General features: G+C 48.4%; 3 protein-coding genes and 3 long non-coding RNA genes across 7 annotated transcripts; 3 read left to right on the forward strand and 3 right to left on the reverse strand.

The window, feature by feature from the left end:
- Positions 1-95: 95 nt before the first annotated feature.
- On the reverse strand, positions 96-5,857 carry LOC113995477 (serine/threonine-protein kinase pim-1-like). Of its 2 annotated transcripts, none has more exons than XM_027735613.2 (8): positions 5,191-5,857; positions 5,038-5,088; positions 4,466-4,832; positions 3,649-3,825; positions 3,227-3,380; positions 2,147-3,038; positions 1,213-1,325; positions 96-709 (listed from the first exon to the last, which is right to left on the reverse strand). In XM_027735613.2, the coding sequence occupies exons 1-5, from the start codon at positions 5,659-5,661 to the stop codon at positions 3,274-3,276; spliced, it is 1,173 nt and encodes a 390-aa protein (XP_027591414.2). In that variant the 5' UTR covers positions 5,662-5,857; the 3' UTR covers positions 96-709; positions 1,213-1,325; positions 2,147-3,038; positions 3,227-3,273. The 2 variants fall into 2 exon arrangements, with proteins under 2 accessions (XP_027591414.2, XP_027591424.2); XM_027735623.2 differs by having other exon boundaries at positions 3,231-3,380; positions 5,191-5,747.
- A 2,846-nt stretch (positions 5,858-8,703) lies between these two features.
- Positions 8,704-12,257, forward strand: LOC120325208. Its single transcript, XR_005567094.1, has 3 exons — positions 8,704-9,162; positions 9,847-10,448; positions 12,000-12,257. It is a non-coding gene; the product is annotated as an uncharacterized LOC120325208 (long non-coding RNA).
- Positions 12,258-35,337: 23,080 nt separating this feature from the next.
- LOC113995450 (centromere protein C-like) lies at positions 35,338-55,212 on the reverse strand. The gene is given in 18 exon segments (XM_039390916.1): positions 35,338-35,463; positions 37,403-37,493; positions 39,177-39,331; positions 39,621-39,719; positions 41,977-42,075; positions 42,880-42,984; positions 44,075-44,143; positions 45,089-45,162; positions 46,381-46,419; positions 46,991-47,840; positions 48,504-48,883; positions 49,483-49,686; positions 50,577-50,793; positions 50,887-50,977; positions 52,044-52,141; positions 52,466-52,527; positions 53,448-53,494; positions 55,121-55,212. Coding segments are annotated over 18 exon segments (2,766 nt in total). The 5' UTR covers positions 55,136-55,212; the 3' UTR covers positions 35,338-35,392.
- Positions 55,213-60,166: 4,954 nt separating this feature from the next.
- On the forward strand, positions 60,167-78,104 carry LOC114001298 (centromere protein C-like). Its single transcript, XM_027746352.2, is given in 18 exon segments — positions 60,167-60,307; positions 61,934-61,980; positions 62,901-62,962; positions 63,287-63,384; positions 64,449-64,539; positions 64,633-64,849; positions 65,739-65,942; positions 66,542-66,921; positions 67,585-68,434; positions 69,006-69,044; positions 70,262-70,335; positions 71,282-71,350; positions 72,424-72,528; positions 73,341-73,439; positions 75,697-75,795; positions 76,085-76,239; positions 76,686-76,776; positions 77,866-78,104. Coding segments are annotated over 18 exon segments (2,892 nt in total). The 3' UTR covers positions 77,937-78,104.
- Positions 78,105-84,146: 6,042 nt separating this feature from the next.
- LOC114001300 lies at positions 84,147-86,665 on the forward strand. The gene is made up of 2 exons (XR_005567093.1): positions 84,147-84,184; positions 86,259-86,665. It is a non-coding gene; the product is annotated as an uncharacterized LOC114001300 (long non-coding RNA).
- Positions 86,666-97,974: 11,309 nt separating this feature from the next.
- Positions 97,975-100,590, reverse strand: LOC120325207. Its single transcript, XR_005567092.1, has 7 exons — positions 100,542-100,590; positions 99,829-99,861; positions 99,690-99,710; positions 98,928-98,963; positions 98,774-98,809; positions 98,508-98,573; positions 97,975-98,115 (listed from the first exon to the last, which is right to left on the reverse strand). It is a non-coding gene; the product is annotated as an uncharacterized LOC120325207 (long non-coding RNA).
- Positions 100,591-103,683: the final 3,093 nt, after the last annotated feature.

Here is a 103,683-nt window from a genome sequence, read left to right on the forward strand (position 1 = left end):
CTCATGCAAAACTAGAAACTTCCACAGAATTAGGCTCTGCAGTAATAACCTATATTGGACCATTTTTCAATTGGATTGTGGCATTGCATTTTGCCAAGAGATCTCTCCCAAGCAGAGGCTTTGGGGAATTGGGGAAATACAAAAACTGGGGAGCCAACCACTGTTTTCCCAATTTCAAAGCCACAGCATTAAAAATGGCCCAGTTTCCCAATTCCCTGGCACACCAGACAATTGTTCTAGAATTGTCCCTTGAGTTTCATTTCCCTGCATTTAACACAGAGGAACAAGTTCCCACAGCCACAAACAATTGTGCTTAGCTTGGCTGGAACCAGATGTTCTGATGGGGAAGAATCCTCTGGTGCCCCCTCAGTCGTCTTCAGTGATGCCACGAGAGGGTTCGGAGGGTTCTGAAGTTTCAGTTGCGGACAATCCCATTTCCAGTGTCCATCTTTCTTACAGGATGCACAGGGACTGATCCCAAGTCTCCTGGGGGGATGTTTGAAGCAGGCTGCCCATGCTCTCGTCCTCTTCCTCTCCCCGGGGGCACCATTTCCTCAGGGATTTCTTCCAGAACTGCAACTCCAACCTCCAACAATGTCCCCAAATTAGGCTGATCTTGTCCCTCAGCTTGATTTTCCTTTCCGGGCTCACACCAAGGGCTCTGAGGGCGCTGCATTCACACCACAATCTTTCTGCCATTTCACAGGTTCTGCAAAGTGAAAAACACATCACCAGTCATAACCTCCTTCCACTTCTGTTCCCCTTCTAAAACAGCATCAACTGCAACAATGGATTCTAATTCAGTGTTCCAGAACAGCCACCCATTGATTCCAACACTCCATTAAATTCTCCCTGGGAGCTGTTCCTCCGGGGGGGCCGCCAATCTTCATCCAATATTGCAAAATGCAACCAAGGGGGGACTTCTTCCAAATTCCCCCTTCAGATTGCCCACTTCCCAGCTCTAAACAGTAGACCCAAAATGTTACAATACAGAAACAAATACAAGTACAGAACAATAGTGATCGATAAAACAAAGCCAGAGACCAAATTCCAGAATACCAAAGAACCCACCCAAAGCGCTGGAAGATCCACAGGTCTCAGATGAGCAGGATTCCCAAAATACCAAAGAACCCCCAGTGCGCTGAAAGATCCATACGTTTGACATGGGCAGGATTCCCAAAAAGAACGCCTTGTTATCCAGTGGGATCTTACCTGTGTCCCAGACTGGGCTGGGGATCTGTGCTCTTCTGCAGCAAAGTCCTGGTGCTGGCGTGAAGATCCAGAGATCCCTCGGATCCGCGGGAGATCAGGCAGAGGTGTCCTGTCTGGGGGCCAAAAATGCTACTGAAAAGCAGCAGAAACAAACTCTTCACCCCAATTTGGAGATGTTAAAAAGAGCATTCTTCTTTATTCAGCATGCTGGACATTCAGAGGAGAGCTCCTCTAATCCACCGTGCCAAAGGACAGACAGGGCTTTTTATTACACACACTGTTTACATGTGCATTCAATAGTCTGGCTTACCTAATACATATTCAGTACTTTGCTTTACATAGCCACACCCCTATTGGAAGTCCTTTTCTGGTCCTTCCGGGCCTTCTCTGTCATCCTGACCTCAGTTCTTGAGCAGCACAGCACCATTGTGTTTCACCCCCAAAAATAAAGTTTGTTCTTTCTTTTATCTGGGGACACAGAGCTTAGTTTCCATCCTGCTTGTTGGGACATCCCTGATCTAATTCTCTAGGACTTCTCCAGGATTACATTGTTCCTCATTTGGGCACTCCGGGGCACTGTGAGTAGAATTTCTATTTCTTCTCTCAGTGGTTTGATGGAGACCATGAGGAGCTGGGAACTCATTGCAGGGACAGGAGGGAGCAGTTGGGAAGTACTAGGCAGGTGGGGGAGAGAACTGTTCAGAGAACAGCTGAGATACAGCTCGAGCAAGCTGAAAACTAAACTGTCATTTGGGGTCATCCGAGATCGACTGGATTTCAGCAATTACTCAACACAGGTGCCACCTCCTCCAGCCAAGCCCAGGAGATCAACCTCCTCAGCAGCTGCAAGAGCGGGATGTTCATGTGCCTGCTGCCATCTCCCCAAAGCCATTATCCCACTCCTGCTGACAAGATGGGCAAGATGAGCATCTACCTCACAAGATCTGCTGCCGCAAGAAGAGCGTGTCCCAAAGGATGTCCTCAGCCTTCTCAGAGGGGACGTCAGATCCTCTCCAGGGATGGTCCCAGCCCTTCCTAATCCGGACTGGGCACCAGCTCCAACTCTTCCCTGGAAAACAAACAACAAATTCATGAACAGAGATTACAAACCAAAAGTGGAAACAAGAAAAAAAGGTAAAATGTTAACCTCCTGTCAGGGTTCTGAGGAAGGCCCAAGCCCTCCAGGCCAAAGGAAAACCCCACCTCCTCCAGCTCAGGAAAACCCAGGCCTTCTCCCTGCCCTGCTGCACTGGCCCAAAGAAAGGCTCCTAAGCCAAGGCAGCCCAAGCCTTTCCTGGCCTGCAGCCCAAAGCAGCTGGTGTTCTGCAGTCCCGCCTTTGCTCCCCCCACGGGGGTTTGTTTTTGGCAGGCTGGCTGCCCCTGCCCCAGCCCCGCCCAGCAAAGGGGCAGTGGCAGAGGCTGGGGGCAGAGCCGGGCTCCCATTTCACACCCAGCCCAGAGCACCCGCCCGCCCTCCTGCCAAGAAGCAGCTTGGCAGCCGGCTGAAGAATTCCTCAGGTTCCCCATCAGCAAAGGGGGAACCTTCGGTGCCCAGCCAGGCTGAGCAATGCCCGTGTCCGGGAGCACCCCCTGGGTGTGGACTCATCTGCAAACGGCGTGTGGAGCACGGCTTGGAGGAAGGGGCCAGAATCAAAGGCCATCCTCTTCAGCTCGCCGGCGTCCAGGTCAACTGAGAGCTTGTCATCCCTGACATCGTCCTCGATGTCTCCAGCAGCAGGCCCACCCGGCACAGCTTCTGCAGAGGCCCCTTCTCCTTCCCTGGGGGCCAGACCAGGCTGTCAGCGTTCTGCCGAGGGCCCAGCTGTCTGTGAAGCGGGACGAGCAAAACCAGGTTGGATGGTGGCCACCAGCACTTGGGAGACCGGGTCTGCAGCCCAGCTCCAGCACAAAGAGGGGCGTGTTCCCAAGTGATGACCCCCACCAGTGCTACAGGCTGACAAAAGAGTCTGGTTTGCTTTGCTTCTTATTGCCAAGAGATGTGTGGAGGTGTTACCTGCCAGGCCCCTGGATCAAAGGGAGCACGTGGATCTCTCCCGTCTTCTAGGGCAGGGGAATGTCCTGCACCCAAGGATGGCACAACAGGTCTTCCAGTGCTGGCCTGTCCGAGGGGCGGATGGACAAACACCACCTGATAAGGTGCTGGCAGCCTGGGGGGAAAATGGCCGGTCAGTTGGAGAAGGATCCTGTCCCCTCTGTCCCACTGTCCACGTGCCCAGGCTGTGCTGGCTGTGCTCAGAACTGTGCCCAAACTTCTCCATCGATTCTCCCTTTTGGAGGAGAGTAGGATGGCAGGACACAGGCCACCTCCTCCAGCCACCCATGGGACACAAACAGCTTCAAGAGCGGCATCCTCGTGAGCCCGCTGCCCTCTCCCAACACCGTTATTCCCCCCGTGCCACAAAGATTGGTATCCACCTGGAGAGACCCGTGCTGGGAACGGGAGCTGGTCCCAGATGGTGTTGGTGCCTTTGCGGAAAGGGTGCTTCCCGCAGACCATCTGGTAGAGCAGGATGCCCAGGGACCAGATGGTCGCCTCCTCGCCGTGGTAGCGTTTGAGGTAGATCCACTCTGGCGGGCTGTATGACAGTGTTCCTACGGAATACAGACGCAGTTCATCAGGTGGATGCTGCCTGCTCCCAGAGCCTCACCCCAGCATCCCTGGCAATGTGGGGCCTGCCCCAGTGGCACACGCTGTGACCCACTGCCTTCTCGCCGGCCCCTGACTCTTGGTTACAAACTCTGGGTTGGAGAAGAAGCCGCTGGTGTCCAAGAGGGCTGTGGAAGCCCTGGCAAGGCCCAACCATTACATGCAAGGGAAAAACCCACCCAGAGGTGGGAAAAAGCCGTGTCTTCTCCCCGCCCCACTGCACTGCCCCCAACAATTCATCATAAGCCAAGGCAAACAAGGTGAGCGGAGCAGCCCAAGCCCTTCCTCGCCTGCACACCAAGCCAGCTGGTGCACAGTTCTGACCCCCTTCTCTGCTACCCTTGCAGGGGTTTTGGTCAGGCTGGCTCCCCCCTGCCCCAGACCCAGCCCGGGACAGGGTGGGTGGCACAGGCTGTCGGCAAGGCCGGGACCTGTCTCACAATAATCCCCCAGCTCCATCCAAAAGCAACTTGGTTGAAGAACTAATCCTGTTCCCCCTCAGCCAAAGGGGCAATCTCCGGTGCCACACCCGGGCATGGCCATGCGATGCCCGGCACCAGGAGCATCCCCCGGCTGTGGGCTCACCTGCAAACTGGGTGTAGACCGTGTCCTTAAGGAAGGTGCCACATCCAAAGTCGAGGAGCTTGGCCTCGCCGGTGGCCAGGTGGAGGAGGATGTTCTGGGGCTTGATGTCCCGGTGCAGGACGCCGCAGCTGGTGCAGTGCCGCACGGCCTGCAGCACCTGGCGGAACAGCCCCCACGCCATCTCCTCCGGCAGGAACCCCCACGCCCTCAGTAAGCGAGAGAGGTCCTGAGACGGCTCCGGATGCTCCATCACCAACAGGAACCCGTTGGGGAGCTCGAACCACTCCAGCAGCTGGATGACCCCAGGGAAGCCATTGGACACCTTGTCCAGCAGCACGATCTCCAGGGGGGCCCGGGTGCCGTCAGGCTGCGGGGGGACCACGGGGTCGTCAGTGGGGCTGATGCCGTGCCTGTCTGCCTGCTCCCCCTCGGCCAGCCCTGGATGCTCCCCGTCCCCCACCGAGCCCACGCCCACTCTCCCTCCAGGTGTCCCGGCGGCTTCCACCCTGCCGGGCCTCGGCTCGTCCCCGCCCGTCCCGCCCCGCTTTCTGCCGCTGGCCCCGCTCGCTCACCAGCTCGCCCCAGCGCCGGATGCCATCCCGGGACACGGCTTTGATGGCCACCTGCAAGCCAAGGGGAAGGGCGGGTTGAGCTCGCCGCCCGTCCCGCCCTCCTCCTCCTCCTCCTCCTCCTCCTCCTCCTCCTCCTCCTCCTCCTGCACTCACCGGGGCTCCGTCCGCCAGGCAGGTCCCCGCGTAGACGCGGCCGAAGCCGCCGCTGCCCAGCAGCGAATGCAGCCGGTAGCGCTCGTGCAGCGGCTCCTTGGCCTTCGGTGCGGGCGAGACGTGGCCGTCAGCGTTGGGGCCGGGGCCCGGCACGGCCCCCGAGCGCCCCTCAAGCGGCCCGGGCCGGGCTTCCCCAGCCGCAGCGGGCAGCGGCGGCTCGCTGCCGGCGGCCGGGCTGGCGAGCGGCGGAGCTCTGGCCGGGGAAGCCGCCGGCCCCGGCAGGCGCCGGGCTCGAGCCAGGCGGAGCCAAGGGGCGGCGAGGCCGAGCCCGTCCCACAGCCAGCCCCACAGGAGCGCCCAGCAGCGCCACAGCCGGCGCGCCGGGAGCCGGGCGAGGGCGAGACCGCGCCGGGCCGCCCAGGGCCGGGGACGGGGCGGCCCCGCCCGGCACAGGGGAACGGCCGGGGCCATGGCCCGGGCCGGCAAGGGGAGGGGGACACCGGCAATGGCACAGGGACCGCGGGAGTGGGACACTGGGACAGGGAGACCGGCACAGGGACACCGGGACAGCGGGACACCGGGAGAGGGAGAGGAGGACGAAGAGCTCGAGCAAGGAGAGCACGAACAAGAGTCAGAGCGAGAGCGCGTCGCTACAGCCGCTGCTGCTGCCGCTGCTGCTGCCGAAGCGCAGGGGCCGTTGGTCCGTTTGTCCGTTCCCCTTCGGCCCCCGCGAGCCCCGGGGGCAGCCCCGGCCGCTCCGCTCCCAACCAGCCCCGGCCGCAGTCACGGAGCTCCCCTTCCTCCCGCCCCCACGCCAAGACCACGGGCTTTTGGAGCTGCTTCACTTTAGTTCAACTTCTTGGCTGCCAAGTTTGCAACTTCCCGCCGCTGCTCGGACCCCATCCCGCTCGCTCGGCCCGCGCTGCTGTCGCTTCCTCCCAGGCCAGCCGGGCTCGGCACTTGCCCCTCAAGTTTGGCAAGGGCTTTGCTCAGTGAGGAGCCCCGGCACGTCCGGCCAGCGCCAGGCAGAGCCAGCCCCGGGGGAGGGCAGAGCAGGAGGATCGGCAGGGGAAAGGCAGCCCTTTGGGGTCAGCGCTGCTCCCCGACCACACCAGGGCTCTTCCTGTTTTCCCGCCTGGTTTGAGGGAAAATCGGCGGCTGCACAGAGGATTAAGCAGAAGAGAATTAGAAGACTCTTCTTGCTGCCCTTTGGATGCCAGTCCCTCCTAAGAAAAGAGTGTTGGACAGTGGGCAGGGGGACAGAGGGCAGGGAGTTCACACATGGATCCCCCCTCTCCCCCATCACTTGAGCCCTGGAGCAGTTCCCTGGGGCTCTGGGAGGGGTCAGATCCGCACTGGGAATGTCCACTGCTTCTGTAACCCTTTGTGTGCTTGCTCTGGTGACGATTGCCCACAGGTGCCCAAGCCCCCTGTCCATCCCTGGGGGGCTGATGGGGGGACTCCCCCACCCAGTAACTGGTGCTGCAGCAGCTGTGGGGCAGAGGGGGGTGGGAAAGGGGGGTCCGGGGTGGCCCCCTGAGCTCCCAACCTGCTGGGGGGGCTGAGGGCTGCTGGGGGGCACCCCCTGACCTGTGTCCCTGCACACCCAGGGCTGTTCCAGGTCCTGGGAAAAGCCGAGTGAATGGCCCCGACCGGGAGAGGTTCCTGCCCAGGTACATCTCCAACTGGGAGCAGCTCAGGCACTTCAGCAAAGATTTGGGCACCTGGGGAGGACACCCTGTGTGGGGAGACCCAGGCCAGGCACTGGAACAGCCAAGGGGAGTTCCTGGAGAACAGACAGGATCAGGGGACATGAACTGCTGGCACAACTATGAGATTGTGGCCCTGTTTGCCCAGCCTGGGAACCCCCATTTTTGGGGTAATCTCTCCCACATCCCACCAGAAACTCCAAATCCTCCCAAATATTCCCCTGAATCTCCAATTGCCCCCAAATGCCAGTAAAATGGTGGGGCTTTAGACGTCTTTGTTGAATGTCTTTGTTTTAAATTCGACGAATCAGCTCTTCCCGCTGAATTTCCCAGGTCAGTTTGTGACCCCATGGATGTTTCTTCCACTGTGTTCACTCAGGTGCCTGTGGGGAACAAGGAGGATGTGGAGACCACCAGCCAGGTGTCTTCCCAATGTTTGAAGACATCACTCCTCCAGTGGGTGATGGAGTTGGAGCAGCAGACAAAGCTCTTCCCACAGTCGAGGCACCTTTAGGGCTTCCCTTACTGGTGGGTCCGTTGGTGTGAGGCCAAGGCAGAGCTCTGGCTGAAGCTCTTCCCACACTCGTCACACTTGTAGGGCCTCTCCCCGCTGTGGATGTGCCAGTGGTTGACGAGGTGGGAGTTCTGGATGAAGCCCTTCCCGCAGTGGGTGCAGAGGAAGGGCCTCTCCTCCGTGTGTGTCCACTGGTGCAGGAGGAGATTCCCGCTGGTCTGAAACCTCTTCTTGCATTCCAAGCACTTGTAGGGCCGTTCTCCAGTGTGGATGCCCTGGTGGCAGATCAGGTGGGAGCTGCAGATGAAGCTCTTCCAACAGTCCAAGCACTTGAAGGGCTTTTTCCTAGTGTGAGGCTGCTCATGGACATCCAGGTCAGGGCTCTGGCTCAAGCTCTCGTCCCCTTCCCGGCGCAGGGTGGGTCTTTCCTCCTCAGAGCACCCTGGGCTGCCTTTGGAGCCCCTCCTCCTGGGGTACCTTCGTGGCTTTCCCTCCCCGCTGCCTTCCTGCGCCGTGGAGCCCTTCAAAACGGCCTCTCCCACCAGGCTCTGCCGGGGGGATTTGTCCTCCGGGCTCTCCGTCCTCAGCTTGGGGCCTGGGGCAGGAGGGAAGAAGGACAGGGAGGGGATTTGCCTCCGGCCCAGAGGGAAGGCCAAGGACATCCCCCCAACTCCGGCCCCGGCAGGACGGCGGCGGCAGCGGGGTTGTCCTGCAGCCGGGGGCGATGCTCGGCTGGGAGATACAGGACAAGACAGGGCAAAGGGGCACTGACTTCCTCCTCACCTGCCTGGGGGTCCTGGGGCATCTTCCTCTTCCTCGCAGCCTCCTCCTCCATCTGGCCAAGCTTTGGGAAGGAATTATTCTCTGTAAACTCATTCCCTTCTGCCCAGAGTAACTAAAACTAATACTCATATATCAGACTTACAGGCTCATGCCATAGAGCTTAGAGACAGACTTCCCAAAGGGATGAATTTTTCCTGGTTTAGGAGGGAAAACAAGGTGTGGGGGCATTGGGTTGGCGGTCCCTCTGTTACGACCCGGCCCAGGAAAAGAGGGGGGGGGTAACCCAGGTTTTATCAGTAATTCCTTTGGGGTGGATTAAAGCAAAACGACACTAAATAATCGGTGTCTGAAAACATATATTGACAAGATTTATTTTAACAATTTTGTATCAATAGGGATGTTAACATTTTGGGTGCTGTCATAACCTTTCGGGGGAGGAGGAAAAAAAATGCCTAGGGGAGAGAAAGACAGGGTAAGAGTAAGGGAGAGCAAGAGAAAAAAAAGGAAAGGTGAGAGCGGTATAATCACCGCCCACTGGATCCAGCGACGTCTTGATCCGCAGGCGGTGGGGGGAGAAGAAGAAAAACCCCGCCAAAACCCCCAAAGTCACCAGTCAGTATCTATATCCTTTGCAGCTCCCCCAAGGCGGGGAGTTGTTTTCATAGGGTGGTGTCTCCCTTTTTGGCACGGAGTTCGTGGTCTCTTCCCACCTTTTCGGGGCTTGACATCTTCTGCACTGGAGGAGGGGGGATGGGCCCAGTTGCCCATCAGAAAGTCAAAAGCCTGCAGAAGTCTCTTAGAATGCATGAATCCTTAACTGTTCCAGTCTCTGACACCCTCCTGCCCAACTCCATCTCTAGAAGTCACCTGGAATCACCAGGAAACACCAAGATTCAGCCAAAAACAATCCTCTCAGCGCTGCTCCCGGGACGTGGGGGCTGCGGATACAGCGGGCCGTGCATCAACGTGCGTTCTTTCTTCTCCTCCTCCTTCCCCTCCTCCCCCTCTCCCTCCTCCTCTCCCTCCTTCTCTTTCTCCTCCCCTCCTATTCCCACTCCTCCTATTCCCCTTGGAGCTGGGGCAGGTCGGGATGGGGCAGCGCTGGGCTCTTGGCCGCTCCCGCCCGCACTCGGCCCCCGCCGCAGCCGCCACGGCCGGGACGGCGCGGGGGGGCCCGGCCTGGGCACCCCCCACCTCCCCTTTGCCCAAATTCCCGTCCCGGGGGGCGCTGGGGCCGAGGGGGGACCCTGGGGGGGTCCGGGGGGAGCGCTGGGCGCTGCGGGTCTGTCTGGCAACTGATGAGTCATCAGCGCTGCGCGCTCGGATTGGCTGAGCACTGCTTTGGGGGTGGGGCTGCAGGAAAGGGGGTTCTTTGCAGGGGAAGACATTTGGAGCTGGAAGGACTCCAAAGCTGAGCCGCAAATGCCCCTTGTGGGGATCGTGGGGGCTCCGCGGGAGGTGATTTGGTTTTGGGGGTGTCCCGGTGGCGGTTCCCGGCAGAGCCCCGGCGGTGGGCGGGGGGATGCGGGGTCCCCCCCCGCGGTGGGGGTTGGTCTTGTTGGAAATGATCCAACTTGCCTCAAATTTTCGTCAGTGGCAGAAGTTGACCGGGTTTCTTTTCACGGACTCTTGTCGGTTTGATCTTTAAAGCACCCAAACTTGGAGTTTCTCTGCACTGGCTCTGATGAGCTTCCATAAACAAAGCCCGAGGGAGCTGAAGATTGGATGTCTGGGATCTTAAATTCCTGGTCCTTCAAGGACATGTTGGAGGAACCAGAAGGGCCAGAGGAGATTAACAAAGACATTGCAGCCTGAGAGTTGGAGACTCTGTGTCTGAGGAGGAGTGCTAAGAGGACCAAAGAACGTGGACCAAATTAGCCAGTTAAGGATAGAATACTAATTAGAGTATCATTTAATGAAGATAATTCATTAGTTCATTAATTCGGGTAAATTAGAAGCAATGAACATGAATTTGTTTGTTTGTTCAAATGTAGAAATGTGTGAAAAGTCTGGAAAGGGACAGGTGTGGCTGGAATGATTGGCTCCCTGTCTCTGGGAGCCAGAACAAAGCAGTGCCTGGCTCACCAACACTTCCCAGGGGCGTTGGAGGGTTTCATTTCTTCCCAACGCTTTTCAGGGACCTTGGTGAGCCAGGTAGGACAATGCTGTCGACCCTCCAGGGATTCCGGGACCCTGAGGACTCCAGCGAGCAGTGAAAATATTCTTCTGGGAGATCTCAGTCCCTGGATCTGGTGAGTTCAAAGCAAGATCCCTGGAATTTTATTAAGGCATTGCTGAGCATAGAAAAGGTATACCTAAGCATCCTAGAAATGGAGCTGTATAACAGAATAGAATAGAATTGGGTTGTGAAAGTGATGATAGAACTGTAAAAGAAGGAGTGTGATATTTGGCTTATGAGAAGAAATCACTACTGACTGAGTGAAAGGGGTGGGTTCCAGGCCCCAGGTGTGGGTCAGGGGGTGGGTTCCAGGCCCCAGGTGTGGTTCAGGGGGTGGGTTCCTGTCCCCAGGTGTGGTTCAGGGGGTGGGTTCCTGTCCCCAGGTGTGGTTCAGGGGGTGGGTTCCAGGCCCCAGGTGTGGGTCAGGGGGTGGGTTCCAGGCCCCCCGTGTGCTTTGCCCACAGATCAGTCACACACAGAGCTCTTGCCCATAGAGCTGCTTTGGGGAGGGCTTTACTCAGGTAACTGTGTTTGTCAAAGCCAATGGTCAGTGCTGGAGAAAGTGAAGTGTTTGGGGAGTGTGTGTTACTGGGAGTGTGTGTTATAGTATTAGAATCCTGTCTGACTCGGGGACGCCCATAATAGATATGAAAAAGAAAAAATTCACTTGTTGTAGAGTGTTAAATGCAGTAGTTTGTTCTTGTGTGCATTTTAAAGCATTTGGTGCACATGAAATATTTGAAGGAAGGTAAATTGCCACAGCAGCTGTTAAGCTGGGACTGTGTGTTCAGAGCATTCTTTAGTGTCAGCTTTAGTGTTTGCAAGGGTTGGATTTGTGTTAATTGTGCCGATCTTCAATTAGTGATTAGTGAATTAGAGATTCAGTTTGTGGATTATAATACGGTTTTTCAGTTGCTGTTGTTTTGTCAGAGAAAAGAGAAGTGAACTGAAATCTCTAGATTTGTTCTTTGAACTGAGCAATAGTCAGGGTTTGGGAAGGTGTGGTTTGATGCCAGGGAGCAGCAGCAGCTGGGGAGGTTCCTCCAGCTGCAGGGGAAGGAGGCAGAAATGGTCCCAGTGAGAGAGGAGCAGAAGAAAGGATTTGGGTTTGGAAAGCTTTGGAGGGTTTAGTGTGAGAGCAGGGATTTGGAATGTGCGTGGGGAAGGGACAAACAGGAGCTGCCACAGCCTGGACTCCCCCCAGGGCTCCCGGCCAGGCAGGAAGGCTCCTGCCCTTGGAAGGTGTGTGGGAGGGCCCGGAGGTGTCATCCCCAGCTGAACCTCTGCTCCATGGACACTGGGAGGGAGAAAATGGATGTCTTGGGAGATCCTGGAGTGGTGTGTTGGGTTTGAAATAAGAGGAAAGGACAATTTAGTCAGAAACGATTCCTGTTGGTGGTGGCACAGGGCAAAAGGAAAATGGGCCTTTCTTTCAACCATTAAAATTTGGAATTGGTAAATGGGTGTTGGCCCTTCAATTTCTTTATGTGCCTGACTGTGCTGTACCATTCCTAGGCAAGAGATGGATTTAGTGAGTTAAATGACATTTGAAAAAGGAAAAATCCAAGTTAGTGGGTGCAGCTGCTCTGTCATTCCTGGGTTTTGGTGTCATTGTGTCACTCAGGGATCCTGAGGAGGGTGAAGCCCTTCTGTGCAGGACATGGAGATGGTCCCTGGCCTGTCCAAATGCATTAAATGCTGCTGCTGAAGGAGCCCCCCCAGTGATTTTATCTGCATTGACCCCCTGGAGCCCACGGGCACCTGCTCCTGCCTGGACAGAAACCAGGAGCTTCCTTGGACTGGTGTCCCCCAGGAAGGACGTTTTCCCCCCTGTTTCTGAGGCTTTTAATAGTCTTTGATCAATAAATATTTCTCCATGTGATTTCTCCTTGTGGCGTCTTCTTGAAGCCTGAAGCAAGCAGAGGAGGGGATGCCAAAGATCCGCCCTCCCCTCTCTATTGTCACTCTGCACCCCCCAGGCCCTTCCTCTGCAGTGTCCTGTCTCCCTGGACATCCCCCCTGGAACTTGTGCCCTTCCCTGCTGGCACGGGTGGGCACACCCCCCATCCCAGTCATGTTCCCAAGCACTGCCAGGGCCACCTGGGTGACCAGCAGGACATGAGTGGGGGTGGCTTGTGAGAGAGTCCCCAAAGGCTCCCTGTCCCCAGAGAGCAGAGCCACGGGGACCAGGGCAGGTCCCCCAGCAGGTCCCACTGCAAATGGCCCGGTTTGTGCTCCAGGGAGGAACAGGCAAGGACCCAGCTTGGGAGAAGATGCTCCAGGAAAGGACCGAGTCTGTCCAAGACACAGGATTTGGGGCATGTGGGAAATAAATAAGAGGGTTTTGTTATAAGTTATTACAGAGTAAATTTACTGATCAAAATTGAAAGAGTTAGTAAAGTTATTATGTTGTATTAAGTGCTTTGTTGGAATCACAAGTTCAAGTGTTATGTAATACCTACCCACAAGATCTGTAAGCTGTGAACTAGCAAACCACAACACAACCATGATTTAGCACATTATTTCTTGTTGTTCTAAGAGTGTTTGTTCTAAGTAAAGGAAGCAAGATGGAGACATGCAGGGGGAGGTCGACCACGAGGACTAACTGTCACCCCAGTGGAAATTTCCAGCACCACGGCCATAGAGACTGTTACCCACTGAACTATGGGCTGATGCCCCTCAGCAACAGAGCCAGCCCGTGAAAGGAGGAACCAACCTGGAATCGGCCCAGAAAGAGAAACCAAACGGAACTTAACCCGTGAAACCCCAGCCACCTCCCCCCAGTGTCACACCCAGACACACTCGGAAACACTCAGACACACTCAGACACACGTGAACACACTCAGACACATTTAGACACACTTGCACACACTCAGACACACTTAGGCACACCCAGGCACATTCCCTCACACTCAGATACTCTCAGACACACTCAGACACACTTGCACACAGCCAGACACACTCAGAAATATTTTCACACATTCAGACACACTCTCAAACACTCAGAAACACTCACACACTCTCAGACACACTCAGGCACACTCTTACAAAGCCTGACACACTTAGACACACTCAGACACACTCGCACACACTCACACAAACTCACACACACACAGACACATTCAGACACACTCAGAAACACTCAGACGTACACACACACTCACACACACTCCCACACAGTCAGGCACACTCACACGCAGACACACTCAGACACACTTGAACACACTCAGACACATTTAGACACACTTGCACACAGTCAGACACACTTAGGCACACCCAGACACATTCCCCCACACTCAGATATGCTCAGACACACTCAGACACACTTGCACACAACCAGACACACTTAAACACACTCAGACACACTCAAGCAAATTCCCACACACCCAGACACACTCAGACACACTCAGACACACTCACACACACCTGCAAACACTGACAAACAATCAGACCCATAAATATATACTCAGGCACACTCACGCACACTGAGACACACTCGCACACACCCAGACACACTCAGATACACTCCAACACGCTCTGACACATTCAGGCACACCCAGACACACTCAGACACACTAACACACACTCAGACACACTCAGACAGACTTCAACACACTCAGACACACTTAGACACACTTGCACGAGCTCAGACACACTCAAGCACACCCAGACACATTCCCTCGCACTCAGATACGCTGAGACACACTCAGACACACTCGCACACAGCCAGACACCCTTACACACACCCAGACACACTCAAGCACTTTCCCAGACACCCAGACACACTCAGACACACTCAGACACCCTCAGACACACTCATATATGCTCAGGCACACCCAGACACACTCAGGAACATTTGCACACAGTCAGACACACTCTCACACAATCAGAAACACTCACACACTCTCAGACACACTGAGGCACACTCTCACAAAACCTGACACACTCAGGCACACCCAGACACATTCACACACACACATTCACACACAGTCACACACTCAGACACACTCGCACACACTCACACACACTGAGACACATTCGCACATACAAGGATAGTCTCAGACACAGACACACTCTTACAAAGCCAGACACACTTAGACACACTCAGACACACTCAGGCACACCCAGAGACACTCAGACACAGTCCCACACACTCAGACACACTCAGGCACACCCAGACACACTGAGACGCACTCAGATATGCTCAGACACACTTGAGCACACTCAAACAGGCTCACACATTCGGACTCACTCAGAGTGAGTCCCACTCATTCAGACACACTGAGAAATATTTGCATACATTCAGACACACTCTCACACACTCAGAAACACTCACACACTCTCAGACACACTCAGGCACATTCTCACAAGGCCTGGCACACTTAGACACTCACACACACTCAGGTGCTTCCAGACAGACACACTCGCACACACACACACAAACTCACACACACTCACACAGACTCAGACACCCTCAGACACACTCAGACACGCTCAGACACACCCAGACACACTCAGATACACTTAGACACTATGAGACACACTCGGTCATACTCACAGTCGAATACACTCAGACATAATCCAGCACACTCCCACACATTCAGACACACTCAGAAATATTCCCACAGATTCAGACACACTCTCTCACACTCAGAAACACTCAGACAGATTCGCACACTCTCAGACTCACTTGAAGAAACTCAGACACACTCAGGCATATTCAGACACTTAAATACGTTCTCAGACTGTCTCAAGCACACAGAGAAACACTCAAACACACAGACACATTCAGATACACCGACTCTCTCATTCACACTCATGCAAACTGAGACACACAGACCCACTCTCGTAAAGCCAGACACAGACACATTCGCACAAACAGAAAGACTTGAACACACTCAAACACACTCAGACCCTGTCCCACACAGTCAGACACGCGGAGAAGCGCTGAAAGACTTGCACACATTCAGATAAACTCAGACACACTCTCACAGAGTCACTCAGAGTCAGACACTCTCGCACTCCCTGAGACAAATAAACACGGAGGCACTCTCACACGTAGAATCACTGAGAGACACTCATTTTCACTCAGATATTTTCTTCCGAACTTAGACACAGACATAATCGTACACATGCAAAGAAACACACTCTGACACGCACAAAGTCTAACATATTTTATCACACTGAGACATATTCACTCAGGCACGCACAACTTTAGACACACTTGAAAACACTCTGACATAGACACACACTATCAGAGATGCTCTAAGAATCTTAGATACAATCAAAGAGACCTACTTGCACAACATACTTGCACAACCTCAAGCACTTTGCAATCACTCAGAGAGACAAACGCACTCATAAACACTCGAAAGCAGTCGAAGGCAGACAGACTAAAACAGTGAGGTACATTTTCAGGAAGTCTCGCACTCTCGCACTCATTGAGACACAGTAAGCAAGACTAGGAGGGGCTCACAATTACTCAGAAAAAGGTACATGTTCTGACACCATCTTAACTCCTGAAGAGAGACAGAGTAGCATATACTCATTCTCCTTTTCACACACAATGAGAGATACTCGCTTACGCTCTCTCACACTTTTCTTCATTAAAAAGTCAGAAATACATTCTCTTCTCGAAGTTCGAACAATCTCAGGAAAAAAGTCAGAAAAATTGGGAATCACTCCTAGACCTATTAACTGTGTGCGCGTTTGTCTGATTGTGAGTGTGTTCCAGTGCCCGTGAGTTCGTGCGAACGTGTTCGTGTTTGTTGCAATATGTGCAAATGTGTCTGAGTTGTTGAGAATATGCTTTAGGTTCCGTAATTTCTGCCAAATGTGTGAGAGTGTGTCTGAGCATCTGAGAGTGTGGTCGATTGTTCCTGAACCTGTCTGATTTTGTGTGAATGTGTGCGCGAGGGTGTCTCGGTGTGTTTCAATTACCGAGTTCTTCTGAATTTTCTAGGTTTCGGGTTTTAATGTGTATGAGTGTGTCTGGTTTTAGCAAGGCTGTCAGATAATGTGTTTGTGGGCATGTCTGTCTGCGTGTTTGTGGGCATGTCTGTCTGTAAGATTTTCTGGGTTTTTCGTGGGTGTTATTTTGTGTCTGTGTGTGTCATAGTGTGTGCATGGGTGCGCCAACTTTTTTAGTTTTTGCGAGTGTTTCTGAGGTTTTTCGATTTTTTCTCTTTTTTTACCACTAATTGCTACTTTGTATTAGTGTGTACGAGTGTACCCAGCTGTTTACGATTTTTTCCTCAGTGTGTCTATGTGTGTTTGGGAGTGCATTTGTTGAAATTTTTCTTTTCGTGTGCAGTTGTGTGTGAAGGCATCTCGGTGTTTCTGACTCTGTCTTTTTGTGTTTGTGTGTATTATCATGTGTTGACGTGTGTCTGATTATTTGTCAGTGTGTGGCTGAGTCCTAGTGTGTCCAGGAGTGTACCAGTTTGGATATTTGCAAGGACCTCCGGGCGATTGTGAATGTGTTTTGGTGTGTTATGCTTGTGCAGCTGTGTTTTTTTGTTCTCCCATGTGCACGGGTCTGTTTGCCCTTACAAAGTTGTGAATGGGTGTGCTCATGTGTTCTTGTGCGAGTAGAGGTAAGCCTGAGTGTGATCGAGTTTGCACGACTGCGATTGGCTGCGTTTGGCTGAAACTGGGTGTGTTCCGTTCTGTATGTGTTTACTTCAGTGTTCTCGGCTGTACAGGGTGTTTTTCGGTGCGCTCACCTGTGCACCCCCGTGCACACAGAAGAACAATCGACCGGTGAATTATTGACCTTACAGCCAGGAAAGAAGCCCTGAACCCTCCATCTCTTTTCTACTGCTGCGCCATTCTCTGCACTACACCTACAGCATGCTCTTTCTGCTGGGATATTTTTGCTCTGGGAGGAATATATTTCCGTATTTAATTTTGACATTCGGACTGAAACTTTCAGGACAGCTGTCTTCCAATAGAACGAGTGCCCTTCGAGCAAGGAAAGAAAGCCCTGACCCTCCGTCTCTCCTATGCAGTTGCTGCGCAGATTTCCTCACTACGTGCGCAGCAAGATCTTTCTGTGGAGGAACATTTGTTCTGGTAGAAATCTTCTTCTATATGGAATTTTGGCCCCGCAGAGCTCCTCGCTTCCCAGTGGGCCTATCTGCAAACAACTGCCATTCCAGCCAAGAAAGAAAGCCCTGTCGCTCCTTGTCTACTGTGCAGTTTTTTTCTCCACTCTCGACACAACAGGCACAGCTAGTGCTATCTTCCCGGGCCCTTTTGTTCTTAAAGAAATCTTCCCCGGTCCAAAACTCTTGGTGTACAGCTATTGTCGTTATTGGTGCACCAACGACCTTTGAGAGACAGAGGGTCAGACCTCTTTTTCCTGCTTGGAAAGGCAGTAGTTCACCTGCCGATTTCCACGGGTGCTCTCGGGTGGTCTCCCGGGGCAACTCACCAAACAGACCTCAGAACACACAAACACACCTGTTCAACCTCGAACACACTTGTGCACACCAGAATACACTCTGGAAGACCAAAACAGAGCCGTGCACACCTGAGCACTCCGTGAACAGAGCACACCCAGGCATACCCATGCGCATTATTTTTCACCCACACACAACCAGAAAAACCAAAAGTAACTCGCAAACACTCACACACACAGATATTCGCACACACTAAGAGAGAATAAACAAAACGTTTTATTTTGTGTAAGTGTGTGTATCTCTGTGCGAAAGTGTTTGTGACTGCTTACAGGAGTGTTTCACTGGGAATTCTTGCAGGTGTATTTTGATTTTCGCCGGTGTGCTCTGGTGTGCACGAGTGTGAACAGGTATGCTTGGTTTTGTTCTGATGGTCTCGAGTCTCTTTTGTTGTGCACGGATGCTCTTGGATGTACTCGAATGTTTTCAGGTCTGCAAGGGTGTTCTTTTTTGTGTTCCAGTGTGCACAGGTGAGCATACCGAAACACACCTCTGCAAGCCTGCCGGCGGATGACCTACTATCCAACCAGGAAAGAAATCCATGATCTTTTCTCTCTCCTGAGAGGGTGTTGCGTCATTCTCGGAACTACAGCTCTCCAAGCACCTTTGCTCTGGGAGGAATATAGTTCCATATACAATTTTGACCCTTGGACGCTCACCTTTCTCGTCTCATATCCGGTACAGGTAGCCCACGTCAGCCAAGGCTGGCCATCTTCACGCTCAAAAACTGAAAGCCAAACTCACTGACCCAAAAATCACGTCGCCCATGCCACGCCGAGTGGCGACCCACTCTCTCAATCTTTTGCTCTGCTTTCCTCCGATTCTGCTGGACACCCTGTCTGCTGGCCTCTGAACAAAAAAAAGGACTCTTCAACTCACCTAAGAAGCTCAATGAAAACTCAATGAACCTTTTCATAATTCTCAATGTCAGTCAGGAGAACCAGGTCAGCTACATGGTGCATTCATCCTCATGGCCAGTCTTCGCCAACGAAGATTAGAGAAAGGCCTCTACCCACTTTTGCTACAAGCGCGGTGGTGATACAGGGCTTTGGAAAGGCGGGTAAGGCCTTCGAGCATGTGCAATGGATTTTTTTAGGTGAGACTCTATGAGCTGAACTGAGCCTACCTTTAAACCTTTGGTTCATCTATTGAATCCATGTGAGCTTGGACGTTGGCAACCAGGTCCTCAGGACGTAGGCTTGGTTTGAACTGATCTTCCCTTAAATGGATGTCCTTACAGGGCTGAACGAGCTCTATGTGCCCGGGTTTAGGGTTGTCCTTCTATTCTGCATTAACATATGTAAATCAACAACAAAAAATCATGGCCTTGCCAGGCATTTCCCATCATCTCCACAAAACCGTGCTCTCAGGACTGCACTCAGAAGGACCATGGCTGCCCCATCCCAAAAAACTAAATACCCATCACCTCAGGCAGCTAAGTGCAACCACTAGAACTCTTATGTCTACTCCACCTACCTCCCCCTCATCTACAAATCAGGGCAGAGCAGCTCCAGGACAAACACAGGCACACCTGACACAGGACACGACAAACGTGCGGCGCAATGAGGAGAGAAAACTGAGCAAGAAGCAGAACTCCGAGAATCGAGACGTCTTTGAGCGAGAAGACCTACGCAACTGCGACGGCGAGAAACAATGCCCTACAAAAGCCTGAGGAAAGACCCCAAGATAACCGCCTTGGAAAAGAAGGCCCTGTCAAAACAGCACAGAGGGGCATGCCACTACTCTATGTGGCATGAAAGATTGGGAGGATGCGAAGAACAACACCCCCTCCTTTACTGTGGATGGTTGGAGTGGCTGACGACACAGCCAGAAACGCGGACGCAGAATACACCCGACTATAAAATTCCAAGATGCGATTACTATGCAAGATTGCAAGTCAAGGAACACATGATACGGGCACTGTGCCGAGGAGACGCGCAAGACCCCGGGGATGATGCCCGAATCTTCCTAAAATTTTCTTTCGGGGCAGAACGCAAAGACATCTAAACTGAGAAACCACGAGACACGCAAGACGGACTAGACAAACTAAGCGACAGAGACCGGAAATGCTCTGACCTGCACAGTCTAGTCTTGTGCTCAAAAGTAAGTCATTGCCCCTAGGTACACTACGGGGCCTGTTATGGTACATCTGTTCCCCTACACTCATTTCTAAAACCATCCCTGCCATTCCCAAACTGCTACCCTCCCCTCTCCGTGACACCGCCCTCCACTTATCTTTCCGAGAGCCAGGGATGTGAGGGCCTTCTTCAACGCAAGAGAAGGTCGTCTCGGCTACCTCAGAAGTTAACACAGCCGCCCGCTTTTCCTCCTTGTCAGCTACTAGAAAGAAGACTTGCAGGAGTTTAGCAACAGCTCAGCCAAAACCCCACCATTCCCATACTCACGCTCTCCCAGGTGCACCGAGGCCCTTGGAGTCACCCGCTCCAGACAGAGTCCCAGGCTGCAGCTGCCATCACACGGGATACCTGGGTAATCCACACACAAATACCAGAGCATTTCGGAAAGCTCGGTGCAGCCCTGCTCTTTCTACCACCGCCCAGACTCACCTCCAACTCTCCTCTCTTTCCCAAGGCCACGTGGGCAGCACCTGCAAATAGAAAAGGCACGTGCCTCACCGCTGAGCCCTGTAATACTTTGGGATTTCTCACGAGGCTAGTCCTAGACCATCAAATTTTGTCACCAACAGCTAGGCATGTTTGTCCCTTAACAACACCGGGAAAGTGCCATCTACTGCTGTCCTTGGGTCCGTGCTCGTTTTGCTCACTATGACTAATCTGGTTCACCTCCAGGCTTTTGTTCGTAGCTTTTCCTACCAACTTGGACAGAAAGAATCAGGACAGAAAAGTCCTGCTCTCCCTTAGCTCTTCTGGAAGCCTGTCGTCTACACCTTAAATCTTGGGGTTACGTGGTTTCCTTCCTTACTAAGAGAATTGTTATTCCCTCTCAGAAAGGCAGCACCAAAGTATTGAGTTCCTGTTAATGAATTGAAACACTCCCCTACTGAATATTTGAGTTATTACATTCTAAATATACACTTTGTCCCCTAGAGTTTACATTCAGTTTTATGGTCAAAATATTCATTTCATCCCTGAATTACCTAGATTTTACAAAAAACCTTTCTCTGGTTGTCTCATCTGCAAAGTGTTCATTGTCAAACTTCTAGCGAAGTGTGTAAGACCTTCAGCTGAGAGGAGGAAAAAGTATTTTGCATCTCCATTGGTACAGGTGTCGAGAGAGGCCGAGTTTTTGCCTTTTTCAGAAAATCGCACAGTTTCTTGATTCTTTGGCAGCTTGAAAGGAGGTCTGGACCTACATCCGTGCATGTCTCACACACAGGTACCTATACATATTTTCTTAAGCCTATGCAGAGCCAAGATTTCCTTTCTCTTTACATCCCAAGGTGAGTATTCTTGTTACTGAGTACAGCAACCCCCCCTCTGCAATCAAGGATTCGTTTGCAGTGGCCATTTCCCTCTAAGGGTTAGGATTTTTTTAAACTGCTGTCGTGCCACCAAACCTGCTTGGGATCTCCCCCAGCTTTTGTGTTTAGCTCCACAGAACCCACGGGAAAGCAAGCAGGTAGCATAGAAGTGAGATAAGAAAAGAGCGAATAAGGAAACGGTACCTATTTTGTTAGTTAGCAGCTTCGGGAAAGTTTTGTGTCCTTGGATAGGGGACACGGATTCCTGAAAATTTTGACTTGGGCCCTCGGAATAGTCGCAAAAAGTCGCTTTTCAGAAGTTAAAAGGGGTAGTTCACCAATTACCCATGTCAGAACCAATCAACCTAGAGCTGTGTTGTTGGAAGGGGACGCCCTCCGGTTCTCCGATCCTGTGGGAGATCCGGTGGCGCTCTGAAGTTGGTACAGCTCGGTAAATACCTGAGAGGTTACGTAGCAGCCTTGTAACCTAGTAGTAACAAGTTCGAGACCCAGTGTGTGACAGTGGTATGCTTTTGTTTTGCAAGCATGGGTTCGGTGGATTCAAAATTTAAGATCCCTGAAGAATACCCCCTGAGTTTGGTTATAAAATATTGGAAAAGGTTAATTAGTTCTGAGACATCTTTAAAGAAGGAAGAGCTGTGTAGGCTGTCTGTGAATGCCTGGCCTTTCTTTGGACAAATGAGAGGGGTAGTAGAATTTGGTCAGTTTGAACCGAACACGGTGTTTCAATTAATCTCCCTTTTACATTTAGAAAAGAGGTGGCGGGAAATTCGATAAGTTGAGTTGTTTTTGTTCCTATTAACAAGCCCTGGATTGGGGGTAGAAGATAAGATAAAAGAAAGCTAAGAAAGGGCAGAAAAATCGGAAATAGTGTTAGAGAAAGAGGGAGAAGATCAAGTTAAAACAACCCCCGTCACACGAGTTATATTTAAGAACAAGGGGAAAAGTGATTTAAATGCGTTAATATCATCGGATGAGAGAGAAAACAGCCCGTGAGCGGCGGGAGAGGCCCGGGGACCAGCCCCTGCTGAGCAGGCAGGAGCCATTGTTGGACCACCTTGTGCGGATCTGGGTGCACCGGGAGGGATTAGGCAAATTAATGTCCCTGGAGAAGTTAGTTAGAGTCCAGCGTGAGTGAGTCCTGTCACTTTAGTTGGAGTGTACACAGAGTTTCAAATGAGGTCGACCTTTGTTGGAGCTGCTGGCAGTGCGGCAGAGCTGAGCTAGAGTTACGCAGACGCTCAGGGATAACAACAGGAGAGACTTCTGGCCCCTCAGGGGCCATGGCTGCGGGATCTGCCCTGTCTGATCCAACGAGCAGGGAAGCAGTTTGTAGCTCTGCAGCGGCTGGCAGCTTTGCCAGAGTAGATAAATTTGCCATAAAAAAGGCAGAAGTGACAATAAAAGCAGAGAAAATAGTAACAACTGAGGTTGATAGCTCTATCGGTAGCAGTGAAGGGGGGGCGACGGCCCCAAATGTAGAGGTGTTTCTGGGAAAAAATAACCTATCACCGGTGGTGATAGTGGTATAAGAACGGTAGGAGCGGAGCTGCATGCCCCAGGTGCAAGATATGAGTTGGGTAAAAATGTAGGAGACCAAACAAAGAGCAAATGAGTCACCCACAGACTTTTTGAACAGATTGAAAGATGATGTTAGAAAATATATTGATATTGATTTAGAATCACACTTGGGAAAGAAACAGCTTGTATACCTGTTTGTGGGACAACCCACAAACGATAAAAAGAAGAAATTATTACAGATAGGTTGGGCAGTATATCAGAACAGAAAGCAGAAAGTTAATATGGTGGGCGGTGAGGCGATTATTAGAACAACCATTGCCGCAGCAAGAGAACTCTCAGCTCAGAGAGCAGGGGAGGTTTCTGGAATGGCTGTTACCACGGCGAAGGGACTGGTTGGCGTTGTGAAGAAAAAAGTGTTGCCTTTTTGTGATAGAGTGAGAGTGCGTGTGACCGGAAAAGATCTGGAGATGGAGAAAGCAAAAATAGAGCAGGGAGCAATCCTGAAATTTAAAAATGTGGAGAGCACAATAAAGTGAAGACAAGAAAAGGTAGTCCTAGTTGTTGCTCTAACTGGTGAAGACTTTTTAGTTCCTGCTAGTGTGGTCCAGGCAGAGACAGCAGATGCGAGTGCTGGAGCAGCTTTAACCTCTCGCAGAGAAAGGATGAATCTAACTGCGGGAGAGTTAAAAATCTAGATTTGGCACAGGAGCTGCTACCTCCTCCGCAGACAGAGTGGGGGCCATAGCAGGGGTAAAGGCAAATTATTTCCCGGTTGTGGCCAACACGAGTGGAGCAACTTTAACACCTTAGCTGCTGCGAGCAAGAGATCGGCTGGAGGGCAGAGGTTGCAAGAGAGCCTAGAATGGTGTCTGTGGCTGGAGTCCCAGCGCAGTCTTACACAGGGTTCTCTGCCTCCGCCATTGGGGGCAGAGACGGAGCTGTTGCTTCCACTCCAGCCCTCCCAAACCTGTACAATCCTTACCCTCCCATCAGATCGAAAGGGGGGAAGGGAGGACAGAAGCAGTGTAAATTATTGGCGAAACTAAAAAATAAAAACCGGCGGTGCAAAATATGTTATAAAGTAATAAGATGATTCTTTGAATAGTGATCTATTTTGAATGAAAACTAACGTGTCAAGAAGTTAAATGTTCACAGGCTGTTCGTTCCAGCAACCAGACCTCAAGCTGAACCACTAAAATTCAAACTGAGGAGCCATAAGAACAACTTTTATGCAGGTGTAGACACATGTCTCAATTGCAAACGCAAACCACCAGGCCAAGAGTGAGTAGATAAAGGCCTTTTGACACAACTGAAATTAATTTGCATTAAAAGGTGGTACAGAAACATATACATATATTGTAATTATTGTGTTTTTTTGTTACTTTCTATTTTGTATTGTTTTAAGCTTCGCTTATTCTTAGCTTTATTGCTAAGAATTGAAATCTTATATTACTTTTGCTTTTGTCACATGAATTACTTCGAAGCCTGCAATGTTTGTACTTGCACTTTTCTCGTTCCAATGACAATTTGTAAATATCTATGTCTCTCTACAACCTGTGCAAGAATTTCTCCTGAAGCAGTCTGAAGAAGTGTCCATAAAATTTACATGTGATTGTGGAATCTGTTTTTTTATGATACTTTTTATCTAGTGTCATCTAAGAGGGTGTGTGTGAACCTGAATTGGCAAAGGAACTCCTACACTGACACAGAGGACGGATAAGAAAGTGGTATCAATGCTGTAGTGAAAGGCAGCAGAGACGAGAAACCAGAGAGTCACCCTTTGCCTGGATGTCATCACAGCGTCTGTAAAGCAGCGGTACTGCTCTAGCAGGTTTAACACTGCATCATGGGAATCCTGCTTCTGACTGCTAACCAGGAATTAGAGTACTGGTTTTGCGAACCCTCAAATAAGGCCCTAAAAATCTGGCTTGCACCATTGCATGCAATCATTAAGGCAATCCGGTAACATCGTTGTTGGTATAATAGGTTTAAGTTACTTAAATAGTTTGCTAAAAATGCTTTCTTATATTTATTGCTTTGTTGATATTCATATATCTATAAATGTACCTATTTTAACAGGTGAGGCAGCTTTTATTCATGGAGGCAAGGAGTCCCTCTAAGACTACTCCATGATGGTGACTACAGTCTGGGAGAGGTTGGAACAGGAAACCTTCACCCGGTAAGGCCTAGAATTTACCCAGGGATTATAAGATCTCTGTTGTGGGCTACTGGCACTGCCAGGGTGCTGTCTGCATCCAGACACAGTCTGCGTCAGTTAAGACCTTGACTGACCTATTAGATCTGTGACTGGCAGTTAATCCCTATATGTGATATAAACACAAGCTCCTCTCTCAGAAGATTGAAATACAGGAATTCCAATATCCAAAATTCCTATGAAATTGTCATCAAAGATAGAGTCACACTTCATCGAATCCTTAGTTGCATAAAGAGGTTTGTCTGTAGAATTGTTTAATGTTTTAAGATCTGCTTTGCAGGAACTGCAGAGATTTATCAGGTCGCTTGAGCCTGTGAAGCTGGACAATCCTGCTCCTATGTTCCAGCCCAAGGACTGAGTTTATGTTGCACTAAGTCTGAAACTCCTGCAAAGCCAAATGGAAAGAACTGTTTTTAAGTCCAGCAGACCATCTCCAACGTGGACAGTTATCATCAAAGACCCTGAATTTCACCCACGAATAAGAAAACCTCTGTTCCTGAGAAAAGTAGAAAAAGAACTCTTTTTAAGTCCAGCAGACCATCTCCAACGTGGACAGTTATCATCAAAGACCCTGAATTTCACCCAAGAATAAGAAAACCTCTGTTCCTGAGAAAAGTAGAACAGCAAAGACTGTTATAGGAACTGTTAAAATATTGTTTAAGTTTGCTTCTCTTGTTTGTATTGCTTAGTATGGTTAGGAACTGTGAGAGTGCGAGGCTTTCTGCAAAAGTGCCTCACTGTGCACGAGTGTGTCTGATTTTGATAGATATAACCTAATGATTTCCGAGTTATCTAAACATGTCTGATTCTGTGACTGAGTGTTTCTGGGTGTGTCTGTGCCTGAGTGTCTCTTATTCTGCTTGCCTTCGACTGCTTTCAAATGCTTATGAGTGCGCTTGTCTCCCTGAGTGATTGTAAAGTGTTTGTGGTTGTGCAAGTATGTCTGAGCCTGTTTGAACTTGTCTGAGATTCTCAGAGTATCTCTAATTGTGTGGGGCTGTGTCAGAGTGTTTTCAAGTGTCTAAACTTGTGCGTGCTTGAGTGAGTGTGTCTCAGTGTGAGAGAGTGTGTCTGACTTTGTGCCTGTTACTGTGTGTCTGTTTTTCTGCATGTGTGCTGTCGCACTCCCTGAGACAAAAAATGAGAGAGGATCTCCTTTCTAAACGACTTAGTACATCAGAAGCTTTATCTTAAATAAAAATGATATCCTAATTCTTTTAAGACTTCAGTTATTTTTAGGAGAGAGAATGTAGATAACACATGGAAATGAATAGAGAGTGTATCGTATGCCCATCTTCAAGAAATTAGCTTACGTGCCTCTGAAATGTTCTTTAATAAGAGATTGTTCTGTTATAGAGAAAGTCAATTAAATATTGTTTAAGCAAATGGGAAGTTCTAAGACACATATCTTAGTTGGTCCTAGAACGTTTAATTTAGGAGTTAGAGGTCGGATAGATCAAGCAGGGACACTACGAGGCCTGATTAGCGCGAAGACCACTCTCCGAACATGACTGCCCCCCCTCCGAAGAAATGGACGCTAGATGGCAGTCTTGCTCCACGAATAAAATCCAAGATGGTATATGACATCAAAATCATAACCTAATTCTCCACTGCGGGTGAAGGGGGAAGGGGTCTCTCAAGCGTCACTGTATTTATATTCCGAAATTTATACTAGATGTTTGATCCATGCAGGGCAGAGTACCCCATGTATTCCCAGTTGACATATTAAAGAAATGTTCGATCCAATGGTTTCTGGTCATTGGATTGAATTCTTTGTTTTCCCCCTTTGATTCCATGAAATTCCAAAGATATCTTTTAGGGTTTGTTTAATACCATGAAGTCCCGCCTCTGAGTGCCCCTCAACCTGCTGCAGATGTGCTGCTTCCACCACATGCAGTTCAGATGTGACAGGCTGTTCCCTGGTCCTCTGAGCAAGAGGAGCAGGAGGAAGGACACAGAAGAGATCTCCTCACGGAGGTTGCATCTCCAGGAAGTTCAAAGCAGGTGGGAGATGCCATGCCACATCCGAGTTTTCTCTGGGGAAGGTGCTTCTCCTATGCACTGCCTCGCCGTAGCACTGGTACCACAGCCCCTGACAAAAGCCCAGGTTATCTTTGTCGCTAGCAGAAGTGCTCCTGTTGCCAGCAGGGATGCTCCCCGAGACAGGCCAGGAGAGGCTGACCCGGGGAGCTGAGCCGGGAGGGATGTTCTGCCTCTCGTGCCCCTCGAGCATTCTCAAAAGTGTGTGCCGTGGAGGACAATTCAGGAGTCTCCCCGGAACAGCAAAAGAGAGATGAGAGGGAAGAGATGATGTCCACGAAAAAAGCTCATGGTCTGTCAATCTTGAACTCCTCGATAGCAATCCTCACCCCTCCCACCTAGCCCGGCCCCGCCGCCTCCGCGGTGCAGAGCTCCGACCGCCACCCCCCCGCCGCTGCTCTCGCCGGCCCTCCGCATCCAGCCCGCACCCGACGAGAGCCCGAGAGGCGTCGGCGCCCCGGTACAGTACCCGGGCTGAGTTGGATGAGGAGGAAGGTGGACGGAGACGAGAACAGTGGACGGAGACGAAGACAGAGGAGGGAGAAGAGGCGGAGAGGAGGCGGAGAGGAGGCGGCCCGGCCGGAGCAGAGACGGGGCTATCGGAGGCAGCGAGAAGCCAGGCGGCGGATCGGCGCATTCGGTGCCAGCGGAGAGCGGGACTGGCGGCGCTGGCCGCGGTTCTGCTCGGTGCACAAGTCTGGTGCCCGGGGACAGGGGGGTCGCGGCTGGAGTTGCCGTGCAGGTCCCTCGAGGTTGCCGTCCTGCCTAGCAGGTTCTTCACAGAGCTCAGTCTCCCAACTAGCCTTCCGTCCGTCCCTCCCTCTGCTCCATAAAGTATTCCCTCGGAACACTCACCGGTCTTTTCTTTGTCGAGCCGTTCCCGTTTCCTTGCTTTACTCCCTGTCCTTCAGAGACCTCCTGCAGTCCGTCCTTCCCCTTTTCTACTTTCCTTTCTCTTATGCTTAGCTCAGTCGCGTAGCTTCCCATTCTTCAGTGACTCCAAAAATCCACCTCTCTTTCCCGCACTCAACTCTCCAGCAAATTCGAATGGACACTTCCACACTGCACACCTTGACAGTCTCGTCAAATTCTTCTCTGTACGGTCCTGACTCTTTCTGTGCCCTTTCTTCTGGCAAACAACATCCAGTGCAAAAAGCAATTCTGACTGCTTTTTGTCTTTATCTCCCCGTCAGTGTCTGCAGGCAGAGCCCAGGGGCACTAGGACACATTGGTGGAGACAACGGAAGGCAGTGAGATCATCAGAAAGTGTTCACACGCCAACCTCCGGATCAGCGATTTTATCCCTTTCTACGGGCAGCTCCCGGGTCACAGCCCCGAACTCCTCACGTGCGCTGCTAAAAGGTGCAGAGAGCTGCGTGCGCCAGAGGGGCGGCTGTCGTCGCCGGGAGATGGATGTTGGACCTTCCTCTAACTCTCCGGACCTCGTCTTGGGGACATGGCACTGTATTCCTTCGCCCTGGCAGACAAGGATTCATTGACACTGTCGTCTTTGGAGCTTTCAGGGGATTTTCTTAGAAAAGCACAACTAGTTTTATGAGGTCAGTGCCATGATGAGGCCTGCACCATTATGACATGTCTGGGCTTTATGAGGTCACTGTGATGATGAGACCTGCACAATTATGAGGCGTCGGGGTTTTATGAGGTCAGTGTGATGATGAGGCCTGCACCATTATGACATGTCTGGGCTTTAGGCGGTCAGGGTGATGATGAGACCTGCACCATTATGACTTGTCTGGTCTTTATGACGTCAGTGTGGTGATGAGACCTGCACCATTATGAGATGTCTGGGCTTTATGAGGTCACTGTGATGATGAGACCTGCACCATTATGATGTGTCTGGGCTATATGAGATCAGTGCCATGACGAGGTCTGCACCATTATGACATGTCTGGGCTTTATGAGGTCAGTGTGATGATGAGGTCTGCACCATTATGATGTGTCTGGGCTATATGAGATCAGTGCCATGACGAGGTCTGCACCATTATGACATGTCTGGGCTTTATCAGATCACTGTGGTGATGAGGCCTGTGCCATTGTGACATATCTGGGGTTTATGAGGTCAATGTGATGATGAGGCCTGCACCATTATGACATGTCTGGGCTTTATGAGGTCAGTGCCTTGATGAGGTCTGCACCATAATGAGGTGTCTGGGCTTTATCAGGTCACTGTGATGATTAGGCCTGCACCGTTATGAGGTGTCTGGGCTGTATGACGTCACTGGGATTATGAGACCTGCATCATTATGAGGTGTCTGGGCTTTATGAGGTCACTGTGATGATGAGGCCTGAAAGACTATGCCATGTCTGGGCTTTAGGCGGTCAGGGTGATGATGAGGCCTGCACCATTATGACATGTCTGGTCTTTATGAGGTCAGTGCCATGATGAGGCCTGCACCATTATGACATGTCTGGTCTTTATGAGGTCAGTGCCATGAGGAGGCCTGCCCCATTATGACATGTCTGGGCTTTATGAGGTCAGTGTGACGAAGAGGCCTGCACCATTATGACGTGTGTGGGCTTTATGACGTCAGTGTGGTGATGAGACCTGCATCATTATGACATGTCTGGGTTTTATGAGGTCAGTGCCATGATGAGGCCTGCACCATAAAGAGGTGTCTGGGCTTTATCAGGTCACTGTGATGATTAGGCCTGCACCGTTATGAGGTGTCTGGGCTGTATGACGTCACTGGGATTATGAGACCTGCATCATTATGAGGTGTCTGGGATTTATGAGGTCAGTACCATGATGAGGCCTGCACCATTATGACATGTCTTGGCTTTATGAGGTCAGTGCCATGAGGAGGCCTGCACCGTTATGAGGTGTCTGTTCTTTATGATGTCACTGTGATGATGAGGTCTGCACCATTATTACATATCTGGGCTTTATTATGTCACTGTGATGATGAGGGCTCCACCGTTATCAGGTGTCTGGTCTTTATGAGGTCAGTGCCATGATGAGACCTGCACCATTATGACATGTCTGGGCTTTATGAGGTCTGTGCCATGAGGAAGCCTGCACCATTATGACAGGTCTGGGCTTTATCAGATCAGTGTGGTGATGAGGCCTGCACCATTATGACATGTCTGGGCTTTATTATGTCACTGTGATGATGAGGCCTGCACCATTATGACAGGTCTGGGCTTTATCAGATCAGTGTGGTGATGAGGCCTGCACCATTATGACATGTCTGGGCTTTATGAGGTCAGTGTGATGATGAGACCTGCACCATTATGAGGTGTCTGGACTTTATGTTGTCACTGTGATGATGAGGCCAGAACCATTATGACATGTCTGGGCTTTTTGAGATCAGTGTGATGATGAGGCCTGCACCTTTATGACATGTCTGGTCTTTATGAGGTCAGTGTGATTATGAGGACTGCAAAATTATGAGGTGTCTGGGCTTTATGAGGTCAGTGCCATGAAGAGGCCTGCAGCATTATGACATGTCTGGGCTTTAGGAGGTGACTGTGATGATGAGGACTCCACCGTTATTAGGTGTCTGGTCTTTATGACGTCACTGTGATGATGAGACCTGCACCATTATGACATGTCTGGGCTTTATGAGGTCAGTGTAATGATGAGGCCTGCACCATTATGACATGTCTGGGCTTTATGAGGTCAGTGTGATGATGAGGCCTGCACCATTATGACATGTCTGGACTTTATGAGGTCACTGTGATGATGACGTGATAGCACAGAAATCTCTTGTTGCTCATGGATTCCCTAGGCTGACAAACCAACTCCACTACAAAGCTGAAGATTGCTGGCTTTCTTTCCTGGTGATAATGATTCTCATTTCCTGTTTCCACACCTTCGTCCCAACTGCCAGATTGACTCCCAAATTTGCATATGAAGGAAGATTATTCCCACAGCAAAGATGTAGGCAGAGAAAACTCTTACTCCCCATGGAGTCTCCAGGCTGACAAACCAAAAGCACCACAAAGCCACAAAGCCACAAAGCCAGACTTTCTTTTCTGGCAAAGATTCCTTTCTTTCCTAAACAAAGATTCCTCCCACAACAAAGATGCCAGCACAGAAAGCACTTGCTATTCATGGACGTCCCAGCTTGGCAAACACACTGCACCACAAAGCCAAGTTTCCAGGCTTTCTTTCCTGCCGATATGAGCTGTCATTTCCTGTTTTCAGACCTGCCTCCCAACGGCCAGCCCAACTCCCAAAATTGCATACGAAGGAAGATTCCTCCCACAGTGAAGGTGTAGTCAGAGAAAGCTCCTGCTCCCCATGGAGTCTCCAGGCTGACAAACAAAAAGCACCACAAAGCCAAAGCTTCCAGGCTTTCTTTCCTGCTGATAAGCGCTGTCATTTCTTGTTTTCAGCCCTGCCTCCCAACGGTCAGGCTGACTCCCAAAATTGCATATAAACAAAGATTCCTCCCACACCAAAGACGACAGCACAGAAAGCTCCTGCTCCCCATGGAGTCTCCAGGCTGACAAACCAAAAGCACCACAAAGTCAAAGCTTCCAGGCTTTCTTTCCTGTCGATAAGCGCTGTCATTTCCTGTTTTCACACCTGCCTCCCAATTGCCAGCCCGACTCCCAAAATTGCATACGAAGGAAGATTATTCCCACAGCGAAGATGTAGGCAGAGAAAACTCTTACTCCCCATGGAGTCTCCAGGCTGACAAACCAAAAGCACCACAAAGCCACAAAGCCACAAAGCCAGACTTTCTTTTCTGGCAAAGATTCCTTTCTTTTCTAAACAAAGATTCCTCCCACAACAAAGATGCCAGCACAGAAAGCACTTGCTATTCATGGACGTCCCATCTTGGCAAACACACTGCACCTCAAAGCCAAGTTTCCAGGCTTTCTTTCCTGGGGATAAGGGCTATTGTTTCCTGTTTTCACACCTGCCTCCCAACTGCCAGACCGACTCCCAAAATTACAGCCAGTATTAGGCTTACAGTTAGATTTATGTTTAGGGTTTACAGTTAGGTTTACGGATAGGTTTAGGTGTAGCATTCGGTTAAGGTTTAGGTTTAGGTTTAGGGTTTAGATTTAGGTTTAGGTTTAGGGTAACGGTTAGGTGTTAGGGGTTAAGGGTTAAGGGTTAGGGGTTAGGGGTTAGGGTTAGGGTTAGGGGTTAGGGTTAGGGTTAGGTGTTAGGGTTAGGGTTAGGGGTTAGGGTTAGTGTTACGGTTTAGGGTTAGGGTTAGGGTTAGGATTAGGGTTAGGGTTAGGATTAGGATTAGGGTTAGGGTTAGGATTAGGGTTAGGGTTTAGGGTTAGGTTTAGGGTTAGAATTAGGGTTAGTGTTAGGGTTAGGGTGTTAGGGTTAGGGTTAGGGTTAGGGTTTAGGGTTAGGGTTAGGGTTCAGGGTTAGGGTTCGGATTAGGGTTTGGGTTAGGGTTAGGGTTTAGGGTTAGAATTTAGGGTTAGGGTTAGCAAGGGTTAGGGTTAGGGTTAGGGTTAGGGTTAGGGTTAGTGTTAGGGTTAGGGTTAGGGTTAGAGTTAGAGTAAAGGGGCCAGGACACAAATCTCTTGCTGACCGGGAAGTGTCCAGGTTGGCCCACCAAATCCACCTGAGAGCCAAAGGTTTCAGGCTTGCTTGGCTGGGGAGAAGGACTCTTGGATTTATACAGTTCTAGCTGCACCTGTCACTGCGCAAATGGCGTAAGGACGAAGATTCCTCCCAGAGCAAAGGGACCAGGACACAAAACTCTTGCTGGCCGTGCAGCACCCAGGCTGGCCCACCAAATCCACCCATGAAAAAAGGGCGTTTCACTACTACACAAAGCACGGACTGCACGAGGTCTCTGAGGCACAGAGAGAAAAGCAAGGGAAAAAGAAGGGCTTCACAAAAATAAGAGCGGTGAGTGTTTCGCGGGAATGCTTTTTGGAGCAGAGGGAGGGACGGACGGAAGGCTAGTTGGGAGACTGAGCTCTGTGAAGAACCTGCCAGACCGGACGGCAGCCTCGAGGGACCTGCACGGCCACCTCAGCCGAGGCCACCACGGTCCCCGGGCTCCAGCCTTGCGCACCGAGCAGAACCGCGGCCAGCGCCGCCAACCCCGCTCCCCAAAGAGCTGCATCCGCCGATCAGCCGCCCGGCCTCCCGCTGCCCCCAACAGCCCCGTCTCTCTGCTCCAGCCGGTCCACCTCCTCTCCGCATCCTCTCCCTCCTCTGCTTTCTTCTCCCTTTGTCTTTGTGGTGCAGTTGGTTTGTCAGCCTAGAGACTCCATGGGGAGCAAGAGTTTTCTGTGCTGGCCTCTTTGGTGCGGGAGGAGTCTTTGTTTATATGCAGTTTTTGGAGTCGGGCTGTCAGTTGTGAGGCACGTCTGAAAACAGGAAACTACAGCTATTGTTTCCTGTTTTCAACCCTGCCTCCCAACTGACAGCCCGACTCCCAAAATTGCATACAAAGACTCCTCGCACAACAAAGATGTCAGCCCAGAAAGCTCTTGCTCCCCGTGGAGTTTCCACGCTGACAAACTAATTGCACCACAAAGCCAAAGCTTCAAGGCTTCCTTTCCTGCCGATAAAGGCTCTCATTTCCCGTTTCCAGCGCTGCGTCGAAATTGCCAGCCTGACCCCCAAAATTGCATACGGACAAGGATTCCTCCAACACTAAAGATGCCATCCTGGAAACTCTTGCTCCCCATGAAGTCTCCAGGCGGACAAACCAGCTGCACCACAAAGCCAAATCTTCCAGGCTTTCTTTCCTGTCCATATGGGCTGTCATTTCCTGTTTTCAGCGCTGCTTCGAAATTCTCAGCCCGACTCCCAAAATTGCATATGGACGAAGATTCTTCCTACACCAAAGATACCAGCACAGAAAGCTCTTGCTCCCCAGGGAGTCTCCAGGCTGACAAACCAACTGCACCACAAAGCCAAAATTTGTAGGCTTTCTTGCCTGGGTCTAAGGGCTGTTGTTTCCTGTTTTCAGACGTGCCTCACAACTCACAGCCCGACCCCCAGAATTGCACACAAACAGGGATTCCTCCCACGCCAAAGATGCCAGCACAGAGATGTCTTGATGTTCATGGACACCTCACGCTGAAAAAACAACTGCACCCCAAAGCCAAAACTTGCAATTTTCGGAGTCGGGCTGTCAGTTGGGAGGCAGGGCTGAAAACAGGAAACAATAGCCCTTATCGCCAGGAAAGAAAGCCAGCAAGCTTTGGTTTTGTGGTGGAGTTGATTTGTCAGCCTAGGGAGTCCATGAGCAGCAAGAGATTTCTGTGCTATCACCTTTGGTGTGGGAGGAATCTTTGTTTATATGCAATTTTAGGAGTCGGTCTGGCAGTTGGGAGGCAAGTCTGAAAACAGGAAATGACAGCAATTATTACCAGGAAAGAAGGCCAACAAACTTTGTTTTTGTGGTGCAGTCGGTTTGTCAGCCTGGAGACTCCATGGGGAGCAAAATATTTCTCTGGTGGTATCTGAGCTGTGGGAGGAGTCTTTTTATGCAATTCTGAGAATCGGTCTGTCAGTTGGGAGGCAGGGCTGAAAACAGGAAACAACAGCCCTTATCGGCAGGAAAGAAAGCCTGGAAGCTCTGGCTTTGTGGTGCAGTTGGTTTGTCCACCTGGGACCTCCTTGAACAGTGAGAGCTTTCTGTGCAGAGATGCTACGAGGCCTGATCAGCGCGAAGACCACTCTCCGAACATGACTGCCCCCCCGAAGAAATGGACACTAGATGGCAGTCTTGCTCCACGAATAAAACCCAAGATGCTATTTGACCTCAAAATCATCACCTAATTCTTCACTGCTGTTGAAGGGGGCGGGGTCTTTCAAGCGTCACTGTATTTATATTCCAAAATTTATAGCAGATCTTTGATCCACGCATGGCAGAGTACCCCATGTATCCCCAGCTGACATATTAAAGAAATGTTCGATCCAATGGTTTCTGGTCGTTAGGTTTAATTCTTTTTTTCCCCCCTTTGATTCCATGAAACTGCAAAGATATCTTAGGTTTGTTTAATACCATGAAGTTTAAACAACTCCAAAGAAACAGATGAAAAATTTCAGTTGGTGGCATCTTTGAAGCCACTCAAAATAACTTACATTAGCTATAAATATTTACAAGTCAAACTCATACAACTACCTGCATTTTCAAAACCACATGGAAAGCTAGAAAATCAATTCTAAAGTTATTTAAAATCAAAGAGATCAAAACTGATTTGCATTACTTAATATTTATTGATACAAAGGAAAAATAATTTGTAACAAGCTATGTATTTACTATTTACACAGAAGAAAGATCTTCTGTGTAAACCTGCCCCTAAAACTGGAGTGTCAGATGAAAACCTTCAGTGTTCTTCAGAATTCCTTTGCATTAGATGACCTTCAATTTGCAGGTAAAGTTATGGGGAAGAGGTATCCAACAATGTATTTCTTGCTTTTGGTCTAAATTATAAAAAGAACAGAAATTCGTTCAAATTAACACAGTTAAAAATAGGCCTATCTGTGCCATAATAGTGGGGAATTACCAGACAGTAAAGTGAACAACAGCAAATTGTACTCACAGCAGCAAGGACATCAGAGCATTCACCTATTTCGGTGCCAAATCAATAAAAATATTAGTATAATTTCAATTATGCTCAAAAGAGCATATTAGCCTAATTTAATTTAACTAACAGTGGTCTCTGACAAATGTGTTCATCTGTGCAAAATTTGAAGCTGTCAAAATCACACCTGGTTGTGGCATTGACACTTGCTCTGCATGTATTTTCTTATGCTACTTCTAATTCAAAAAGCTGTATTCTGTGAAGGACTTAGAGGCCTTAGTATTTAGCGTGCATGTGAGTTTCATGTTATTTTTATAGAAATCTTGTGTGTATTTTAATTCATTTAAACTCAGGTTTACCCAAACGGTCCCCAATCTCTGGTCCACAGCCCCAAAGGTCACGCAAAACTGCTTACAGTCGGGAAAATATCCAAGAATTAAAACTGTTGCTGAGAGAATAACAACGTCTGATGCAACTCACCACACCAAGTCACAGCTGAGGACTGCTACTCCACATGTAAAGTTATATGGGAAAAGCAGCCACTTGATAGCCTGGACTGCACAAGATGCCAAATTTCAAGCTGGTTTAAAGCCCGCACAGAATGAAGACTGCTGTTAAAAATTTTAAGTGGAAGTAACACTATCAAAATACATTTTTGTAAAATGTTACGTGCAGAAGATTGTTAGCTAATTCGCCCAAACTGAGCAGTGGACTTCTCATCAAACCCAGGTATGTGTCTGCCTTAGAGGGACTCCTCAGGGCAAAGACCAGAAAGGGGAAGTCAAAGCTGACAGCTGCAGCACAACTCAGCATGCACCTTTTGTCCTTTACTGTGGAGAAATGGATAGCAGTGGCCATTCACCAGCAGCCAAGTGCTCTGGCACACCCCACACGGATGGCCTGCTGTGCAACATGGAAAAGGCTGCTTTCCAGTTGAGGTGTAAAGTATCAGGGTCTTCCCAACACAAGCATGAACTATACTTCTAGAAGAGCAGCTTCCACAGCATGGGAGTCTCCGACTTCACAGGATGGCTGAGATTGGAGAGAAGCTCTGGAAGGCATTTGGTCCAACACTTTGCTCAAGCAGGACCACCTGTATCCAGTTGCACTGGATACAGGTAAGCTCTCTTTCGCCACATACGAGCTTCTGTCTCCTGATCTCTTCTGTACCTCTTGACCTCTCCACAGCTACCACAACAGTGAGGATGCCAAGTGTGTACACAAATACTCTAACATGCTTTAGAAATACACACTCCCACCCATGGCAGTGGGTAAGACAGAACAGAGATAAAAGGTTCTGAACTATGTAGACAGAGCAGTTCCACATGGAAGGATATATCAAATGAGCTTGGCAGGTCTCAGCTCCATCTCCAAGAGAAGTGTATGAAGCTGATCCTGAGGGGCCACCCAAGCTTTACAGCTCATTCAGTCTAGGCTCCCTCTTAGACACCGCAGAAACATCAAAGCCCAGGAAGATTACTTTGTCCTGGCATTTACCAGAATAGTCAAGCAGCAACAGGGTGTGAGAGGGCACTTACATCCACACCCACATCTGCAGCAGTGGGCATGTGCTGCCATGCTAGACCTCTGTGCCAAAACCAGCTGGTGCCAAACTGCATTCCCACTGGCAAGAGGAATGAAGATGTAAGAGCAGGTGAATGCCTGGACTAGCCGGCCAGTACAAAATCAGGGTATGGCATGGTGCCTAAGTGATGGCCCTATACCTTCCCACTCTCTATTCCATCTCTCTTTCAGTCACTAAGTTTGGTTTTGATTCCCAGCACGCTAATTCAGTCTCAACCACCTCCAACAAATTGGTTTTAGACACATGTACTCACCTGGAGGAACATAGAAGGAGTCTCCTGTACTCAGATAATATGATGTCTTATGTAATGTAACAATAATTTTGCCACGGATAATATGGAAAGCCTTAATGAAAGCCAAAGGATTCTAAGATTAGCAATGCTTCCTTTGCAAACATTTCAGAAAGTTATCCCAGAAAACATTTGCACACATGTTGTAACAAAGATAAAAAACAAAATAAGCTGGCAGAACTGCAATCCCTTTTGTCATGGTTTGAGATAGCCCCAAAATCCAATTCCCTAGCTCCATTCCCCCTCCCACATCTCAACCTAATGTGAGATGGGTTTTTCCAGACAAAACACACCAGGCTCAAAGTGGGGGAAAGGGAAATATATTACAATGACTATACAAATAAATATAACATCACATTATACACACGATCACAAACTATCTCTACCATGACATATGTATTTACAATGGATCAGATCTCTTCTCCCCTCCAAATAAAAGTCCAGGAGGGAAAGAAGGACAGATCCCTTCCAGTCCTTAAGCAGCAGCATCTTCTGAGGCAGCAGGTTTCTTCTTCTCATGCATGCAGCAGCTGATAGCTGGCTTTCTGCCAGCTCTCACGAGGGAGGTATCCAAGCCTCTCTCGGCCCCATCGCCTCACAACCGAGGGGTCTTCCGTGGGCTTCGTAACCCCAGACAAGGTCGTTTCACCACGTCATATCACGAGACACAGGGGGGTCTTCGTGACGGTCTGGTATCTCTTGCAGGGCCTCTGTGCCCTGTCTCTCAGGCTGCCACCGTGGCAGCAGTGCGAGGGGGGAGCCGAGGTCAACTCCCCCCGCATTCCATCTGGCCGTCCCGGTCCAGCTCCAGGACGCTCTGAGCTTCTCAGCTCCTCTCTCTCTCTGGTGCTGCATGTCCAAAACTGCTCTCCAAAATAGGAGTCCATGTCCCTCTTCTCCAAGAGGGGTCTCAAGGGAGTTTTGGGGGGCTAGTACAGTCTTACCCCAAACTCTGTCTCTCTGCTGCTGGTTCTCTCTCTCTCCCTTTCCAGGAGTCTTTTCTCTGGTGCTGCATGTTGCTTCTGCTGCTCCTCCAGTTCAGGTCCTTATCTCTGGCTCTCTGCCACCGTTTCTCTGGTCAGTCCTGGCTGCTGCTCTGTGCCCATGGAGAAAACATCTCCCGGCATAACTACAGGCACCTAGGCCAGCTTTATGCTGTTCCAGGTCCCTGCAGCCCCCAGCCAGGGGCTGGGAGGCCCCAGAGGGCCCAAGGGGCTCAGAGCCCCTTCCTCGTGGCTCTACAACATGGCCACCAGTCCTACAACAACCAAAACTACAACTCATCTCTTCCGGTCTGGTTGTGGTATGTTCACATTTCTGCAGGAGCGCCCATTGGGCAGAACTTCAAAACTTCCAGGGGTTTCCACCCCTTGGGGTCTACCACTTCTCTTAGCCTCTGGGGAAAACAAGGTTCAAACCACTACACCTTTTTTCCCCCACACTGCTGAAAAATAAGATGCACACCTCAAAAGGGGGATGGGGTCATCTTATTTATTTGATACTTCTGTCTTGCCTGCAAGATCTACACAGTAAGTGCACATAGACATAAAGATTTAGTATGACACAAAGGGCAATGTGCATGCAAAGTACCTCTAGCAAATGATTCATTAACATTTATGTGCATTCAGGGAGGGAAAGCCCCTGGAAAACCCGTCAGCTTCATATGTTACTTCCAACCACACTAAGATCTCCTGTTTACACAGTCAGTTTTATAAAAACAAGAAAAAAGCACACTTACTATTGTATCCATGTGGACAAACTGGTGTCCCTTTTCCTTAAGTGGTTTCAAAATCAATTTGCCAGTTGCAAAAACAGATGTATTCAGATTTTTGTATATTTCTACCGCTTCGTCTTTGAAGGAGCAAGCGTGACTGCTTTCAGTGTTAACACATTCTACAAAAAAGTCCAGGAGATTAGCATTAATGCTCTCATATAATTAGTCTTGTTATTTGCTCAATGCATTACATATTGTTTTAGTGCAACACCTTCAAAAGCTATATTCAATATTTAGCTGAAAAATCAAGACACTTTTTGTTTTCCTCAGAACTTTCTCCAGAAGAGCAATGAATATTTCAATAGTTTACCTTTTTATGCCCAATGTGGCATGAACAATTTTTTTCTTATCATTCTAAACACAGCTTATATAATTCACAAAGTCCCTTGGCCACATCCTTCAACTCACCTAGAACTACCTCCTCATTTGTTTCTGGGTCCAGTACAATGGTTGGCTTAGAAGTATCAGCTAGGTTGTGATCCAAACTTGCAGGTATCTCTCTTCTATCTGAGGAAACAAAGAAACCAAAACAAAATCAGAGAAATTATCACTATGCATTTTAAAAACTTATTGAACTACAACTTTTCCACAATTCTAATGTCACATGTTAAGTACTTAAACTTGTTTTAATAAGTGAACGAAACAGACTGAATACACTTCATTTAAATAAAAGGAAACCATCCGTAACAATTCCTTGAAAATGTAATTTTCATTGAAATCATTTCTGTGTGTAATAGATGAAGGCTCTCTAAATCCTAAGAAACTTGCCAGGGGAATGCCAACTATTTATCCTGTGCTATTAACAACAGTATTTATTCAGAAGTATCTGTATTTTCAGAGAAGTGCTTTTCTAGCAACAGATGCTGAGAGGATATAAAATACAGGATGAAGACTAAGTTTTTTTGCTTTTACCTATTGCTGATAAGGGAGATTTAAGAGATAAAGCATTCTAAAGACTAAGCGCATGTCCAATTTTCCTTTTCTCAAGAAATACCATTACAGGAATCTCACTGTATGTTGTAAATCTGAGAACTATTTCTATAATAAAAAGGATATAATAAAAAGGATTCTTCCAGAGCAGGAAATATCCTAAGAATCAATGACAACTCTACGCTTTTCAAACAGAAAATAGATGCTAGAAAATGTTCACAACAGAATATCCCAAAGCTCTCTTGCAGAATTCTCATAAGCAGACAATTTTAGCTCTACAACGCACAGGAAATTTCTTTAAATGCAACCAGAAGCAGCATGTTAAAGGCAAGCTGTTGCGCTTTGTAGGCACTCATGGCTGCTTAAATACCCTTACACCAAGACAGTCAGAGGTAGGAAGAAAGTTGCTGTGTTTGAACAGCTCTGTTCCAACATAACCATCTCTGGATAAAGAGAAGCAGCATCAGGTGTAACTCTATAGCTATAACAACAGAATTTTTATTGTATCAATAGGATTTGAGAATTCGTGCTAGAAATTTTACTCAGCTGACAGTCCCTATATATGCCTCACTAAAACTGAAGGATGTGAGCAAAGGATCTCTGAGGATGGATGTCTGTTAGAGAGGAAATCGATCACTTCTGGAAGACAGTTCAAATGCACCCAAAGCAACCAATAGCTCTTGTAAGATACAACATAAACAGTCACTACCAGCTCAGGTTCACATGCGCTGCAAATTATTTATATTACAACGTAAACTGTACTTGATTGATCTAGACCAGGATTCTGTCTCCCATCAGTGGCCAAAAGCAGGTACTCCTTCCATCCCCAAAAATGCCATAACAGAGCAATGGCACTTCCATGGAATACTTCCCACCTCTAACCTGGAGCTCATACATATTTAGACAGTTAAGTCTCCTGTTAATGTATCTAGATCTCGTCTGGAATCTACACAAATATTTTTGTCCACAATATTATGGGGCAAGGAGCACATAGTGAGAATGGCCACCTTATTCTGCTAAAGAACTCAGCTCTCCATATCTTCCTGCCACAACTTCTAGTTCTTGTGTTTGAAAACAAACATATAAAAAAAAAGCCAATAAAACAATTTATTCCTATTTCCCTTCTCCACACCACTTGTGATTTTATAGGTCTTTCTCAGGCCGCCACAGAACTCCCCTGAGGGCTGAGGAGTCTTCACTACGTAGTTGCTTCTGCACAGAAGTCCTCTCATGTTTTTGATGAGCTTTCCCTGAACCTTCTCTAGTCCTACCACTTTCTTCTTGAGTTAAGGGATAAAATTCACATGAAACACTCTAGAAAATCAGATATTTTTACCAACAGTGACCATTTTCTTCCTTATTTCTCGGATTATTATTTCAGCCCCGATTTGTTTTAGAACTGTGTTAGGACCATATGGCATTACCCATTCTTGTTAGTATTTGTTTTATTAGCTCTATAACTTCACCGAGAAATGTTTCAGTTTCAAACAGCAGTTCTAGACTGCACATTAGCATCACGATCTGAACACAAACAGAAGTACAGTTTATTTTTTTTCTACCCCTGCTTTAAAGGCACAACAACACTTCTGGGTATGTTCTGTATTTCTTCCTTTCTTCTGAAAAGTTAACGTTTTTATAACAAGAATATACGGCATTGCTACAGATAAAGTAAGAACAGGTTTTTCCACATCACGTTAATAGATTTTGTTATAAAATTATTTTCATCCACAGAGAGAATCAAGTGTTACACGAGGAATATCTTACAGCAATAGAGTATTTGATTACAGATAACTTTGTTTCTAAGTATCCAAAGGGAAAAAGTCTGTGTTCGTACTTGTTTTGTTGGCTTTCTGCTTGTGACGATCCTTCCTCTGTCTATTCTTACTGCGAGATTGTGTTTCTGGATGCACTAATCCACTAATCACAAGCCCTCCTGAAACAAAAGGAAGTTAAACAAAGCTTGCTAACTCACAGTAACCTTAAAAACTTACACAACCAACAAGCATTTTAACCGAGAATATACTTCCTTGATGCTGAAATTTTCAGACAGCTTTAGAAAGCCAGAACAAACCAAAAAGCTTTTCATTATTAAGTCTTCTGGAGTGCAAGGCAACTTGAGATATTTTGAAAATAATATTTATCAAATTTCAGTCACAGAGCATTTCAGAAAGCCATGATATGAAAGCAATTTTTTAAGAAAAAATATCAGTTTTAGGAACGCAAAGAAATACTATTCTCAAGCAAATTAATTAATTAAGAAAAGACAAAATATTAGGCTGCATTGGTCAGAAAAAATCCAAGAGAACAAGGTATATTTGTTCACTTAGGGAATTTAACACTGAGACTGGATAAAATATTAGAGTATCTGCTCTGGAAAACAATCCTCGCACAAAGAGAAATGCTCCAATGAATGATCCAGCAGATTGTCTCTTTTTCCAGTATCATACACAATCTCTGATGTAATAAACCTACTAGTATAGAGAAACTGTTCTGTTCTTCTCTAAACAGTGAAGGCAAAGTAACTTAACATACTCTCCTGATGCTATTTTCAGCTGACAAGGGAATATCAGGAATGAAAAGGAAAGGTGACTAAATAGCTAGTGACCATAAATAATCTTAAAAAAAAAAAATTACCCAAAAGTAAGCCTCTCAAAGTCCTCATGGCACAAGATCAACCCACAGATTTTTCTTTACTGCCCCATGAGAAGGAAGCAAATAGGTATTTTGGAACTAATACCTGAAGAGTTCATAGTATAGTTTATGCGCTCGCCTCTCCAATATTCCAGAGGTCTCAGCCGTATCCTTTTCGTTCGACGAACCTTAGGTGTGTTGGAAGGCATTACTAATTTGAAGGATGACACAATTCATATTAAACATGAAAGGAAAATTCAGAGATGGAAAATATTAAGTATCCTTTGCTGTTTTGCTGTATCACAAGGGGGGGTCAGCACTTCCCAGCTGATATTGCTATCGTGACAGGAAAATGGGATCCAAATATTGACAAAAGCCCTCTTTTGCATACATCACTATTTCACTCTCCTTTTTCTTAAACAATCACCACACTGACTTTATATTATACTTAGTTCTATGTATCTTAGTGAATCACTGAGACATGGACCTTAGGAGCTCAAGCACAAGGACAGAAAACATGCTACAACTGTGAAGACAAAGCTCTCGACAAAGACTAAGGACCCAGCCTAAATCTGAGGGATTTCATTAGCAGCAGTGGAAAGGCACTGCCTTAGTTACGGCAAGGGGAGAGTAAGAGACTGCATACGCAGCTCCTCCTCTTCCAGATTCACAAGTCCCATTTCTGAGGTCCAGAAGAATGGCACTTCTGCCAACAGAAACTCCACGTATTTCCAAGATTTCTCAGATATTTATCTTCAGATGTACTTATTACATAGTCTCAACTTTCAAGTTGTCTAAGCTGCCATATAGGAATACAGTAAGATATATTTTAGTATTTGGAAGGAAGACTAAAAGCCCTTTAAGAGTTAAGAGCAAATTAGTCAAGATATTTTAAATGTTAAAAATGGTAAATATAAAAAACTTGATGAAATAGTTTTTGAAGGTAGACAACTAAAGTGTTGTGCATAAAATAATAATGAAGGCCATAAAAAGAACCCAATATAAAACAGACAAGCATGGGACTGCAATCGACTGCACACGCATTGTTCCATCCTATCCAGACTCAGACCACCACAGAAGGCAGGTTATTGGCACCATCAGTTATACTGCGTAAAACTAATACAAACTCTTACTGTTCTCACTGAACTGTGGGTTTGTCCTGACTCAGTTGTTTAGGAATACATTCAGTGCAGGTAGCTCAGTGTGCAGCTGCACGCCAGTCTCCTTCAGCAAACTTTACATCAAGTTGGAAATACATTTGTATTTACACACTTACATTATGATATTTTAAATAATCTTACCTATTTTATGCCTTGCTATGTTGTCTGACAATGGATCTCTCACTTTGTAATTCAAGTCATCAAAAGTCTCTGTAAACACATTCAAAAAACCACCACCATAGGCATTTACTATTCCTGACTTTTATTCAATATACCCACTAAAAGTAACCAAGGGTAATACAAGTCCCAATGATAGTGTTCCCTCTTAACACATTTTGCTATAAACATGTATGAAACCCAATGTAGATAAGCAGTATATGCAATCAGTAAGCTTGAAAATTACATGAAAACTATATATTCAAGTAAATATTCTTCAGACCTATCCCTCTTGATAAAACACACATTGGAAAATTATGACAAAGTGCAAGGTCAATCAGCTTCATATCACTCAAACCTAGCTTTAGAACAAACTTCTTACAAGAACACACACAAAATTAGGTCTCTGAAGAAAGCACCGCATGAACTAATAACATTCGCATATTCACTTTTGGCTCTAAAAGACTAACAAAATGACTTTTTATCTCCAAGGCTCATGTTCATTATGACAACACGTACAACTCATGTTGTGAAACTTAAAATCCAAACCAACCAAACAAAACTTTTAAAAAAAAACAGACACCACAAACCAAACCAACCAACCAAAACACCCCAAACCAAAATATTCTTGGGTGAACAGGCCATCGGGCTGTACACTTTGGTCCAGGGTGGCCTGAAGTGATTGCATTTAGTACCATCACATGGCAACACATCAAACTGGTACAAACAGAGCCTGAAAAATGTGTTCAAAATATTTTGGAGCAATAACTTTATCCCAGTAGGCTTGACGCCAAACCCTGGAGGGCTTGTTCTTCCAAAGCTAACACAACATAAAGCTGGCATAGCGTACCACCTACTTGGACAGAAATGTAACCACAGCCAATAAAATCCGCATTTGTTCTGGACAAGCTGAATACAACAGAAATTACTGAACCATCAGTTACAGTTTATAAGAAGCTTATACATAAAATGCAAGAAAATATCAACTTTAAACATTACCTGATGATGTATCATACTGTTCACAAGACTTAGTGCTGGAATCAAATTTATCGCAATGTTCTAGAACAGGCCCACTGCAAAAGAATAAAAAATAAACCTGCTTAAAGATGTTAAATGTCAAACGAACATTACAGCACTACCATATATATAAAAGTTAAGTTTTTTTCAGATCATGTGGTCTGGGTTTTATTTTTCTTTTAAACATCTGTCTACAGTGATTAGACACTAAAGCAAATGACTGCTAGTTAGAAATCATAGGTCTGAAATTCATCAACTCCTCCTCTACTCAGTCACCAGGCAGAAAAATTAGTGTTCACACCTCCTCTCCAAACAGGTTTCTTAAACTTCTTTTTTTCTCCCTTCCAGAATAAAGATACTTTCTTCTGTAGCATTACCTTTCAAACAATTTTCCATATACTGTGATTATGGTACTGCTTTAAAGAAATGTTTTGCATACTATAAGGAATGGACAGTAAAATAGTTTGTCTTTGTAATGAGTAGTCTGTCATGAAATCTCCCCCATAAAATGACAATTTATATGTGTGACACCACCAGAGATTCTTTAGCAACCAAATCACTTCTAACAGGACCTCTCTTGCAGCCTTAGCATCAGTACCCTTCACCTTCCTTCTTCCTCCATCTGTGGCTGTGCTTCACTGCTTTTACTGTGCCAGTGAAGTTCACCTGTTATCCCCCTAAACTCCAAAAGATGCATTTAAATTACCTAAATTACCAAACCTACACTACAAATTCATCCAAGTAAGTCGGCGGTAGTCTCCCTTATAATTAAAATCCCCACATTTTTCTGCAGAATGACTGCTTAAGAATTCAATAAATTCACAGACTGCCACTCCTGTTTGCTTTGTCATTAAGTTCCCATCCCGTGAAGGGGAAGATACATGCCTATCTACATGCAAAAAGTTTGGATCATAGATACAGCTCTATACCCCACTTAACGGCAACTTTATTAGTACAACTGCTATTAGTTCTAGGGGCACTGGTATTTCTGTTCCAAAATCACACACTAATGTGGAAGCAAACCTCAAAGGAAAAAAAATCCCCTAAGGCAAGAAACCTACTATGACCCCTTATTTATGACAGGAAGAAAAATTTTACTAGTTTATTAACTGTATTAATGCAGTATTTAAAATCCTCAAGCGTGAATTACAATTCTTTTCTACTAGGTGCTTCACTAGTAGAGCACAGAATGGGGTAGTACTACCAAACTCTTCTGTCTCAGTGGGGCAGAAGTGAGATTAAATTCAAGGTTTTCAGACAACTCAAGAAATTACCTTTCATAGTTCACAGCCTTCTCAGCCACAAAGGAATATCTAGAAGAGAAAAAATTATTCTTAGTACATTTTAGGGTTGAGTCAATTTTACTTAATGAAAGGAACCTGTAGGGCAATAATTTTATATCCTGAACAAAACCATAAAAAGACATTAAAAAAAAATTAAAAAACAATGCAAAGAACAACTATTAAAAACTGGTTTTAGGCTCCTTAAACTTCCGTCTTTAGATTGTCTACGACTAGAAAGTTACATCCACAAAAATATATACAATAGCTGAAGAATTAAATGCTGTATTTTCCAAATTTCATTTAAAAATACAACAAACCTGACAGTGAAGTTACTCCGTGGTGGTAGGATTGTATCTACTACACAAGTCTCACGAGAACAGTTTAACCAGCACAAACTTCCTCATGTAAAAGACACTAGATTTGGCACCCACGTTTGAGAACAGGATGTTGACTACACCACTTGGTTTCTCTATTAACTATTTGACCAATCTCAAACTATCTCGTAGTTCAATTGGGCCATCACTGCTTAAAAGTTAACAAGGTGTGTTTAATTATCTACCAAGTTATACCACGCTCGTAAGGAATCACATAAAAAGCTTACTGTGGTCCATGTTGCCTGTTACGTTTTCTTTTGTTATTTTTCATTTTTACATCTGATAACTTCTGTTTTTTCCTTGCCATGTTCTGTACAGAAGAGCTGTCAGAATCTGTTTGAGACTCAGTGTCCTCAGGGTTTGAGGAAACAGCTTTATTGGTTCTGCAAGGAATCTTTCCGGGTATCTTCCCTGAATACTTGGCTGGCAACTGCTTCTTTTCAGAATTCTTCACACTGTCCATGGGATGCTGTAGTGCTTTCACAGGAGATTGGTTATTTGCACCACCAGGTGACTCCAATGTGTGCAACACATTTCTAGGCTTTTCAGACACAGCCAATTTCTGAATCACGGGAGTCTCTAATTTCTGACGCAAGGGTGTGGTACGCACATCTTTCAAATCTACAGGCTCTCTTTCATGCTCTTCTTCACTAGGTTCACTGTCAGAACTCTTCTCTCTTTGCAACTGAGGTTTTTTACTACTGCTTTTCTGGACAGATTTTTTAAGCTCCTTCCTTGAACTTAATGCCGCTTTCTTAGCTACTTTAACCTTAGGAAGTTTCTGCTTAGCAGTTTGTTTCCTCTTATCTAAATGCTGAGAAGCTTTTGAAGCTGACTGCAGATTCTTGGAAGACTTGAGAGACTTTTTTGGAGACACAGTCTGCTCTTGTTGATGCCCAGATGAGGGCATAGGCAAATCTTCACTTGGCAGCACCCTTGTTTTACATTTTTCTGCATCAGATGTTTCTCTTTCCAATCCAGATCATGACAATATCAGTTCTTCAGCTTCTGGTTTCCAGGATGTGTTCTTTTTCTGGTTTGGAGAGTCTTGCCTAAGTGCGTCCTTTTTAGTCTTTCCTATCAATACACAAAACATTTGGACATCAATATCTTTTTACATTAAACAGATACATGTTGACATCTGAATGCCTAAAAATAAACCAAAAATTGAAAATGGGAAAACAAACAAACAAAAGGTATCACAAAACCAGGTTTGTTCCCGAAGGCTAAAAGAAGGCCTTCTCTAAACTAGAGTGTATAAAAAAACCTTTTTAGTGTACTTCCAGTATTTCCTAACAGAAAAAAAAGGGAGCAGAAATGTCACATTTAGCTTGCTATCCAGTTTTCAGTGTTTCCTGCTACAAACCTTTTCACAAATAATTCCTAAAACCCAATCCCCTTCAGTTTGAAGCATGTGTCTTAACCTCCTTCCTACCTACCTTCTACCCTACGTACCCTACCATGTGGGTACCTACCTTCTACACCAGCTCATAAGGAAAGACGACACCACTAAATTAATTTTCAACATCCTAACAGGAAGGGCAAAGAGGATGGGAAAAGTGAAAACACTCTGTCTCACTGCCTCATACACTTCCAAATCTAACTGTGGAACTGAAACATCAAAAAGGAATCCATTAATGTCTCCTATCTACTTTATTATAATTTCCTAATAAACCACCACAAAATAATCCAGTAATATGACCTGGAAGGAAACGTTTAAGGAGCTGTTAAAGAACTTACCTGTATGAGTACTCTTTTGGCTTTGAGATTTAAGGACATTTCCTTCACTGTTAGAGATTGGATCCGGTTTCGACGTTCTTTTGATGTCAAAGGCTCCAGCATCCAGATTATTCAGTTTCTGTTTAGTAAGTGCTTCAACCTGTGCTTTCCTGTTCTTGCCTTTCTTACTCTGTGTCTTCTTCTGTTCAGAGGGCTGAGATTTAGAAACAGGAGTTGCAGAGCCATCTTTTTTTGATTTTCTTTTCTTACTGGGTATTGAAATCCAAGAAGTAAATGATGCACCACCTGAGTCATCAATTAAAAATTCACATTCATTTTCGATTTCCATATGCTGATCTTTCACAGGAGGAGGTGATGGAGGTGATATCGAGGCTGAATATCTACAGAAAGGAGTGACAATGACAAATCATTTTGGGCGGTGGGGTAAATTGCCTTACAATCTTTAAGATCCAGTGGTGATTCCAGAACACCTAAACACAGTACAGAACATTCTTCAGAACGCATTCATTCATTGCTCTTCAAGCTTCCAAAAAGAGCACAAGGCCTGCTTCTTCTTGCTGATGCTGGACAGTCAACTGGACAGACACTGGACAGTCAATTTCCTACGTAAGCAGCCAGATCCAGACTAGCTCTGAGAAAAGACTGCTTGCTCACTGTAAACTTCAAAATCACATAAGGTTTTCCTGAATCCTCTAGGCTACCTATCAAAACATCTCAGGGTCTATCTGAAACACTATTCAACAGACATTATTCAACACACCATTTTACTGGCAGACAAAACCAAGAGCACTGTTAAATTCTACACAAAATTTTGAAACAACCATTCAAACCCTTTCTCAAGTGGCATTTTTAAGTAATGGTCGACTATCACAAAACATGCTCCCAGACTTTGTTTATAGATAAAAGGATGTTGTTCCGATATTCAGACCAGAGTTATTTTAATAGCAAATTATGTTCCATATTAAGCCTCAAAACAAACCTCTGTCAAAGTGTTCCTGTTGCTACAGCTGCTAAGAGAGCTGAAGAGAAAGTCTTCTCTTTCTGCACAGAAGATGTAGCAACAGGTTCTGTTCCTTGCACAAGAACAACCTGCTCATCTCTCCCAGTCTGAGGTCCTTCCAAATTTTCAACTTCTCCACCGTTCTTTGCTGCAGTAGGTGTATTCCAACCATCAAGACATAATCTATGTATGAAAAACAGCATTCAGATATATTGCTATAAATCTTGTGAGTGCACAAGAAAGTATTGTGAGGAAGAACAGATGCTCCTGCTGACAGTGTCTCACTTAGGAATGAGTTTCCCCTTGGTAATTTGCTGAAACACAGCCTAGCTGTAGTACTTCCCAGCACAGCAGCATGTGTCCAAAGCAATACAGAGTCTTATGGTGACTCTTGAGCAAAGTAAAGGCTGCTCAGTAAGACAAATTCCTAATTTGTCCTAATGTGCTTCAGAAATTGTCAGGTTTCCTAGACTGTAGGTACACTGTCTTCCCAATCTCACTCCATCAGTGGGAATCAATGGGATCAGTGTCAGTCCATCTCTATGATCTACCCTACAGGCTCAGCCCTCCAGGAAAGCAGAAATGTGGTAAGGACCACTGGCCAATATTGCTGTTGGGCTTCAAATTTTCCTGTGGGGAGACAGAGATCCCAGCTTAAGTTTTTCGATTTCGTATAAAAATCTCGTCTATTCAGAGTGAGAAGAATGATGACTGTTCATTTCTACTTTAACAAATTCTTGTTAACTTCTAAGGTCAATACTGTCAGTAGGATTCACTGAAAAAGTCTGGACTACTTAAGAAGCTGATACTTTGGTGAACTTTTCTGCAAAGAGTTCAAGTCTATTCTGACAGGCTTCCTACACTTGGGTGCTGCACTTATCACCAGAATATTTAATAAAAAATAATTCTGTCCTTCCTAAAAACAGATATGGAAATTTTCTAAAAAGCTTGGAATTATTTTTTATGAGTTCACAATCTAAACTTATAAACGATGGAAACCACTGTGTTGATTTACCCTAAGGTGGAGGGCACACAGGGGATGTAACACCACAGCCATGTTCAGCTCTACTTACTTAACTACCGGAGAACTTTTCCCTTTCTCCAAAGGAAAAGGTGATCCAACAGACCCGTGATCATCCTCGGGGTCCAAAAACACGGCAGGACTTCGGCACAGCGCTTCAACATCTTCTAATGTAGCTGTTTTGCTTTCAGACACAGGAGACTCTGTTTTTCTAGAAACATCTACATAATCATGTATTGCAGGCTTCAAGGGTGATTCACATGACTGTCCTGCCATATATAGAGAACAGGTTTAATTCCTCTACTCAAAACCTTACAAAAAACCCCCCGAGAAACCCTTAGCTCAGTACTAGTGGGACCAACCTCTGCTGCTGACTGGTTTTAGCAGTGATGCAGGTGAGGATTCTGGAGAATAACAGGCTCTTTTCACAGAGTTGGTTGATCCTGCCTTTGGCTGTCATAGTTGGTAACGAATAATGAGACAAAGTAAAACAGTTGATAAAGCAACAGTATTTTGATAGGAATACAAATTTCTACAGAACACGATATACTTTCCTTCCCTTAAATCACACTGTGATGTGAATCACAGTTCTATTTTAACTAAACACTTCAACTTTCTATCAAGTAAGACTTTCTAGAAGTAACTATAAATTTCAAATAACAGGGAAAACAGTGTGTACAGCAAAAGTCTATATGCAGCTTTAAACAGGCATCCTGCTAGTCTCCAGGCAAGCTATTCTTTTCATTAGAATGAATTATTTTAAACAATTCAATTCACCTTTCTTAAGACAGGCTGAGGTTTTGCAGGAAATTATTTGACATTATATGCTATTCTAACATCAAACTAAAGTAAACAAACATCACTATAAAGGATGCCTGTTCTCAACCCTGCCATTAACGGAATATCCTATTTAAAAAAAATAGAATCAAAACATTAAAATTAAATATACAAACTAGATTATTGGCATCATTTTCCCAGCACACTAACAAGGCCTTCAACTTGTTTCCACTCTTCAAGAAAGATACATAAAGTTATTGTACAGATACCTATCAGGAGTTAACGAGCTTTTGTACAAGCATCACCTTTCAACTCTACTGTTCACCATTTAGCTAAGAACTGTGCCCATATATCTAGCAAAGTGGCCAAAACCAACTCCAACGGAGTCCAAGACAGTCATACCCACCAGCAGTAATAAGGCAGCGTGCTCCAACCTGAGACCGTAAAAAATTTAAGTGTCCTGGACAAAAAGCTGAAAAAGCTTTCACTAGAAAAAAACCTGGAAAATAAGCTATTAAACAAATCTAATTACAGAATATTTACTGTTAGAGCACAACAAACTAAGAAAAAAAACCATTATCAACAACTATTACAGATGGTTAAATTGTAGCCTATATACTGTTACAAGTGGCATATGGAGCTTCTTCAATGCTCATACAGAACTAAATCCTACAGAACTAAATTTGGACCCCAGTGAAACTGTACCCAAAGCTATACTGTGACATTGCCATAACTAACTTACGCTTTGGCTCTGCATTGAAGTCCTCTTCCTATTTTTGACAACAGGAGCTGAGCAAAGGGTTGCATTTGGAGAGTTTATTGTCAGATCACTGCTGCAACCTATGAAGAAAACACTGTAAGTATGGGGATCTTGGAATTGTCCAGGTCTCATTTATTTTAACAAGTTGCTACAGCTATTAAGGTCACATAAATCCAAACAAGAAAGGAATCAGCTACTCAGGAAAGATTACCTTTATAAGACAGCTAAGACACAGTTTTAAGCAGCTGGGAGGGGGGTGCTTTTCAAGACCCTAAAAAAACTTTATTTTTATCCATTTTATCTCTAATTTTCATTTCTATTTACTTACCACTAAATATAATATAAAGAAGAAATTATTTCTTCTTTTACCAGTAAATTGAGTAAAACACCAAATAAGAGCTTACTTTCAAAACAATCCTCTATGAGTTTCAGTACGTTTTGACCTGGCTGTACATCAATCTTACTTCTAGAAAGAAGACGAAAAAAAATATTTTAAATCAAAAATATCAAATGTTCTTATCCCAGCAATAATAAAGCAGCAAAGTTCTTACTTCTCAATGTTTTAAATTATTATTTCCTCTAGTCTCAGCTTCAATATACTTTTACCTATCATTTCCACACATAGATATCTGCCAAGAAACTTGTCAAAATAAGAATTCCAGGGAAAAAAGCCTCACTGCCACAGATTATGATGAGAATGAAGAATTCTCTCTACACAAAAGAAAACACACAACTACTTCCCTGAGGTAAAAGAGCTTTGGGGTGAAGAAAGTCTCTCTTGAAATAAACATTTTTGGGGCAGAAGTGAGCGATTCACTAGCCAGACAATGTTGATCAAAACCAAAATAACACTAGAAAAGACATGGAGTATTACTCCCATAATGATCATTATACACAGCTGATTTGGTAGATTTGGTAAGCTCGTGAAATGCAAGTCTAAAAATGGATTCCAGCAACAAGAACTTCACAGGCTTCTGACGTGCCTTTAAAGAATGCTACAGCACTGCAAATACTCCAACTCATCTCTAGCATTTACCAGCAAGGTCCAAATACGCTGGAACTCTGTGTGGGCTTCATTTCTCTACTTCTCAAAAGGCAAAATGTCTGCACAGACGACTCCTTCCGTACTCAGGCAGCCTAGTTAGGAGCACCTTAGGTATAGCAACACCATAGTTTGCTGCCTCAGCAAAGGAAACAAAGGAAAACCTTGGGGCTTTGTCCCCCAGCACTGTTTGCTCCTCCCACCACTAAGAAATACAAGAAATTTGGGAAACATCGTATGCTCGGATTAATAGGATACACCGTATAGCTTTGACATTATGCTCTCGGATAAAAATCCACATAAGTTTTCCAGAATCTAAGAATAAAACTTCAAATGCAAATTACCCTCCTCCATGGCAGAATCTTGCTCTGTAGTCTTTTTTTAAATGATTCTGTGAAGAAATAAGAATAAGTTCTTACTAGGCATAATGACACTTGACAGGAAAACAAGTAAGCAAACATCAAGCATTCTCCAGCCATCGTAAACTAGTGGGAGAGTGGGAGTTACTGCAGCCCTGTTTTCCTTAGAATGCCAGAGCAGCTACAACCCCTGTAACAATTGCCAGAAATTCAGCTTTCCACAAGAACCATCAAAGCATCTGTTGCATTTGAAGTCAGAGAGTCTTGCAGGAGACTTACGTGACAGAAATCACAGAGGATGTAAGGATTTGGTTACCATTTACTCAAGTGTAATGACTAATCTTTAAAGTAAGGAAGAGGAATGATCTACCACAAAGCAAGCCAGGACATAACCAAACATCCGCTGCTGTGTGTTAACTGCTCACGTGATGGTTCTTACCTGTTTGCCACAGGCACGACCACACTGACAGGCAGTGAGAACACATCGCTGTGCCATGGTAAAACTACAGCCTCAGTTAAGTCCCAGTGCCACCTCACACACTTGAAACCCAAATATAATCAAAGTCATTCAAATAGAAAACATGACTCCAGTCATCTACTACCACAACTGGAGCAGTAATACTTCAAACGGCAACATATTATCAGTGTTACCTTCTACACCAACAAATGAAATAAAGCCACTGACCTGGAAACAGGCAAAGAACATCAAGGATACGAATGGGAAGAAAGGTCTAGAAAAATTCAAGCGCTAAGCACAGTGCAGTTTTTCACAGATGTGATAGGAAAACATCTAAAAAAATGTAAATGTTTAGCTGAAAAACAACTATGACCTCTTATTCATTTGTGTAAATTTAAAAAGTATGTGCAGCTTGGAGATTATCTAGTCCTAACACAACGGAAGTCAGCTCGTTTTCCTGAAGTTTGCTATACTGACAGTACTTTGCACTTTATGATTCCTCTTTGGATATTACTTCTGGTCACAAAAATAACCAACACCACATATGGATTGATTGCACTGGAAACTTTCAATATCAGCCTTAAGCAGCAGAAGGAAACACTAGGTCACACGGGAAAACAACTGACCAAAAGCCACCTCTTCAGAAACTCTGCACACTCCAGTCAATCTGACACTCGGCCTTAAACCTCTTCCCCTTGCAGCAGAGTGTAGCACAATCCACTGGCACGCAGCTTTTCGCAGTAAAGAGACTGAAAATCTCCTGCAACGGACCTTTGAACAGTTCATTTATGAGTGTGTTCGCATTGTCCTACACATGAAGAGTTCTAAAACTCAAGATGAGCACGATTGTGGCGTGCCTGGACAAGTGTCCGGCTCTGTACGCGCTCACTCGCCCATGGAAGGCGGCTCTCCAGAGGCAGCCTGAGGGAAAAGGGGCTCCCGAGAGACAAGCCCTCGGAGCACAGGTGTCTGTGCAAGGGGCCCGGACCCGAGCCCGAAGGGCGCGGTGCGCCAACTCCGGCCTCCCGCTCCTCAGGGAGAAGCGGAAGACCCCAGGGTGGGGCGGAAGAACGACCCCGGCCCTCCCCCGGGAACGCGCCGGGGGCCGCACCTCTGGCTGCCCACAGCGCACAGACAGACCGACAGGCAGGCGGACAGACCGACAGACAGACACACCCCCGCCATCCCCGCACTCTCTCACCAAGGCCTCCGCCATCCCGGGCCGGGGCTCGCGCGCGCCCCGCGCGCCGCTTTCGAACCTGGGCGCCTTTCCCGCCGCGCGCGCGCCCACGGCCGGCGGGGACAGCGGCGCCCCGGCCACGCCCCCCCGCCTCCGCCTCATTGGTCGGGGGCCGCCGCGCGCCAGTCAGGGACGCTACGTTTTGGCGCGCGCAGGAGCGGGGGCTGTCTCCGCCCTGGGCTACTTTCTTGCCTTCCCTTCCTTAAGGGGACCTGCACGGCGACGGGTCCCGTTTCTTTGTCCTCTCCTGGGAAACGCCAGTTCAAATTCTCGAGTTTCCAAATGGCCACTGACACTACGGGGAGCTGCAGTTTTTTCTGCAGCTACGGCGAGGCAGTGCATGGGAGAAGCCCCATCCCCAGAGAAAGCTTGGACGTGGCATAGCATCTCCGAACTTCTTTGGACTTCCTGGCCATGCAGCCTGTGTGAGGAGAGCTCTTCTGTGTCCCTCCTCCTGCTCCTCTCGCTCAGAGGACAAGAGAAGAGCCTGTCACACCTGAAGTGGATGTGGTGGAAGCAGCACATCTGCAGCAGGTCGAGGGGCAGAGTGCCGAGGCGGAACTGGTTGAGGAGGGCAGGGGAGGGAGAAGAAAGCAGAGGAGGGAGAGGAGGCGGACCGGCCGGAGCAGAGAGACGGGGCTGTTGGGGGCAGCGGGAGGCCGGGCGGCGGATCGGTGGATGCGGCTCTTTGGGGAGCGGGGCTGGCGGCGCTGGCCGCGGTTCTGCTCGGTGCGCAAGGCTGGAGCCCGGGGACCGTGGTGGCCTCGGCTGAGGTGGCCGTGCAGGTCCCTCGAGGCTGCCGTCCGGTCTGGCAGGTTCTTCACAGAGCTCAGTCTCCCAACTAGCCTTCCGTCCGTCCCTCCCTCTGCTCCAAAAAGTATTCCCGCGAAACACTCACCGCTCTTATTTTTGTGAAGCCCTTCTTTTTCCCTTGCTTTTCTCTCTGTGCTTCCGAGAACTCGTGCAGTCCGTGCTTTGTGTAGTAGTGAAACGGCCTCTTTCATAGGGGCGCTACATTGCTGCACTGTAGAAACTATTAAACGAGTTGTGCATTTCTAAGAAAATCCCCTGAAAGCTCCCAAGACGACCGTGTCAATGAATCCGTGTCTGCCAGGGCGCAGGAATACAGCTCCGTGTCCCCCGAGACGGGGCCCGGAGAGTTAGAGGAAGGTCCAAAGTCCATCTCCCGGCGACGACAGCCGCCCCGCTGGCGCTCGCAGCTCTCGGCACCCTTTAGCAGCGCGCGCGAGGAGTTCGGGGCTGTGACCAGGGAGCTGCCGGTAGAAAGGGATACAATCGCCCATCCGTAGCTTGGCGTGTGAACACTTTACGGTGATCTCACTGCCTTCCCTTGTCTCCACCAATGTGTCCTACTGCCCCTGGGCTCTGCCTGCAGACACTGACGGGGAGATAAAGACAAAAAGCTGTCAGAATTGCTTTTTGCACTGGATGTTGTTTGCCAGAAGAAAGGGCACAGAAAGAGTCAGGACCGTACGGAGAAGAATTTGACGAGACTGTCAAGGTGTGCAGTTGTGGGAGTGTCCATTCGAATTTGCTGGAGAGTTGAGTGCGGGAAAGAGAGGTGGATTTTGGAGTCACTGAAGAATGGGAAGCTGCGCGACTGAGCTAAGCATAAGAGAAAGGAAAGTAGAAAAGGGGAAGGAGGGTCTGCAGGAGGTCTCTGAAGGACAGAGAGTAAAGCAAGGAATCGGGAAGGGCTCGACAAAGAAAAGAGGGGTGAGAGTTCCGAGGGAATACTTTATGGAGCAGAGGGAGGGACGGACGGGAGGCTAGTTGGGAGACTGAGCTCTGTGAAGAACCTGCCAGGCAGGAGGGCAGCCGCGAGGGACCTGCACGGCAACTCCAGCCGCCGCCCCCCGGTCCCCGGGCGCCAGACTTGCGCACCGAGCAGAACCGCGGCCAGCGCCGCCAGTCCCGCTCTCCGCCAGCGCCGAATGCGCCGATCCGCCGCCCGGCCTCTCGCTGCCTCCGATAGCCCCGTCCCTGCTCCGGCCGGGCCGCCTCCTCTCCGCCTCCTCTCCCTCCTCTGTCTTCGTCTCCGTCCACTGCCCAATATTGTCACAATGGCACTAAAATGAGAGAGGATCTCCTTTCTAAACGACTTAGTACATCAGAAGTTTTATCTTAGATAAAAATTATATCCCAATTCTTTTAAGACTTCAGTTATTTTCAGGAGAGAGAATGTAGATAACACATGGAAAAGAATAGAGAGTGTATCGTATGCCCATCTTCAAAAAATTAGCTTATATGCCTCAGGAATCTTCTTTAATAAGAGATTGTTCTGTTAAGAAGAAAGTCAATTAAATATTGTTTAAGCAAATGGGAAGTTCTAAGACACGTGTCTTAGTTTGTCCTTGAACATTTAATTTAGGAGTTAGAGGTTAGATAGATCAAGCAGAGATGCTACGAGGCCTGATTAGCCGAGAAGACCACTCTCCGAACATGACTGCCCCCCCTGAAGACATGGACGCTAGATGGCAGTCTTGCTACACGAATAAAAACAAGGATGCAATATGACCTCAAAATCAAAGACTGATTCTCGACTGCTTGTGAAGTGGGGGGGGCTTTAAAGCGTCACTGTATTTATATTACAAAATATATACTAGATCCTTCATCCATGATGGGTAGAATACCCCATGTATCCCCAGCTGACATATTAAAGAAATGTTCAAGCCAATGGTTCTGGTCATTGGATTAAATTCTTTTTTTTCCCCGTTTGATTCCATGGGGTACACTTCCATGCATGCATCAAACCCGCATCCGCCGATCCACCGCCCGGCCTAACGCTGCCCCCAACAGACCCGTCTCTCTGCTCCGGCCGGTCCGCCTCCTCTCCCTCCTCTGCTTTCTTCTCCCTCCCCAGCCCTCCTCCGGTTCCGCCGCCTCCGCGGTGCAGAGCTCCGACCGCCACCCCCTTGCCACCGCTCTCAGCGGCCCTCCGCATCCAGCCCGCACCCGACGAGAGCCCGAGAGCCGTCGGCGGCCGGCACAGTACCCGGGCTGAGCTGGATGAGGAGAGCAGTGGACGGAGACGAAGACAGAGGAGGGAGAGGAGGCGGAGAGGAGGCGGCCCGGCCGGAGCAGGGACGGGGCTATCGGAGGCAGCGAGAGGCCGGGCGGCGGATCGGCGCATTCGGCGCTGGCGGAGAGCGGGACTGGCGGCGCTGGCCGCGGTTCTGCTCGGTGCGCAAGTCTGGCGCCCGGGGACCGGGGGGCGGCGGCTGGAGTTGCCGTGCAGGTCCCTCGCGGCTGCCGTCCTGCCTGGCAGGTTCTTCACAGAGCTCAGTCTCCCAACTAGCCTTCCGTCCGTCCCTCCCTCTGCTCCATAACGTATTCCCTCGGAACACTCACCGGTCTTTTCTTTGTCGAGCCCTTCCCGTTTCCTTGCTTTACTCTCTGTCCTTCAGAGACCTCCTGCAGTCCGTCCTTCCCCTTTTCTACTTTCCTTTCTCTCTTGCTTAGCTCAGTCGCGCAGCTTCCCATTCTTCAGTGACTCCAAAAATCCACCTCTCTTTCCCGCACTCAACTCTCCAGCAAATTCTAATGGGCACTTCCACAACTGCACACCTTGACAGTCTCGTCAAATTCTTCTCCGTACGGTCCTGACTCTTTCTGTGCCCTTTCTTCTGGGAAACAACATCCAGTGCAAAAAGCAATTCTGACGGCTTTTTGTCTTTATCTCCCCGCCAGTGTCTGCAGGCAGAGCCCAGGGGCAGTAGGACACATTGGTGGAGACAAGGGAAGGCAGTGAGATCACCGTAAAGTGTTCACACGCCAAGCTACGGATGGGCGATTGTATCCCTTTCTACCGGCAGCTCCCTGGTCACAGCCCCGAACTCCTCGCGCGCGCTGCTAAAGGGTGCCGAGAGCTGCGAGCGCCAGCGGGGCGGCTGTCGTCGCCGGGAGATGGACTTTGGACCTTCCTCTAACTCTCCGGGCCCCGTCTCGGGGACACGGAGCTGTATTCCTGCGCCCTGGCAGACACGGATTCATTGACACGGTCGTCTTGGGAGCTTTCAGGGGATTTTCTTAGAAATGCACAACTCGTTTAATAGTTTCTACAGTGCAGCAATGTAGCGCCCCTATGAAAGAGGCAGTTTCACTACTACACAAAGCACGGACTGCACGAGTTCTCTGAAGGACAGAGAGAAACGCAAGGGAAAAAGAAGGGCTTCACAAAAATAAGAGCGGTGAGTGTTTCGCGGGAATGCTTTTTGGAGCAGAGGGAGGGACGGACGGAAGGCTAATTCGGAGACTGAGCTCTGTGAAGAACCTGCCAGGTCGGACGGCAGCCTCGAGGGACGTGCACGGCCATCTCAGCCGCGGCCACCACGGTCCCCGGGCGCCAGCCTTGCGCACCGAGCAGAACCGCGGCCAGCGCCGTCAGCCCGGCTCCCCAAAGAGCCGCATCCGCCGATCCACCGCCCGGCCTAACGCTGCCCCCAACAGCCCCGTCTCTCTGCTCCGGCCGGTCCGCCTCCTCTCCCTCCTCTGCTTTCTTCTCCCTCCCCTGCCCTCCTCAACCGGTTCCGCCTCGGCACTCTGCCCCTCGACCTGCTGCAGATGTGCTGCTTCCACCACATCCACTTCAGGTGTGACAGGCTCTTCTCTTGTCCTCTGAGCGAGAGGAGCAGGAGGAGGGACACAGAAGAGCTCTCCTCACAGAGGCTGCATCGCCAGGAAGTCCAAAGAAGTTCGGAGATGCTATGCCACGTCCAAGCTTTCTCTGGGGATGCTGCTTCTCCCATGCACTGCCTCGCCGTAGCTGCAGGAAAAACTGCAGCTCCCCGTAGTGTCAGTGGCCATTTGGAAACTCGAGAATTTGAACTGGCGTTTCCCAGGAGAGGACAAAGAAACGGGACCCGTCGCCGTGCAGGTCCCCTTAAGGAAGGGAAGGCAAGAAAGTAGCCCAGGGCGGAGACAGCCCCCGCTCCTGCGCGCGCCAAAACGTAGCGTCCCTGACTGGCGCGCGGCGGCCCCCGACCAATGAGGCGGAGGCGGGGGGGCGTGGCCGGGGCGCCGCTGTCCCCGCCGGCCGTGGGCGCGCGCGCGGCGGGAAAGGCGCCCAGGTTCGAAAGCGGCGCGCGGGGCGCGCGCGAGCCCCGGCCCGGGATGGCGGAGGCCTTGGTGAGAGAGTGCGGGGATGGCGGGGGTGTGTCTGTCTGTCGGTCTGTCCGCCTGCCTGTCGGTCTGTCTGTGCGCTGTGGGCAGCCAGAGGTGCGGCCCCCGGCGCGTTCCCGGGGGAGGGCCGGGGTCGTTCTTCCGCCCCACCCTGGGGTCTTCCGCTTCTCCCTGAGGAGCGGGAGGCCGGAGTTGGTGCACCGCGCCCTTCGGGCTCGGGTCCGGGCCCCTTGCACAGACACTTGTGCTCCGAGGGCTTGTCTCTCGGGAGCCCCTTTTCCCTCAGGCTGCCTCTGGAGAGCCGCCTTCCATGGGCGAGTGAGCGCGTACAGAGCCGGACACTTGTCCAGGCACGCCACAATCGTGCTCATCTTGAGTTTTAAAACTCTTCATGTGTAGGACAATGCGAACACACTCATAAATGAACTGTTCAAAGGTCCGTTGTCGGAGATTTTCAGTCTCTTTAGTGCGAAAGGCTGCGTGCCAGTGGATTGTGCTACACTCTGCTGCAAGGGGAAGAGGTTTAAGGCCGAGTGTCAGATTGACTGGAGTGTGCACAGTTTCTGAAGAGGTGGCTTTTGGTCAGTTGTTTTCCCGTGTGACCTAGAGTTTCCTTCTGCTGCTTAAGGCTGATATTGAAAGTTTCCAGTGCAATCAGTCCATATGTGGTGTTGGTTATTTTTGTGACCAGAAGTAATATCCAAAGAGGAATCATAAAGTGCAAAGTACTGTCAGTATAGCAAACTTCTGAAAAACGAGCTGACTTCCGTTGTGTTAGGACTAGATAATCTCCAAGCTGCACATACTTTTTAAATTTACACAAATGAATAAGAGGTCATAGTTGTTTTTCAGCTAAACATTTACATTTTTTTAGATGTTTTCCTATCACATCTGTGAAAAACTGCACTCTGCTTAGCGCTTGAATTTTTCTAGACCTTTCTTCCCATTTGTATCCTTGATGTTCTTTGCCTGTTTCCAGGTCAGTGGCTTTATTTCATTTGTTGGTGTAGAAGGTAACACTGATAATATGTTGCTGTTTGAAGTATTACTGCTCCAGTTGTGGTAGTAGATGACTGGAGTCATGTTTTCTATTTGAATGACTTTGATTATATTTGGGTTTCAAGTGTGTGAGGTGGCACTGGGACTTAACTGAGGCTGTAGTTTTGCCATGGCACAGCGATGTGTTCTCACTGCCTGTCAGTGTGGTCGTGCCTGTGGCAAACAGGTAAGAACCATCACGTGAGCAGTTAACACACAGCAGCGGATGTTTGGTTATGTCCTGGCTTGCTTTGTGGTAGATCATTCCTCTTCCTTACTTTAAAGATTAGTCATTACACCTGAGTAAATGGTAACCAAATCCTTACATTCTCTGTGATTTCTGTCACGTAAGTCTCCTGTAAGACTCTCTGACTTCAAATGCAACAGATGCTTTGATGGTTCTTGTGGAAAGCTGAATTTCTGGCAATTGTTACAGGGGTTGTAGCTGCTCTGGCATTCTAAGGAAAACAGGGCTGCAGTAACTCCCACTCTCCCACTAGTTTACGATGGCTGGAGAATGCTTGATGTTTGCTTACTTGTTTTCCTGTCAAGTGTCATTATGCCTAGTAAGAACTTATTCTTATTTCTTCACAGAATCATTTAAAAAAAGACTACAGAGCAAGATTCTGCCATGGAGGAGGGTAATTTGCATCTGAAGTTTTATTCTTAGATTCTGGAAAACTTATGTGGATTTTTATCCGAGAGCATAATGTCAAAGCTATACGGTGTATCCTATTAATCCGATCATACGATGTTTCCCAAATTTCTTGTATTTCTTAGTGGTGGGAGGAGCAAACAGTGCTGGGGGACAAAGCCCCAAGGTTTTCCTTTGTTTCCTTTGCTGAGGCAGCAAACTATGTTGTTGTTATACCTAAGGTGCTCCTAACTAGGCTGCCTGAGTACGGAAGGAGTCGTCTGTGCAGACATTTTGCCTTTTGAGAAGTAGAGAAATGAAGCCCACACAGAGTTCCAGCGTATTTGGACCTTGCTGGTAAATGCTAGAGATGAGTTGGAGTATTTGCAGTGCTGTAGCATTCTTTAAAGGCACGTCAGAAGCCTGTGAAGTTCTTGTTGCTGGAATCCATTTTTAGACTTGCATTTCACGAGCTTACCAAATCTACCAAATCAGCTGTGTATAATGATCATTATGGGAGTAATACTCCATGTCTTTTCTAGTGTTATTTTGGTTTTGATCAACATTGTCTGGCTAGTGAATCGCTCACTTCTGCCCCAAAAATGTTTATTTCAAGAGAGACTTTCTTCACCCCAAAGCTCTTTTACCTCAGGGAAGTAGTTGTGTGTTTTCTTTTCTGTAGAGAGAATTCTTCATTCTCATCATAATCTGTGGCAGTGAGGCTTTTTTCCCTGGAATTCTTATTTTGACAAGTTTCTTGGCAGATATCTATGTGTGGAAATGATAGGTAAAAGTATCTTGAAGCTGAGACTAGAGGAAATAATAATTTAAAATATTGAGAAGTAAGAACTTTGCTGCTTTATTATTGCTGGGATAAGAACATTTGATATTTTTGATTTAAAATATTTTTTTTTGTCTTCTTTCTAGAAGTAAGATTGATGTACAGCCAGGTCAAAACGTACTGAAACTTATAGAGGATTGTTTTGAAAGTAAGCTCTTATTTGGTGTTTTACTCAATTTGCTGGTAAAAGAAGAAATAATTTCTTCTTTATATTATATTTAGTGGTAAGTAAATAGAAATGAAAATTAGAGATAAAATGGGTAAAAATAAAGTTTTTTTAGGGTCTTGAAAAGCACCCCCCTCCCAGCTGCTTAAAACTGTGTCTTAGCTGTCTTATAAAGGTAATCTTTCCTGAGTAGCTGATTCCTTTCTTGTTTGGATTTATGTGACCTTAATAGCTGTAGCAACTTGTTAAAATAAATGAGACCTGGACAATTCCAAGATCCCCATACTTACAGTGTTTTCTTCATAGGTTGCAGCAGTGATCTGACAATAAACTCTCCAAATACAACCCTTTGCTCAGCTCCTGTTGTCAAAAATAGGAAGAGGACTTCAATGCAGAGCCAAAGCGTAAGTTAGTTATGGCAATGTCACAGTATAGCTTTGGGTACAGTTTCACTGGGGTCCAAATTTAGTTCTGTAGGATTTAGTTCTGTATGAGCATTGAAGAAGCTCCATATGCCACTTGTAACAGTATATAGGCTACAATTTAACCATCTGTAATAGTTGTTGATAATGGTTTTTTTTCTTATTTGTTGTGCTCTAACAGTAAATATTCTGTAATTAGATTTGTTTAATAGCTTATTTTCCAGGTTTTTTTCTAGTGAAAGCTTTTTCAGCTTTTTGTCCAGGACACTTAAATTTTTTATGGTCTCAGGTTGGAGCACGCTGCCTTATTACTGCTGGTGGGTATGGCTGTCTTGGACTCCGTTGGAGTTGGTTTTGGCCACTTTGCTAGATATATGGACACAGTTCTTAGCTAAATGGTGAACAGTAGAGTTGAAAGGTGATGCTTGTACAAAAACTCGTTAACTCCTGATAGGTATCTGTACAATAACTTTATGTATCTTTCTTGAAGAGTGGAAACAAGTTGAAGGCCTTGTTAGTGTGCTGGGGAAATGATGCCAATAATCTAGTTTGTATATTTAATTTTAATGTTTTGATTCTATTTTTTTTAAATAGGATATTCCGTTAATGGCAGGGTTGAGAACAGGCATCCTTTATAGTGATGTTTGTTTACTTAATTTGATGTTAGAATAGCATATAATGTCAAATAATTTCTTGCAAAACCTCAGCCTGTCTTAAGAAAGGTGAATTAAATTGTTTAAAATAATTCATTCTAATGAAAAGAATAGCTTGCCTGGAGACTAGCAGGATGCCTGTTTAAAGCTGCATATAGACTTTTGCTGTACACACTGTTTTCCCTGTTATTTGAAATTTATAGTTACTTCTAGAAAGTCTTACTTGATAGAAAGTTGAAGTGTTTAGTTAAAATTGAACTGTGATTCACATCACAGTGTGATTTAAGGGAAGGAAAGTATATCGTGTTCTGTAGAAATTTGTATTCCTATCAAAATACTGTTGCTTTATCAACTATTTTACTTTGTCTCATTATTCGTTACCAACTATGACAGCCAAAGGCAGGATCAACCAACTCTGTGAAAAGAGCCTGTTATTCTCCAGAATCCTCACCTGCATCACTGCTAAAACCAGTCAGCAGCAGAGGTTGGTCCCACTAGTACTGAGCTAAGGGTTTCTCGGGGGGTTTTTTGTAAGGTTTTGAGTAGAGGAATTAAACCTGTTCTCTATATATGGCAGGACAGTCATGTGAATCACCCTTGAAGCCTGCAATACATGATTATGTAGATGTTTCTAGAAAAACAGAGTCTCCTGTGTCTGAAAGCAAAACAACTACATTAGAAGATGTTGAAGCGCTGTGCCGAAGTCTTGCCATGTTTTTGGACCCCGAGGATGATCACGGGTCTGTTGGATCACCTTTTCCTTTGGAGAAAGGGAAAAGTTCTCCAGTAGTTAAGTAAGTAGAGCTGAACATGGCTGTGGTGTTACATCCCCTGTGTGCCCTCCACCTTAGGGTAAATCAACACAGTGGTTTCCATCGTTTATAAGTTTAGATTGTGAACTCATAAAAAATAATTCCAAGCTTTTTAGAAAATTTCCATATCTGTTTTTAGGAAGGACAGAATTATTTTTTATTAAATATTCTGGTGATAAGTGCAGCACCCAAGTGTAGGAAGCCTGTCAGAATAGACTTGAACTCTTTGCAGAAAAGTTCACCAAAGTATCAGCTTCTTAAGTAGTCCAGACTTTTTCAGTGAATCCTACTGACAGTATTGACCTTAGAAGTTAACACGAATTTGTTAAAGTAGAAATGAACAGTCATCATTCTTCTCACTCTGAATAGACGAGTTTTTTATACGAAATCGAAAAACTTAAGCTGGGATCTCTGTCTCCCCACAGGAAAATTTGAAGCCCAACTGCAATATTGGCCAGTGGTCCTTACCACAGTTCTGCTTTCCTGGAGGGCTGAGCCTGTAGGGTAGATCATAGAGATGGACTGACACTGATCCCATTGATTCCCATTGATGGAGTGAGATTGGGAAGACAGTGTACCTACAGTCTAGGAAACCTGACAATTTCTGAAGCACATTAGGACAAATTAGGAATTTGTCTTACTGAGCAGCCTTTACTTTGCTCAAGAGTCACCATAAGACTCTGTATTGCTTTGGACACATGCTGCTGTGCTGGGAAGTACTACAGCTAGGCGTGTTTCAGCAAATTACCAAGGGGAAACTCATTCCTAAGTGAGACACTGTCAGCAGGAGCATCTGTTCTTCCTCACAATACTTTCTTGTGCACTCACAAGATTTATAGCAATATATCTGAATGCTGTTTTTCATACATAGATTATGTCTTGATGGTTGGAATACACCTACTGCAGCAAAGAACTGTGGAGAAGTTGAAAATTTGGAAGGACCTCAGACTGGGAGAGATGAGCAGGTTGTTCTTGTGCAAGGAACAGAACCTGTTGCTACATCTTCTGTGCAGAAAGAGAAGACTTTCTCTTCAGCTCTCTTAGCAGCTGTAGCAACAGGAACACTTTGACAGAGGTTTGTTTTGAGGCTTAATATGGAACATAATTTGCTATTAAAATAACTCTGGTCTGAATATCGGAACAACATCCTTTTATCTATAAACAAAGTCTGGGAGCATGTTTTGTGATAGTCGACCATTACTTAAAAATGCCACTTGAGAAAGGGTTTGAATGGTTGTTTCAAAATTTTGTGTAGAATTTAACAGTGCTCTTGGTTTTGTCTGCCAGTAAAATGGTGTGTTGAATAATGTCTGTTGAATAGTGTTTCAGATAGACCCTGAGATGTTTTGATAGGTAGCCTAGAGGATTCAGGAAAACCTTATGTGATTTTGAAGTTTACAGTGAGCAAGCAGTCTTTTCTCAGAGCTAGTCTGGATCTGGCTGCTTACGTAGGAAATTGACGGTCCAGTGTCTGTCCAGTTGACTGTCCAGCATCAGCAAGAAGAAGCAGGCCTTGTGCTCTTTTTGGAAGCTTGAAGAGCAATGAATGAATGCGTTCTGAAGAATGTTCTGTACTGTGTTTAGGTGTTCTGGAATCACCACTGGATCTTAAAGATTGTAAGGCAATTTACCCCACCGCCCAAAATGATTTGTCATTGTCACTCCTTTCTGTAGATATTCAGCCTCGATATCACCTCCATCACCTCCTCCTGTGAAAGATCAAGATATGGAAATCGAAAATGAATGTGAATTTTTAATTGATGACTCAGGTGGTGCATCATTTACTTCTTGGATTTCAATACCCAGTAAGAAAAGAAAATCAAAAAAAGATGGCTCTGCAACTCCTGTTTCTAAATCTCAGCCCTCTGAACAGAAGAAGACACAGAGTAAGAAAGGCAAGAACAGGAAAGCACAGGTTGAAGCACTTACTAAACAGAAACTGAATAATCTGGATGCTGGAGCCTTTGACATCGAAAGAACGTTGAAACCGGATCCAATCTCTAACAGTGAAGGAAATGTCCTTAAATCTCAAAGCCAAAAGAGTACTCATACAGGTAAGTTCTTTAACAGCTCCTTAAACGTTTCCTTCCAGGTCATATTACTGGATTATTTTGTGGTGGTTTATTAGGAAATTATAATAAAGTAGATAGGAGACATTAATGGATTCCTTTTTGATGTTTCAGTTCCACAGTTAGATTTGGAAGTGTATGAGGCAGTGAGACAGAGTGTTTTTACTTTTCCCATCCTCTTTACCCTTCCTGTTAGGATGTTGAAAATTAATTTAGTGGTGTTGTCTTTCCTTATGAGCTGGTGTAGAAGGTAGGTACCCACATGGTAGGGTACGTAGGGTAGAAGGTAGGTAGGAAGGAGGTTAAGACACATGCTTCAAACTGAAGGGGATTGGGTTTTAGGAATTATTTGTGAAAAGGTTTGTAGCAGGAAACACTGAAAACTGGATAGTAAGCTAAATGTGACATTTCTGCTCCCTTTTTTTTCTGTTAGGAAATACTGGAAGTACACTAAAAAGGTTTTTTTATACACTCTAGTTTAGAGAAGGCCTTCTTTTAGCCTTCGGGAACAAACCTGGTTTTGTGATACCTTTTGTTTGTATGTTTTCCCATTTTGAATTTTTGGTTTATTTTTAGGCATTCAGATGTCAACATGTATCTGTTTAATGTAAAAAGATATTGATGTCCAAATGTTTTGTGTATTGATAGGAAAGACTAAAAAGGACGCACTTAGGCAAGACTCTCCAAACCAGAAAAAGAACACATCCTGGAAACCAGAAGCTGAAGAACTGATATTGTCATGATCTGGATTAGAAAGAGAAACATCTGATGCAGAAAAATGTAAAACAAGGGTGCTGCCAAGTGAAGATTTGCCTATGCCCTCATCTGGGCATCAACAAGAGCAGACTGTGTCTCCAAAAAAGTCTCTCAAGTCTTCCAAGAATCTGCAGTCAGCTTCAAAAGCTTCTCAGCATTTAGATAAGAGGAAACAAACTGCTAAGCAGAAACTTCCTAAGGTTAAAGTAGCTAAGAAAGCGGCATTAAGTTCAAGGAAGGAGCTTAAAAAATCTGTCCAGAAAAGCAGTAGTAAAAAACCTCAGTTGCAAAGAGAGAAGAGTTCTGACAGTGAACCTAGTGAAGAAGAGCATGAAAGAGAGCCTGTAGATTTGAAAGATGTGCGTACCACACCCTTGCGTCAGAAATTAGAGACTCCCGTGATTCAGAAATTGGCTGTGTCTGAAAAGCCTAGAAATGTGTTGCACACATTGGAGTCACCTGGTGGTGCAAATAACCAATCTCCTGTGAAAGCACTACAGCATCCCATGGACAGTGTGAAGAATTCTGAAAAGAAGCAGTTGCCAGCCAAGTATTCAGGGAAGATACCCGGAAAGATTCCTTGCAGAACCAATAAAGCTGTTTCCTCAAACCCTGAGGACACTGAGTCTCAAACAGATTCTGACAGCTCTTCTGTACAGAACATGGCAAGGAAAAAACAGAAGTTATCAGATGTAAAAATGAAAAATAACAAAAGAAAACGTAACAGGCAACATGGACCACAGTAAGCTTTTTATGTGATTCCTTACGAGCGTGGTATAACTTGGTAGATAATTAAACACACCTTGTTAACTTTTAAGCAGTGATGGCCCAATTGAACTACGAGATAGTTTGAGATTGGTCAAATAGTTAATAGAGAAACCAAGTGGTGTAGTCAACATCCTGTTCTCAAACGTGGGTGCCAAATCTAGTGTCTTTTACATGAGGAAGTTTGTGCTGGTTAAACTGTTCTCGTGAGACTTGTGTAGTAGATACAATCCTACCACCACGGAGTAACTTCACTGTCAGGTTTGTTGTATTTTTAAATGAAATTTGGAAAATACAGCATTTAATTCTTCAGCTATTGTATATATTTTTGTGGATGTAACTTTCTAGTCGTAGGCAATCTAAAGACGGAAGTTTAAGGAGCCTAAAACCAGTTTTTAATAGTTGTTCTTTGCATTGTTTTTTAATTTTTTTTTAATGTCTTTTTATGGTTTTGTTCAGGATATAAAATTATTGCCCTACAGGTTCCTTTCATTAAGTAAAATTGACTCAACCCTAAAATGTACTAAGAATAATTTTTTCTCTTCTAGATATTCCTTTGTGGCTGAGAAGGTTGTGAACTATGAAAGGTAATTTCTTGAGTTGTCTGAAAACCTTGAATTTAATCTCACTTCTGCCCCACTGAGACAGAAGAGTTTGGTAGTACTACCCCATTCTGTGCTCTACTAGTGAAGCACCTAGTAGAAAAGAATTGTAATTCACGCTTGAGGATTTTAAATACTGCATTAATACAGTTAATAAACTAGTAAAATTTTTCTTCCTGTCATAAATGAGGGGTCCTAGTAGGTTTCTTGCCTTAGGGGATTTTTTTCCTTTGAGGTTTGCTTCCACATTAGTGTGTGATTTTGGAACAGAAATACCAGTGCCCCTAGAACTAATAGCAGCTGTACTAATAAAGTTGCCGTTAAGTGGGGTATAGAGCTGTATCTATGATCCAAACTTTTTGCATGTAGATAGGCATGTATCTTCCCCTTCACGGGATGGGAACTTAATGACAAAGCAAACAGGAGTGGCAGTCTGTGAATTTATTGAATTCTTAAGCAGTCATTCTGCAGAAAAATGTGGGGTTTTTAATTATAAGGGAGACTACCGCCGACTTACTTGGACGACTTTGTAGTGTAGGTTTGGTAATTTAGGTAATTTAAATGCATCTTTTGGAGTTTAGGGGGATAACAGGTGAACTTCACTGGCACAGTAAAAGCAGTGAAGCACAGCCACAGATGGAGGAAGAAGGAAGGTGAAGGGTACTGATGCTAAGGCTGCAAGAGAGGTCCTGTTAGAAGTGATTTGGTTGCTAAAGAATCTCTGGTGGTGTCACACATATAAATTGTCATTTTATGGGGGAGATTTCATGACAGACTACTCATTACAAAGACAAACTATTTTACTGTCCATTCCTTATAGTATGCAAAACATTTCTTTAAAGCAGTACCATAATCACAGTATATGGAAAATTGTTTGAAAGGTAATGCTACAGAAGAAAGTATCTTTATTCTGGAAGGGAGAAAAAAAGAAGTTTAAGAAACCTGTTTAGAGAGGAGGTGTGAACACTAATTTTTCTGCCTGGTGACTGAGTAGAGGAGGAGTTGATGAATTTCAGACCTATGATTTCTAACTAGCAGTCATTTGCTTTAGTGTCTAATCACTGTAGACAGATGTTTAAAAGAAAAATAAAACCCAGACCACATGATCTGAAAAAAACTTAACTTTTATATATATGGTAGTGCTGTAATGTTCCTTTGACATTTAACATCTTTAAGCAGGTTTATTTTTTATTCTTTTGCAGTGGGCCTGTTCTAGAACATTGCGATAAATTTGATTCCAGCACTAAGTCTTGTGAACAGTATGATACATCATCAGGTAATGTTTAAAGTTGATATTTTCTTGCATTTTATGTATAAGCTTCTTATAAACTGTAACTGATGGTTCAGTAATTTCTCTTGTATTCAGCTTGTCCAGAACAAATGCGGATTTTATTGGCTGTGGTTACATTTCTGTCCAAGTAGGTGGTATGCCATGCCAGCTTTATGTTGTGTTAGCTTTGGAAGAACAAGCCCTCCAGGGTTTGGCATCAAGCCTACTGGGATAAAGTTATCGCTCCAAAATATTTTGAACACATTTTTCAGGCTCTGTTTGTACCAGTTTGATGTGTTGCCATGTGATGGTACTAAATGCAATCACTTCAGGCCACCCTGGACCAAAGTGTACAGCCCGATGGCCTGTTCACCCAAGAATGTTTTGGTTTGGGGTGTTTTGTTTGCTTGGTTTGGTTTGTGGTGTCTGGTTTTTTTTTTAAAGTTTTGTTTGGTTGGTTTGGATTTTAAGTTTCACAACATGAGTTGTACGTGTTGTCATAATGAACATGAGCCTTGGAGATAAAAAGTCATTTTGTTAGTCTTTTAGAGCCAAAAGTGAATATGCGAATGTTATTAGTTCATGCGGTGCTTTCTTCAGAGACCTAATTTTGTGTGTGTTCTTGTAAGAAGTTTGTTCTAAAGCTAGGTTTGAGTGATATGAAGCTGATTGACCTTGCACTTTGTCATAATTTTCCAATGTGTGTTTTATCAAGAGGGATAGGTCTGAAGAATATTTACTTGAATATATAGTTTTCATGTAATTTTCAAGCTTACTGATTGCATATACTGCTTATCTACATTGGGTTTCATACATGTTTATAGCAAAATGTGTTAAGAGGGAACACTATCATTGGGACTTGTATTACCCTTGGTTACTTTTAGTGGGTATATTGAATAAAAGTCAGGAATAGTAAATGCCTATGGTAGTGGTTTTTTGAATGTGTTTACAGAGACTTTTGATGACTTGAATTACAAAGTGAGAGATCCATTGTCAGACAACATAGCAAGGCATAAAATAGGTAAGATTATTTAAAATATCATAATGTAAGTGTGTAAATACAAATGTATTTCCAACTTGATGTAAAGTTTGCTGAAGGAGACTGGCGTGCAGCTGCACACTGAGCTACCTGCACTGAATGTATTCCTAAACAACTGAGTCAGGACAAACCCACAGTTCAGTGAGAACAGTAAGAGTTTGTATTAGTTTTACGCAGTATAACTGATGGTGCCAATAACCTGCCTTCTGTGGTGGTCTGAGTCTGGATAGGATGGAACAATGCGTGTGCAGTCGATTGCAGTCCCATGCTTGTCTGTTTTATATTGGGTTCTTTTTATGGCCTTCATTATTATTTTATGCACAACACTTTAGTTGTCTACCTTCAAAAACTATTTCATCAAGTTTTTTATATTTACCATTTTTAACATTTAAATATCTTGACTAATTTGCTCTTAGCTCTTAAAGGGCTTTTAGTCTTCCTTCCAAATACTAAAATATATCTTACTGTATTCCTATATGGCAGCTTAGACAACTTGAAAGTTGAGACTATGTAATAAGTACATCTGAAGATAAATATCTGAGAAATCTTGGAAATAGGTGGAGTTTCTGTTGGCAGAAGTGCCATTCTTCTGGACCTCAGAAATGGGACTTGTGAATCTGGAAGGGGAGGAGCTGCGTATGCAGCCTCTTACTCTCCCCTTGCCATAACTAAGGCAGTGCCTTTCCACTGCTGCTAATGAAATCCCTCAGATTTAGGCTGGGTCCTTTGTCGAGAGCTTTGTCTTCACAGTTGTAGCATGTTTTCTGTCCTTGTGCTTGAGCTCCTAAGTCCATGTCTCAGTGATTCACTAAGATACATAGAACTAAGTATAATATAAAGTCAGTGTGGTGATTGTTTAAGAAAAAGGAGAGTGAAATAGTGATGTATGCAAAAGAGGGCTTTTGTCAATATTTGGATCCCATTTTCCTGTCACGATAGCAATATCACCTGACCCCCTCCTTGTGATACAGCAAAACAGCAAAGGATACTTAATATTTTCCATCTCTGAATTTTCCTTTCATGTTTAATATGAATTATGTCATCCTTCAAATTAGTAATGCCTTCCAACACACCTAAGGTTCGTCGAACGAAAAGGATACGGCTGAGACCTCTGGAATATTGGAGAGGCGAGCGCATAAACTATACTATGAACTCTTCAGGTATTAGTTCCAAAATACCTATTTGCTTCCTTCTGATGGGGCAGTAAAGAAAAATCTGTGGGTTGATCTTGTGCCATGAGGACTTTGAGAGGCTTACTTTTGGGTAATTTTTTTTTTTAAGATTATTTATGGTCACTAGCCATTTAGTCACCTTTCCATGTAGTCCTTTTCATTCCTGATATTCCCTTGTCAGCTGAAAATAGCATCAGGAGAGTATGTTAAGTTACTTTGCCTTCACTGTTTAGAGAAGAACAGAACAGTTTCTCTATACTAGTAGGTTTATTACATCAGAGATTGTGTATGATACTGGAAAAAGAGACAATCTGCTGGATCATTCATTGGAGCATTTCTCTTTGTGCGAGGATTGTTTTCCAGAGCAGATACTCTAATATTTTATCCAGTCTCAGTGTTAAATTCCCTAAGTGAACAAATATATCTTGTTCTCTTGGATTTTTTCTGACCAATGCAGCCTAATATTTTGTCTTTTCTTAATTAATTAATTTGCTTGAGAATAGTATTTCTTTGCGTTCCTAAAACTGATATTTTTTCTTAAAAAATTGCTTTCATATCATGGCTTTCTGAAATGCTCTGTGACTGAAATTTGATAAATATTATTTTCAAAATATCTCAAGTTGCCTTGCACTCCAGAAGACTTAATAATGAAAAGCTTTTTGGTTTGTTCTGGCTTTCTAAAGCTGTCTGAAAATTTCAGCATCAAGGAAGTATATTCTCGGTTAAAATGCTTGTTGGTTGTGTAAGTTTTTAAGGTTACTGTGAGTTAGCAAGCTTTGTTTAACTTCCTTTTGTTTCAGGAGGGCTTGTGATTAGTGGATTAGTGCATCCAGAAACACAATCTCGCAGTAAGAATAGACAGAGGAAGGATCGTCACAAGCAGAAAGCCAACAAAACAAGTACGAACACAGACTTTTTCCCTTTGGATACTTAGAAACAAAGTTATCTGTAATCAAATACTCTATTGCTGTAAGATATTCCTCGTGTAACACTTGATTCTCTCTGTGGATGAAAATAATTTTATAACAAAATCTATTAACGTGATGTGGAAAAACCTGTTCTTACTTTATCTGTAGCAATGCTGTATATTCTTGTTATAAAAACGTTAACTTTTCAGAAGAAAGGAAGAAATACAGAACATACCCAGAAGTGTTGTTGTGCCTTTAAAGCAGGGGTAGAAAAAAAATAAACTGTACTTCTGTTTGTGTTCAGATCGTGATGCTAATGTGCAGTCTAGAACTGCGGTTTGAAACTGAAACATTTCTCGGTGAAGTTATAGAGCTAATAAAACAAATACTAACAAGAATGGATAATGCCATATGGTCCTAACACAGTTCTAAAACAAATCGGGGCTGAAATAATAATCCGAGAAATAAGGAAGAAAATGGTCACTGTTGGTAAAAATATCTGATTTTCTAGAGTGTTTCATGTGAATTTTATCCCTTAACTCAAGAAGAAAGTGGTAGGACTAGAGAAGGTTCAGGGAAAGCTCATCAAAAACATGAGAGGACTTCTGTGCAGAAGCAACTACGTAGTGAAGACTCCTCAGCCCTCAGGGGAGTTCTGTGGCGGCCTGAGAAAGACCTATAAAATCACAAGTGGTGTGGAGAAGGGAAATAGGAATAAATTGTTTTATTGGCTTTTTTTTTATATGTTTGTTTTTAAACACAAGAACTAGAAGTTGTGGCAGGAAGATATGGAGAGCTGAGTTCTTTAGCAGAATAAGGTGGCCATTCTCACTATGTGCTCCTTGCCCCATAATATTGTGGACAAAAATATTTGTGTAGATTCCAGACGAGATCTAGATACATTAACAGGAGACTTAACTGTCTAAATATGTATGAGCTCCAGGTTAGAGGTGGGAAGTATTCCATGGAAGTGCCATTGCTCTGTTATGGCATTTCTGGGGATGGAAGGAGTACCTGCTTTTGGCCACTGATGGGAGACAGACTCCTGGTCTAGATCAATCAAGTACAGTTTACGTTGTAATATAAATAATTTGCAGTGCATGTGAACCTGAGCTGGTAGTGACTGTTTATGTTGTATCTTACAAGAGCTATTGGTTGCTTTGGGTGCATTTGAGCTGTCTTCCAGAAGTGATCGATTTCCTCTCTAACAGACATCCATCCTCAGAGATCCTTTGCTCACATCCTTCAGTTTTAGTGAGGCATATATAGGGACTGTCAGCTGAGTAAAATTTCTAGCACGAATTCTCAAATCCTATTGATACAATAAAAATTCTGTTGTTATAGCTATAGAGTTACACCTGATGCTGCTTCTCTTTATCCAGAGATGGTTATGTTGGAACAGAGCTGTTCAAACACAGCAACTTTCTTCCTACCTCTGACTGTCTTGGTGTAAGGGTATTTAAGCAGCCATGAGTGCCTACAAAGCGCAACAGCTTGCCTTTAACATGCTGCTTCTGGTTGCATTTAAAGAAATTTCCTGTGCGTTGTAGAGCTAAAATTGTCTGCTTATGAGAATTCTGCAAGAGAGCTTTGGGATATTCTGTTGTGAACATTTTCTAGCATCTATTTTCTGTTTGAAAAGCGTAGAGTTGTCATTGATTCTTAGGATATTTCCTGCTCTGGAAAAATCCTTTTTATTATATCCTTTTTATTATAGAAATAGTTCTCAGATTTACAACATACAGTGAGATTCCTGTAATGGTATTTCTTGAGAAAAGGAAAATTGGACATGCGCTTAGTCTTTAGAATGCTTTATCTCTTAAATCTCCCTTATCAGCAATAGGTAAAAGCAAAAAAACTTAGTCTTCATCCTGTATTTTATATCCTCTCAGCATCTGTTGCTAGAAAAGCACTTCTCTGAAAATACAGATACTTCTGAATAAATACTGTTGTTAATAGCACAGGATAAATAGTTGGCATTCCCCTGGCAAGTTTCTTAGGATTTAGAGAGCCTTCATCTATTACACACAGAAATGATTTCAATGAAAATTACATTTTCAAGGAATTGTTACGGATGGTTTCCTTTTATTTAAATGAAGTGTATTCAGTCTGTTTAGTTCACTTATTAAAACAAGTTTAAGTACTTAACATGTGACATTAGAATTGTGGAAAAGTTGTAGTTCAATAAGTTTTTAAAATGCATAGTGATAATTTCTCTGATTTTGTTTTGGTTTCTTTGTTTCCTCAGATAGAAGAGAGATACCTGCAAGTTTGGATCACAACCTAGCTGATACTTCTAAGCCAACCGTTGTACTGGACCCAGAAACAAATGAGGAGGTAGTTCTAGGTGAGTTGAAGGATGTGGCCAAGGGACTTTGTGAATTATATAAGCTGTGTTTAGAATGATAAGAAAAAAATTGTTCATGCCACATTGGGCATAAAAAGGTAAACTATTGAAATAGTCATTGCTCTTCTGGAGAAAGTTCTGAGGAAAACAAAAAGTGTCTTGATTTTTCAGCTAAATATTGAATATAGCTTTTGAAGGTGTTGCACTAAAACAATATGTAATGCATTGAGCAAATAACAAGACTAATTATATGAGAGCATTAATGCTAATCTCCTGGACTTTTCTGTAGAATGTGTTAACACTGAAAGCAGTCACGCTTGCTCCTTCAAAGACGAAGCGGTAGAAATATACAAAAATCTGAATACATCTGTTTTTGCAACTGGCAAATTGATTTTGAAACCACTTAAGGAAAAGGGACACCAGTTTGTCCACATGGATACAATAGTAAGTGTGCTTTTTTCTTATTTTTATAAAACTGACTGTGTAAACAGGAGATCTTAGTGTGGTTGGAAGTAACATATGAAGCTGACGGGTTTTCCAGGGGCTTTCCCTCCCTGAATGCACATAAATGTTAATGAATCATTTGCTAGAGGTACTTTGCATGCACATTGCCCTCTGTGTCATACTAAATCTTTATGTCTATGTGCACTTACTGTCTAGATCTTGCAGGCAAGACAGAAGTATCAAATAAATAAGACGACCCCATCCCCCTTTTGAGGTGCGCATCTTATTTTTCAGCAGTGTGGGGGAAAAAAGGGATTGCAGTTCTGCCAGTTTATTTTGTTTTTTATCTTTGTTACAACATGTGTGCAAATGTTTTCTGGGATAACTTTCTGAAATGTTTGCAAAGGAAGCATTGCTAATCTTAGAATCCTTTGGCTTTCATTAAGGCTTTCCATATTATCCGTGGCAAAATTATTGTTACATTACATAAGACATCATATTATCTGAGTACAGGAGACTCCTTCTATGTTCCTCCAGGTGAGTACATGTGTCTAAAACCAATTTGTTGGAGGTGGTTGAGACTGAATTAGCGTGCTGGGAATCAAAACCAAACTTAGTGACTGAAAGAGAGATGGAATAGAGAGTGGGAAGGTATAGGGCCATCACTTAGGCACCATGCCATACCCTGATTTTGTACTGGCCGGCTAGTCCAGGCATTCACCTGCTCTTACATCTTCATTCCTCTTGCCAGTGGGAATGCAGTTTGGCACCAGCTGGTTTTGGCACAGAGGTCTAGCATGGCAGCACATGCCCACTGCTGCAGATGTGGGTGTGGATGTAAGTGCCCTCTCACACCCTGTTGCTGCTTGACTATTCTGGTAAATGCCAGGACAAAGTAATCTTCCTGGGCTTTGATGTTTCTGCGGTGTCTAAGAGGGAGTCTAGACTGAATGAGCTGCAAAGCTTGGGTGGCCCCTCAGGATCAGCTTCATACACTTCTCTTGGAGATGGAGCTGAGACCTGCCAAGCTCATTTGATATATCCTTCCATGTGGAACTGCTCTGTCTACATAGTTCAGAACCTTTTATCTCTGTTCTGTCTTACCCACTGCCATGGGTGGGAGTGTGTATTTCTAAAGCATGTTAGAGTATTTGTGTACACACTTGGCATCCTCACTGTTGTGGTAGCTGTGGAGAGGTCAAGAGGTACAGAAGAGATCAGGAGACAGAAGCTCGTCTGTGGCGAAAGAGAGCTTACCTGTATCCAGTGCAACTGGATACAGGTGGTCCTGCTTGAGCAAAGTGTTGGACCAAATGCCTTCCAGAGCTTCTCTCCAATCTCAGCCATCCTGTGAAGTCGGAGACTCCCATGCTGTGGAAGCTGCTCTTCTAGAAGTATAGTTCATGCTTGTGTTGGGAAGACCCTGATGCTTTACACCTCAACTGGAAAGCAGCCTTTTCCATGTTGCACAGCTGGCCATCCGTGTGGGGTGTGCCAGAGCGCTTGGCTGCTGGTGAATGGCCACTGCTATCCATTTCTTCACAGTAAAGGACACTATTATGGCACAGATAGGCCTATTTTTAACTGTGTTAATTTGAACGAATTTCTGTTCTTTTTATAATTTAGACCAAAAGCAAGAAATACATTGTTGGATACCTCTTCCCCATAACTTTACCTGCAAATTGAAGGTCATCTAATGCAAAGGAATTCTGAAGAACACTGAAGGTTTTCATCTGACACTCCAGTTTTAGGGGCAGGTTGTTTCATTGATCTTAAAGATCTTTCTTCTGTGTAAATAGTAAATACATAGCTTGTTGCAAATTATTTTTTCCTTTGTATCAATAAATATTAAGTAATGCAAATCAGTTTTGATCTCTTTGATTTTAAATAACTTCAGAATTGATTTTCTAGCTTTCCATGTGGTTTTGAAAATGCAGGTAGTTGTATGAGTTTGACTTGTAAATATTTATAGCTAATGTAAGTTATCTTGAGTGGCTTCAAAGATGCCACCAACTGAAATTTTTCATCTGTTTCTTTGGAGTTGTTTAAACTTCATGGTATTAAACAAACCTAAGATATCTTTGCAGTTTCATGGAATCAAAGGGGGGAAAAAAAGAATTAAACCCAATGACCAGAAACCATTGGATCGAACATTTCTTTAATATGTCAGCTGGGGATACATGGGGTACTCTGCCATGCATGGATCAAAGATCTAGTATAAATTTCGGAATATAAATACAGTGACGCTTGAAAGACCCCGCCCCCTTCAACAGCAGTGAAGAATTAGGTGATGATTTTGAGGTCAAATAGCATCTTGGGTTTTATTCGTGGAGCAAGAATGCCATCTAGCGTCCATTTCTTCGGGGGGGCAGTCATGTTCGGAGAGTGGTCTTCGCGCTAATCACGCCTCGTAGCATCTCTGCACAGAAAGCTCTCACTGTTCAAGGAGGCCCCACGTTGACAAACCAACTGCACCACAAAGCCAGAGCTTCCAGGCTTTCTTTCCTGCCGATAAGGGCTGTTGTTTCCTGTTTTCAGCCCTGCCTCCCAACTGAAAGACCGATTCCCAGAATTGCATAAAAAGACTCCTCCCACAGCTCAGATGCCACCAGAGAAATGTTTTGCTCCCCATGGAGTCTCCAGGCTGACAAACCGACTGCACCACAAAAACAAAGTTTGCTGGCTTTCTTTCCTGGTGATAATTGCTGTCATTTCCTGTTTTCAGACCTACCTCCCAACTGCCAGACCGACTCCCAAAATTGCATATAAACAAAGATTCCTCCCACACCAAAGGTGATAGCACAGAAATCTCTTGCTGCTCATGGACTCCCTAGGCTGACAAACCAACTCCACCACAAAGCCGAAGCTTGCTGCTTTTCTTTCCTGGCGATAAGGGCACTTTATTTCCTCTTTTCAGACCCACCTCCCAACTAACAGCCCGACTCCCAAAATTTCATACAAATAAAGATTCCTCCCACACCAAAGATGCCTGGAAAGAAAGATCTTGCTGCTCACAGACACTCCAGGCTGACACACCGACTGCACCACAAAGCCAAAGCTTCCAGATTTCTCTTTTGCTGGCGTGGGGAGACTCCTGCATTTTCGTCCAGGGCACACACTTTTGACAATTTTTGAGGAGCACGAGAGGCATAATATCCCTCCGGGCTCAGCACCCCGGGTCAGCCTCTCTGCAACCTCCGTGAGGAGATCTCTTCTGTGTCGCTCCTCCTGTTCCTTTTGCTCAGAGGACCAGGGAACAGCCTGTCACATCTGAACTGGATGTGTTGGAAGCAGCACATCTGCAGCAGGTTGAAGGGCACTCAGAGGCGGGACTTCATGGTATTAAAAAAACCCTAAGATATCTTTGGAATTTCATGGAATCAAAGGGGGGAAAAAAAGAATTAGAATCATAGAATCATAGAATCAATTGGGTTGGAAGAGACCTCCGAGATCATCGAGTCCAACCCATGGTCCAAATCCAGTCCATTTACTAGATCATGGCACTCAGTGCCACGTCCAATCTCTGTTTAAAATCTCCTGGGATGGTGAATCCACCACCTCTCTGGGCAGCCCATTCCAACGCCTGATTACTCTCTCTGTAAAGAATTTTCTCCTGATATCCAACTTAAATTTCCCCTGGCGGAGCTTAAGCCCGTGCCCCCTTGTCCTATTGCTGAGTGCCCGAGAGAAGAGACCAACCCCCACCTGGCTGGAACTTCCCTTCAGGGAGTTATAGACGGTGATGAGGTCACCTCTGAGCCTCCTCTTCTCCAGGCTAAACAACCCCAGCTCCCTCAGCCTCTCCCCATAGGACTTATGCTCCAGTCCCTTCACCAGCCTCGTTGCTCTTCTCTGGACCCGCTCCAGCCCCTCAATATCCTTTCTGAACTGAGGGGCCCAGAACTGAACACAATACTCAAGGTGTGGCCTCACCAACGCAGAGTACAGGGGAAGGATCACTTCCCTGCTCCTGCTGGCCACGCTATTTTTGATACAGGACAAGATCCCATTGACCTTCTTGGCCACCTGGGCACACTGTTGGCTCATGTTGAGCTTCCTGTCAATTAGTACCCCCAGGTCCCTTTCTGCCTGGCTGCTTTCCAGCCACTCTGTGCCCAGCCTGTAGCGCTGCAGGGGGTTGTTGTGGCCAAAGTGCAGGACCCGGCACTTGGTTTTATTGAACTTCATCCCATTGGAATCAGTCCATCTCTCAAGTCTATCCAGATCCCTCTGGTTTTCAGATACACGAGTCCTTCCCTTGCACACACCCAGACAGACAGTTCATGGCAGCAGGGGCAGTATCTCCTGGGGCTCCTGCTGGTGCGCCCAGAGCCTGGATACAACTCAGCCCTTGTGGGGGCCACTTGCTCTGCCACTATCTGAGAAGCCCCATGGCCCAAGGGATGGGCACGGGGAGCTCTGTCCATGAAAGCACATCCCAGAGCTGCATCCAGGGGCTTTGCCAGGGTTTAGTACCGTAAATTCAAAGTGACACCGAGACACTCTTTGTCCCACAGAACCTCAAGGCTCCCCCATGAGGCTGATGGCAATTGTACTTGCTCAGGGTCATCTCCCCACACCACCACCAGGTGTGTGCTCGAGACTTGTCTCTTCAGTGCAAAGAGAGTCACCCTCTCTAGTCCTTCTGTGTCTCTCCAGGGAAGGCTAAAGAACTTCTGAGGGCTGGATGAGAAGCCAATGCAGATGGGAATGGACAACGCCCCGCCCTGGTGGTCCTTCGTGTCCTTCTACTGAGTTGAGAGCGATGGGAAAGAGAATGAACCTTTTGGCTGTGCCTCAGAGTGCCCATCAACCTACTGCAGATGTGTTGCTTCCAGCACAACCAGTTCAGATCTGACAGGCTGTTCCCTGGTCCTCTGAGTAAGGGGAGCAGGAGGAGGGACACAGAAGAGCTCTCCTCACGGAGGTTGCATCTCCATGAAGTTCAAAGCAGGTGGGAGAAGCTCTTGCTCCCCGTGGAGTCTCCAGGTTGACAAACTAACTGCACCACAAAGCCAAAGCTTCAAGGTTTTCTTTCCTGCTGATAAGGGCTGTCATTTCCTCTTTCCAGCGCTGCATCGAAATTGCCAGCCCGACCCCCAAAATTGCATCGGACAAGATTTCCTCCGACACTAAAGATGCCATCCTGGAAACTCTTGCTGCCCGTGGAGTCTTAAGGCTGACAAACCAACTGCACCAAAAAGCTAAAGCTTGTTGACTTTCTTTCCTGTCCATAAGGGCTGTCATTTCCTATTTTCAGATTGGTCTCCCAACTGCCAGACCGACTCGCAAAATTGCATATAAACAAAGATTCCTCCCAAACCAAAGATGCCAGCACAGAGAGCTCTTGCTCCCCAGGGAGTCTCCAGGCTGACAAACCAACTGCACCACAAAGCCAAAGCTTCCAGGCTTTCTTTCCTGTCCATAAGGGCTGTCATTTCCTGTTTTAAGCGCTGCATCGAAATTCTCAGCCCGACTCCCAAAACTGCATACGGACAAAGATTCTTCCCACACCAAAGATGCCAGCACAGAAAGGTCTTGCTCCCCGTGGAGTGTCCAGCTTGACAAACCAAGTGCACCAAAAAGCCAAAGCTTCAAGGCTTTCTTTCCTGTCCATAAGGGCTGACATTCCCTGTTTTCAGACCTGCCTCCCAACTGCCAGACCGACTCCCAAAATTGCATACAAAGATTCCTCCCACACCTACGGTGCCAGCACAAAAAGTTCTTGCTCCCCATGGAGTGCCCGGAAGGACACACAAACTCCAACACAAAACCAAAGCTTCAAGGTTTTCTTTCCTGCTGATAAGGGCTGTCATTTCCTGTTTCCAGCACTGCATCGAAATTGCCAGCCCGACCCCCAAAATTGCATCGGACAAGATTTCCTCCGACACTAAAGATGCCATCCTGGAAACTCTTGCTGCCCGTGGAGTCTTAAGGCTGACAAACCAACTGCACCAAAAAGCTAAAGCTTGTTGACTTTCTTTCCTGTCCATAAGGGCTGTCATTTCCTGTTTTCAGCTTGGTCTCCCAACTGCCAGACCGACTCGCAAAATTGCATATAAACAGAGATTCCTCCCAAACCATAGATGCCAGCACAGAAAGGTCTTGCTCCCCAGGGAGTCTCCAGGCTGACAAACCAACTGCACCACAAAGCCAAAGCTTCCAGGCTTTCTTTCCTGGCGGTAAGGGCTGTCATTTCCTGTTTTCAGCGCTGCGTCGAAATTCTCAGCCCGACTCCAAAAATTGCATTCGGACGAAGATTCTTCCCACACCAAAGATGCCAGCACAGAAAGGTCTTGCTCCCCGTGGAGTGTCCAGGCTGACAAACCAAGTGCAGCAAAAAGCCAAAGCTTCCAGACTTTCTTTCCTGTCCATAAGGGTTGTCATTTCCTGTTTTCCGAGTTGCCTCCCAACCGTCAGACCAACTCCCAAAATTGCATACAAACAAAGATTCCTCCCACACCAAAGATGCCAGCACAGGAAGTTCTTGCTCCCCATGGAGTGCCCGGAAGGACACACCAGTTCCAACTCAAAGCCAAAGCTTCCAGGCTTTCTTTCCTGCTGAAAAGTGCTGTCATTTCCTGTTTCCAGCGATGCATCGAAATTCTCAGCCTGATTCCAAAAATTGCATACGGACGAAGATTCTTCCCACACCAAAGATGCCAGCACAGAAAGCTCTAGCTCCCCGTGGAGTGTCCAGGCTGACAAACCAAGTGCACCAAAAAGCCAAAGCTTTCAGGCTTTCTTTCCTGTCCATAAGGGCTGTCATTTCCTGTTTTCAGACCTGCCTCCCAACTGCCAGACCGACTCCCAAAATTGCATACAAACAAAGACTCCTCCCACACCTACGGTGCCTGCACAGAAAGTTCTTGCTCCCCGTGCTTTCTGTGTGACTGGACGGTGAAGCTGTGGGAATGACCTGGCTAGTGCTCGGTGTGGTCCTAATTAAAGTGTCTTTTACTCCGTGTTCCCAGGCTCCCTCTTTCCCTTCGGTCGCCGTGGGTGTGCCGGACGCCTCTGGCAGGACTAACCCTGTGGCTTTTCTGTCCAACGTGCTGTGCTGTGTGCCTGCAGGTAAGAAAAGCTGGGAGTGCAGTCCCTCTGCTTTGCTTGCTGTGTCTCTTGGGTAGTGATTTTGGAGGGGAATCCCAGAGCGATTTGGTTTGAAGGGGACCTTCAAAGGCCAGCCTGTCTTCCGTGGGCAGGGACACCTTCCACTGTCCCCGGTTGCTCCCAGTCCCGTCCAGCCTGGCCTGGAACACTTGCAGGGGTGGGGCAGGCTCAGCTTCCCTGGGCAGTGTGCTCTAATATCTCTCCACTGGCACCATGAAAAATGTTGTCAGCGTGTTTTGTTGGACGCCGGTAAGCAGGACCCGGGTGAAGAGGACATTCTCTGAGGTGCTGGGAGAAGGAGGACTCGTGCGGGCACCTCCAGAGACAGCGGGAACGGGAGCGTGCTGCGGAGAAGGAAAATTCCAGGGGGTGGGTGCCGAGAAATTTGTCCTTCCCTCGCCCTGTGCTCTGCACTTAGCAATGGGTCAAGTGCAGAAGTTTCCTGGGGACCCTGGAAAAGGATGCCGGGTCTGCTAAGAAAAGTGGGGCCAAAGGAGCAGGACCTGGGTCGGCGTGCGTGGGAGAAACAAGGGATGGGTCATCCTCTGCCTCCGGGAGGGAGGGCAGCAGGAAAGGCCACGGACTAAAGCACTGAAGTGCCGTTCCCCAGGGAGCCCCTGCCCAGCACTGGACTTGCTTGTGCACTTGCTGTCCCTTTCCCAGCGGAGCCGAAGCGTCGGGTGCGGGTGCCAGGGGGATGGAGCTGCCGAGGACAAACTGGGAGGGTGTATGCGAGGGAAGGGGGGAGAAGGAGCTCTTGACGTGCTTTTTTTACTTCTTCATCCCACAGAATTGCCGCGAGAGGAAATACCTCAGAGGGGCTTCCCTCCAGGTAAGCCCTGAATATGCCAGGAGGTTTCAGCCGGTAGGAAAGGAGCTGTGGAAGAAAAGCAGCCTAAAAATAGCCAGCGGGGATCATCAGGTTTTCCAGCCAAGAAGCACAAGGAGAGAGATGAGGGAATCGGGTTCCAATTCCTAATGATTTGGTGGGTGCAGGAATGACTTGTGTGGGTTTTCCAGTGCCTTTTGATTCCTGAGATGGTTTTAAAATGATGGCTTTAGCAATCAACTAAATCGGAGATGTTGTTTTTGAGAGGAAATGGTGCCAAATAAATGCAGAGTTTTGGGTCAGTTTTGGGATGATTTGGGTCATTTTTTGGGGTCAGTTTGGGGTTATTGTTTGGGTGATTTGGGTCAGTTTTGGGTCAGCTTTTGGGATGATTTGGGTCAGTTTTGGGTCAGCTTTTGGGGATGATTTGGGTCAGTTTTTGGGGTCAGTTTTGGATCATTGTTTGGTGTGATTTGGGTCGGTTTTGGGTCAATTTTTGGGGAGCACTGGGTGTTACTGGGGGTTGTTGGGGAGCACTGGGTGTTTACTGGGGAGCACTGGGTGTTACTGGGGGTTGTTGAGGAGCACTGGGTGTTACTGGGGAGCACTGGGAGAGACAATGAAAAATAAAGAGAATAAAAAATAAACGAAATATAAAAGGAAATATAAAATACAAAAGAAAATTTAAAAAAATAAAAGCAAAAAAACTAAAAAGGAAATAAAATGAAAATGAAATAAAAGAGAAAAAAAGAAAAAAAAAAAAAGAAACCCCTTCTTGGGCACCCCGTTTCCTCTCCTCCTCCTCCCCCGAACCGTAAATTGCGGGGTCATCACCCCTAAAATGTGAGAAGGGGACCCCAAAATGTGGGTGGGGGAACCCTAGGGAGCCGAAAAAGCGGAGGGGGAGCTGCAGTAAGAAAGCGAAGCCAGGCGGTCGGGCGGCGGGGTGAGGGAAGGAAGCCGAAGTGGCGACGCCGGCGCATGCGCAGTTGTTGGCAAGACGCCGGCGATCACGTGGTAACTAAGGGCAGCCAGGAGAGGGACCGGCGACGCATGCGCAGTGCCGGCGCAGCGCTCCCTGCTCAAGTTAAAGACCGGTTCCGGCGGCAGGACGGGACTCGCGGTCTCCCGTCTCTCCCGGGGTGTGTGTGAGGGGAATAACATGGAGATTTTTGGGGTGAAAGCGCAGAAATTAGTGAGGAGGGACGCCAATTGGGTAAACTTGGTCACCGGAAGTAGAGAGCGACCGGAAGTCCTCCAAGGTCCCCGGCCCGGAAGTCCACCCCGAGGCCACACTCAAGATGGCGCTGCCAGGACCGGAACTTAGCCGAGGCCACACTGAAGATGGCGGCGAGAGGCCCCCTCGCCTCAGAGAGGCGTCTATCCTGTTGCCTGACCTCTGCCGCGACCCGGACCCCCGCCCCGCGCCCGCATCACCGTCTCGCCGCGCCGCTTCCCGCTGTGGGGACAGGGCGGGGCGCTCGGCGGCGCCGGGCGTGGGCGGCAGGTTCGTGGGCGGCGGCAGGCACCGGCACGGGCAGCCCCGTCTCGGCGCCGCGGCGCGCGGCTCAGGCGCGAGGACCCCAGGCGCTCAGGCCGCGCCGCCCGCCCGACCCGTTTCGCTCCGCTCCGCTCCCGCCCCCGCTCCCGCTCCCGTCCCCGCCCCGCTCGGTCCCGTCGTGCCCTGGAGATGCTGTCGGGGCTGCGCCGCCGCCTTCCCCCCCCGGAAGCGACCCACGGCGGCAGATCCGACGGAGATCGTCCCCGGGGTAAGCTGGGCGCGGCGCGGGGGCGCGACCGCTCTTCTGCCTCTCCCGCGGCCATCGGCCAAATAAATGCAGAGAGAGAGTGTGGAATCATCCGGGGATCCTGGAGTGGTTTGGGTTGGAAAAGATCTCAGGGATCATCTACTTCCATCCCCTGCCACAGGCAGGGACACCTTCTAATAGACATCCAGCCTGGCCTTGGCCACTTGCAGGGATGGGGCAGCCACAGCTTCTCTGTGCCAGGCCGCCTCCCCACCCTCCCTGGGAAGAATGTCTCCCTTATGTGCAATCTTTCCCTTTCTTCTGTGCAGGAAGTGTGCTGGGACAAGGGAATTGGCTCCCACGAGGCCGAGGATCAGAGCAGGCTCTGCACAGGGGACAACTTCCACTTCCGAATGGGGAAGGGCACCTTCGTCCCCACCCCCGGCAGACTGGGACGGAGTAACATCTGCCTGCAGCTGGCTGGAGTTCCCGTTGGCTCTGGGCTTTCTACCCACGGGCCGGGGATCATGGCCAGAGTCCTTCAAACCTGGGCAACAGTGGCCTTCACAGCATCCCTGCAGCCCGTCCAGGGCAGGTTGCTGCCCTTCGGCCCCTGATCACAGGTGGATGTAGAAGTAATGGTGTTTAGGGAATGTTGATTGTATTTCCCTGACTTTAGCAACGTGGTCATTAAAAAGAGAAAAATAACAAGTCTATGGAAATCCCCTGCACGTGGGAGCTTGCAGGCTCTGGGTTAAACTTGGCTCTCTAATGTTAAAACTGTGGGCGAGGGGCGGTGGCCGAGCAGGGCCAGCGGCGGTGCCGGACGGGGCCGGCCCGGGGGTCCCTTCCCCGCGGGGTCGCAGCCGCGGGACCCGCCCCCGCCCCGCGCTGCACCTCCTGGCGCGCCCCGCCCGGCGTTGGGGGCTGCGGCCGCTCCCGGCGCTGCCGAGGCTGCCGGGGAGGGACCGGCCTGTGCTGGGGGCACGGGGGGTTTGTTCCTTGTGTTCGAGGGCGGCAGCGGGAGCGGTGCTGCGGGGCAGGACGTGCCGGGTGGCGGGGCCTGGGGGCTGCAGCTCTCTGGCTTCCCGACTCGCTTTGTAGACATTTGCCACCTTCAGAGGAGGCACAAATCCCCGCGGAGCTGAGCAAGGGGTACGGGGAGTGCAGCTGGGTGCAGCGAGCTGGGGCGGGGCTGTGACCAGGGGAGGGTGTGCGCAGTCCCCCAAAACCAGCCCAAAAGAACCCCAGAGCCCACAGCGAAGCGGAGCGGGCACCTGCCCCTCCCTCCTGCTCGCGCCGACCCCGCCCCCCGGCTCGCCCCGCCTCCTCTCCCCGCGCGCCCGCCTGTGGCTCCCCCGTCCTTCCCTCCCATGCGGGACAGCCCCAGGTGTGGGCAGTGAGGGTGACAAGGGGCGGGACAGCCCCAGGTGTGGGCAGTGAGGGTGACAAGGGGCGGGACAGCCCCAGGTGTGGGCAGTGAGGGTGACAAGGGGCGGGACAGCCCCAGGTGTGGGCAGTGAGGGTGACAAGGGGCGGGCCGTGCTCGGTGGGGCACTTTTTATAGGGAGCTTCTGCAGGGGAGCAGTCGATCCCAGGAAATCTCTCAAGCAGTGATGGTGAGAGCATCTCGTAGGGACTGGGGGAAGCACCTGATGTACCCGGATTATCGCTCGAGGAAGGTGCCGAGGGATGAGCCCTGTTCCAGGAAGCAGCGCAGGAGAGGGGAGCAGCACACGTGAACAGGTGGGAGAGTGTGGGGGTGCAGAGAAGATGCAGCTCAGACTGGAGGAAAACCTTGGAAGTTTCTTTTATTGATACAAAGGTGCAAAGCAGAGAGTGAGGTGGAATATAAACACTGTAGGTGGTCGGGCAGGTGAACCAGGACTTAGGAGAGGAAATCGCTTTCCTGAGCACCTAAAGTTCCAATTGCCTCTCTCAGGAGCAGTCGAGAGGAGTTTCTACTTTGGGGCCGGTCTCCAAAGGCAGGCACCTGAAACTGCTGTGGGAAGCTTACTGCTGTAACCAGACAGTAATTTCCCCTGATATTTTAGCTACTAAACCCAGTGAGTTTTATTTCCTCTGTGCAGAGCTCTCCACTCTCATTGTAAGGCCATTTCCCCCGGCCCTCACCGCAGGACAGCGGCTCTTTCCCGGTTCAAACCTCGGCACAGCCACCGAACCGGGCGCGGGTCCGTGGAGCACTTCCTGATTCTCGTTATTACCTCACTCCACATCCCCCATCGCGAAGCACCCCGGGAGCTCAGCCCAGCACCGCGGGAGGGTCCCGGCAGCCCCGGGGCTCCTTCCGGCCCCCTCCGCGCCTCGTTCCGGTACCGCCAGGCTCACCCTTGTCCCACAGGTAGGACATGGCCACGCCGCGCTGCCCCGCCCCAGCTCCCGCCGCCCCAGCTCCCGCCACTCCCACTCCCTCTGCCCCGCTCCAACTCCCGCCATTCCGCTCCAGCCCCCGCCGCCCCAACTCCCGCTATTCTGCTCCAGTCCCTCCGCCCCAACTCCCGCTATTCTGCTCCAGTCCCTCCGCTCCAACTCCCGCCATTCCGCTCCAGCCCCCGCCGCCCCAACTCCCGCTATTCTGCTCCAGTCCCTCCGCTCCAGCCCCTGCCCGAATCCAATACCAACCCTCAATCCAATACCAACTATAATACCTGCTCACGTTAGGAGTCCTTTTCTCCGTCAGGCTCTTTACCTATCCTGATTTTAAGTCAGAGATGCAAACCAGGTGCTGCTGCTCCCAGAGCCTTTATACCGTCTTGGATTGGGCTACTCTTTTTCCCCCGGGGCCTCATGGGAAGGGAGGTGGGCACGGCCAGGGGTATATTAACCCCAGCCTTTGCCCAGGGAGGTCATTCAGCAACCAGGCTTCAATGGGATAAGAGCTCTCCTGTTCTTTTATTGAATGGGACTTCTCAAGCTATTTCTGCTTTATTGAAGCATCAGCTTTGGCATCCAAAGAAGCAGAGCTATATATGGCAATGAAGAGGATTATACTCAAATGCAGGGTTTTTAAATTTAATAATTTTGTGTGCTGTGTTGGTAAGGTGCTTTTGTAATTTGTCATCTTTTTTTCTTTTCCTTAGGAGCCTTCCATCTTTTGGGATCTCCCGATCATCTCAACTGCAGCTTGGCATTTTTTCACAAGTGTTATCTGGTCCTGAGGTGAAGCTACTCTGTGTTGAAGATGCTACAGACACCCAGGTGTGCAAGCAGTCAGTGGGGGGTTACAGCCCAGAGATGGAGTGAGGGCTGGGGTGCCAGCTTAGGAATTGCTAGGGGTGTTTTGAAGGTAGTATGGGTGGAAAGCAGTGTCCAGGAGCCCCCTAAATGCCTGTGAAGGCACCCACTGACTTTTCAGATGTGCCACTTAAGTTTTCCTCTCATTTACCCAGATATTCCGTGTGATTACAACTGCAGTCTTTGGCTGCAGGCAGTGACCCTGGGTGGTTTGCCAAAAGAGAAGGGAGACTCTTTGAGCTCTCCCTATCTATCTGGGTGACTTTGGTTAGGGTTTCTTTACCACGTCAGAAGGACAGGGTGTAAAGCAGAGTTGAACAGAAAAGAGGCCAGAGGAGCAGAGCAAGAAGGTGGGTCATCACCTGACATCAGCACAAAGATGTGGCTTTTAGCTCCACATTTATTTGATGTGTTAAGGATTTTGTTGGTTTGGTTTGGTTTTTCTTTGTTTTCAGCTGCAGAGCCCTGGGCCCAGGAGGCTCTAGGCACCGGAGGGGAGGTGATCCGGGTGAGTACTGGTGAGCAAGGTGAGCATTGACTCCAGGACAGGACTAGATGGTCTTTTACAGGTGTTGTGGTGAATCTGTGCACATGCTTTGTTTCTTGTGTTTTCCAGGGGTTCTGCCACCTTCTAACAGACAGTCCAATGCTTCAGGGACCCTGTCGGTAAGAGGTCCGGGAGAGGTAGGTAGGAGCTACCACAGGAAAGCCATCCTTTCAGGCAGTACCTCAGTATATACATTTGCCTTTGGCTTTTTTACTTTGCAGAGAATGTGTGCAGCCTCAGAGGGCCGGAGCCACCTGCCAATTAGGTTTGATGGTCTTCAGCTGTCCTTGTGAGTAATCCCCTAGTACTACGAGGCTCATCAATTAAGGCTCAACCTTTTCCAGTTGCGGGTGCCATCCGGCCTGCCTTTGGCAAAGAAGGAGCATTCAGGTTGAGTCAGGGAGGTAACGAGGAGGTCCTGGGGTCTCCCTTACGTGGTGTTTCTGAAAGTAACTTTTTTTCTCACTCCCCCAGGTACAACACATGGTGACGGCAGCAGCCTCCAACTCGGGTCGGAGCCAGTGGCCCGAGAACCTCTCAGCTCAGGGGAGGGTGAGTAGCCAATTGCAGGGTTATCTCCCACGTGCTTCTGGAGTCTTGCATCAGTTTCGGTTTTCTTTCTCGTAGCCGAGCGAGTCAGGGATCACAGGACCCTCTGAGCCAGCCGGGCGTCCTTCCTTGGCATCGAAGATGGATTCACATCCCCAGCTGTGGGAAAGATAAGTGGAGGACTCCCACCTGGAGAGGGGATGAGAGCTGGGTCCAGTTTTATGGTTAGGAGGGAGGGATTTTCAAATGAGCAGAGGGGAAAGGGTCTGCCCTAACAGGCCCCTAGCACACATAGGAGGAGCAGTTTACTTTTCATCAGTGGAGTAGGATGTGCAGGGCAGAGCTGTTCAGGTCTGTGTCATGTCCTTTGTCCAGTCTGTGTTTTGTGTCTTACAATTCATAATCACCGTGTCTTTGCTTTCTGCCCTCAAAGTTCTTATCTGAGATGTCAAGGCATCATTCCTAGGGTCTTGAACCTTTGCACTGCCCAGCCCAGTGCCCATACCATCCGTTCTTTGGCTCGCTAGCTTGGACGTGCATCAGAATTGCATCTGAGAAGTGTCAGGTCAGGTGTCTTTTACAGCCTCCTCACAGGTTGTATCGGTGGCTGTGCCATGCAGTCATCCTTTGTAACCGCCCAGGACTTCTGAGAATCCAAGAAGATTCTGAACATAGCATTGTCTCCCATCCATCTTAGCAATTTTGTAGGCAGTTCTTGTCCCAGGCCATTCTGCTAGAGTGTCTTTTCAGGCTCCTCAGAGCCTCCTCCGTTCAGTCTCGCCGTATCCTCCGTCTTCTCGTGCGGCAGCACATCCATTTTGGCGTCGTTCCTCTCTGAGTTCTCTCTCCTGGTTGCACCACAGCACTTGTCTGGAAATGTGTCCTTGGAGTTTGTGTTGGGCCTGGAACTGCTCTGCCCTGCGTGGGGAGTGCGAGAACCTGGCCATGGACAAATGCCAGCTGCATTTGGTTCCATGAGCCCCCACAGTGTCCCAGGGTCCCTTTGGTTCCATGAGCCCCCACAGTGTCCCAGGGTCCAGCACTTCCCTGGGCCCAGCCCTTGTGTGCCAGGGCCAGCATTGCCCAGTGCTCCCCAGGGCCTGCCCAGACTGGAGATCCCAGTCACCCACCTGTGCCCATTGCCCGTCAGCCCCTTTATCTCCCAGCTCCCTGTTTCCCTGATCCCAGGCTCCTGGTGCCCCAAGAAGGGGGGCAGTGCCAGCCCCCCTTGCCTGCAGAGACTGGGGAGCGTCCTCCTCTGTGACATCACATTCTCCTCTGTGACATCACGTCCTACCCATGACATCACATTGTCCCTGTGACATCACATCCTCCTCTATGACTGTCGTGGTTTGAGACCCCTAAAATCCAATTCCCAGGTCCAAGCCCCCTCCCACATCTCACCCCAGTGTGAGAGGGGTTTCCCAGACACAACACAAGACTCAATATGGGATGAAGGGAATTTTATTACAATCACTACAAAAAAAGTATTATAATACATCATATACATAATCCTAACTGTCTCTCCTATGATTAATCAGTATTTACATTGGATCAAATCTCTTCTCTCTCCAATAAAAGTTCAGAAGTGAAGAAGGGGAAGATCCTTTCTACTTATGAGCAGCAGTGTCTCTCTTCTTCCATGCAGCAGCTGTAGCTGGATTGTTGTAGCTGGATCTCTTTCCAATAGACACCAGGGGGGTCTCCTCTCACCCCTCTTGGCTCCTCGACTCCAATCAAAGGTCTCTCTCTCTTCCGTGGACTGCGATAGCAGGGACAGGCTCGCCTCACCGTGTTATATCATGAAGTGCAGGGGGCTTTGTGACGGTCCCTTCCTCAGGGGATTCAAGCTCCCCTGAGTCAGAACGTTAGGGCAGCTTTCAGTTGAAAGTCTTTGCCTGGAGCGGTCCATCAGAGCTCCTGTGCTCTGTCTCAGGCTGCCAGCTGGGCAGCAGCGGGGGCGAGGCCCTCCTCCGCATTCCTTCTGCCCGTCCCGCTCCAGCTCCGGGACGTCTCCGAGCTCTCAGCTCCTCTCTCCCCAGTGCTGCTGCATTCCAAGACTCCCCTCAAGTGGGAGTCCACCCCCTCCTCCTCTCTGGGAGGTCTCAGAGGGGTTTTGGGGAATTTTGGATTCAGCTCTTACCCCAGACTCTGTCTCTGTCGAGCTTAGTCTTGCTCTGTTGCCGGCTCTGTCTCTCCCTCAGACATCTCTCTGTCTCTCTGCTCAGCTGCATGCTTGTTTCTGATCTCCTGGGCTTTCTGCCATAGCCTCTGCTCAGTGCTGTCTCTGCTGCTGCCTTTCCATCTTCTGCTGCCCACTCCCAGTGGAGAAAGACTCCCAGCTTCTCAGTCACAGCCCTGGGTCAGTTTAACACTGTTCCCGAGTTTCTCTGACCCCAGCTGGGGGCTGAGGGGCCGTGGCCCCCCAGTGGGGCTCCTGCCCCCTCTCCTCATGGCTTCAGAACATGGCTACTTCTTCTCCAACAACTCCATCATCCTCCTTTTGCAGTCTGATGGGATATGTTTAATTTTGCAGGAGTGCTGATTGGGTCAACCCCAAGAGAGACACCACCCCCTCAGGGGTTACCATTTTTTTAACTCCGGGGGAAAACTCTTTTTTCCCCCACCACAGTGACATCACATCCTTCTCTGTGACATCACATCCTTCCTGTGACATCACATCCTTCACATTCTTGCTGTGACATCATATCCTCCTCTGTGACATCACATCCTCCTCTGTGGCATCACATCCTCCTCTATGAAATCACAACTCCCTGTGACGTGACATCCTTCTATGTGACATCATATCCTTCCTGTGGCATCACATCCTCCTATGTGACATCACATCCTCCTATGTGACATCACATCCTCCTCTGTGACATCACATCCTCCTATGTGACATCACATCCTCCCTGTGTCATCACATCCTCCTCTATGACATCACAGCTCCCCTGTGACATCACATCTTTCCTGTGACATCAAATCCTTCTCTGTGACATCACTTCTCCTCTGTGATATCACATCCTTCCTGTGACATCACATTCATCATATGACATCGCATCCTTCCTGTGATATTATATCATCCCTGTTACTTCACGTCCTTATTGTGGCATCACATCTTTCCTATGACATCACATCCTTTCCATGACATCACATCCTTCCCATGACATCACATCCTTCCCATGACATCACATCTCCCCTGTGACATCACAACTCCCCTGTGACATCACATTCATCACTGTGGGGACTGGGGCGGACTGGGGGCACTGAGAGGGACTGGAGGGGACTGGAGGGACTGGGAAAGATTGGGAGGGACTGGAAGTGACTTGAAGACACTGGGTGAGACTAGGGGGAACTGGGGGGGACTGGGAGGGGATTGGGAGCAACTGGGGGTGATTCAAAGAAACCTCTGCCAATCTGAAAAGCACTTTTATTACGGCCGGGGAATGCAAAGGGGTAGGTGTCCTCCCCAGAGCACTCCGCCGAGCCAGGAAATAACATAGCCTTTTATACAGTTTGAAAGTAGCAAGCTCAAAATTATCTTTACACACACTCTTTTTGCAGTCTGTCTTATCTAAATAGACATCTAGTTTTACTTCCTATTCTTACTGTTATAGAGTAGTTACATCAAGTTTTATCATTTCAAACAGTTACAGGTTATACACATACACTCCTTTGCAGTTTGCTTTATCTAAATAGACAGTTTTACCTCCTATTCTTACCATTATAGAGTAGTTACATAAAGTTTTATCACTTCAAACAGTTTCAGGTTATACACCCTTCTCTACGTGCTAAAAGCTTTTCCCTGTTCTCTAAGCTTGTTATCTCAATTGCCCACAGTTTGGTCAGAGACTTTTAAGCAGTTTTACATTTTGCAAAGTCACACCTTCGTAGCTAAATATCTAATATTTTATTTCATTCTCTATTTCAGTGGGAACTGGGAGGGACTGGAGGGAGATTGGGAAGGACTGGGGCGGACTGGGAAGGGAATGAGTGGGACAAACTGGGAGGACCCGTGTTTGACTGGGAGGGGACTGGGAGCAATTGGGGGGCACAGGGAAGGACTGGGGGAGCACTGAGTGGGACTGGGAGGTACTGGGAGGAACTGGGGGGGCACTGGATGGGACTGGGAGGCACTGGGAGGAAGTGGGAGGGCAGTGAGAGGGCCCCTCCCCAACTGTGACCCCCCTGTGACCTCCCTTGTGCCCCCCCACGTTCCTGGGGTGCCACGGGAAGAACATTCTGCTGTCCAACGGGAACAGAACGGCCTCCAGGCTCTCCAGCTACAACCAGGGGCTGGTGGTCGTGGGGCAGCCCCTCCCCCCCAGCCGCCTCTTCCACGTACCCCTCCCTGGTGACGTCACAGGGGAGCGCGGTGATGTCATACGGGGCATGGTGATGTCATTTGGGACCATGGTGATGTCACAGGTGACCATGGTGATGTCACAGGGGAATGTGGTGGTGTCATAGGGACTGTAGCGACATCATAGGGGCTGTGGTGCTGTCACAGGGGAGAATGGGGATGTCATAGGAGAACGTGGTGATGTCATAGAGGAACGTGGTGATGTCACGGGGGAATGTGGTGATGTCATAGAGGGCAGGGTGATGCCATATGAGAATGTGGTGATGTCATAGGGGAGCATGGTGATGTCATAGGGGAACGTGGGGATGTCATAGGGGAATGCAATGATGTCACAGGAGAATGTGCTGATGTCATAGGGAGAGTGCTGATGTCATAGGGGAACGTAGTGACATCACAGGGGAACGTGCTGACATTTGGGGGTAGCTGTGTGATGACATCACTCCGTGTGTCGATGACATCACCGCGGTTGTCGATGACATCATGGTGACGTCACGGTGACATCACCCAGGTGCAGATCGACACCCTGAACCCGCAGTGGAGCTCCTCGCTGGCCCTGGGGGTCACCGGGACCCCCCTGGGCGCTCCCCCCTCCCTGCCTGCACCACGGTTACATGTGCCCGGCCTGGAATGGTCAGGGAACCCCCACAATATCCCCCCAACCCCCCCCCCCCGGGACCCTCAAACCTCTCCTGGGACCCCCAACCCCCCTCGGAACCCCCAACATCCACCAGGGACCCCCAACCCCCTCCAACCCCATACTGGATCCTGCAGAGGAGGGGGGTCTTCCACAGTGCCAGGAAGGTCAGGGAGACCACCAAAAACACCCCCTGACCACCCCCCCCCAGAGCCCCAAACCACCCCCAGGGCCCTCAGATTAACCCGACCCCCCTGGGACCCCCAACATCCACCAGGGTGGATCCACCAAACCCCCCACCCATAGCCTGGATCCTGCAGAGGAGGGGGGTCTTCCACAATGCCAGGAAGGTCAGGGAACTGCCTTGCTCCCAGCATTGAAGAAACAAATACCTTGCTGCTTAAAGATGCCAAGTCTCTGAGCAGTTCTGTTATTCCAAGGTTTTTCTGCAACAGTTCATATCCCCCCTTGGAGTCTGTTTTGCCCGTGAAGGTGATCAGGAAGTGACCTCTGCCAGCCCTTGGCTCATGAATGAATCCTTGGCTGGTTTTTTCTCTCCTCTGTCCAGTTGCAGAGGGGAGTGAGAGAGCGGCTTTAGGGGGTCCCTGGTGTCCAGCCAGGGCCAACCCACTACACCTGCTGTCTGTGCCCTGTGACTGGACCTGGTGACAGTGATGGAACGGAGCACGATGATCCTCCCTCCCTTCCCTGGGTGCTGCTGGACAGACCTGGTGTCTGAGCCCAGCGGGAACACCTGATCCCCGTCTGTGCACTTGTCCCTTGAGGGGACAGGCACCCCTCTCGTACCCAGCCCTTCAGCCCCTCTGCCACCCACCACCACAGCAATAATTCCTCCCATCAGACCCCAAAGCCAAACCCCAAAGCCGCCGAGCGCCGGCAGCGCCGGGAGCCAGACCCGGCAAAGGGCTCCTGCCCCTGCGCTCTCCCGGCGGGCGGGAGAAGCCGTGCCTGGAGCCGCTCGCTTTGCGCTGGGCTCTGCTGCCTCTGCCCCTTCCCACCACCCCACCTGCTTTTGGACAAACCTATTTCTTCATCCTGAAATGGGGGGCCGGGCGGGATGGTGTTGCCAGGTCTTCCCAGCTCCTTTTGTTTCTCAGCTCTGCCTGGCTCCGGGGCACGGCTCGGCCTTCGGCTCTGCCCGGCTCTTTTTGCCCTTTGGGTCTCCCTGGTTCCTTCCAGCCCTCAAGAGTTCACAGCGACATCGCTTTTGGGTCCTTTGATATCGGCCCAATGCTGCTTCTCTGTGGCACAGCGGGGCCTCCTGGAGCCATGGGGACATTGGGACACTCCAGGGACACATGGAATCAAGGCTGCCCCTTGACCCTGCGGGACCTCCTGGTACCCTGGGGCACCTCTGACACTCTGGATGGCAAGGAGGAGCCTGTGACAATGCAGGGCCTCAGGGACCCAAAGGCACCCTGTGACACTGGGGCACCTCGTGGTTATCGGTCTCTTCTGACAGTTCTGTGCAACCACAGAGAGGCAAAACAGTGGAGCCTGAACGTGTTGATCCAAACTATTCCCATCTCATCTGAAGATGTCCCTGCTAACAGAGGTCCTGTGTGTTCCCTCTGCTCTCTGGGCACTTGCATCCTTTGAGAGCTGCCCATCACTCTGGTAGCCAAGAGCACAGGGCGGGGGATCCCCTGGAGGGGGAGCAGAGACATCTTTCCTAGATCACCTTGTTCAGAGCCCCATCCAAGCTGGCCTTGAATGTTTGCAGGGATGGGGCATCCACCACCTCCCTGCAAATGTGTTCCTGTGTTTCAACATTCTCACTAGAAAATAGTTCTTCTTTATCTCTGGTCTGAACTTGCACTTTTTTAGTTTAACTTCCTCACCCCCTGTCCTATTGTGACAGGCCCTGCTGAACCCTTTGCCCACATGTCTCTAAAAAGCTGCCTTGAAGTACTGGAAGGCCTCAAGGAGGTCTCCCCACAGCCTTTTCTTCTGCAGGCTGAAGAGCCCCCACTCTCTCAGCCTGTCTCCATGCGAGAGGTGCTGCAGCCCTGGGATCCCCTTGGTGGCCTCCTCTGGAAGTGCCCCAAGAGGTGCGTGTCTTTGCTGTGCTGAGGAGCCCATGGAGCTGCAGGAGATGCCAGGGCTGGCAGGGGAATCCCCCCAAGCCATTGCCATTGCGGGCGGGTGCGTTGCAGACAGCCAGAGGAGCCCAGAGCTGGAGGCAGCACTGCAGGGGGGTCTCAGCTGAGCGGAGCAGAGGGGCAGAACCCCCCTGCCCTGCTGCCCACGCTGTGGGATGAGCCCAGGACACGGGGGGTTGTGGGCTGTGAACTCCCATTGCTGGCTCCCATCCTGCTTTTCATCCCCCACTATCCCCATGGCCTTGGATGCAGGGCTGCTCTCCATCCCTTCAGCCCCGAGCCTGGCCCTTGAGATCTGGGGGCATTTGACACCCGCTGGCTCCTTTGATCCCCTTTCCCATCCCTCCCAGAGCACAGGGAAGGACTGAGGGGCCTTGGCTGATTGTCCCTGACCCTCCCCTGCCCCGACACCAAGCTGTGCTCCTTGGGGACGGTGCTCGGACAGCCCCAGTCAGACCCTGTTTCCCGCTGTGCCCCCAAACCACCGGGTGCCCCAGGGGACGTGGGAACACACATGGACACGGGAAGGCACCCGTGGAGGTGGGAACACACCCACCCAGACAGACACAGAGCATTTGTTTTGCTGCAGGGGTTTATTGATTCTTGCAGGGAAATTGCCAGGGCACCCAGGGGATCAGGGGGGTCCTCCAGGGATGATCATCTCCTCATGCCCCTGGAGGGGGCCAGGACAGGGGTGTCACCACCACTTCCAGTCCTGAAAGACAGAGCCCCAAACGTCACCCCCGGTGTTCACAGGGACATGGGAGGGGCCTTGTCCCCACCCTGTCTGTCTGCAGGGAGCTGGGGCAGGAGAAGGGAATTGGATGCTGAGATCCATGTGGCCCCAGAGCCCCTGAGCCCGGGATGCTGTGACACCTCCCCGAGCCCCTCCCTGCCCTCTCGGTGAGCCTGGGGGTCTGCAGAGCCCCCAGTGCAAGGCAAGGCTTGGGGGCAGCTCTGTCCAGCTGCCCCGGGACACGGAGCAGGGACAGCCCCCTGCGTGTCCCTCTGCTGTCCCCAAGCTCTGCCCACTGCAGAGGGCTCAGGGACCCCCCAGGGCCCTGCCAGGCTCCTTTGGGGGGCTGAGGACCCTCCCATATTTCTCACCTGGACATGCAGAGAGGCAGCCGAGCGTCACTGGCGCATCAGCTCCACCTGGTCAGCCACGGGGGGCTGGGGACAAAGGCAGGGTTAGAGACACACTGGGTTGGTTCTGGGATGAACTGGACTGGACTGGGACAAACTGGGCTGAACTGGGACACACTGGGATGTACTGGGGCACACTGGGCAGGACTGGGACACACTGGGATTCTGGGGAGGGTGGTGACCATGAGAGGGGAGGGTCTGGGCCCAGCAGAACTCGGGGTACCCACCTCAGACCTCTTCACTCGACCGATATCCATGCCTCCCTGGAGAGAGAGCATGAGGTGTCACTGGTCACTGGGGTGTCCCCAGGCCCAGGAGGGATGGGGGGACTACATTTCCCCCCATTTCCCACACTGGGGACATCCCAACTCCAGGACTTACCCCAACACATCCACCTCCTCCTTGTCCCGAGATTGGCTGGGGAAGGAAAGCAAAGGTTTAAGCAGGATTGGCCCCTGTGGGGCTGGGGGGAGAGACACGGGTGTCCCCAGACCCCCCAGCCCATGGTTGGCCCCTGGTCTGAGGGGGAAAATCCCTTCTGCTCCCCCCAGCCCCACTGCACCCAGTTTCCCCCGGGATCCCTGTTCCTGCAGGGCCCAGGGTGGGAATGGAGACAAGGAGAGCCAGGGGAATTCAGGACCTGCAGGAGGGTGGGGGGAGGAGGAGGGGACCCAAAGAGGGTGAAGTGGGGGGAATTGGGGATCCCACAGGATGGGCATTGGGGTGTGGAAGGGATGGGACTGTGGGGGATGCAGGTGAGGAGGAAGGGATGGCAGTGGAGGGGACCCAGGGAATGAAGCCGGGCAGGGGTGGGGGCAGGAGAAATGGGGAGGGGGAGAAAACTGGAAGGGACTGGGAGGGTCTTTGGGACTGAGGTGTCAAGGAAGGGGATTTCTGGACACGAGTGTCATGGGCAATGGGAAAGGGAAAGGATTAGAGGAGAAAGAGGGGAAGAAATGGTGTGGGAATGATGCCCTGTGTGTGTGTGGTGGGGTGGACTGGGGTGTGTGGGAATAGAGTGGGGACCCTGAGGAAGGGCCTTCCTGGTGCACATTGGGGTGGACTGGGGAGCACTGGGATGGCCTGGAGGGTGGTGGCCACCAGAGGGGAGGGTCTGGGCCCAGCACAATCCCTGGTACCCACCGGGCCGCCGATGACGCCTCCCTGTAGAGAGACAAGGAGACATCACTGGTCACTGGGGTGTCCCCAGTGCCAGGAAGGGATGGGGGGCCCAAAGTGCCCCCACTTCCCACACTGGGTGCTCCCCAACTCCCAGACTTACCTCCCCACATTGGACGCTGTCGACCTCAATGGGCTGCAGGAGGAGAGCAAAGGCTTGGTTGGGGTTGGCCTTGTGGGGCTGGGGGGGACACGGGTGTCCCCACCCCCTCCAGCCCCGGCTGCCCCCCGGGCTGAGCGGGGCTCTATGGGATTGCGGCTCCCAGGCAAGCTGGGGACACCAGTGCAGGGGGAAAGGCAAGGCATTGAGGGCAAAGCCTGGAGGAAAGGCCCTGGGAAGGGGCCATGGCAGGGCATTTCCCAGTTGGTGCCAGTTCAGCCTGGCCAGGCCTTGTCCCACTTGAGCCCAGGGTGGAGCTTGGGCCTGTTTGTCCTCCTTGGACTCCAGTGGGGCTTGGCCCAGTTCCACCCAGTTTGGGTTGGGCCTTTGCCTTGGCTGGCAAAGAGAGGAGATGGTGGGGAGATGCCCCAGGGGACCAAGAGGATGGGATGGGGAGGCCCAAAAAGGTGGGATTTGGGGTCAGAAAGAGCAGGAAGCGTTGGGACTGTGCCAGGACGGAGGCGGGTGCAAGCATCCCGTGAGGAAGCGGAGCTGCAGCAGCAGGAGTTGAATTGTGGGAAGGGGAAGGAGAGAGGGAATTGTGGCCAGAAGAAAGTGGCCTGGCCCGGGGCTGGGGGTGCTGGGGAGCTCTGGGGAGCCCCTGGATTGGGAAGGGGCCCATCCCTGAGCCCATGGCCGTGGCATGGGGGCCTCACCTTGGCATCTGCCGGGGGGCTCAGCAGGATGGTGAAGAGCAGGGCCGCGCTGAGCACAGCGACCTTCATCTTCCTCTGGGCCTGGGCAGCGCTGGCTGAGGCTGCACAAGGGCAGGAGCACATTTATCCCTGCCGGGACTCCTCCCTGCCCCCTCCCCGAGAGCCCCCGGGGCAAAGCCCGGCTGGGCACAGCCCCCAGCCCTGGCCACAAGCCCAGCCCTGGCACAGAGTCCATCCCGCCTGCGGCACCCATCCAGCCACCTTCCCCGGCATCCCTCCAGCTTCCTGCACGGGGCAGCTGCCCCTGGAAGGGCCCAGGCCCCTGGGGGTGCCAAGGGGGTGGGCAGGGAGCTGAAAGCAGCTGCATACCCTGTGGGGACAATCCCACACAACACAATCCATCCTCAGACAGCCCCCAAAGCCTGATCCCCCCATGTGCTCCTGCCCATCCCTTCCAGAGCTTTCCCTCTGGGACACCCCAGAGTTCAGCCCAGCCCCAAACCCGGCATGTCTGAGCACAATTGTCCCTGTTCCCACTCCAGCCCCTTGGCTGAACGCGGGGCTGACACTGCCCCCCTTCTTGGGGCACCAGGAGCCCGGGATCAGGGAAACAGGGAGCTGGGAGATAAAGGGGCTGACGGGCAATGGGCACAGGCGGGTGACTGGGATCTCCAGTCTGGGCAGGCACTGGGGAGCACTGGGCAATGCTGGCCCTGGCACACAAGGGCTGGGCCCAGGGAAGTGCTGGGGTGGTGGCAGTGCCCGGCTCCAGCCCATTTGCGGGCACTGCAGCCCACAAGTGGTGCAGGCCCAGCCACGGCCTCCCCGAGCAGAGCCCAGAGGGGCAGATGCCCTTTGCTGGCCCTGCCCCTGTCCCAGCTGGGCACACCGTGTCCTCCCGCATCAGCCGGGCCCCGCTCTGCTCAGCTGGCCCAGGCCGGGGGGGCCAGGCACTGGCAGCCCAGCAGGGCTCTGGCTCCACACTGGGCTGGCCCTGGCACACAGCTGCCCCAGTGCCCCTGTCCCCAGGGATGGCCCTGCCCTGCCCTGGGCCCAGCTCTGGCCCTCAGCAGGATGGCACCTTCCCGCCCCACTCTCCCTCCCTCCCCACCTGCCTCACAGGCCCCTCTGGGCTGGGACCCCCGTGGGCACAGATCAAGGACAGGCACTGAGCGGGGGCTCCCGCCACCTGCCACAGCCTCAATTCTCCACTCCCCTTTGGCCACAGTTCCGCAACACCTTCCATCCTTACGGGCCCCTGACCACACACAAGAGACCATTGTGGGGCAGCTGGGAAAACATCTCAGCTGAATGACTTGACTGTTTGCCTTGCATTTTCCCCAGGAGCCGGCAGTGACCTGGAAGATTTTCCTTTTGCCCCTTTCTGCTTCGTGCCTCGTTTGTTGGATAATTGAGGAACGTTGACAGAGGAGGGGCTCAGGGGAGGTGAAGCCGCTCAAGAAGGAGGCATTTACAGCCCCTCAACACCAAAGGTCCCACTCTGGACCATCCAAATGGTGGGAGCAGCAGCTCATTGGAAGAGGGAAATGTCCCCAGTTTGGTGTTTGAGAGAGATGGATGAGAGATGTGACCAGGGTGCCTGAGGTGCAGCTGATCCCCCCTGGACTGTCTCCTTCCTTCCCCCTGAGCAGGGCTGGGAGCACCTGGGGAAATTCCTCTTGTTCCTGCAGTCCCTGCTCTGGGATTTTTCCCACCCTCAGGTTCCAAATGTATTTTGGGCCTGGATGTTCTCCTCAGGCCGTGACCCGCAGGGAGGTGTTGGGGTGACTCCCAGAGGGAAAGGGGAGGAGAAAAGGGGGCCCTGTTCTACCCACATTTACATCTCCCTTCCCAATTTCCTGATGCCCTCAGATTCCCAGAGTCCCTCAGTAGCTGCACGAGGGGGGGGCAGGACCAGACTCAGCAGGAGGTGTCTGTCCTGTTGTCCTGGTTTTGACTGGGATAATGGACTGGTTTACAGTCACTGCCCACGACAGAGACTTGCCTTGTCTCAGCACAGAATCATGGAATCATGGACTAGTTTGAGTGGGAAGGGACCTTAAAGCTCATCCCGTCCCACCCCCTGCCATGGGCAGGGACACCTTCCACTAGCCCAGGTTGCTCCAAGCCCCATCCATTATGGCCTTGGACACTTCCAGGGATGGGGAAGCCACAGTTTCTCAGGGCAACATGTGCCTGAGTCTCCACCCCTCACAGGGAAAACTTTCTTCCCAATATCCCTCTAAGCCTGCCCTCTGCCAGTGGGAAGCCATTCCCCCTTCTCCCATCACTACAGCTCCTTGGCCAAAATCCCTCTGCAGCTCTCTGGGAGCCCCTCGAGGCACTGGAAGGGGCTCTAAGGCCTCTCTGGTGCCTTCTCTTCTCCAGGTTGAACAATCCCAATTGTCTCAGCCTGTCCCCAGAGCAGAGGGGCTCCAGCCCTCAGAGCATCTTTGTGGCCTCCTCCCCCGGATCCACTCCAACAGGTCCATTCCTCCTGATCTGGGCCCCCCGAGCTGGAGGCAGCACTGCAGGTGGGGTCTCACCTGAGGGCAGCAGAGGGGCACATTCCCCTCCTCCCCTGCCCCCGGGATGAGCCCCGCACACGGGGGGTTTCCGGGCTGGCTCGTGTCCCATTTGTCACCCAGAGCACCCCCAGAGCCCTCTCCCAGCAGGGACTTCCATCCCTTCCTCCCCCAGCCTGCACCGATCCCGGGGGTTGCCCTGACCCGGCTGCACCACCTTGGTCTTGTCCAACCTCAGCAGATTCCCGTGTGTGCCGGGAAACGGGGGGAAGGGGAATTCACCCGACTCTTGGAGATTTGTTGGTCTGGTGGTGCCCCAGGGAAAAACAAAACCCTGTCAGTCCCATCTAGTCTGTCCCATATTCCACCCAGGAACCCTCCACCAAACAGATCCACCATGAGGTGGGGGGAATTCCAGGGCCCTTTTTCAGGGACTGACACGTCACAGCAAAAGGGAAACCCCTTAGTGGATATTTTCACCAGTTACTCCGGCATCAACAAAACTGGGGCCAGGAGTGAGGAATTGGAGGGTGTGGAGTCCAGCTGGGGATTCCTTGCTGGGGATAAGGGCACGGACAGCGGGATTGGGAAGGGGGCAGCAGTCCTCAGCCTCTGGA

This window comes from Pipra filicauda, unplaced genomic scaffold, assembly GCF_003945595.2.
Source record: "Pipra filicauda isolate LSUMZ 115617 unplaced genomic scaffold, ASM394559v2 scaffold885_size103695_pilon, whole genome shotgun sequence".
Taxonomy (NCBI): Eukaryota; Metazoa; Chordata; class Aves; order Passeriformes; family Pipridae; genus Pipra; species Pipra filicauda.

Coding starts and splice junctions, on each gene's coding strand:
- LOC113995477 (XM_027735613.2), bottom strand. CDS start 5,661: ATGGCCCCGGCCGTTCCCCTGTGCCGGGCGGGGCCGCCCCGTCCCCGG. Junction 5,089..5,190: donor GCCTGGCGGACGGAGCCCCG/GTGAGTGCAGGA, acceptor CTTGGCTTGCAG/GTGGCCATCAAAGCCGTGTC. Junction 3,826..4,465: donor GGTCTACACCCAGTTTGCAG/GTGAGCCCACAG, acceptor TGTATTCCGTAG/GAACACTGTCATACAGCCCG.